This window comes from Canis lupus, chromosome 36 (assembly GCF_048164855.1).
Source record: "Canis lupus baileyi chromosome 36, mCanLup2.hap1, whole genome shotgun sequence".
In the NCBI taxonomy this organism is placed as follows: domain Eukaryota; kingdom Metazoa; phylum Chordata; class Mammalia; order Carnivora; family Canidae; genus Canis; species Canis lupus.
The window spans coordinates 14,923,017-15,067,195 of record NC_132873.1 but is presented as its reverse complement, the minus strand read 5'-3'; the positions used below and the strand labels follow the sequence as shown (position 1 = coordinate 15,067,195).

Genomic DNA, 144,179 nt, shown 5'->3' with positions numbered 1-144,179 from the left:
AGCAGAAAATGCAGGAAGTCAAATAGAAACAGCATTCTGAGTGTCTGCTGCCACCCTGAGAGCAGTTCCAACAAGTGCATTCACCTCTGGACATCTAACGGCAAAGGGTTAGGTAAATGAGCAGTGGTTTCCTTTGGTAACATAGCACAGTTCTAGAAGTCAGAGGAGAGGGTCACTAAATCCTTCCTCCACCCCCCACCTGGGGCTCCTGGGGAGGGCAAAGCTGCTGGGAGGAAATAACCTTGATACCTTATTTTATAAATCACACAATTTTTTTCAAGGTTAAAACCAAAACTAAGAAAACCCTAACAGGTAAGGGTGGGAGGGCTTTATTTTCCAAAATAAAGGGGCAACAGTGTACCTCTCCTGAGTGGGTCCCTAGTGACATTTGGTTCTACCATCAGACCCCAGGTGTCCTCCCCGAGCTTGACAATCCTGACCCCTCCCCAACCTGCCACCAGGGAAAGAAGGAAACCAAATTTCCCATACGAAATGCCCTTTCCTAGTCTCTCAAAAGCTTCAACCTCAAAATGAAATCTGACAAAAGAAACAAATTAGATCCATTGCAGCGCTGAGGGTTTGGGATTGTTTAGATTAAAGACTCTGCAGCATTCTTAGGCCCCCGGTGCAATGAGCTCCTGAAACCAGGGGCAAAAATAAAGTTTTCTTCCCTTCAGCTGCTCTCGCAGGCCGGGGTGAATTATCTGAAGACGATGAATGGACAGTGGGAAACTGAAGTATACAGGGGTGTGCAGGAACCCCGGTGTTCACGGGAGCCAGGCAAGTGAGTAATATGCATGAAGGAAACCGGATCAGCAAGAAATTGTATGCGATCTCTCCAGATTCTTTTTTTTTTTAAGATTTTATTTATTTCTTCATGAGAGACACAGGGAGGGAGAGAGAGAGGCAGAGACACAGGCAGAGGGAGAAGCAGGCTCCATGCAGGGAGCCCAACGTGGGACTCGATCCCAGGACTCCAGGACCAGGCCCTGGGCCGAAGGCAGGCGCTGAACCACTGAGCCACCCAGGGATCCCCAACAGATTCTTTTAATGTTAGCAACTCATTCAATTAAAAACACACACATCGCTATTCCTTTGATGTTCACTGAGCACTCCCCATGTTCCAGGCATTTATAAAATCCATTATAAAAGGACATCTTCACTACAGCCCTGTGACAGTAGACGCGGTTCACAGGTGGGTAAAAGTGGGTCTCTAAGAAGCAGGACCAACACCTGCCCACAGGTGATGCCAAGTTTTATCCACCAGCCCAGGCTGCCAGTGTCGGGGAAGGGGGGTTCACAGAGAAGCTGAGGTTCCCTGGGGTTAAAGAATACGGCCAGGATCATTAAAGAGCTGGGTGATTTAAAAAAAAAAAAAAGAAATCATCAGGGACGCCTGGGTGGCTCAGTGGTTGAGCGTCTGCCTTTGGCTCAGGGCCTGATCCCGGGGTCCTGGGGTCGAGTCCACATGGGGCTCCCTGCATGGAGCCTGCTTCTCCCTCTGCCTGTGTCCCTGCCTCTCTCTCTCTCTGTATCCCTCTTGAATAAATATATAAAACCTTTATTAAAAATAAACAAATTTTTTTAAAAACTAAAATAAAAATAAACAAAATAAATAAGAAATAAAACTACGGAACCAGAACAGAATGTGAAAGAGACGCACTGGAAAAGAAAAAAAGAAAGGAACACAAGAGGAAAGGTATGTGCTGTTGTAAGACATGAACAGCCTGTCCTAATGGCTGCCTACACCAGAAGATAAAGATGTTTTATTGAAAAAAATGGTGACTCTTTCAGCATAAATAATGCTGCTTCTCTTATTATTCCTTGTGTTTGAAACCAAATGGTGGAAGACCCTCCAAACAATTATCTGCGAGGTTCCAATTTAGACGCCGTAATGTGATTAGTGTGGGCAATGCTGCCCTCTCATGGCCAACTTCTCAACAACAAGATTCTCTGAATAAAATCGGGAGATCTTGTTCTTTATTTTCCCAAAGTACTTTGAAGAATTTTGCATCCACTTAGCATCACATATGTGCATATAATATACTATTTACATAGCACAATACCCTCTGCACATTTTTATATCCATATCTGGAATTGGATGTGTGCTGTCTTTGCGTGTGTTGTATAGGGCACTGGAGGAAATGAATGGAAAATAAATCATGGTGCTCCTGGGCTCCTGAGCTTTCAGAATTCAGTTCCTCAGGGAGAAATGTTTTTCTCATAACAGAAAACTTAGAAGAACTCCAGAACAGAAAATGTTTTGAATGTCTCTAATCTGAACACAATCTGACTGAAATAACCCCCCGCTGTCTATTCTAAGAGAAGCATTTGTTATATTTGAAGAACACAGCAAACCGGTGCATGGACATATTTTTAGGTAAAAACAACTGTGCATGGTTGTGCATAGAAAATCACTTTCTAGTTTCCTGCAGGGACAGATCACCTGTAATTACAGAGAAATTGCAGCCCAGGAGACCATCAGATTTACCATACCAAGGGTAGACACCGCAAGGTAATTTTCTTAGACCTGAGTGACAACCCCCAGAACAGCTGACCAGAAGCCTGCTGTCTCCAAGCCTGTGCCATGAACCACTGTCCCACGGAGAGCACACCTACGTGGGCACCATGGTGTGAACCCTGAGTAGAGCAGCCCTAGGAGACGAAAGGTCTGTAATGGAAATTAAGTTGGGGAGAATTTTGTAAAGGGGAAGAAATCGGGACACCATCAGGTTCCCTCCTGAGGAATATTTCCAAGTTGAAAGGAAAATTTTCACCCACCAGATCAATTGCCATTCCTGGTGGAATTATAAACCTAAAAATATTTGAGGCCAAATATCAGATATGCCAAGAATACACTGAGGCCTGCAAGGCACACTTTACTGGCTAATATATGCCAAGGTAGACTGCACTGCATTTGTTTGTTTGGTATTTTTACATGTGTGTGTGTTTTTTTTTTTAAGATTTTATTTATTTATTCACAGAGGCGCAGAGACATAGGCAGAAGGAGAAGCAGGCTTGCTGTGAGGAGCCTGGTGTGGGACTCAATTGGAGGACCCTGGGATCACGACCTGAGCTGAAGGCAGACACTCAATCACTGAGCCACCCAGGTGCCCCACGCATTTGTTTTTAATCAAGATATTTTCCATAAAAATTCCAGTTTGGGTTTTTTAGTAAAATCAGAAGGCCTGACACCACTGGGCCCACTTTCCCACTAAAGCTGAGGTGGGGCTGTTCTCTTTAGGGACATAATGCATAATGCATATCCAGCCCATTTTATTGACTTACAATACTTGTCTGTGCTTTGCAGTCCTTTTGGTTATATATACCTTTTTGCTGTAGTTCAGAGAACTGTGATGCACACATTTATTCTCTAGCAGCCACACAGTGCAGCAGATTTAAACGGCACCCAAACTTGCTAGGCATTTTTTGAATTAAAAGTTATCCCTAAAGCACCTAAAGTTTTGGTAAAGCAAGTTTTATATAAATCTATATTTAAAATAATTAAAACAGACTAATGGAAAGCATATTGGATTAGCAAGCAGAAAACCTGGGATCTTATTCAAACCTCTTCCCCTGATAAACTCGATGGCATTAAGTAATCCACTTAAGCCCTCTTTACCTTTTAATACTTCATAAATAAGAGATAATAATCCTTGTTCCCTCTACCTCGACGGGATTGTGCAACAATAACCATAAATCAGAAGACATCTGAGTCCAGAAGAAATGTATCCTATAAAGAGTAAGATGGCATTACCAGGACACAGCAGTAGATGGCAAGTAAATATTAAAGTGTTGTTTAGAGTGGACTTTATGAAAAAAGGAAGCTATATAATCATACCTTTGGAGAATATATATCAAAATGTTAATCCTAGTTCTATCTAAGTCTTGGGATTTGGGATGGTTTTCCCCTCTTTGGTTTCTATGGGCTTCTTACTGTCTTTATAATGAACATGTATTGGCTGTGCAATAAAAAATGTAACAAATAATAACAAAAAAGACAGAGGCTGGGAGAAAGAAAATAAAACTTCTTACATTTTTCATTGTAATGGACTTGAATTATCACTGATTTCTACTAAAACCATTTTTAAATTTCTTTTCTTTATAGTTCATGTATGTTTTAAGTTAAAAACCTAAACATTAAAAACTCCTGAGAAGTATTCTCTAACCTACCGCCAGCTAGGAAGCAGATTGGACTAGCCAAAGTGACATTTAATTAGCCATTTCGTGCCCTCCCCATCCTAGCATTCGTCTGATCAGAAGCAATTAGGCAGACTGATCCAAGCACTGCCCGAAATTTAATCTCGGATTCCCCCTTTTATTACAGTCAAGGAGCGTGTAAACATCTGTATCTGTGCTTCCACACCAACAGCGTGGGGTTTCTAATTCTCAACATCCTCTAATAACTTTGCCCTTTGTAGAGAAACTGTTACTACACTCCTGGATTGAAGAGCTCCGTAAACCAGTGGTTCTTAACTGAGGGTGATATGCCCACATCTGGACACATTTTTGATTATCACACTGGAAGAAGGATGCTACTGGCATCTAGTGGGTAGAGACCAGGGATGCTCCTAAATATTCTGTAGCACACACAGGACAGATTCCACAGCAAAGGATTAGTGCTGGGGTTGAGAAGTCTTGCTTAAGTGAAAAATGCTCTAAGTTTGCATGTGTCATTCTGGAGTTACAAGGATGACGGTTATCAATTTTGTGCCTACTATTTAAGGTGCGAGTGGCACATCTAGCAAATTTCAATTACCTGATAATTTGGTATTTCACAAAATATTTGTTAGTCCTTTTCACAATATCAATTGCTCATGATCCTCACTATCGAATGAGACTGTTTCTTCCTAAAATCCCGTGTATTTGAACTCTGTGGACGGTGACACCACAGAAGAAAAATCCGGGAAAGAGTCATGAAGAACTTGATTTGTCACTGTTTACATTTCTCTCTGCTCAGGAAGATGAGAGAGAGAATGAGCTAAATGCTCTGCTGGAATAAAATAAAACCCACACCCACAACATCAGATAATGCTGTGACAAGACATCACTCCCTTGAAATTCAGAAAGAAACACTCTCACCAAGAAATGTGGAAGCTCGGGGTTGCATAAATAAAAAGGAATTTTTTTAAAAAGAAACTGAATCCAAAAAACAGGGTTCTTAACAGAGGAATATCAGCTCCACACAAGAATTTTTAAAACACTCAGGTTGAAGTAGAACAAAAGCAAGAAGATATATTTAGACACAAATGTTGTTTCCTTTTGAAAATCACTCTCCAGAAATTTCTCTAATTAGGCAAATAAAGGGGTTTTAAATGCATTCTCAGATTCGTTTATTAGTGTAGATTATTGTCTCTTTTTTGTTTGCAAATAATACAAAACAAAGCAGCATTTCATCAGTCAAGGATTTCACTCAGGAAAAAAAAATTAGAAGCTATTTTGGGGGGGATGAAAATTTTTTACTCACTTTTAAAAACCTTATCACCACCCACAGATAAGTTATGAAATAAGAACTGGGAAAAGGAAGAGAGAAAACTCGGGGAGACTTTGCCTTTATTGTCTTTGAGCTGAATCCTTGATATTCATTATTAATGTGTTATGTTCATAATAGTCATTATCATCAAAATTTATTTGCCTGATTATTCCCTTTTTGACCCATGGGTCACAGAGCATCTTACTTACTATTCTGGTTCAAGAGGAAATTGAAGGGGAAGAGCACAAAATAACCTCATTGCTCCGTTGATTAACAATCTGAGTTGGGCCTCCAAACCCTTGACCTCACTCTTTGGATTCGGTGCAACAGAGAGAGAGAGCAGCACGTTCAGGAGAGGGCTGCGCAGAATGTTGGCCACCTATGTGGCACTGGCTCCGGGGGAAAAAATAGATATGAGGATTAATGAAAGCCTAATAAAATCTATTTCAAACCACTTAAGGGTAAGGGTGGAGAGACCTAGGAAGAATCCAAAAAGGGACACGAGTGACAGCTGAGGTCAACATCTCTCCTGGCAGGTCCCATTGCTTTACTTTGATTGGCACCCGGCTCAAGAGTCCATCACACTGGTTCAGGGCACTCCGCCAGCAGGGCCGCTTCTCCCAGCTTTCAAAGCCATCTCAGCTGTCCCTTTGTCCCCTCTGGCCCAGTCAAAGATGTCAAAAACAGACACAGGCAAAATATACAAGGAGGAAGTAGAGGAGGAGGAAGAGCGGATGACTAGGAAGCACTCGTGAAAACATGCTTGGGAGAAAAACAAGCCCATACTTCTAGACGGACTCTATTGAACTTCTAAATAAACAACTGGAAATATTATTTAATAGTGGCTCATTTTCACTGCTTACTGGGTGCCAAGTTCTTCCTAAACACTTAGCACACATTAACTCACTTAATCTCCACATCACCTCTCTCTAGTTCGTACCCCCATCACCCACTTTCCAGATAGGAAAACTGAGACATATATTCCTGGTTATAAGCTAATAAATGACAGACCTGGAAAAAGAACCTGGATAGTCTGATTTATGAGCCCATGCACACCCCTCACTGTTTTAGGTAGGCACTCACCTGCCCGATACCCACCCGGGATGGCTATTGCTACAATCTGGATTTTTAAAGAGAAACAGAAGCAGAGAGCCTGCATGACCATCCCACAAATCAAGACGCAGTGAGAATCCAACTGTCTCATGCCCCTGTTAATGTTTTTCTGCAGGACTGATCATATTTAACCAAACAATTTGATGAAAATAGGCCTGAAGCCAAGTCCAGTTCAACAAATACATTAACATTATGAATAAATGAAAAAACAAAACACCAATAAAGATAACATACCCTTTGTACCAGCTAGCTCGTTCTCTCATTATTTTATGTACACGAATGCCTGAAATTGCAATTACAAGCCCCTCAAGGGTAGGACCGTGTGTTTTGTTTATGAATATCCTAGCACACTGACATGAAGTGTGCTTGGTAATTACTAGTGTAATGAGTCCATCAGTCTCTCCATCAATCAGTCCACACTTATTTGTCGAATGTCTACTACGAGGCACATCAGGAAATGAAAGGTCAGGAGAGAAATAGGTTAATCCTAACTTCCATTTAATGGCAAATGGGATAAAGTAAATACTTTTAAAACCAGGAATAGAAGCATACTCTGCTCCTCCCTTATCAAAGGAAGTCAGTTCTATTTGGAGCTGCATAGTACCTGGTCAAAAGCCCTCCCCTCCCCAGATTCCCTTAGGATTGGGGTGACCACGGAAATCCGTGCTGGCTGATTGCTAAGGAGAGCAGAAATCACAGGGTGGAGCTTCCAGGGGACCATCTCCCCAGGCCTCTGCCCTTGACTCTGCACTTCCTCCTTCTTTACTTGCCTGGAGCGTAAACACAAGGCCTGGAGGTGGAGCCAAGGGACTGGAGCAGCAGGAAGGAGCCCAGGTCCTCTGCCAAGTCTTCAGGCACCTGCTCTGGACTCCCCGCCCTGCTTCTTTGTCATGTGAGGAAAGCACCAGCGCTTCTGTCCAAGCCAAAGACACCAGGTCTCTCTTCCAGGCAGGTGAACAGAATCCTAACGGGTGGGGACGGCTTCCTGGTCTGTCTCTCCCCTTACAGGTTTTGAGGGGTACATGTCTTCAGATTCCACCCATATATGGTCACAGGCGGACCTGTGAAAGAAAAAGGGAAAGAAAAGCCAAAGGGGATACAATGAAGCATTACTAATGGCATATTATGTAACTTTTACAGGTTTGATTATTTTTGGAAAGTATTGGGGAGGAGAAACAGTAGATTTGTTATAACTTTTTTTTTCCTGCAATATCCCCCCATCTGTTTATTTTTTACACCTCATTTTGATGAAATCACTGTTCGTGTGATTTTCCTCTTAAAGTCTTTTTATTTTTTATTTTCTTTTGAGAGAGAGCATGAGTGCAGGCGGGAAGGGGTACAGGGGGAGGAAAGAAACTCAAGCAGACTCTCTCTTCTGACCCAACATGGGGCTTCATCTCACCACCCTAAGATCACAGCCTGAGCCGAAATCAAGAGTCACACGCTTAACCCACAGAGCCACCTGGGTACCCTCCTCTTAAAGTCTTTTGAATATGAGGCTTTTGAATGATCTCCTACTTGACTTTTCCAATTGACTTTAATTTCCATTTCTTGTTCCAAAACGAAACCCTAACATGACATGTAGAATCTTCTAGACCATAATGGGCTTGAAATATTATGTAGTTTATTCTCTCAGTTGAAATATTTATCACTCCTGAATCATAGTTGTTCCACTAAAAGGCCTTCATATAACTTCTAAGGAGGTCATTAAAATGACTGCTCAAAAGCATTGCTAAAGGAATCAACATGCTCTTTCAGGTGTTCAAATAGTGCTCTGGTCATCACTTACCCTTAGACCCAAATCAAGGAAAAATATTTAAGTTAAGCTCAGTTCTGTTTAAAATATTATATATATTTTTAACGTCACAGCAGTTTAAAAGTTAGAAAATTAAAAATAGTTTTTTTTTCTTAAAGAATTTTTATTTATTTATTCATGAGAGGCACAGAGAGAGAAGCAGAGACATAGGCAGAGGGAAAAGCAGGCTCCCTGTGGGGAGCCCAGTGCGGAACTTGATCTCAGGACCAAACTCTACAGGGGCACCTGAGTGGCTCAGTCCTTGGGCATCTGACTCTTGATTTTGCCTCAGGTCCTGGGTTAGAGCCATTGGGCTCCACGCTTAGCTGAGGGTCTGCTTGAGATTGGCTCTCCCTCTCCCTCTGCCCCTTCCCCTACTTGCGAGCTCTCTCTCTCTTTCTCTCTCTCTAAAATAAATAGATAAAACATTTAATAAATAAATAAATAAATATTTTAAAAACTTTACAAAGTGAATATGTCAATATATCACCAGATAAAATCTAAAGTCACAGTTTTATATCTCAAGTGAAAGCACCGTCTCACTGCGTTTAATTGCCTCAGTGTTGAGAGAGAAATTGGTTTGGGGTTAGGAGTTTATCAGAATGACAGCTTTATTTACCTCAAACATCAGTTCTCTTCACCTTTTAGTTAGTATGTGAACCTAACTGTGAACTTAGTCATAGGAAAAAAAAAATAGTCCAAAATAAACTTACTGGATGAAGAACCAAAGTCAGAAAAACTTGCCTGGCCTTTATTCAAGTTATATAAACTCATAAATAACAAGGAGATGAAGTTTGGGCCTGATAAATTGCTCAGTGGCATGGGAAATTTATTTTCCACGACAGTCTCTGGCTTGCGGATGCCTACATTTCGTACAGCTCATAAGTACAAATGACTGCACCAGCCAGTTGTCTCCAAAACCCTCCATTCCTTTACCCTGTGTTCTTAGGGATTTCCTTCTCCTATCTCTCCTCTCCCTTCTCCTCCCCAACTACAACCTTTATGCTATTTCAGCACAAATCTGTGCGGGCAGGTGAGGAGAAAACAAGGAAAATGTGAGGGAGAACGAAAGAGTAAACCTTCATCACGCACATCCTCTGTTCCTTATAGCTTCTTACACGGCCTGCTGCGAGGAGGGGAGAGAGGCCTTCGACCACGACACACAAGATCCTTCGTGGTCTGGCTCCTGAATTTGCTAATGTAATGTAATGTAATTGCCTAAGTGGACTAATACCTAGAGGAGCCCTACCCAGGTCAGCTAGAGCATCACAGCCCAGTGTGGGATGGGCAATCCCTTGACCTCCTGGGCTGTGCATTCTTCTCGTGTGCTCTTCCCCCATTTAACATCTTTCTATGCAGTGAACAGCTTGAAAGCAGAAAATATCTTTCATCTGTATTTCTAGGACCTAGCAGCCTTGCTCAGTGACTGGCTCAAAAAACCCAGTGGTGCTCTAAAAATATTTGTTGTAGGGATGCCTGGGTGGCTCCGGTTAAATGTGTCTGCCTTTAGGTCAGGTCATGACCCCTGGGTCCCAGGATTGAGTCCTCCATTGGGCTCGCCACAAGGAGCCTGCTTCTCCCTCTGCCTGTGTGTCTCTCATGAGTAAGTAAATAAATTCTTTAATAAAACATATTTGTTGTAGCATGAATGTATGGCCCCAGGACTTTTCCAACTGTCTCATCCCAGGGCTCTGCTCTGGCCTTCACCCCACTCCACACTGAAGTAACTCTTGCTTAACTCTTGCATGGTGCAGAGGAAAGGTGAAGTGAATTGAGCTACTGTCTTGAAATGGAAATGAAGCTACTTAGGTCCTTTTGTTAGGCTGGGATCCAGAATTATCAACTGTGTGAACCTTGGTCTGTAAATGGGGGGGGGGGGGGAAAGAAGCAGCAGGAGGGTGTCTCTGGAGAGATGGACTTTCCTTAAATGGGTGGGGCTTTTTAAAAGAACAAAGGTAAAGATACGGTTATAGATTAAAAACAGCCAACATGCAATTAGCCTTTATTCTTTGGGGATGCTTTTGTAAATATGCTACCTCTATTGTAGCCTATTATACTTTGAGTAACTCTATGAGGTCTTGATGTTCTCCCTGAGTTAGAACTCAGGTACCTTATCTCTAATCCATTAATATCCACTCAACAAAGTATTATAAAGAAATAAGGGTGACAGGTTAGATGGAAACACCAAGAAATGTGTATTCATTAGTTAGACTATTAAGATAAACAGTCTATGCCCCCATAATCTACAATCATACAAACATGTAATAGGGAATGTCCGAAAATGAGAGCAGTTTGGTTGGAATGATGAGTAGTATCTTTTTTTTTATGCGTTATTACTATCAATAAAAGCTTGTAATGGAGTTTAAAATGTACTTTGAATGAAATGGACAAAAGTTTCAGTGCATATCAAGGCCAACACATATGGAACTCTCTTAGAGATTTTTTTTTTTTTTTTTTTTTTTTAAGTAGGCTTCACACCCAATGTGGGGCTCACAACTTTGGAGATCAAGAGTCATGCATTTCACCGACTGCGCCAGCAGAAATCAGAGATTTCTTGACTTGCCTTTTATTTTCAGTCTCTCCCTTTTCCCCAAGCAGAGTGCTCACTTCAGATATTGAGAAGAGTGGAGGAGGGGAAAAAGGAGAATTGACTTTCGTTGAGTTGGGTAGGAAGCCTGGGGGCTGGAGGGGGGGAGGGTATCTTGGCTTCAACCTCCATCTCTTCATCAGCCCTCACCCTATTGACTAGGGACAACTGATTCTAGCTCCATCTTGTAAAATAGTACATAAATACAACTTTCAAACCCTTCCTTCCAGCTAAATCAGCACCTCTAAGCCTGCCCATAAGAAAATTCTGGAGTCACCAGCAGCAGAGTGGCCACTGTATGGCAGGCCTTGGGAGGCTTTTTCCTCTATGAAACAGAGAAGAGAATTTCAGGCTAGAAGCAACCAGAGTGGCAATAAAAGAGGAAATTAAAAAAGATCTTGGCAAAAAATCAATGAGAGATGACTCTAAAGCTGACAAGGATAAAGAGTTGTCCCAATGCAGAGGTTTGGGCTGGCAGATTTGTCCCCCATATCTCCTGCCCCACCAAATCCAAACCACTGGCCTATAGAAATATATACCCCAGACAGTCCTGCCAGACAGGGATCCTGTCCCACCAACCTTGACTGGCTCAGAAAGGTGAGACTCCCCTACCCTAAAACCAAGCTGGACGGGAAGGAGAGGTAGGGTCAGGCCAAGCCTGCCAGGGAAGGATCTGTTCCTGGTTGTGCTGCCAGCCAGAGCAAACTTTCTAAGGGAATTGCTTCTCATTCCTCATCCCCTTCTGTTGGTCAGGTAGGATGTCAAGTTAACCAGTCTCTGTGGCTGGGCAGACTAGCCTCATCTAGGCATTTAGGCAATTTGCTTAACTGTTTTTATGGGAAAATCCATGGTAAGTAGCAAGGAATCGACTACTAATGAGCCTTTGGAACAAAGCTGCCCCCAACTGGACCCTGTTCACGCAGTCAACGTGAGTGAGTGAAGGAATTGGGTGTCATTGCCCACGGGCTTTTTCCAGAGAGTTTTAATTTTTATTGTTGGGCTTTTTCCAGAGAGTTTTAATTTTTATTGTCATGGCCTCGTTTTCTTGCCATATTCTCTTTCTCAGCAAATAATTGCTTAAACAGAACTTTTACTTTGTCATTCAGATTTTAGAAATAGATAAGTTAAAACATTACAGATATAGTTAAATCCTCCCAAAACTCCTCCTTGATTTCATTGCCTGTCCTTCATTCTTCAGGGGTGATCATTGTCCTGGATTTGTTTTGTTTTGTTTTAAGATTTTATTTATTTATTCATGAGAGAGAGAGAGAGAGGCAGAGACACAGGCAGAGGGAGAAGCAGGCTCCTTGCTGGGAGCCGGACGTGGGACTCCATCCAGGTCTCCAGGATCACACCCTGGGCTGAAGGAGGTGCTAAACCACTGAGCCACCCTGGGCTGCTGCCCCATTGTCCTGAATTTGGTGTTTCTCATTCAATGCGTGATTGTATACTTTCACTACATAAGTATGTATCCATTAGTAACATAGTTTGCACATTTTCAAACTGTACATAAATGGTACTCTGGACTTGCATCTCTTTTACTCAGTTTTTGTGCAACATCATTTTGGAGATTTATTCATATTAACATGGCTCTAGTGAATTTATTTTTTTTTAAATTTATTTTTAATGGTAGCATTCTAGCATGTGAATATATCACATTACTATTATTATGGTAGAGTTGACCCTTGAACAACACAGGGTGCCAACAACCCCGGCAGTTGAAAATCTGCATGTGCATCTGACTCCTCAAAAACTTAACTTCTAATAGCCTACTATTGACTAGAAGACTTATCTAATATAAACAGTAGATTAACACATTTATTTTGTATGTTATATGTATTATATGCTGTATTCTTTTTTTTTTTTTTTTTTTTTTTTTTTTGATAGTCACATAGAGAGAGAGAGAGAGAGAGAAAGAGAGGCAGAGGGAGAAGCAGGCTCCATGCACCGGGAGCCCGACGTGGGATTCGATCCCGGGTCTCCAGGATCGCGCCCTGGGCCAAAGGCAGGTGCCCAAACCGCTGCACCACCCAGGGATCCCTATATGCTGTATTCTTATAACAAAGTAAGCTAGAGGGAAAAATATTACTAAGAAAATCATAAGGAAGAGAAAATATAAGTATTACAGTACTATACTCCATTTATTGAAAAAATCTGCATGTAAGTGATCTACAGAGTCTAAGCCACGTTGTTCAAGGGTGAACTATATTCTATTCCTGTTACTATTCATTGTATCATTTAATTGTACTATTCTAGTATATAAAGATATAATTTGTTTTTCAGTTCTCCTAGAAGTGGAATAGCTAGATGGTAGAGTATGAATAGAGCAGAAAATGGTAACGTCGAATAAAGTGGTTGAACCAATGTATAGCCCTGCTAGCTGTGGTTGAGAGTTCCAGATCTTTCACATCCTCAGGACACACCTGATGTTGTCAGACTCTTTAGTTTTTCCCCCTGTGATGAAAATGATATGAAATCTCATTTTTGGCATGATCTTGATTCACATATTGAAAAAGGTTCTTTTTTTTTTTTCAAAAAGCTCATTTATTTTTTTTAAAGATTATTTATTTATGTATGTATGTATGTATGTATGTATTTATTTGACAGAGAGAGAGAGGGAGAGGGAGAGAGAGAGAGCACAAGCAGCGGGAGTGGTGGCCAGAGGGAGAGAGAAAAGCAGGCTCTCCCAGGACCCTGAGATCATGACCTGAACCAAAGACAGTTGCTTTACTGACTGAGCCACCCAGGAGCCCCCAAAATGCTCTTTTAGATCAGTGTTTTTCAAAGTATGTTCTGGGAACCTTGGAAAATGCCTGGAACTCCTTTAAGTAGTCATTGAGGTTACAATTATTTCCTAGGAACACCAAAATGTTATCTGCCTTGTTCTGGAATTCTCCAGAAGTTTCACAACATGCAAAGGTGGAAGAGATTGTGTGATCGCCCAGGTGTCCTCAGTTAAGAAAGACATTAAGGAGGTTGGCAAAAGTCTAAAGCGATGCTGCTCTTCTAAGTACTTTTGTCTTGGAAAAAATGATTATTTCTCATTTTTAAAAATATGGTAACATATAATGGGTTTGCTATTGTTCTCACATGAATTAATAAATATTTTAACTATTTCGGTTTTAATTTCCAATGTGGTAAATATTACTAGGTATACGTATAAACAAAAGCTCTCTGAAGTCCTTGGTGATGTTTAAGAGTGTAAAAAGAGCATAAAGAGGCCCTCCTGAGACCAAGAAGTTTGCAAGTCACTAGTATAGAGTATACACTTTTGTTGCCACTCCCTGCTTAAATTTATGCCAGCTGACTTTTAGATGGTGCTTCCTGCCCTGGGCCATCATGCCGAGTGGCCGAGAGCCAATTTTCCTTTCACCTCCTTGGTATTCCTATAAAGCAGATACCATGATTGACCCCAAAAAGAGAGAGTGAGCCAAGGCTGGGGGGGGTTGGGTGGCATGCCTGAGGTCAGGCACTGGGCCAAAGCTCAGCCCTGCTGCCCGCAAAGGCCCCTGCCCTTCACCAGCACAGCCGCTGTCCACCCTCTTCACCCTCCAGCTTTCTTCTCTTAGTCACTCTCTGAGTCAGCCATCTTGAACGTATCTACTCATCTTTGAATCATCCTCTCCTTTTGCCTTGAAATGATCTGAATTCCCTTTCCAAGGCAGCAGAGGGTGGGAGTGGGGGGAGCCCCTCAGGGGGCTCTGAGGCCGGCTTCCTACAGCTGGAGCTGCATGCAGCAGAGCCAGAAGCCAAGGGACATGCACAGGATGCAGGCCTGGAAACAGATACTCCAAAAAGGCGGTGCTAGCACACACAATATTTGCCAGACGGGGTCTGGAAGGCAAGATTGCCAAGGCCTAGGAATAGAAAGGTAAATCCTCTTCCTTTGGCTTTCTTTGCCTTGGGCCCATAGGTGGGGAGGAAGTGTTAAATCAGACATCTGCCTCTTACTCATATCCATCTCTTAATCTCTCCTCCTACTCGCTGACTTTCTTCATTCAGCAAATACAATGGTGTGATAAGTGGGTTGTGATGGGGAAATAACAACAGCTAACATCAATTGGTGCAAAAGGATGCCGGTGCCTGGAAATGAGGCTGAAGAAGAAAATGAGAGCCAGCTCATGGGTTGAGATCTTACATGCAAGGTTTAATCAAGGGAGCAACCTATTCAGCTTTGCTCTTTACAAAGATCTTCTGACTGCAGAGTGGAGAATGGATTGCAGAAGAGCAAAGAGGAGGCAGAAAGTAATGGTGTCTGGAATCAGCATAGGACTAGTAGGGATGGATGAAATCAAGTGACAGAGAGGCTGGGAGCAAAGATGTGAATGGTTTCTGATATGCCTAGAATTATGGCCTAGTCTCCTAGCCACGGTGCTCATCAACAAGCTTGTTTTTCCTTGCAATTAACCCTGAACATCACCACCAGATTAACCTTCCTTAAACACCCACTTATCACCTTGTGGAGTACTAGACAGCCTACAGATTTAATGCATTTGCTCTAGAATCAAACAGCCTGGGTTCAAATCCTACCTCGGCTACTTTCCTTAAAAAATGAGACACTGAAAAGAGTGCTTATATCACAAGGTTGCTGTGAGTCAGTGCACACAAGAGCACTTACACCACTATCTGTATACAGTAATCCTTCAAAAAAATCTGTTACTGGGACACCTGGGTGGCTCAGCAGTTGAGCGTCTGCCTTTGGCTCAGGGTATGATCCCGGGGTTCCAGGATTGAATCCCACATCGGGCTCCCTGCATGGAGCCTGCTTCTCCCTCTGCCTGTGTCTCTGCCTCTGTGTGTGTGTGTCTCTCTCATGAATAAAATGGATAAAATCTTTTTTAAAAAAAGAAATATAAAAAAATCTATTACTATTGTGGCATTTGTGTACTCAGGAGCCTTCAATAGAAAACCTTCTATTTCTAGGGCCCCTGGAAGGCTCAGTTGGTGAAGTATCCAACTCTTGATTTGACTCAGGTCATGATCTCTGGATTGTGAGATCGAGCCCCTCTTTGGCCTCTGCACTCAGCAGGCAGTCTGCTTGAGATTCTCTCCCTCTCCCTCTGCCCCTTCCTTTCCCACCTCCGTCCCCCTACTTGTAGGCACTTTCTCTCAAAAAAGAAAGGAAGGAAGGAAGGAAGGAAGGAAGGAAGGAAGGAAGGAAGGAAGGAAGGAAGGAAGGAAGGAAGCCTTCTATTTCCACTTGCTAAAATACCAAGGCCTGCCTCTCCAGAGCCGTCATAATCTAGGCTCATCACATTAGATTCTATTCCCCAAATATGCCCATAAATACACTGGATACAGCACCTTTATGCCTTGGTCACACTGTTTCCCTCATCTCAAATGCCTTTCTTTTCCCCATTTACCCTCCCCAATCCTTCTGTCCCTTAAATGCTCATCACCACTTCTGGAAAAAATGACTCCAAATGCAGTGACTGGTGACCATACCTGTACAATCATTTCCCCCCAAGCAGGACAGCATGTCATTCCTCCCAGGAGGCTATCACCCCAAATAACTCACAAAGCCACTCACGCTCATACCTGTCACTGCTTTCTAAATGCTAAGTATTCACAGAAGGCCCAGAGCAGAAACTTGTCTTTCCCATGCTTTGGGGAGCACCATGGATGCTCTCAGAAGCCCATAAATAAAAAATAACTTTGGTATGAGTTAAGTTTTCATTAGGACCATCAGCTATGAAATATTTAAAGGCTCTCTTGGGTTATTAAACCAAAGCAATGTTGTGTGTAAAAAGGAGATAGGACCAAAAATATATGAATTAATTGACCAAAACATATTTTAAGGGAAGCAATGTCTTACCCTAAGCAAAACTTCATAAAGCTCATGTGTCCTTCTACACTTCATGTCTTTTTGTTTTTACGCCTTTATTGAGACATGATTGATAAACAACAGATTGCACAATACTAAAGCACACAGTTTGATAAATCTCATGTTCTTTTAACCACAAAGCTTTGTAACAATCAGACTTTGTCTCAGACTACTTAAAATTCTCTTATATTTTCAAACATGATCGGGTAATGATAAAACCCAAGTTTGCCTACAGTGAGGCTTTCTGCATCTGTAAGTTACTAGAAATTTCACTTGGTTGGGAACATGTGTTCCAGAATTCGAAATTCAGAAACCAAAAGGATTTCTTTTTCATTGACAAATTAGAGCTTTGCATTTTCAAACCAGGACATTGGAGGCACTTGATTTGTTCTTGGCTGGAAATAAGAGATTTTCTCTAAATTGGGCCCCTCGTTAACTATAATCTCTCTATAGATTGCACTCTGTTCAATAGAGTTTGTTGAGAGACATAGGAGAATTTCTCTCAGTGTTCCCAGAGAGGTTCAGAAAGAATGCCAAGCAGCAGACCCTGGCAAATGTTGACTTTTTATTGATTTGCTTATTCAACCAGCATTTACCAAGCCCCTGTTTTTTGCTGGGCTGGATAGCCCTGCCCCATCAGTAGCTCACAAACTATTTTGAGACGTAAGATATAAATTGTCAGTCCCTGCAGTGACCCAGCAAGCAACTGCATCTATGAACTGTGGGAAGCCAGCATGGGAAGGAAGCTGGCAGGCCAGGATCCAGTGCACTCCATACACACTCCCTGCCCCCCGCTCCCTGCCCCCCCGCCATAACAACCTGGTTTATACAGTTCAGTTTCTGACTCAGTTTCCCAGATTCTTAACTTCTCAATATTTTTTCCCTGGGATATTTTTTCTGGAACTGAAATATTTCCCCGAACCCTAGCCTGCTTAGGTAAGCCCCAACTGTCAATGACTTTCTCCAAAAAAACAAAAAAAAAACAAAACAAAAAACTGGCTCTGATTTCCTGATCCCTTAGCTGCTGGCTAATGTCCAGTTGCAAATGGACTCATCATCCAAACTGGCCTGGCCACTGAGTCACCTTGGGCTCTTGTCAAAATCATAGATTCTTGGGCCCCAACCCAAGTCCATTTGAATCAGAAATTTGGGGGAAACAGAGGCTTTCCAGATGAGGAGGCTGAGGTTCAGAGAGACTAACTTATAGACTGAGATCCATAAGTGTGAGTTCAGAGCCAGGAAGAAACTCCAGATGTGTTCAGTCTCACCTTCTTGATTTCATACCTGGACATGCGAGAGGGTGTAGAGCCATGTTTGCTTCAGCCCCAGCCCCTGTCTTCAACCACAGCCTCCTAACTCCCTTTCCTGGAGTCATTCATTTCCTCAGGCTCTTCAGAACATAATCCTGGGTCACAGACTCAAAAGCCCATGATAAACAGGAGGGCACAGGAGGTGACTAACACAGATTGTGCTGGAAGGTGGAGCTCTGGGAAATGGAAGAGTTCTCTCATGTCCAGTGGGGCAGCGGCTACTCACTGACAGGCTGTCTCCCAGTGAGAATGTGGGCCCATCTTCACTGAAAGATCCAGATTTTCGGGTGAAATCTCAAAACGGCAGTCCCATGATGACATTACAGCGTCTAACACTCCCCTTCAGGGACCTGAGAGAGAAAATCTGTGGTTGGTCTTGAAGAAACAAGTTGCCGTGCAGTGCACTGCAGCCTAGCAGTGGGGGAGGCCACATGGCAGGGAACCACGGGCGGTCCCTAGGACCTGAGGGCCTCAGTCCTAAAGCCACAAGGAACTAAATTCTGCCAACAACCTTGTGAGCTTGGAAGAAGATCCCATGTTCCAGAAGAGAGCGCAGCCCAGCCAGCATTTTGCTTGTCCCTTTGTGAAACCCTAAGCAGAGGACCGAGCTAAGCCACACCCTGACTCCTAACCTCCAGAAACTGCGAGATAATAAATGTGTGTTATTTTAAGCTACTAAGGTTGTGGTAATTCTGTAATTCTTACACAGCAATGGGAAACCAACACCCGCTCCACGGTCTACTCTTCTCAGTGCTTCAAACTGCAAATGCTCCTTCTCCCCATCTGCCATCAACATTCCCATCCCTAACCACCCTGATCCCAGTTGGCTGCCAAGAGAGAAATGAATTTGGCAAACTTATTTACCATTTACAACTTACCTCCCCCTGCTAGGGAGTCTTTGCATTTTGAAAGAGAAGGCTCAGAGAGGTGCTGGCTTAATCAAATACACGACTGACTCAAAAAGTTAGAAATTCAGAAAAGCACCACAGAAAAGAGGAAGGACTTTGGTGCCCGGAGATTGGGCGTAAGCCCATATCATAGTCTTTACCTAGGAATAAGGTAAGCCCAGGCAAAAACACTCTACAGTTGGAACAGGAGCACATTGCCATTTATTAGTAAGATATATTAGGGAAAGTCTTCATTTTCTTCTGTCAAGTAGGGGCGCTTGTTGTGAGGATCATGCCTGTTGATGTATGCATGTAAGGTAATGGAAAATATATATTGGTCTCTGCCCCCAGTGACTGTCACAGAGCTCCTAAACCCTTGTAATTTCCTGGGTGTTAGGAATGTCTTTTGTTCTCATGAGGCGAAATCTGGATGGGCTCCTGGATGTCTCCTGGATGAAGAAGGCTGGCCACAGAAAAGACAAGCCATGATTAGAAGCTTAGAATTTTCAGCTCCACACCCCACCCTCCATTCTCTTGAGGAGGGAGAAGGGCCAGAAATAGAGTTAATCACTGATCCTGTCTCCCATAAAATCATCCTAAAACCTCAACAACGTGGGATTTGGGGAACTTCCAGGTTGGTGAACGCATCCGCATCCCAGAGGGTTACACACCCCAACTCCATGGGGACAGAAGCTCCTGCACTTGGGACCTTCCCAGACCTCACCCTGTGTATCTCCTCACCAGCTCTCCACCTGTTTCCTTCATCATATCCTTTAATAAACTGGTAAGCCTAAGTGTTTCCCTGAGTTCTGTGAACCACTTTAGCAAACAAATTGAACCTGAGGAGGGGGTCATGGGAATTTCCCCTTTCTAGCCAATCGGGTAAAGTTGTACGTAGCCTGGGGACCTATGATCTCATCTGATGGCGGAGCCTGTCTCCTGACTAAGCCCTTGACCAGTGGGATCTGACCCTAATTCAGAATTGAGTTAAATTGTAGAACACCATTGATATCAGAGAACCGCTTGCTGGGGTCACACATCTGGTGACCAGAAGTGTCAGAGGCATCGTAAATGTGATAGCCGTGTGAGAGTAAAGGAAAACACAGGGAGGAAAAGACTGCGTTTTTCTACTCTGTGTGAAAGCACTCTTTAAGTAGAGAAATGCATCCACAAAAACAAAACACAGTGATAAGGCAATCACAGGTCATTTAAGCCAAAAAAGTTCCCAGTGCACACATTCTGATTTCAGCCCTGCAGCTTCAGCACTGACCTTGCCCGGGTCTGTTGTCAGACCTCTGTCTCCTTGCCACCTCTCAGTTTCAGCCACAGGCTGACATTTACTTCTCGCTTCCATGTAGCTGACAAAAGCCAGGGAGAGACTGAGATGACACTCCTCTCACATCCCAGCACGTAAATAACCAGGGAGGAAGAGGCCTCCAGGAAGGTCACGCAGATGTCTGGGGAGTCCCCTGACACCAGACCAAAACAGCCCATCAAAGTCCCCAGGCTCCAAGAACGAAATCACCCCTAGTGAGACCCGGTGTCTGAGTCCTTCAAACCCAAGCAGTCAGGCTCCCGAGAGTTCTAGAACTGTTTCTCATCAGCAGTAGCCAAGTCCACGTTTCAAAGGGCAAGAGGAAGCAACCCCTTTTCTCTGATGTCTGTGTGGCTTACAGAGAAACCCTCGTTAGGCATGGTGTTTTATTGTATTCAAATAGATAAGAAAAAAAGAGTGGGAAGGAAGAAAAGAAGACGATTCATCCTCTTTATAGTCAAACAAACAAAGAAAACACAGGAGAAGAAAATAAGCTATTCCTGTTTTAAACACAAGGGTAGAAGTCAAGGATTACATGACTGTTTGGAGGAGGGGAAAAGACTCTCATTCCTCAACTAAATTATTAAATTGTGGGATTTAGTACAGATAATAACATAATAGTAATTCTAAAACAGCTGCTACAATATTAAATATTTACTGAGTTCCCCACGTGCCTGGCACTATGTGACAAGCTCTCCATGCGTGCACTCTCGGTCCTCACGACAGCCCCCAAGGAAAGGTGTCACTATTGCCCCAATTTCACTGATGAGGAAACCAAAGCTTAGCAAACGTAAGCAATTTATACAAGGTCATACAACAAGCAAATGACAGCTGGCCCTCGAAGCTGGCTAGGTCTGCCTCCAGTGCCTGTGCTCTTCCCCATGATGCCATCCTGCCCCCTCAAAGTGCAAAGACACAGCTGTGCTCCCACAGTTCAGAAGGGCCCAGAGGCTGACCACAGATCTGCCTCTGCTTCTCCCACCATTGTTCTTCCAAAAGCCTTGTCAGATGTGCCTGAAGAAAAGACTCACTCCCCGGTTCCGCAGACCTTACAGTGACCCTCCCCTCTTCAGAGAAAAGATTATGAGCCCCACACAATAGCTGTTAATATTAACATTAGCATTGGGATCCCTGGGAGGCTCAGTAAGTTAAGCATCTGCCTTTGGCTCAGGTCAAGATCTCAGGGTCCTGGGATCCAGCTCCATGTTGGGCTCCCCGCTCAGTGGGGAGTCTGCTTCTCCCTCTGACCCTCCTCCCCACTTTCATTCTCTCTCTCTCTCTCTCAAATAAATGAAATCTTTTTTAAAAATATTAACATTAGCATCAACACCATTGGTTACCTTTTTCTTCTCCAGAAATAAAACATACCATTTTCAAAAAGTGGGAATCTTCTTTATCAGAGACAATCTAGATAATGCCACCTCCCCTCAAGCTTGGTGCCAAAAAAACAAATGGATATAGATATAGTCTCCGAATATAGTCTCGGAAAAAGTCGTTGGCTTTGCCTAGAACATTTTCCCCTGCGTGGCCAGGACTTGACCCAAAAGCAATACCCTTTTATATTGTTGAGGTACTTCGCAAGACAAGATTGGATTTTGATTATCATCTTCTTTAACGACTTAAAATTAGTATGCAAGAGAGAGTTGGGAGCTAACATGTTTACAGTAGCATGGAAGAAAGAAAAATAGGCTAAAAATTATCAATTGTTTGTGACCTGAAATGAACAGTGCATTTGGAGAATGTAAGGTCTAAGCAGAAATGAGAGTGAAAGCCATGGTGGCCTCTGCATGGCAGGGTAGGTGACATGAGATGGACATACGGTACCCAAAAAGGTCAGTGTTAGCTTCGATATTGCTTTCTCATTGTCACTCTTCCACAGAACAGATCTAGTCCTTCCTGCTGCTGGGAGTTTTCAGGATTACAGTTTGGAGGTGTATCAAATTAAAAAGGAGGAAGGGAAGAAGCCAAGGAGGGAGGACCAGAAGGAAGACGGATGCAAAAAGGAAGAAAGGAGAAAAAAGTGGAAAAACAAAAACATGGACTCCAAGTTAAGCCCAGCAGGGACAAGTAAAATATGTAACAGCAACAAAAAGGTTTTCAAGTCTCCAGGTACGAAACTTCATGAAATCTAGATATTAAGAAACATAAAACCAAAAAGTATCAGAGAGCATACTGGAATTCTTGGTATCAGAATCTGACCTGTAGGGATGCCTGAGTGGCTCAGTGGTTGAACATCTGCCTTCCACTCAGGGCGTGATCCCAGGGTCCTGGGATCGAGTCCCATATCAGGTCCCTATGGGGAGCCTGTTTCTCCCTCTGCCTGTGTCTCTGCCTCTCTCTCTCTCTCTGTGTGTATGTGTGTGTGTGTGTGTGTGTCTCATGAATAAATAAATAAAATCTGTTTTAAAAAAAGGATCTGTAATTCAGATGATAATAGTGATATTTAAGGCCACAGGAAGGAGTGGAGAGCGTGGTGACACAGAATATTGTTTTGAATGATATTTGTGCTATATAGGTAAACTAAATAGCAGTTTTCCAATTTCTGGTTTTCATAATAATAGCTGTCATTTGTTGAGTGCCTTGTGTCCCCATCTCCATGCTAAACACTATTTGTAATTCTCTATTTGACTTAATCTTCCCAACTGGTGTACCAGACAGCTATAATTATCCTCGCTCATACATGAGAAAACTGAAAATGAGAGAGGGTAAGTTGCTCAAAGATACACAGGTAGTAAGAGGCAAAGCAGCTCGTGATGCCAGCCCATGTGGCCAGAGTACTCTCAAACCTGCTCAGTCACAAGCATCACCATTGCCACCACCAGCATCCAAACAACACCTGTTGAGCAGTTTACAGAAGGTATCACCTCTGGTCCCCACCACAACCCCTTGAGGTGGTAACTCTTATTACTCCCATTTTACAGAAAAGGAAATTGAGGCTCAAGTGATTAAATAGTGCCTGAGTTCACCTAGCCAGTAAGGCGGTGGAGTCAGGATATGAACTCAGACAAACTGACCTCATACGCCAAATCACTGCATGCTTCAATATTCCAACATTTCTTCATAGCTAAGAGAAGCCTAAGAAAATATGACAACTAAATGCAATGTAGTAACTAATAGATAGGATTTTTGGACAGCAAAAGGGCATTAGGTAAAAACTAAGGAAATCTGAATGGATTGCCATTAATGATAATGAAGCAATATTGATTCATTAATTATACCAAATATACCATAATAATGTAAGATGTTAATCATGGTGGAAACTGAGTGTGGGTAATATGGGAACTCTGTACTGTCTTCACAATTTTTCTGTAAATCTCAATCTACTGAAAAATAAAAGTTTTTTTTTAAAATAAAAAAAATATTCCAACATTTCTGAAATATGATACTTTAAAACACTCTTGTACAAATAACATCAAACCAGCGTTTCAATGAATGGGAATGAACAGCTTGCTCTCTTGCACTCTGAACACAAGAATAAGCATCGAAACCAACTCAAATTCAGTTACAGGCCATTTAATGCAGAGACCTGTGGGTTGGATTTTATTTCCACATTCTCATTCTGGTGAAAAAAAAAAAATGCTGCAATGACTTAATTGTGACAAATCACACTAATAGTCGATTGGAGTTAGAAACAACAGAAAAAGAACTGATGAGCTTACTTTTTTTTTTTTAAGATTTTATTTATTCATGAGAGACAGAGAGAGAGAGAGAGAGAGAGAGGCAGAGACACAGGCAGAGGGAGAAGCAGGCTCCATGCAGGGAGCCCGACGTGGGACTTGATCCTAGGTCTCTAGGATCAGGCCCTGGGCCAAAGGCAGCACTAAACCGCTGAGCCACCCAGGCTGCCCTGAATCTTATTATCTTTCTAAAGCAACAGTGAATCAACAAATTAAAAGAAAAATTCTAAACAGAAAACAGTTAAGGAAGTGCCTGGAAACCCTTCCCTTCTACAGGCTGTGAGGTGTGCATATATTTGTGGACACAAACAGCCTGGGCGAGCAGGTCTTGGTAACTGATTGGGACTTCAGATTTATTTGTCTGGAAAATGGAAAAGGAAAAATGATAAATGTTGAAGAGCTCAGCTTTTCTCTCCTTTTCCACTCTCTCCCTACACTTATCCGTCCACAATAAATTGGCTAGGTTACATGTATTTATCTAATAACCGAGAGGTCCTCTAGAAAGGCCACATTTTATGAAACATGAATTAGTCAGGATGAGCCACACTATGCTACATTAAAACATGAGTCAGTGACTTAACTGAGCAAAGTTTAATTTCTTGCCCCCACAGACTGCCATGTCAACTGAGCAACTCCCCAGAGTATCTGCCCTTCATCTGGGGATGTCGGTCATCATGGACAGTCATCCAGGCTTTTCCATGGAATGGCCTTCAGTATCTCCGCACCTGGCTTTCAAGCTCACAACAGCAGAGGTGGGGGGATGAGAGGGAGCTCGGGGATCACACAGAGGTTCCTAAATGCTTTGGCTAAGCAGTGCACATGCCACTCTGCTGCCGGTTCAGTGACCAGCATTTCGCTTATGGGAAAGAGGGCCCAGAAATGTAGGAAGCACATGCATGCCCCGTGAGGAATAACTGTCTGACACAGACCATCACATACACATTTCCTTATTGCTTCTGCCACCACCACTACTACTACTAACATCATTTATTTATCATAACCAAAGTTTGTTTATCCATTCTTTTTTTAGAGAACAAACTTTGGGTCTTATTAATCAATTCTACTAAGATGATTTTGCTTCATTAATTTTGCTTTTATATTTAATCTTCCATAAATTCATTCACTCTTTTTGAATTATTTTTGCTGTTCCTGTTGTATCTTCTTAACCTGGGTACTTTATGCTCAGTGTTTCTTTTTTTCTAATAAACTTTAGGCTATAAATTTTTCTCTGAATGCCACTCTGGCTGCTTTCTATGGTTTTGATACATACTACGTTCATTCATTCTGAGTATTTTGCAATTTTACCCTGGCTCCTTCTTCATCCAAAAACTGAATTAGGGCAGCCCGGGTAGCTCAGCGGTTTAGCGCCACCTTCAGCTTAGGGCCTCATCCTGGAGACCTCGGATCGAGTCCCATGTCGGGCTCCCTGCATGCAGGAGCCTGCTTCTCCCTCTGCCTGTCTCTGCCTCTCTCTCTCTCCGTGTCTTTTATGAATAAATAGAATCATTTTTAAAAAAACAAAAGCTGAATTATTTACAAATGTGTTTTGTTAATTCCCAAATGCATAGATTTTGAATGACTCTCTTTGTTGTTAAATGTATAACTGTATTACATTGTAACTAAATAATATAGTACCACCTATATGATAACAAAAAACACTTAAGAGGTCATTTCTTTTGTAGCCTGTTTATCTTACTCTCTAAAGCAAGATTAACAATTACTTTGGGGGCTCTCCCCACAAAAAACCTATATAGCCAAATGCTTCTGCTGCAGACTGAGTCAGAATCTCCAGGGGCAAGCCTAGGTACTGTATTTTCATCTGCCCCTTCACACCTGCCACAGCAACCGTATACATCACTGGTTGGAAACTTCCGCTCCAATTATTTTGTAGATTTGGCATTTGAGGAATTGGAAGATCAGAAAAAGACTGCAGGAGGAGCAGATTGGGTTGTAGCAGAGATGAAGAATTCTTTTTGGTCATATTAAGTAACTTCATCACTGTATCTCCCTTATCATTGCATACACAGCTCCTGGCATCAAAAGGCACTAATAATGTGGAGGATTAGATTAGTCAAGTTGCCTGTGCAGCTAGGAGCATTAAATAATGACAGCTAAGGGTCTATATAATAGAATAAAACCTGGGGTGCCTGAGATACTCAGTCGGTTAAGCATCTGCCTTTGGCTCAGGTTATGATCCCAGGGTCCTGGGATGGAGCCCCACATCGGGCTCCCTGCTCAGCGGGGAGTCTGCTTCTCCCTCTGCCTCTGCCTTTCCCCCTGCTCTCTCCCTCTTTCTCTCTCAAATGAATAAATAAAAACTTTTTTTTCCAAAAAGACCTTATTTGGGACACCTGGGTGGCTCAGTGGTTGAACATCTGTATTCAACTCAGGTTGTGATCCCAGGGTCCTGGGATGGAGCCCCACATCGGGCTCCCTGCTCAGCGGGGAGTCTGCTTCTCCCTCTGCCTCTGCCTTTCCCCCTGCTCTCTCCCTCTTTCTCTCTCAAATGAATAAATAAAAACTTTTTTTTTTCAAAAAGACCTTATTTGGGACACCTGGGTAGCTCAGTGGTTGAACATCTGTATTCAACTCAGGTTGTGATCCCAGGGTCCTGGGATCGAGTTCCACATCGGGCTCCCTGCAGGGAGCCTGCTTCTCTCTCTGCCTGTGTCTCTGCCTCTCTCTGTATCTCTCATAAATAAATAAATAAATAAATAAAATCTTAAAAAAAAGAAAAAAGACCTTATTTTATCTTCTGGGCGAACCATCCATCATTTGTGAGAAAGTGTGACAGCATTTACATTACCTTTGTATCTCCTCCCCATATACACCGTTGAGCATATAGTAAACACTTCCTAAATATGTTTTAAATGTGTATTCGTTTTTCTACTGCTGCTGGAACAAATTTGCTGCAAAAACTCAGTGGCTTAAAGCAACACAAATTTATTATCTGAGAGTTCTGGAAGTCAGAAGTTTAAAATGGGTCTCACTGGGCTAACCAAGGTGTCATCAGGGCTGCATTCCTTTCTGGAGACTATAGAAGAGATTCTGTTTTTCTTGCCTGTTCCAGCTTCTAAAGACTATACATTCCTTAAGTGGTGACTCCCTTCTATCCTCAAAGTCATCAAAGGCAGGTCTTTTTCACAGGGCCATTTCTCTTTTTTTTTTTTTTTGCCTCTGCCTTGCTGCATTAAGGAATCTTGTGCTTCCCTGTGTCCCACCAGATAATCCAGGATAATCTCATTCCTTTAAGGCCAGCTGATTAGCAACTTTAATTCCATCTGCAACCTTAATTCCTCTTGCCTTGTAATATAACATACACACTGTCTGGTGATTAGGGCATGCATACCTTTGAGTGGGGGCATTATTTTGTCTACCACAACATGTAAAAAAAAACCCCAGGAAGAACAGAGGAAGAAATAACAATGAGGGGACAAAATGGAGTGATAACATTAATACCAAGAGTAACAAGTAACAAGATTCTTGAACAAAGCAAAAAAAAAAAAAATTATTCAACGCTATAAGCCAATTTCAAGTGACCGGGTGCACGTGCACAATCATACTCACAAACATGCTAATATCCTGGTTCACTGGTACCACGGCTGGGGTATCACCATTTACGAATTAGACAAACTGAACAAAAAAGGAACGACATTTTGTTATATACAGAACATTTGTAGAAAAAGTTCCTGAATTCTTTTCCTCCTGAAAAAAGATTTTCTCGCCCCTTCCATTCCAGCTCACCTCTAACACTTCTGGCAAATTTCTAGGAGGATGGATGAATATCTCAACATTTGCCTACCTACCTTAACCCATCACTGCACAAGGATGCCTAGTGAGTGACTGTCCCTGGGCCCTCACTAAATGGAGCACCCCTGGCCTGATTTAGAGGTGAAGACAGGTTAATGTCACCCACCCCCTTATGCAGGGAGGTAGAGAAAGCATTCTGTATGGTTACCCAACCACTTTGCTGAAGGAAATTTTATGGCTAAAACTCCATGGAAACCAGTTTGGACAGTGATGTTCCCCAGAGGTTTGAGAATCAACTTTTTCATCACTTGAAACCTACATATTAGGAAATCTTTCCAAAATATTGTGCAAAAAGAATCATCGGACTGAATCAATACTGGGTGAAAAGATATAAGAGCATAAAATAAATTCTCCATTTCCATGACTCTGAATGGGATTTTAACAGTTCTCTCTGGCTGTGAACCCCCGTGGTTCTCCTGTTCCACGGAGTAGATTGGATGCCTGTATTCCTCTGCATGCTTGGGACATTTTTAAAAGGGTTTCGGCCTATTGTTTCTGCTGTTTTGTTTTTGTTGTCATGAGGGGCCCCTTTTTTTGATTTGAGTTGGCAGTGTGGCTTCCTTTTGCTTCCTTCCCCTTCTCATTTGTGGAAATAGTAACTAGGATACCAAGCTAGTCAGAATTGTGAGTAAAATGAGGTTAAACGGGCTCCTCAACAAAGCCCTCTCTTGCAAGTGCCTGAGATTTCAGCCCGAACCAGAGCAACGTCCCACACAGGGCTGCCCGGTCCAGCTGGAATTTGTAACTCTTTGACATCTATTTGGCTACTTAAAAGCTATTTTTACCTCTTTGCTATTTTCGCTCTGAATAGGTTAGTGTGAAATAGTTATGTTTTGGCAAGATGAAATATTGCTGTATTTTTCAATGTGCCAAAGTCTTGAAAGGGGATAAAAGTTCTTTAGTTCTGAGACCAAGGGGACGGGTGGGGGGGGCTGGAGGGTAGGGAAGCCATGCCCCCTTCAATGTTTATGACAACTCAATATAAAACCAGGACTGCAGTCTAAATACCCATTAACAGAACAGGCAGTGTGGCTCAGCTGCATGACGCTGCAGCTACGAACTGTGCACACCCCAGACACATACACCGACTGGAGAATATGCTGTCATATTGTTTGGTCAGGGGAGGAGGGAGCATGCTGATAGAAAGATGTCTCCCTCTCTGTCCCCCACCAGACAGTCCTGAGATGTGTTTCATAAGGCCCCTCAGGAGGTACCAGCAGGTCGCCCACAGCACCATCCCACTCAGTAATGCTTCCTTATGTTGGCTGTCCCTCTTTCCCAGATTCTTACTCCCACTCCCTGCGATCACCTCCCCAGGCCACCACACAACAGCCTTTGTCTCGGGTTTTGCTTTTGAGAGAAGCCAGGTAGAGAAAGACCCTGCCAAATGAGAACATGATGTTTTGAGCCGCCGGACCCATCTTGCAACCCTGAGGGGAAGACCAGGGGAATTGCTCAAAAAACTGACGCAAAAAGCATGGCATCACTGGGCTCCAGTCTAATACCTCCAGACATCTTGTTCCATGAAAAGAATAAATCTTTATTAAGACACTCACAGTTGGGGTTTCTGTTATTTGCAGCCAAAAGTACTTTAAATGATACTCATGGCCAGTCAACATCCTTCTTGGGAATGCTTTATTTAGAGCTTAAGAGAAGCGATAAGCCCTCTGTGAGGGGAAGCCTGGAGTTGGGAGCCAGGCAGCTTCTGGTGACCAGAGTTCCAGCCTGTGGAGTATGCTGGTCTGAGGGAAGCAGAGACAACCACAGAGAGATTGAGTCCTGTGGTTTAAATTCTTCTGCCAGTGAATTCCTCTTTTTGCCAAAAATGGCTGATGTCGAGTTTCTATCACTTGCAAACAGAAGTCCCACCTAACCTAACTGAACTGTGAGTCCATTCTTGTTTCACATAAAAATGGGAGCATATCTTATGAACCTATGTTCATATAAGCCTACCAAAAAAAGTGTATGGATGTACTAACAGTGACCAGGTATCATTTCTCTGGGAGAGTTAGAATAGAGGTGGATAAGGGCTTATCATTTTTACTTAATAAACTTCTCAATGTTTAAACTTGTTATTACCAGCTTGTATCATGTGCATAATTTTATTTTTTTAAGATTTTTATTTATTTATTCATGATAACATAGAGAGAGAGGCAGAGACTCAGGCAGAGGGAGAAGCAGGCTCCATGGAGGGAGCCCGACGTGAGACTCGATCCTGGGTCTCCAGGATCCCGCCCTGGGCCGAAGGTGGCGCTAAACCGCTGAGCCACCCGGGCTGTCCTCATGTGTATAATTTTAAAAGACTAAAAACTTCAGAAACTATGAGATAATAAGTGTGTGTGTTGGTTTGTGCTGTTAAATTTGAGTTACACGGTAATTAGAAACTAATAGACACCATTCATTACAAACCTGAGAACCATTGCTTACAAATGACCCAACAAACCTCAGACAGACAACCACAGATTCTAACACATTAAACTAGCAACAATGTGCCCAGTAAGGGACTGATGCTGGGAAGTTGTTCCTAATCCACCTACCAACCCCACACATATACATAATTTTCATTATTTCTCCCAAAATCAACCCCAAATAAATCCACAATGTAAGTTAAAAAAAATAAAATAAAACAGTGGATCCCTGGGTGGCTCAGCAGTTTAGCGGTCCTGGAGTCCCGGGATCGAGTCCCACATCAGGCTCCCAGCATGGAGCCTGCTTCTCCCTCTGCCTGTGTCTCTGCCCACCCCCTTTCTATGTCTATCATCAATAAATAAATAAAATCTCTAAAAAAATAATAAAACAGCATTTTGCTATACATACGAAAGCAAGCTCATCCACTCATCCCTTTCCAGCCTAATCCATTTCTAGACAGAAAATTCTAGAGCTGCCACAGCTCCATATGTCTGTGCAAGTAGCCTGGAGTGCTAACGGAGATGGGAAGTATGTCGGGCCGACCTCAGCACCCAGGCTGGTGGGATGCAGCCAGGACCAGAAAGGATGGGGTCATGGGAAACCGATACAGCTGGCTCAGCCACAAGCCACTTGGTAAACGGACCAAAGCACATAATTGTAGGGACACAACATTCTCAGGGTGGAGATGGTGTCAGAAAGTGGCACACAGACAGCTAAAAGGCAGGTGACAGTTCTGACCAATGCCGGCAGGATCCCTAACATGGGCTGGAGACAGGGAGAGGACCAGCAAGATCTTGTGTGAGGAGATAGCATCTGAGAATAAGGGAGGCCCAGGATTTCAGGCAGGGATACTGAGGCAGAGATTCAGGGGTATGAATAGCAAGAGCTACAAGTACATGCTTACTATATGCTGAGGGCTTTGAACTTCTATCTCACTTCATTGTCCCCAAAACCCTGTGGGGAGGGAACTTGATTATCTCCATTCTTCAGATGAAGAAATAAGATGTGTGATCTGCTCAAAGTGACACAGCGAGTCTTTAGCTCAGGCTGCTGTAGCAGAATACCACAGACTGGGTGATCTAAAAACAAAAATTTATTTTCTCAGCATCCTAGAGGCTCAAAGACCAAGATCACGGTGCTTGGCAGGGTTGGTGTCTAGTGGAGCCTCTCTTCCTGACTTGCAGGTGGCCGCCTTCTTGCTGCCCTCACGCAGCCTTTCTTTTGTGTAGAGAAAGAAAGATCTCTGGCTTCTCTTTCTCTTCTTACAAGGACACTAGTCCTGTGAGATTAGGATCCTTGTATAGGATCCTTATAGCCTCATTTAACTTTAGTGACCTTCTAAAAGGCCCTATCTCCCAATGCAGTCACCCTGGGAGTTGGGGCTTCAACACATGAATTTGGGGGGTGGGAGGAGGGAACACAATCCCGTCTGTAAGAGCAAGTTAGTAGCAAACAGACATGTCACTCCAGAGCCTAATATTCTTTGTGTGTGTGTATTTTAACATTTTATCGAGGTACAATTTAGATATTACAGTTCAGGGATCCCTGGGTGGCGCAGCGGTTTAGCGCCTGCCTTTCGCCCAGGGCGTGATCCTGGAGACCCAGGATCGAATCCCACGTCGGGCTCCCGGTGCATGGAGCCTGCTTCTCCCTCTGCCTATGACTCTGCCTCTCTCTCTCTCTCTCTCTCTCTCTCTCTCTGTGACTATCATAAATAAATAAAAATTTTAAAAAATAGATATTACAGTTCAGTGATTTTTGAATCCATGCATACGTCCACGTGACCCACATTCCTAGCGAGAACTGTATAGCGGTCTTGACCACTGCACTGTCTCATATGATCTGCGGCCACCAGTAGAAGTCACGGCAGCCAGGAGTCCCTGCAGACACAAGGTTTGCTCCCAGTAAGACTGGATTCTGATCTCCCTTGCCCCCCACCCCCAACACACACACACACACAGGCTCCTTGCCTGGGCCAGCTCTTATCTCTGCTGCTCTGCGCTGGGTCGCAGGAGACTGACCCTTGTGAGCTGTGTTTCCCAGGGGACTTTACACCCCCCCACCCCAGGCAGTGTCTCTGGCATCTCCTCTCCACTCCAGCTTTCACCAGGCCCACCCATGGTGGCTTCCACCCCAGGAAAAAACACCTCCCCCTACTTGACCTCCAGCTGAGAAATAGCAGTGGCTTCCAGCTGTTCCCATTCTTTGGGGTATCTCACCATCGGTTGTCTGGCTTCTCAGCTCTTCCATCTTCCTAATAAACACCCGCATTAAATTCCCTCAGTTTCAAATGCTCAGCGTGGTTTCCCTTTTCCTGGCTACAGTTTTACAGTACGCTGAGCTGACCCGCTCCCAACTTGTCAGGACCGGCCCAGAAACTGGAGAGGTTCTAGGTGTTAGTTGGAGCCCGTGCACAGAGGCTGGGGGCTGGAGGACCCACCAGCACAAATTTCCCCAGGAGGATACCAGGGGTTGTATTTACATTGGTTCTGCACCTGCTGACATCTTGTTGGGCCACCTTGTTAGTAAATTAGCACTTTCCTCCAATTCATTCATTGCCTGTGGCTCACCTGTTTTTCAGGTAGAGCCCTGCAAGCTTTCAAGACTTAAGTGTTGTTATCACCTAGCTGTTCTTCAGCTATTGTCATGACACTAAACAACTAATGGGATTTGCCCATCTGCCACTTATTTTCAAAAAAACATTCTTGTCTATATGAAGTGGTTGGGAAGAAAAGAGTGGCTAAGGAGAGCAAGACAGGAGTGTCCTGTCAACAGCCTGGGGGTATCCCCTGGGATCCTGCCAACCAGCTCGGGGGCTGGGGTAGGGGTGAGAGCCTACATGGAGACTTAAAAGAGACAGGATCCTGGTCACTCTAGTTGGGGTTACAGCAGCCTCTGGCTAACTGTAAAATCCGTATGGAGTCGATCCCCAGGACTACAGCAGAAGGACCTCCATCTTTAGTTTGGCTGCAAAACTAAGGCTCGTCTTCCAAGAGCCTTTGGCTTTAGAAGGGAGAACCAGGAGGCAGACTGCATCCCAACTGGCTCACCGCCCCATATCCCGGGACTTCTCCAGAATGGTAACAACTGTGAGTCAAGTTTCCTCTGCTCGGCCCACACCACCTAAGTAATGGGTGTTGGCCTGTCCTGATTACAGGAGCAGAAGCCCTGCCGTCAGGGGGTAAAGGGAAAGCAGACAATCCCCACTTCTCCTTCACTCTGCGTGATAAATCACTTCAGCCGGGAGAAATGTTGTGAAACAACCTGGCAGCTAATGGGAGAAATGTAACCCAAAAAAAGAAAGCACCGAAGAAAGAATCCTGTTAGTCACAGAGCTTTTCATCTGAACCAGCGAACAGGCTCTGGCTTTCTGTGGGAATAACAAAATCACAGCTCTGCACTGTATTAGCTCCTCGAACAAAGGCAGCTCCCAAGAATGTAACTCTGAGTTGGCTTCTGAGTTGGATTCGTTTACACTGGGTGAAGGCCTACATGAAAAGGAGCACCCCAGTGCCCTTAAGGAATCAAAGAGGGATATCAGCTTGCTATTCACGCGGGGAAAACACAGGCTGTGGGGCAGCTCCACCCTGCGGTCCATTCAACACCTGGTGAGCAAGCTGCACGGTCTCTGCCCCTGCTGGAGTTGTCCCACAGCGGACAGGCAAGTTCAGAGGCCCAGGAGAACACCAGCACTCTCTTCTGGACCTTGGAAAATGGGCTGAGAAGGAAGGGCAGGAGGAGATACTCCACTCCAAAGGAAAATCACAAAAGCTCAGCATTGTTATAAGAGGAAAATCTCAAAGCAGGCGGCTGGAGCTATTTTAGGGGTAAAAAATATTCTTTTTGGAGAAATGTTTAGAAAAAAAATACACACACACACACAAAGAATGTATGATATCATATTATAGGAGCAAAATGTTCTCTCCACAATAAAAAGCCAGTATGGAATTGGTTATTCTAACATCCCATAAGCCTAATGCATGCCACCTAAGCAGCAGTCTGTTCGAAATAAAGAAATTGGGGCTCAGTAACTCTGTCTTCACCCTCCCATCCCCATCTGGCCAAGCTCCTGCCGTCAGCACCCCCTTCCTGCAAAGGCATCCAGGACTCTCAGGATTCTGAGACAACTGCTCCTCTAAATTATTCATAGTACAGTGCTACTTACTTCCACCCTTCCCTTCCCAGAAGTATTTGCTATGTAAGAAGCCAGTGAAAATGAGCAATCCTTGAACAAATAATCACTCCTGGTAAAATTTCAAGCGCTTGCAGAGATTTCATTGAGGGAGGAGGGAGAGAGGAGTCTCTTACCCTCAGCCAACACAATACACCCTATCAAAATACACTATAAACTTGTCCTCTTTTAGAGCTTTAATTCACATTGGACGGGTGTGAGAACCTTATATGTTAAATGCTGACTTTCAAAATTTGAGATCACAACTTTCAATCAAAATACCCATGTCTCTGAAGAAGGCCAGCGAGAAAATATTTATGAACATATTTCCAAATTATGTTCTTGTGTTTGAACTTTTGAACCTATAAAGTTATGGGAAAGCTATTTATGATAACTAACAAGACTTTCTAAAATTCTGTTGGCTCTTGCCACACTTCTTTTCTAGCAGTGCATCAAAAAGAAAATTTGGAAGTGCTTTATCCAAATCATACTCTGGTCTTGGTAAGGATAAAATATAATGAATGGTCTATGTCGGTGGTTACAATTATAAGGGATTCCTACTATGAAACTGACATTCTCATTCCTGACTGTGGCCGACAGGTAATAACCAGACAGCTACAACAATCCCTCCCAATCTCTGCTCTTCCGTGATGGGACTTTGCCACTCTTCCTTCCCATCGCTGCTTGGCATCTACCTCCTTTCCCCTTGAATCTGGGCTCACTTTGTGACTCACTCTAACCAACAGATTTTGGCAGGAGAAACTCGGTATGACTTCTAGGCTTAGAACTTAAGAAGACTTAGAATTTCCATTTCACCCTCTTGGAGCCCCAACCCTCCAAGTAAGGAAGTTTAGGCTATGTTGCTAGAAAGAGTCTCCTAGAGAAGCACCAAGGTGCCCAGGCCCAGATATACGAGTGAAGCCATGTGGCATCTTCCAGCCCTAGTCATGACCAGCCAGTACATGGAGAAGAGAGAGAGAGGCAAGCCTTCCGCACTGAGTCCTGCACAAACTGCAGACCTACAAAAATCACAAGCTAACGAATGCTTTAAGCTTGTTTTGGGGTCGTTTGTTACACAACAGTAGATAACTCAAACACCAACCGCTTACAAAAATGACTAAATTGTGTAGAGCTATCCAGATCTGACATATCAAAGATGAGATACTAGACCTCAGAAAGCATAATCTGTCTCAGTATAAACATGTAAATGATCAACATCTAAATTATTCTCCAAATCAGAGACTGCTCCCAAATACCCATGCTCCCCTTCTTCTAGGGTAGTGGTTCTCAAAGTGTGGTCCTGGACCAGCAGTATCAGCAACACATGGGAGCTTGCTAGAAATGCAGATTCTTGCCTCTTACTGAATGAGAGACTTGGGTTTCAACAAGTCTTGCAGGTGATTCTGATGCATTTACAACTGTTGTTCTATAGCAGTAACACTTGTGACGTTTAGCTGGTGCGTCTGGCCACCTGGATAAAGCTAGGCAAAATGGCTGGGTAAGGCCACAGCGAAGTTCTGGTCAGCAAGAAATAAGCAAAAATGGGAAAGGGGGTATTCACCTTATCTATCTCTCACTTTCATGCTGGCTGGAATTCAAATGTGATGGCCAGAGTCCTACACCATGAGATGTTCCTAGGGAATGAAACCATGCACAGCAGAGCAACAGGATGGAAGGAGCCAGGGTTCTGACTCTATGGAGCTGCCACTTTAGCTCCAGACTGACTCCCTGATTTCCTAAACATGGCAAGAAGATTCCTATTTTGCTTAAACCTCTGTTTCTAAAGTTTTCTATCCCTCTCAGTTAAATCTGACCCTAACTAATATACCATCCTAATAAAGTAATCCTTCTTCCCCTCACCTACTGAGATAGTCTTTAATATAAAATATAAAAATACTTTCTTTTCCTTGTTTATCATAAGCTATCTTTTAGGCTATTTCTTTAGTTGCTTATTAACTGTCTCCATATTTGACCAGAAGCTTCATGAGGGCAGTTTTGTTTTCTCTATCATCGAATCCTCAACATCTAACACACTTCTACCCTCACAATAGAGATTTGGTGAATATTTACTAAATCGAATAGACAGATGGATGGACAGATGTAGGCAAACCAGATTTGTCCAGTTTTCAGCACTGATAAACTGACCAAGCCTCAAAATAAATCTTTCTTTTAAATACTGAACATCTAGGGGTGCCTGGGTGGCTTAGTTGATTAAGCACCTGACTTTGGATCATAGGTCTTTATCTTGGTCCTGGGACCAAGCCCCATGTTGGGCTCCACACTCAATGGGGAGTCTGCTTCTCCCTCTCCCTCACCCCTTGGCCCTTCCCTTGTTCATACTATCTCTCTCTCAAACAAATATAAAATCTTTAATAATAATAATAGTAAATACTGAACATCCAGCAAAACTATTTCCAACTTCCCATCTCTATTCCGTATTTTAACCTGAATATGAAGTAAGAATAACACCACCCAACACTTTTGTAACCAAAGACATATGCCAAAGACAAATTCCCGTAGAGAGGCATTTTACAGTATACTTGACCAGTATTCCTCAAAACTGTCAAGGTAATCAAAAACAAGAAAGCCAGAGAAATTATCACAGCAAAGAGAGCCTAATTACTGGATTATAATATAGTATTCTGGATGGATCCTAAAACGGAAAAGGACGTGAGGTAAATACTAAGGAAATTTGAATTAATTACAGACTTTAGTTAATAGCATTATATTGGTTCATGGATTGTAACAAATGTACCTACAATGTTAATGGGAAACTGAGCTTGAGATAGGATGAGAGGAGGATATATAGGTGTACATATATTCTCTGTCCTGTCTGCTTTCTTTTTCTGTAAATCTAAAACTGTTCTAAAAAAAAAAGTCTACTAATAAAAGAAATATGCCAAAGACCTACATATATTAACTCCTGTTACACATACTAATTCTCCTAAAGACTGAAATAGGTACTATGACGAGACCTATTTTACAGACACATGAGTACACTAAGTTTAGTTTCCCCAGCACCTTGAGGCTTAAACTACCTGTCTCTTCTGGATCAAAATGTATCTGATTTAGTCATTTTAATAATCCATATTGATTAATGTGTGTCATCCAGGGACTGAATTTAGGTGATTCTTTTTTTTTTACATTTTTTTAAAAATTGTATTTATTCATGAGAAACACAAAGAAAGAGAGAGAGAGTCAGAGACACAGGCAGAGGGAGAAGCAGGCTCCATGTGGGAAGCCCGATGTCAGACTCGATCCCGTGACTCCAGGATTATGCCCTGGGCTGAAGGCAGGCGCTAAACCGCTGAGCCACCCAGGGATCCCCTGAACTTAAGTGACTCTATGAAAAGAGTCAACATTGGGAAGGCAGAAGGGGACTTGTATCTGCCTACTGAAATTCAATGGGCGCAGGTAAATGTTGTAAAAAGTGTACAATTCTAAAATGTGTTATATATACATGTTGACAGCACATACACTCCTCCAACAGCTAGAAACAACTGAACTTGACATCTAATTTATCAAGAATAATTATTTAATATGAAGCCACCAGATGGCACAGATTGTTAAGGACACATAAATCATATACTATAAGTTACAAAGCTGATTTGAGAGTAGATTTGTGTTTCATCCCAAGCACCGATATAGCTAGAGCTCTATCTCTGAGGACAATCCCTGGTCTGCACTGAAAGAACACCTCAAATGAGAAAAATCTCTATGTCATAGGATTATTTTCTAAAGATAATCACTATCAACTTCCTTAACTACTATTTTGACTAGCAGAACCTTAGCATTTCATTACTGGCCACTCCACTGACCAAAACAAAGATTGAGGCTGGTCAGACTGGAATTCCTGGCCAAGGCAGTTTGACCATGAAATGGTATTAGTGCTCACTATAATAATGGGGTACACCCAGACAGAACTAAGCTTTGTTGAAACATTTGTTTACAAAGTTTATTGCCTATGGGATTTGACTTGCTTACTGTGAATTGTAATCATAGGTAGTGTCCAATCTGAATTTCCACCTGAAGCAATACTCAAGGGAGTACTTTGCATCTGTGATTTCATTGCTCTTCATGGTTCCTTCGGCCACCTCAGTCTGTTTACTGAGAAGCAAGTTCACCTGAGCCATCAGCTCCTTCACAAAGTCTTTCTTGACCTGCTCAGTGCGGGCCATTTCCATACACTCCCATCCCACCTTGCTCTGATCTCAGTTGTGGAATTTATCACAGTTCAGTACAATTCAACAAGTATTAACAGATGCCTCTCAGGTACTGTTCTGGCACTTGGGAATCATTGCTGAACAAATTAAAGCTGCCTCTCAATTTTTGTGAGAAATCTCAAAAGCAATCAACCATAATAAGTGAATTTTATAGTATGTTATATTGCTAAGTGCTACGGAAAAAGAAAATGTGGGGTGTGTTAAGGGAGGCGGGGTAGACGAGGGTACAGGGGGAGGTTCAGGTTGCTGTGTTAATTCAGGTGGCCAAGGAAGGCTTCAGTGAGAATGTGAGCAAAACCTGAAGGAGGTGAGGGAGTTAAGCACGCAGATCCTGGAGGCAGTTTCCAAGCAGAGGAAAGAGGGCAAAAAGAGCATGCCTGGTGAAACTGAGAACCAGCCAGGAGGCTAGTGAGTCTGGAGGAAGTGCCCAGAAGAGAGTAGGAGGGGAAGAGGGAAGTGAAGCAGGGAGCATCAATTATGTAGGGCCAAAGACTTTGGCTTTCACTCTGAGTGAAACCTGCAGCTAATGCTTGGTTTCAGGTAGAGGAGGAACAAGAGCTGACTTAGTTTTGCAAGATTCATTCAGGCCACTGTGTTGACGATAGAACTGTAACAGAGCCAAGGCAAAAGCAGAAAAACCTGTTGGAGGTGATTATAGGTGAAAGATGATGATGCCTTAGGCTAAAGAAGCAGCAGTGGAGGAAGGCAGATGAGAGCCAGGTTCTGGATTTAACATCTTGGTGGGATTGGATGTGGGGTTTAACAGAGAGCCAAAAGCGACTCCAGGAATTTTGTCCTAAGCAGCCCCTACAATGGACTTATCATGAACTAATGTGGGGAAGACTATGGAAGAAACAGGTTAGGATGTGACATACAGGAATTCAAGAAAGAGTGTGAATTTGGTTGTTGCCTGAGAATGCTCTGTGGACACTTCCTGGAAAGACAGAACAAGCACAAGGAGAGTGTGTGTCAATGGTTTGCAAGAAAACCTGGGATTCAGCAGAGGATTCATTTTAGGAGTGCTGCATTTCTAACTTCCGACACTTGATATCACAGAAAACATTGTGAGAAAAAAAAAAAAAACCACAGAAATCAACATCTCTGAGTCAGAAAGTGATTCTGACGAATTAGACTCTGAACATGCAACAGTTCTTTTTTATGTATGGCCTGAGGATGGAATATGACTTTTTAAAATCTAAATAAGTCTAAAATTTTTCAATAAATAGAAAATAATTTTGATGATAAATCATGTAATCATTTAATTGGCAGTTTTTTCTTAGTGACACAAAGCTATCTTTAGTTAGATGCAATAAATATGGTGATAAAAATATCTAATACAAAAAAAAATCTAATACTTACTAATCACGAGTTAGGGACAGCGCTAAGAGAAATACAGGGATTTTTTTCATTCCACCTCACAACAACCCAGCAAAGTACTTCCAACCCCCACCCAGCCTGCCCTTCATAGAGAAAGCTCCAAACTGTGAAGAAAACTAATGTGTTCCCTGTATGCCCTATATGATCTTTGTACTTTGCCATTGTTTTTTTCTTAGAAGAAATCTTCGGCCTCTAATTTAATAAATTCTTCACCTTTAAGAATTTTAAGAACGCGATCTTTCGCCCCGGTCTTCCATGCCTCCCCTTTCTTCCACTCAGCCCTCTGATTCCAGTCTTTTGTGTCCTGGGTTTTGGGTGTGGAGTTTGGTTCAACCTGTTTAAGTCAATAAACAGGCACAGAAGAAGGTGCCTGAAGCGATGAGTAAGACTCTGTCCTTGGCCCCGGGGAGCACTTAGAGCCCATCTGGTTAGGCAAATTAATACCTGAACAGATAATATAACTCCTTACACACAAGAGGTACTCTGCCCATGTGTGTGCAGCGAGCTCTGACAGTGAGCAACAACTTAGGACAAGTCCTGATGGAAAGAAAGAGAAGGTGTTTTTAAAACTCCTTTGGCTTCATGCTATGTTATGGGTAATTCCAGAAAACGTTCCTGGGCTGCACCAAGCCACTTAAGGAGTGTTTTGATTATAAGTCTTTTCATACCTTGCGTCATGTGAGCCCAAAGAGCAAAAACACTGTTTAATCTTGGACCAACAATGATAGATGACGTTATATAAAAGTGAAACTAGGATGTTGTATGTCGATTAGAGTTCAATTAAAAAAAAAAAAAAGGCCTAAAAATGATTCGGTGCTGCCTTCCTGGAAGAAGTAAGAGAAAGTCTGACACACAAATACAAAAGTATTCTATTGGTTCAATTCAAAACCACAGTTACAAAAACTATTTAGCACTGTGCCAGAGAATAGATATTAATAACCTTTACAGGGTGTCCGTAACATATTAGACAATAATGTTTACAGATTCATTAGATGAATCTACACAAGGTAAGTGTACAGGAAGCAGGGGGTGGGGGGAAAAAAAAAAGGATGTCATCCATCCTAGAAGAAATCAGTCTAGATAGGAAGACTCTGTGATCCTAGAATAAGAAGCTACCCTGTCAAGAGCCAGGGCTGTGAGCATACCAAAGTCTAGTATATTTAGTTCCATTTCATTTGTTGTTTGAGAATAGACTACTAAGGGACCTCTTATTTTAAGAAGATCTCAGAGCTGTGAAGATATTCATTCCAACCAATAGATTAGGATGAAACAGAGTTGTTTTTCTGATCTATAAATGCATGACCCTAATGATAGAAAATGCTCATGCTGAGGAGGCATGGGCATGCGTGTCTTCCTCAAAGTTCTGTTGGCAAGAAGTAACAGTTCGGTATTCCAATATTTCCTGGAAGAAGCAACACTGTGGTTAATGCAGTGTACAGAAACATACACTAAATTGTCATTGACAAGTCCTTTAAAAAAAAAAAAAAGTCTGTCAAATACTGAAATATAAGAATCTGGCTGATGGGACCAAATTCCTTGCTAAGAAAAGTCTATACAGAGAAGGGACACTGGCAATCATGACATTGACATTTTTAAGGGTTCTTATTCTTATTTGCTGCCTGGTGATGTGTACAGGTAAAAAGATTTATTCTCCATTTCCCTATCATCCTTACACACCCAAACAAGAAAACTATCTAAATCCCTGGTAGAAGGGGAAAGAGTTACAAGCAATGGTGGGAGGAGCTTTTGAAAATAGCACCTCTCCCCCACTCCACCTTTGGATGTGATTGGTAGAAATGTGTTGTGTGAGGAAAAGAAAACTTGAAAATCACCTATTAAGTGCCTAACTGCAGAAGTCAACTACCTTGACATGGTGAGTTCTAGAAGACGCAGTGACCCCTGTCTCAGAAGCTAACCAGTTTTGACAGCCTTTCACTGGGCAGAGAGGGGATGCTTCTCAGGGTGTGGTTTAAACCTCTATATCCTGCACCTGAGTTTAGGTAGTAAGAATTCCTGCTAGGACAGGAGTCGGAACGGAGTTGTTTTCCACTGTCACCAAGACAACGTTCATGACTAAACCACAACTAACAGAGACCAGAAGCATTTTATCAAGATATATGTGAATTTCAACATTAAAATTGACAGAGTTACTGACCACTTCATCATTTCTGCTCATATATTGAAAAGAAATGTCACTATTCTGGCGAAGAAATGTGCTCTGGTACTTCTGAAATGCATTTTATGATAAATTATTTTTTGGGATCCCTGGGTGGCGCAGCGGTTTGGCGCCTGCCTTTGGCCCAGGGCGCGATCCTGGAGACCCGGGATCGAATCCCACGTCGGGCTCCCGGTGCATGGAGCCTGCTTCTCCCTCTGCCTGTGTCTCTGCCTCTCTCTCTCTCTCTCTGTGACTATCATAAATAAAAATAAAATAAAATAAAATAATAAAAAAAATAAAAAAATTATTTTTTATTCTACCACAGTAAAGCATCAGTTTTTAGGCCCTCGAAGACATTTAGTATGGATGTTGTGTCTCCTTTTAGTAAGCATTGGGTAGGGGCACCTGGGTGGCTCAGTGGTTGAGCTGCCTTTGGCTTAGGGCATGATCCCAGGGTCCTGGAATCAAGTCCCACATTGGGTTCCCTGCAGGGAGCCTGCTTCTCCCTCTGCCTATGTCACTGCCTCACTCTGTATGTCTCTCATGAATAAATAAATAAAAATTTTTAAAAAATGAGCATTGAGTACCATGAGCATAAAGCCTGAAGGGAAAGAAGCAAGAACCTAATGAGCCAGTTAAATAGGCCTGAGAATCCCTATGTTTTTATATTATTATTACTAATGCCTTAAGTATTTGACTATTAACATGAGAGCGATGCAGTCAAAAACGCAGAATTTGGACAGGACTGCAAAAAAAGTAAGTTTGTTAGCCTTAGAAAGTCAAATGTCTTCACCTCAGGGTTTCTAATGCTGTTTTCCCATGGTTTCTTGGAAAACACGACTCTTTTCTTTGGACTCTTTCCAGATGCTTTATTGAGGGGGCAAGCTGGATGAAGCGAAGGATATCATAAATAACTTTGCCACAGAAGGACAGGGAGCGCTGACCTCAATATGCTTCTGTTCTTGCTGCATAAAATTCTCTGAGTATAATTGTGGGGAAGGCAGCAGAGTTAGAAGTGTGGTACTGGTTATTTGCTGATTGTCCTAGGACGATCATTCTCAAATACTTTCATCCTTGAACTTGACTTCTAAAATCAGAGCTTCTACAACTCTGGTGAAGGACCACATTTTTAAAATTTCCAATCTAATGCAGATGCTTGTAAAACACAGTAAAAACGAATTACTACGGGGCCTTGGTGACTCAGGTTAAGCGTCTGCCTTCAGCTTAGGTCATGATCCCGGGGTCCTGGGATCGGGCTCTTTGTTCAGTGGGGAGTCTGCTTCTCCCTTTCCCTCGGCTCCTCCCCCCACTCCTGCTCTCCCTCTCTCTTTCTTGCAAATAAGTAAATAAAATCTTTTTTAAAAAATAAATTACTAGAAAAAAATTTTAAACTAAGAATACAAAATAGAATCCTCACATTTTGTACGATTCATTTCAATAGACACAAAATACTCTGTTGAACTGCTATTAAAGTTTATAAATGCTTGCTCTCAATTTCCATACTGACCTTGTGGCAGACAGGGAGCAAAACTTCCCAACTACACTTTCAGAAGAATGGCCTAATCACACACATAGATGCAAACACCAGACATGCACATGTGACGGAGGCACATACACAAGCACACTAGACATCATATAGGTAAACTTCTAGCCATTTAAAAATTAATTTAAATTCATATTAAAATATTACAATACATAGTTTTTGAAAAATCATACAAAAAAAAGTTTACATAGGTAAACTTCTAGCCATTCATATTAAAATATTACAATACATAAGTTTTTGAAAAATCATACAAAAAACAGCTGATGAGGAAAGAGAAGTCTCTTACCCCCACCACTCTATTTCTTCTAGTGTCTACCCAGAGAGGTGGCCATCTAACAGTGAGACCTGTCACAAAGCTATCACTGTCAATTCTTCCCCTCTCTGCCAACCTGACCTTCCTTGCGAAGCTCTGTTCCTCCTTTTCCCAGGTGCTGTGGTTGGTATTCCTTTTGCCTCTTTTCTCTACAGGGGTTCCTTTGAGTGAGATTATATTATCATTCAAAACCTTTGCTGCTCTTACAATGGGTAGATTGTTCTTCCTTACCCCTTTTGACCGTCGAGGCCATGACCTGGGATGGTCCACCCTATGGAAGGATTTTACAACTCCACCATGTTAAACTCAGAAGTCACCATGTCACTTGCCAAACCATGTGTCACTCCAAGATAGAAGTGTAAGAAATGTATGAGATCTATTATCTCTCTCTCTTTCCCTCTGCCACAAGACTAGCCATATTGTCCCAGGCAGAGGCTGCTCCATCATCCTCCGTCCCACTATGAAGGTGACGACAGAACTACATGGTAAACATGTTGGGTGAGGGGCGCCTGGATGGGTCAGTGGTTGAGCATCTGACTTTGTCTCAGGTCACAATCCCGGAGTCATGGGATCGAGTCCCACATCGGGCTCCCTGTAAGGAGCCTACTTCTCCCTCTGCCTATGTCTCTGCCTCTGTGTGTGTGTGTCTCTCATGAATAAATAAAATCTTAAAAAAAAAAAAACACGTTGGGTGAGTAAAAGTTAAACCTTTGTCATAAACCATGGAGATTTTCATGTTGGTTGTGACTGCATCATAACCTAAGCTGACAGATACACTCTGGTTTCCTGGATCTTCTTTCCTGGTTTACTCCCTCATTTTGGTAATGCAGATCTTCTAATAGTTTCCTGAGAAAGGGTTCATGATAGGCAAAAATCTAGCATGTCTAAAAATAACAGGATACTGCCTTTGAAATAATTTCCCCTCAAGATCAGAACGCACTAATACATGGCCTTGGAGCTCCCAATGATGCTGTTGAGAAGTCCAGCGCCACTCTCATTTCGAGTCTTCTGTAGGTACCTTCAGCCCCTCCCAGAGGCTTTTATGTTCTCTATGTTTTTATAAATGGTATTCTAAAATTGTATGGTCATATCCTTAGACTTTTGGGGCTTTTTGGAAGAGATTTGAATATCTCTTTCAATCTCAATGCTCATGTTTTTCAAATCCAGGAAAGTATCTTCAATATTTTTTCCCCCTTAAGATAATCTTTTAGCCTCTCTCCTTTAAAAAAAAAATATTTCATTTTATCAAAGCTATATATGTTCATAGTTTGAAGGGTCCACAGCTCTCTCACTGAATATTTACCCTATCCTAGAGATGGTCACTGATTTTTTTGGCTGGTTCTTGGGAATTGACTGCCATTTCTTGATACATGTTTTAATTGTGGCAATTTGGCATTTCTGCTTTAGGCATTACTTATTGACTTTACATTATGGAAATGAGGGTTTATTTTCTTCTCTCTCTGCATGCCCACCACAAACATGCACTTTCATCATATATCATAATTTTATTTTTTTTAAGATTTTATGTAGTTATTAGAGGGGAGGAGGGACAGGGAGAGGGGACAAGCTCCCCCACACCCATCACAAAGCTCAACGCAGAGCTCGATCCTATGACTCTGAGAACATGACCTGAGCAGAAATCCAGAGTCTACCACCTAACCAACTGAGCCACCCAGGCACCCCATTGTAATTATAATTAAATTAATAATTGGTAGTTACATTTTTATTTTTATTTTTTATTTTTTTGGTAGTTACATTTTTAGATCCTTGTATTCTAGTTCTATTTGAGCCATATAATAGACTGCAATTAATTTTCCTCTCTTGCCCAACTTTTTGTTTCTTTCTGGAGTTACTAACTGTATTATTGTTCTCTTTGCATTTATGTGATTGTCTAAGAACCTACCACTAATTCAAAACTCTCCCCCATTTTAACTCTCATCTCAATATAGTCAGACATATCAGGCTTTCTGTTTGGTTGGTTACTTGGCTGAATAGTTTGTTGGTTTCTCTCTTTCATGCTGATCAATTTCTTTAAATTCATGGGCATACCCCCAAATGGAAGTCCCTTCTCTACATTTAAAAAAACATACTTTATTTATTTATTCATGAGAGATACACAGAGAGAGGCAGAGATGTAGGCAGAGGGAGAAGCAGGCTCCCTACAGGGAGTCCAATGTGAGACTCAATCCTGGGTCTCCAGAATCACACCCTGGGTGGAAGGCAGGTGCCAAACTGCTGAGCCACCCAGGTATCCCCTTTCTCTACATTTCTCAAGATAGGACATAATATACTTTGTTAGCTTGAATTAAATATTTAGGTATTTTAAATATTTAGCCAAACGTTCTGTAGGCCTCTCTTTGTACTCTTTCCCTGTAAATGGGATGTATCAGGTTGACCTCTAATTCCTAAACCCTTCCGGGTTTCTACAGGACAAATTACCTTGTTCTTATTGCTATCCCTCCTCCCTCCTGCAGCATCCAGGTATCAACCTCTATCTTCCATCTGTTACTTTTCTTCCATCTATCCCATCTTGTAAATATGTGCTGAATTCTCTCAACTGCTATGGTTTCCTTTACTGTTCTTTCTGTCCTTAGGGAGCTGAGTTAATATCTTATTGTCAATGTAACAAATTACCACAAATTTAATGGCTTAAAACACAAATGTATTATCTTATAGTTCTTAAGGTCTGAAGTCTAAAATCAGTCTTAGTGAGCTAAAATCATGGTGTTGGCAGAGCTGCACTCCTTTTGGACACTCCAGGGGAGGATCTCTTTCTTTGCTTTTTCTAGCTTCCAGAGACTTCTGTATTCTTTAGCTCACAACCTCATCATCTATCTTCAAAACAGAGCATCTTTCGATTTTTTTTTCCTCTCGGACTTAAATTTTCCTGCCATCCCTTTTTCCCTTATAAGGATCTTTGTGATTTCACCCAAATAATCTAAAACAATCTCCCCATCTCTAAATCCTTACCTTTATTACACATGCAAAGTTCCTTTTGCCAGGTAACCTAACATATATGTAGGTTCAGGAATTAGAAGTGAATGTCTGGGGGGTAGGGTGGCATTACTCTATCTATACCAAAAGGGTTCATACTTTTCTTACTCCTATACTATGGAAGGTCAGGAAAGAACAGAGGAAAAAGTGTGTATTTAATCATCTTGTTTGATCAGGAGCCCAGATAGTATGTGTCCTTACTCAAATCTCTGAAACTCTTCTCATATCTACTTCTGAAATAGATATTAGTAATAAGACCATATAACAGAAATAACCAATTATCACTAAAGCCCTCAATCTATATACACGATTAGGACAGTCCTGAGAATGTTTTCATAGACCCTGAATGCCACTCATTGGGGGAGAAGCCAGCAGAGTAGAAATGAAAAGAAAATGAATAAAAAGTGATAAGCAGAACAAAGCGGGGGGAGGTTTCTGGAGTAGGTACACATGGTCAGATTATGAAACATGGTTGTCACTCAGTAATATGGGTGTTACCCATGGCCTAGTAGACAGGAAGACAACATTATACGTGAAAAAAAAAAAAAGGAAGTTAAATTTAGAATCGGGAGCTCTAAATTCAAATCTGTCTTCAAATTTATAGTTTCATCTTGTGCAAGTCAATTAGGTGTCTTGGAAACATGGCTTTGGAAACTGAAACCCGGAAAAATTATCTCAGTTTTAAATTAGTATATATACGTCAAAAACCTTCATGAGACATCACATGGCAGTTGGATGATTGCTGAATCTGAGGTGGAAAGAAGCACCAAATGATAACTAGCATTATGGTATAGGCAATGGTAACATGGAAACCCAACAGCTGAAAGACAAACTAAAAGAAAATGATCTTTTCCATTTTAGGCTAGATGGACTAGCTTGGCCATAAGAAAATTCACCTTAATGCATGGATATAATATTCTATAGAAAAGCCACTTTTATTCATTCAAAACAATTTTACCAAACTCCTCCAACGTGAAAAAACATTATGCTAGCATATCGCAATGAATAAGGTAGATCCATTCTCTGCTGTCATAGAGATTATATGTCCCCTAGCAGGGAACTAGACAAATCATGACCAGTAAATGTGATAGGCACTTTGATGGAAACAAAAACAGAGGCCCCTAAGGCAGTCTAAGGTGTTGGTATGGTGGAGAAAACAGGTAAGGCTCAGAGCTAATGATATACCCTTCAAAGCTCAGTTAAAGAGTAGGAGCTACTGAAGCAAAGCCAGGGTTCATATTCTTACCTTGTCACTTAACTAGCTCTAAGATCTCGGAGACATTTCTTTGCCCTTCTGTGCTTCAGCTTACTCATCTATAATATAATCTAAATATTACTCATGGTAATATTTCCCCTCAATGGGTTATTGTGAGGATTAAGCTAATAAACACAGCAGAAGTGTTTTGAAGCACGCTCGGCACAAAGTAAGACTCAATAAATCTTCACCTGGTTATCACCACTGATGTCAATCACCGTCCGCTGGTCCTTTGGTAATTTCTAGGAGGATAAGAGGGGCACTGTGTTCAGTCACAGGAAGCTGAGATTGTAGCAGTACTGGTAGCTTACCATGTAGTCCTCAAAATAGAAATCAAAAGTAACCAGAATCTTAGTGGTCAGTTCCTCAGTTCTCCCTGGGACATGGAAAAATCAGAAAGCTTCAAAGAGGTCCTCATCTCTTTCAGGTTATGTAGAACCAAGACAGAGATGGCAGACAGCATGTCCATGCTGAAATCAAGCCCCACAGGAAGGCAGTACCTTGGTGGAACCATCATGATTCAGGCTGCAATACAGAAACTCAGTATCTTTGGATGCATGCAGGGGTAATCAGGCTGAGGGCATCTGTTCTGCTAACCAAATACTAGGAAATTAATATTAAATCCAGAATTTCAACTGCATTCAGTCAACAAATATTTGAATGCCAGCTATGTACAAGTCACATAGAGGTTAAGGACATAGCAGTGAAAAAAAAGACAAAAGTCCTTGCCCTAGAGGGACCCTTTGGGCAATAAACACAATAAGTGAACTAAGTATATAGCATGGTAGAGAGCGATGAGTGCTATGGAGAAAAAGTAGCAAAGGGATATGGAAGCAAAAGAGCAAAGAGAGGTGGAGTGTAAGGTGAACAATTTTCATCAGGGTAGTAAGAGAAGGCCTCACAGAAATGGGGACATTTGAGGAAAAATGTCTGAAGAGATGAGGAAGACATGAAAATGTCTGGAAGGCGCATTCCAACCACAAGGAACAGCAAGTGCACGGTCCCTAAGGAGAAAGTGTGTCTGAGACATTTGAGGAACAGCAAGGTGGCCAACACAACCAAACAAAAAAACAGTAAGGGGGAAAATAACAGGAAGTGAAAGCAGAGAGATAATGGGAATTGTAGGCTAACTACAAGAATCATGGCTTTCACTCTGAGTGAGATGGGGACCTGCTGGATAGTTCTGGACAGTGATAGCATGGTTACTTTATGTTTTAAAAGGATCACTCTGGCTGCTATGTTGAGAAGAGAATGAAGATTAAGGGTAGTTGAGACAGAATCCTAGTCAAAGGGGACAGTGGCAGCATCAGAGGAGACAGAGAGAGGGACTCAGATATTTTGAAAAGGGAGCAACAGGATTTCATGACAGAGTGGACATGGGGTATAAAAGTTGCTGAGTCAGCCCCTGCAACAGCAATGATGGAGTTGCCATTAACTGAGAGAAGATTGTAAGGAGAGAAGAGGTTTTGAGGGAAGAGGAGATCCAGAGTTCAGTTTTGCTATAATAAAATGGAGAGGTCCATTAAACATCCAAGGAGGGATGCTGCGGTACTTGGATATACAAGTTTGGGTCTGAATCTGGGGAGTGGTGACCTTACTTATATCTACTGCCATAAGACTGGAGGAGATCACTAAGGGAGAGAGTACAAGAACAAAAGAAGTCCTGGGGCACCTGGGTGGCTCAGTCCATTAAGTGTTTGCTTTCAGCTCGGGTTATGATCTCAGGGTCCTGGGATCAAGCCCTGAACTGGGTTCCCTGCTCAGTGGGGAGCCTGCTTCTCCCTCTCCCGCTGCTCCTCCCTGCGGCTTGTGCTCTCTCTCTTGCTCTTTATCTCAAATAAATAAAATCTTAAAAAAAAAAAAAAAAGAACAAAAGAAGTCCAAGGACAGAATCCTGAGACATTCCAATATTAAGAGGTCAGTGAGCAAAGGAAACTGAGAACAGTGACCAGTAGTGTAGGACAAAACCCAGGAGAACAGAGCGTCCTGGAAGCCAAGTGAAGAAAGTGTTACAGGGAGGAGGGCGGGCTCAACTGTGTCAGATGCTGCTGACAGGTCAAATGAGATGAAGACTAAAAACAGGTCATTGGATTAAGTAACATGGAGAACAGTCGTGTAGAATGCTGGGGGCAAGAGCTAGTCGCAGTAGATTTCACAGAAAATAAGAGAAAAGGAATTGGGACAGTGAATATAGAACTCTTTCAAGGGTATGTACTGTAGAGAGAGGAAAAAAAGAAAAAAAGAAAAATGAGACAGTAGCTGGAGGAGGAAGTGGAAGTCAAGAGTTCTTTTTTGTTGTTTTTAAGATTAATTTTAAGAAACAATGTGTTAATTTACATGGGGAACTATAACTGGTGAACAGACCAGGAATAGTTGCAATAGGTCAGTGCTTTTTCCTCTCTGTTGGAAAACAATCTGGAAAGTACAATCAAAATCGCAAGATGACTTCTTGAGCATTGATAACTTGTATTTTAGCAGAGAAGCTAGTCAACAACAAATATAAAAAGTAATAAAATAGTATATTTGAAGGAAATTAGTAGCACAGAAAAAAATATTAACAGGGTATGGAGATTCCAGAAAAATAGGGTGGGTATGGGGGGTGGTTGAGGTGGGTGTCAAGTTACAATTTTAAGTAATATGGTCCAAAAAAACCCCACAATGAGATGCCCTTTTTCACCCATACATGGGCAATCATAGTAAAGATGGACTGAGGCAGGCTCTTTGATACATTGCTTAAAGTAGTGTAAATTGCTAATATAACCCTTGGGAATAGCAATTTGACAATCAAAGACTTGAGAATGCTTCATTATCTTTGCCCCAGTAATTTTACAACCAGCATGAGAAAGTAACTCTAAATAAAACTTCATTAATAAAGCAAAAAATAGATCAATCATTCAATCTATGGTCAAGACCTCGTGATAAAGTGACATTTCAGCAGACTTGAAGGAAGTGAGGGAGTTAACTCTCTCCATATTTGGAAAAAGAACATTTTAGGGACTGAAACAGCCCCAAGGTGCTAAGGCAGAAGTGTGGCTGGTGTATGGCAAGGCAAGAAGAAGGGAAACTTCTTCAGAAGTGATTGCAATAATCCAGGCAAGGAATGAAGGTATTGTAGACTTGGCTTACTCGTAGTGGAGGTGGTAAGCAGTCAGAGTTAGATCCATTTTGCAGGTATAGCCAATGAAATTTCCTGAAGGAATAGATGTGAGATGTGAGAGAAAGGAAGGTACTGAGAATCATGCCAAGATGTTCAACCTCAACTATTAGGATGAGAAAGGCTGCAAGCACAGATGTGAAGGGCGAAAATCAGCTCAGATTTGGATATATTGAGTTTGAGGTGTCTATTAGATGTCTGTAGCATCTCAGGTCCTTCTGGTTTCCTTGACTATGGGGCTTTTGGCCTCTTATTCTGTCCCTAGTGCCAGAGCCAACATACTCAGGCCATAACCACCCGAAAGTGCTTTGCTTCATATTCTGGCCCATACAAAATGGAAGTATCTGAATTTGGGTGAGGAGAGTAACATCCCATTGACTAGGGACGTGTGGGTGGCTCAGTGGTTGAGCATCTGCCTTTGGCTCTTGATCCTAGCGTCCTGGGATTAAGTCCTTGCAGCAGGCTCCCCACAGAGAGCCTGCTTCTTTCTCCCTCTGCCTATGTCTCTGTCTCTCTCTATGTGTCTCTCATGAATAAATAAAATCTTAAAAAAAAAAATCCCATTGACTAAATCATGACCTCTTCTTCTCCTGACTCACTACTTTTCCCTACCCTCTTTTCCCAATGATTATATTCCCTAATAACAGCACAGAGCCTTATGCCTCAGGTCTGCTTTCTAGGGGCGAACACAGGCTAAGACAACAACCAAGTGGAGGTGTGTGTAGGTACTTGTTTAAATGAGCCTGGAGTTTGGGAGAGCGATTTGTGGGGAAGGGATAATTTTGAAATGTATAAGCATAGACCTAGTATTTACAACCACAAGATTGAATGAGAGCACAAAGCAGTGGACAAAAAGAAACGTCAGAAAGCGGAGAGGTTGAAGATTTTAGTACCTTTGAGAGAGAAGCAATGTTTTATTTACTACTATACCTCCAGTTTCTAGGAGTGCGTGGCACAAAGTAAGTATTTAACAGATTCTTTTAGAATAAATGAAAGAGGTCACCATAGCCTTGGGGTTAGGTAGGAAAGCAAATTAAGTCATGAGAGGTGATGAACTAGAATAGGCAGGGTTCATGGAGCTTGAGTGTGTAGTAAGAGTGATAATTAGGTTCAACAGCAGAAGCAAGAGAGAAAAATAACAGGAAAAGGAAGCCGTGGTTAGAGAGAAGCTCTCAGATATCACTTTCTCCTTGAAGCCTTTTATAATCAACTTATAGACCTTCCCCTTTCTCTGGATCTTTCCCAGGACACTTACCTATCATATACTAAATCAGGTTATATCCATGTGCTGTTCTCTACTTTTCCCAATATTGATCATATTTTCCAGGGGTACAATTGAGTCAAAAATAATGGTAGCTTCCAAGTCCCAGACACACACAAAAAATGGATGCTGGAAGTTTGACATTTCCATTTGTTTTCATGGTTCATGGAGATGCTAGAGAAAAATAGGTGAAATCAGGAGACTCCATTTCAAATCTGGAGTAAAGTAACTTGCACTTGCATGAATGGATGATTGAATGCATGAGTGAATGAACAAAATTAGGTGAGAACTGAGGCCAAGAGAGCAAATTCAAGGATACACCGTTTAATAACTGTTTGGAACCCATAGGTCTGGTGGTAGGGCACAAGAGAATAAGGAAGTGGGTCTGCAGTCAGAACATATCTAGGAAGTTAGCAAAGTAAGATATGAAGAGATAGGCCCTAATTGAAGGTCAGTGTGAACAGACAGGAAGAATATGAGGAAATTTTGAAATAAAAAAAATTACCATTTTGATGGTGATAAAAATAGGCTATGAGTAAATAATTCCAAGAATTTGGTATCATGTATAGGATAAGAAGAAGAGCAAGATGATAATCTCAATTTTGAAAATGTATTTGACACAAGGGTGAGATATACAAGTAAAAGTGAGTAACAGACAACATTTTAATCAACTTATTACACACCAAACATTGTTCCAAGAACACATTCCATTAATGGTCTTATGTACTCATCACAATAACACGATGATGTAGGTGCTATTCTCATCTTTATTTTACAGATGGGAAAACTGACAGACAAGAACGAACAATTTGCCCAGTGCCACAAAGCTAGTAAGTGGCTGAGCCAGGATTTGAACCCCAAGATATTAAGGAACTTTGCCCAGGACCACACATATTTATTATTTATTCATGTCAAGAGACATGTAGTGGTCTACATTCTACATTCTAGAAATTGGGCTGGTGCTAGGAATGGGAGGGGAAGGGAAAAGCTGGTGGTAAACAAGCAGACAAAATCCCTACCTGCACAAACCTTATGTATGTTGAGTCAGAAAAGAAAGTGAGAAGTTACAGTTTAGTAGGGGAGGTGGGTAGCAGAAAAGAATTCCAGAGGAGGGGAACAACATCTGTAAGTACCTTGAGATGAGAGCCTACAGGTAGGGGGAGAATAAAAGAGAGAGAAAAAGAGCCTAGAAAACTTAAAAAGACTAATATGGCTGGAGTGCTGAGAGGTAGGGAGACAGTTGGGGAAGCTGGGGAGAATGAGAAGCCCATATGTTAGAGGGTCTGGTGTCCATGATAAGGAGCTTAGACTATTTTCAGTAAGCAAAGGGAAGCCATTAAAAGAATTCAAGCAGAGTAGTCACTTGATCAGATTTTTTTTTTTTAATTACTCTGGCTACAACATGGCAAATGGATTGGAGCAAGCCAAAAGCATTTCTGTTGGACCTAGATAGTAATTACTGCAGGACTTCAAAAGATGAAGGTTATTTATACTAGAATATGAAAAGTAGCCATAGGAAAGACAACAAATCCAATTTTTTATTTTTTTTTAATATTTTATTTTAGAGAGAGAGAGCACAAGGCAGGGAGGGGCAGAAGGAGTGGGAGAGAATCTCAAGCAGACTCAGCACTGAGCAAGGAGCCCAATGTGGTATAATGTGGGGAAGGTATAATTTTCCCATGACCCTGAGATCATTACAATCTGAGCCGAAATCAAGAGTCAGACACTAAAACGACTGAGCCACCCAGGCACCCCACAAACCCAAGTCTAGGTGATTCGGATGTATCTCTTTTCAAAGATGTATCTTTGAAAAGAGAATACAAGTGGAGCAAACAAGAGATGAAGATCTTGAGACAGACTCATTGGACTGAATGAGTCCCCCCTTGATGGAAGAATGTTGCAGATTCTAAATTGAGGACTTCATTAATGGCATTATTACTGTGTTATGATTGTTAAAAAAAATTTCCTGTAAGGTACACACTACATACCAAGGTCGGCCATCATTCCTATTAAAAGTTTTTTTACCAGCTTAAAATGAAGCTTTGTGTTTGAAAGTTAGAAGACGGTGGTTGTACATTATTTCATTTAGAAAATATAAAAATTCATTTTGTTTTGAAGCTAGGTGTTAAACTGGAATAGCTCTTAGACCCCAGAGAATGGGGCAGTTGTGCCCTTCCCTTGACATTCCTTTGTTAATTCTTTAGAATTCTTAATAACTGTTTTTTTAATCCTGAGAGATTAAACAGTAGACTTGTTAAGAAAACAAAAATGAAACTGTAACCAAAATTTTAAAATAAAGTTAAAAAAAATAACAGATGTATCTTAAGTTTCTTGCTTGAACTGAGTAGATGGATAGGATGCCCATAACGGATCAAAAGGTTATGGGAAGAGGATTTTGGAGGGAATAAGTTATACAGGTTGTGTTTGACATGGCCCAGTCATCCAAATGAAAGTGTTGCAAAGCCAGTTAGAAATATGAATTCAGAGTTCAAGACCAAGATCTAGGCTTGAGTTATGGGTTGGACAGTCTTTGGCAGAGGGTACTGGAATCTGCTGGACGAGGATGAGACAGTGGAGAAAAGTGTACATGAGGGCTCAGCTCAGCTCAGCAGGATTCCAATATCTGGATAAACGAGAGGGGCACCTGGGTGGTTCAGTCAGATACGGGTCTGCCTTCTGCTCAAGGTCATGATCTCAGGGTCTCGGGATGGAGCCCCACACTGGGCTCCCTGCTCAGTGAGGGAGCCCCCTCCCCCTCATGCCCTGTCTCTCAAATAAATAAAATCTTTTTAAAAAAATAAAAAACAATCAGAAAAATAAGAGGAAAACTTTCAAATAAGAGCAGAGAGAAGAGAATATTCCAATGAGGATGTGGTCAATAGTTTCAAATGCTAGAATGAGGTTTTGTAAGGTGAGGACTGAAGCTTGTATGTGACAATTCAGAACAGCTTCAGGTGAGTGGTAAGAACAGAAGCTAGACAGGAGAGGGCTGGGGAATGGGACACGTGAGGACGTGCACTGGGTAAGAGGCCCCGCTGGAGAACGATTGAAGGAGAAAGGTATTTTCAAACAAACGAGAGACTTGAGCATGTTCAAGTAATAGACGGAAAAGCCAGCAGTGAAGGAAGGACTGAATACAACAGCAGGAGAGAGGGATCCTCTTCAGCCCAAAGTCCCCGAGGAAGCAGAAGGCGGATCTGGAGCACCAGAAAGAGCAACGCCGCTTTGTAACAGGAAGCCAATAAGGGGTGGGGCTCTGGCAGATTTGAACCCTCTGGGTCCTCTCCGTGTGCTTGCAGGTTTGCTTTAAAGCACAGGAGGAGAATTATAATAGACCTGAGAGCCCAGGGAGAGGACTACAGAGTTCAATAAGAAGAGTCAGGGAGTCCCTGAGTGGCTCAGGGGGGTTAGCGCCACCTTCGGCCCGGAGCATGATCCTGGGGTCCCGGGATCGAGTCCCACGTCGGGCTCCCTGCATGGAGCCTGCTTCTCCCTCTGTCTGTGTCTCTGCCTCCGCCGCTCTCTCTCTGTGTCTCTCATGAATAAATAAATAAAGTCTTTAAAAAGGAAAAAAAAAAAAGAGTCAGAATCGTGGCCTTGGGCAACCTCTGAGAAAGCAGTTTCAGTAGTCGAGGGAACGTTAGTCACACTGTTGGCTTTGGAGTGGGAGTGGGTGGTGAAGAAACGGGCGCCGTGGGTGCAAACCAGAGGGGGAAACGGCGCTGAAGAGCCAGCGACCCGGCGGTGCCAGGAAAAAAAGAAAAAAAGAAAAAAAAAAAAAAAAAAAAGGCGGGCCGGCGGGCAGGTGGGGAGTGAGGGCGGGGGGCGGGGGGGTCATACTTCGGAGGGTCCCAGAGCAACCTCGGTCAGGACCGGTCCTCGCTCGGAGGCCCCCGAGGGCGGACCGGGTCCTCCACCGCCCCGGCCGCTGGGCCGCCGGGCTGCACCCCGCAAGGCGCCCCGGGGCCCCCGCCCCCGCACGCCCCGAGGTGGAGGAGCCGGGCGGGCGGCCCCCAGGTCTCCCCGCGCTGACTCTCGGAGAGGAGGGGCCGCGGGGCCGCGCAAACCCTCCCCTCCCGGGCGCCCCTCGGCGCGGGCAGCGCGGGGCCCCGAGCCCCGGCCCGCAGGCCGCAGGCTCCGGGACGTTTGCAGAGCCCCCGCCGCCCCGAGCCCGCAGGCTCCGGGACGATTGCAGAGCCCCCGCCGCCCCTCCTCCCGGCTCGCTCGGCCGCGGCCCCGCAGCCTTCCAAAGTTCCCGGGGCTCAGGCCGGGCCCGCCGCAGGGGACGGGGGCGGGGGGGGGGCAGGCAGCCGCGGGGGGTTTCCACCCAGCCGCCGACACCCCCGGGGAATTCCCCCAGCGGGCCACACTCGCGAAGCCGCCTTCCTGCCGCCGATTTCCGCCGCGGGGCTGCAGCCGCGCGGCCCGCGAGGTGGGGCTCGGGCCACGCCTCCCGCGCCGCTCCGCTCGCGAACCCCGGCCGCCACCCCGCTCGGCCGGAGGCGCCCGAAGGCCTTCGGCAAGTTCCGCCTGCGGCGCGGGGGGGCGGGGCCGCTCGAGCTCCTCCGGGCCGGGCTCGGCTGTTTCCGTGCGCGGCCGCTGCGCACTCGGCACTGGGCGGCGCTGGCTGGCTCCCTGGCTGCGGCTCCTCAGTCGGCGGCGGCTGCTGCTGCCTGTGGCCCGGGCGGCTGGGAGAAGCGGAGTGTTGGTGAGTGACGCGGCGGAGGTGTAGTTTGACGCGGTGTGTTACGTGGGGGAGAGAATAAAACTCCAGCGAGATCCGGGCCGCGAACGAAAGCAGTGACGGAGGAGCTTGTACCACCGGTAAGAGGAGCAGGAGGAGGAGGCAGGAGCCGGAGAGAGCCGGGGGGACGGAGGGGGGACGGGGAGGCGCCGGACAGCCGCGCTCGGGGCCTTCCCCTCGCAGGAGGGGCCGCGGTAAAGATGGAGCCTCCGCCCGAGCCCCACAACATCGCCGCCGCTCGCAGCGAACAAAGAATAATGGCGGCGGACTGGAGCCAGCGGCGGCCGGGGCGGCAGCGACTCTGCCTGCAGCCAGCGGCGGCGCTCATGGCGGGGGGCGGCGGGCGGCGGGCGGCGGGCGGGCGGGCGGGGTGGGAGCCGGCGGCCGGGGGTGTGTGTGCGGGCGGGCGGGCGGGCGGCCGCGGAGAGCTGGCGCCCGCGTTCCCGCCGCCGAGCCGGGCCGGGAGCCTGGAGCCCGGAGCCCGGAGCCCGGAGCCGCCCCGGGGGAGGCCGCCCGCCGCCCGCCGCCCGCCGCCCGCCGCCCGCCGGGCCCGGCCCGGCCGCTCGCCCGCCCGCCGCCCGCCGCGCCCCCGGCCCGGCCCGGCCCGACCTGGCCCGACCTCGCCCGCCCTGGCCGACCTGGCCGGGCCGTCCGCCGGGGCGGCCGCGGGGGGCGGAGGAGGAAGAAGGCGACAGTTGAGGGCAGAGGAGGTGAAGGTGCCTGCCTCCCCGGGAGCCCCGGTGCCTGCCGTGCCCGCTCCGCCGCGGGAAGCGCCGCGACGTCTGACCTACTCTTCTCCTCTCCACTCTTTGTGCAATAAAGTTCGAAACCAAAGGTTTCCTCTCGTGCTGTATTTTATTCGTGCCCTTTCCCCCCCCTCCTCCTCCTCCCTCCGCTCCCACCGCGTTGGGGAGAGAAGACTGTTTTCTCTCCTTTTCTGCTTAAGTTGAGATGAGGAGAACCGTGCTTTTGAATATGATTTTTCACTCTCTCTCTCTCTCTCTCTTTTTTTTTTTTTTTTTAAACTCAGTAGTCATGGAAATGCATTCTTTTGAGGAGGAAGGCCGGGTGCGGGGAGGATGCAAAGAAAAACATTTGTCAAACTTTTGTAAAAAAAAAAAAACAAAAAACTGTTGGGATCCTGTAAAAGGGAAGCTGGTGTTTGAAAAACGGTTTCGGTTTTAACCCTTTTCAATAAGGTAATAACAACCCTTGAGGTCTATCATTCTGAAACACTTCGCTGAAACGAGTATTAGCCGATGCACTTTTGTTTTACATCACTTTTTTGGGGGGGGAGGTACGCGGGGGTCAACCGTGCCAACCGAGCTTGGGTCCTCTGGATCTCTCACCCCCCTACTAAGTTTCCCACATATTGCTGTCGAAACTTAAATAAGAGACTGATTAATACTGATTCTAAAAATAGGCATTTAAAACTGTCCAGTGTTTGCCTCGCCTCCCATGCAGTAAGTAATCTCGGCCTGGGGACCCACAGAAGTTGAAGCCACAAGCCTTTATTTTATTTTATTTTTATTTATTTATTTATTTTTTAAAATTTCTTCTTTGCCTTTTGGGGAAAAGGAACGACAGAAAAGTCACGGACACATTAAAGATTAAAAGACGGTCTTTAAAGGATCTGGAATATGACCTATTTAAATTTGTCGTAAGCGTCCCAAGAAGTTAGGATTTTTATCCTAGCCGTAGCTCGCATCAGTTCTGCCTTCGAAAGGTTTGGTGTAAAAGATAACTTTGGTTGCCAGCTATTGAAATCTTTTCACACTCACAGCTCATTTCCTGATTTAAGAGTTTATTTTAGGTGGTGCGAAAGATGAACAAGCTATTTGTTTTGAAATTACTCCCTGTCATAGTAGGATAGCATTGTGATTGACGGGTACGAGGATTCTTAAGAATAAATATGGTTGGTAATGTAAGCACTGTCTTTTGATTTTAATTTATCCGAGCCCCTTTTTTCAAAACCTACTTTACTCTGTTGTAAGTCCAGAAAAAAACACATTTAGCAGTGCCATTGCTGAGAAACTTAGAGATATAGTAAAGAGTGTTTACATAAGGATTGGGGAGGTGATTTTATTTACAAACACTGAAGAAATTATAGTATTGATGATGCCACAGATTACTGTTTTTCCTTCAGATTTTCTGCAAGCCAGCATCAACCCGAGCACAATAGTTTTTTCCCTTATGTGAGAATGTATGAGAGCGACTCTTTCTCTGTGAATTAAAAATATATAAATTTATTTTCTGGTGGATTTTTTTCTTGTCTTATCCAAAAGAACTTTTAGGTTTTGTTTTATTTATAGATTCATAATCTGCACTTCTTAGCAATTCCAAGTGGAACTTTTCAAACTTAATAATTTTTGAATGTTCACTTGGAGCCTGGTTATAATTATACTTATGTCACCTAGGGATCAGTAAATATTACAGCTAAATCTCCTTGTACCTTTTTTTAAATTGATACATGGATTCAGAGAGCAAATATTTGACTCAAACTGAAAAATGTTAAAAGGCCACTTCTTGTGGAATTTAAAACAATAGTGCTACCTCTTTTTGAATGATTTTTTTTTCACATAAAAACCTAAGGAAACTTAGAAACCTGATTCATAAAATCATACCTTCCTTTTCCTGCTTTCTGAAATTCATTTTCTTGATTATATCTGATTAATAGAAATTTTCATTTTTATAGAGAAGTAGCTTTATCTCATCCTGAGTCATTGGGCTTTATTTTTTGAATATATGGTTATAGTAAAACCAAGTATGTGTACCCTCCTTCATCTTATTTTAAAAGTTTCTTTCATTTTTTTCCACAGTAGAAAAAATTAAACAAATGCTTCCAATGTATCACTGAAATTTATAATTTTATTTATTCCATAAAACAGCTTCCCAGATATGGTTATATAGGCTTGTTTATCGCAGGCTGTGTCAGTCTTACACACGTGTTTCTTTTTTTTTTTTTTTTCCACGCATGTGTTTCTTGATGTACAATGTCACTTCCAGTGATAGCTTCTTTATTAAATAGTATACTAGGTAGTCCGGGAATGGGGAAAAAAAGCAAGGGTTTTTTTTTTTTTTTTTTCCTCACTCATGTGTGAACTCATCTCTACTGAGGAATCACTTGAGGCAACAGTTTGTGGTAATTCAAATATTTAGTTAGCATTTACTGTGACAATGTAGTTGTGGAAAGAGCATTGGGTTGGGTTCACAGGCCTGGGTTTCGTTCCTCTTGTTGCCACTTATGTTGCCACTTACTATCATTCATGCGCCTACCCTCAAGAAATTTTGTGACCTGAGGAAGTTTCTTAATCTTTCTCAACCTTGGTTTCCTTATCTGTTAAATTAGAATACCACCTACTTTATAGGGCTGTGAGATAATTATAAGGTACCTCCTTAGGGACTCAATTAACGATACCTATTCATTTTTAAGCTCTATTTTAACTTCCTGGCTGTGGGATCTTCAGCAGATTTTTCTTCTCCACTCCTCAATTTTCTTGGTCACAGATGTACTATATCTACCTTCATAGAAATGTGGGTGTGATGTAAGTTAATACATATTAAATGCCCAGCATTTTACAAGTGCTCAGCAAACATTTCCTATAATTTAAAAAATTATTCATTATTAATGCATTTAATACACTTGGCCAGAAGTGGCAATGAATCCAAAGATGACTTACATTGTTTTATCTCTACACTCAAGGAATTTTGGGGACATGATGACTAATCTAAGGCAGAATATATGTCATAAGAAAGCAACCAAAGGAGAGAACACCCTTGGTGAAGTAATGGAAGAAAGGAAGATTATGTATTTATATTTCCAGTTTTATTTTTTAATAAGTAATTCATGCAGATAATCCGGAATTCAAAACACATAAAATGTAATATAGCAGATGGCCATGTGATAACAGCCTCACGCTCATTCCCATGGCCCAAGTGTTGTCAGTTTCTTCTTTGTCCTTTCAGAGGTAATTCTGTTCCTATAAAGTATGTGCTCCCCACCCCATGCCCCACACTTTTTTTTTCTTTTTTTTTTTCTGTATCCTGCTTTTTTTCACCTAATATGGGTTAGCCGCTGGTTTATATTAGTACATAGAGCTTCATTTTTTTAATGAGGTATTTCGTTGTAGGATGTACCTGTATTTATTAACCAGTTAGTGAGCTGATTTTATTTTTCGGTCTTGTATGACCTTTTAAACTAAGGGAATCTGTCATTATGCCTTTATTTCTTTAAATGAAAGACCAGTTTCTGACAGGAAGTGGTTATTTGAACTGCCTTACTGCCTCTTTAGCTCTAGTTTTTAAAAGTTTTAGTGAAATGATCCAGATGTGCATGAAAAGGCAAGTTGTGTAAAAAGTTAATTCACAAAGTTAGTTCAGTCTGAATTTAACTCTCTTGTTGAGATTCCTATACCCGGAACAGACTTCTTTCTATTACTGCAGCCAAAAAAGTGTCTGTAATTTTTCCTTTAAATGAGAAAGAACATCCCCTGTAGTCCAGTCTTTTTTTTTAAGCAGACTATTTTCATGCGATAGTACTACCCAGTAATGCTGATTAGTGTACTAGCCTTTTCCCAGTTTTTTTCCCTTATATTCTCGTTAACTTTTTCTTTGATGGTTTTCTAGTATTTCTTAGTGTAATTATCAGTGAGTTTTATATTAGATACCTGAGTAGATAGCAATGGTAATAGCTAATAATACATAGATAACAAGGAAAAATTGAGTTTCACTGATATGCTTGTCTACTTAGACTTTTCTGCTTAGATGATTGTGTGATGCGTGTGTGGTGGGGCGGGAATCCCTGGTCAACCAATTGAACCAGTTAGTACTCATTTCAACTAGAACACAAAACAAGTTTCAGTACTTCTCTTTTTCTTTCGTGGCTCATCTACGTAGCCTTTAATTATAGTACATTTTACATGCAGTTAGTGTATTTATCTTTAAAATACACGTGCTGTGTTTTAAGTTGATTAAACTTAGAAAGAAAATGATATATAATAATCCAGCAGCAATGACACACATAAGTCTCTTATCTTTCAAAAAAACCAAGTCATTAAATGAAGCTGTTGTGGTGCATATCATTTTTTGTGTGCTCAAGTCGACAGTTATATGTGTGAAAGTTCTTAATGTAAGAATATTGCCTTACTAGTATTTTGAGGATTTACAGTAATTTATATAAAATATTGACATATTTGGTTTTTGTCTGCTCAGTGATTAAATGTTTACAAAGGACTAATCTTTACAGATTTAGGGGGATGGAGATAATTGAAATCTTAAGGCAGAACATTTTCCTTCTGGAACCTATCTATGGACTACCAGGGAGTTAAATGATTTCTCACCATATCTTGGAATCCAGGAAATTGTCTTTTGTGGTGGGGGTTAAGATCATGAACTAATGGGACAATATGGTAATGTGAAAATGACTGTTTTCCTCTGCCTATTTTATATGCTAACTTAGTCATGATAGAAGAGCTTAATCCTGGCTAACTTTCTGAAGCTGTAAGAAGAAAGGATGGTTTTAAACTTACTCTGTACTAATATCTGTAAGTGTCAGTTTTTGAGACTTGTTTGAAACTTGGATAAAGCGTAGCTATTGGATTTTGTTATTCAGAATACTTCTCTCTCCTCAAAATACATAAACACTCTGTTTTGTTTTGCATTCTTAGCTGTGCCAGACTTGGCCCTATAGAGAGATGTTTTGTTATATTTTACCTAGAGTTTTACTCACCTGTTTTCTAGGTTATCAAAAAGAAAAAGGGGGGGGGGGAAGATTAGTCATTCATATTCTGGTATTTATTCTGATAGATAAATAGAAGACACTCTTTTACATTTCCAATGATGAAAAATTACCTTTAATATATATTTAATCAGTTCTTGAGGCTAGTTACATGAATTTCAACTTTAAAAAAGTAGTACTCCTTGATAAACTTAAATGCCCAAGTTGCATCATCTTATGATTGAGGTGAAGTAATAAAGGAGTTTACCATGAATGAGATGGGCTATCTGAACAAACTTACACTTGTAAGTTTTCTTTCTGCTGTTGGATTAATTTAGGATCTCTGAATAATAAGGAGCAAGTTTTGGAGAGTAAGAGGTCTGAAGGATTGATAGTGAGTTTTTTGCAAAAGCAAGAAGCAAAGACTGACATTTTGTTGTAGAAGAGAGAACTAAGTAGGAATTTAAAATTGCTAAGAATGACCTTGGTTAAGAGTAGAGGGTAGATCTGAAGTTGACTTATACCAATGGTAATAGAAAATTTATTTCCCAAAGGTTAGTGAATCTTCTCTAAAACTTGAGTTCATTCTTAAAAAAAAATTTCATTCTTCAATTTTAAGAGTTATGTTTAATAAGCTGGTTATTTAGAATATATCTAATGAGTTGTTTCTAATGAGCTTCTGGTTATGATTATATGACAGTATAGATGTAACTAAAAATGTTTGTAATTTAGCCAAAGCTGAATAGCCATTATTTCTTAGGGCTGTTATCCCTGTTTGTGTGGACAATTGGCAGTAGGATTGAGAAATATGTTGTTTTTGCTCAAGTGAAAATTGTTATTTGTTCCAAACTATTTGTACTCCTAATGGAGTATCATTTCCTTAAAAGTATGGGTTAGCAGCTTTGTTTGCTATGACCAGTAATACTGATGCTTTGGTTTAATTTACTGTCACTTATCAGTCTAGTCATTTATTCCATGAACATTTATTGACCATTGACTTTTTTATAGTAAGTGAAATAATCATGAGAAAATTTATTCAGTCAGTATTTTTATAGATATGAAATGAAGCATTATGCTAGTTGCTATAAACAATAAAGCCTGATTATGTGGCTCCTGCTCCCAGAGAACCTACGTACAGTAGTGGAGAGACAAAAGTCGTGTAAGAAAAAGACGTATGCATGGCACAATATCAGTTCTTCACTACTGTCTTGAAGGGCCGTAGAGTTTAGAAGAGGAATTTAATGAGGAAAAGTTTTATGAGAAAATATAAGTTGAATACTGAAGAACTTGGATGGGTAGCGATTAAAGGGAGTCTAGGCCGTGGCAAGGACAAAGATGAAGACATGGAAGTAGAATGAGGTACAAAATCAAGAAATAACCACTTTCAGTGAAACATTTTAATTTGAAGTACCATATTTTGAGAATTAATTTGTTATGAAGAGCTTATTCTGTTTGTATGTGGATAGTGTATTACTCAAACTCTACAATGTTGGGGGAATTCACACTTAACAAACTTTTATCATTAAGGAAGTAGTAACTCCTTCATTTTTTACAGATGACTAAACTGAACCCTGGAGAGCTTAAATGATTTATTTGCTAGTAGAGCCTTTTCCCTGTGCAAGAAATAACAGTAAGCATAGTCATCACTGTTTTTGTAGCATTATCTTTTTGTAAAGGAAATTTTCCTGTTTCTAGCTTTATTAATGATTACTAGGATTTTTTTTCCTAAACAGTAATAGTTTAGGTTTATAAAAGTTCACTTGGAGGAAGTGTTCTAGCCAAGGTATTAAAAAATACATAGGTTTTATTATTATACTAAGTAGATCTACATCAATAGGAGGGGCACCAGGCTGGCTCAGTCGGTAGAGTCTGTGACTCTTGACCTCAGGGTCATGAGTTCAAACCACACTTTGGCCATGGAGCCTACTTTAAATAATTAAATTTTTCAAAACTCTACATCAGTAGAAAGATTACCGTAAATAGCCAGCTCGTACTTTATTTTTTTCTATAATTCATTGTATGTCTGTCATTTTGAACCGGAAGTTTCTGAGCTTAAATCATTGTTATTAAATACTTATTTGGAGGGAATTTATAGGCAACCTGGTCATAAAAATTAGTTTGTACTTGCCCAGCTCTGTATGTGTGTCTCTATCTGCATGTATATCTTTATATATAATACGTATTTTATCTCTTGTTAGCTTGTAAGCTTTTTGAGAGAAAATTTCTTGTCTGTTTTATACTCTAGTCCCCATAGTTTTCGGCAGAACGCTTATTATGTAATAGGCACAGAAAATTTGTTTAATTTAAAATTAAAATTAAAATTTGTTTATTTGTTTAATAAATGATTCCCTCTTGGGAGGGTCACAACTTTGAAAGGCAGGATCAAATACAGTCCCCCTGTAGAGAGGTAAAGATTAAAGGAAGCAGACCTATATGCTTCAGACAGTTAAAACTTAGTGAAATACAGATTCATTTTTTTTAAGAGCCAAGGAAATTAGGCTCATTTTTCCATAGCTGAAAAAGAAGTTTTTCTACTTGGAGTTTTCATTAAGTTCTGATGCTTTACTAACACTTTTTGCCTTTGAGACCTGAGAAATGGCATGAGATTGTATTATTAATCAAAATGACCTTATCAGAAATCACTAGCAGGTTGGTAAAAAAAAAAAAAAAAAAAAGTACATCACTGATTATACTTGATGTTGATTCTTTAAGGAATAAAGATAAAGATACCTAAACTTGAAGTGAATCTTTCATCAAAACCGTACACAAAGTCTTTGCTGTTGTCTGCTTATTATTTATTGGCTTTGTAGCTTTATCATGGCTAATTTGTAAATATAGTCTAATATATCCTTGGTGCCTTAGGTGTGCTTGGGCTTTTTCTAGCAAGCAAAGTATAATAATGTTTAGCCAAAAAAAATTTATATATATATATATATATATATATATACACACATATACATACACATATACATATACATATACATATATATACACTTAGCATGTGGCTTAATTGTCCATGTGGTTTCACTGCCAAATATACAAAGAATTCTTCACATTTTGTAATATTGGAGGCTATGTGGTATACCTCTGCAGTCTTGTAAATTCCTTGCAAATCTCTTCACATGTCTAGTTCTCCATCTGTGAAGTCAGAGCTAAAACCAAGATTCCTGTCTTATGACTTCTCCTGTAACACGTGCTGTCTCACTTCAGGAAAAGTGAATTGTCACTCTTCAGTGTCTAATTTGTAAATAATTCACGAAGAATAGCATTTCAAAATTTAGTTCAAAACAGATCTGTCAAAGTAATAAATGTTAACTCTCTAAACACACTTGGGTATTAATTTTCCACTTGAATGTAGTGATTTTCACGTAGTCCCTCGGGTTTAAATATTTAACTTGAGGGCATAACTTTTGTGGATCCTTACAGTTTTAGCATTGAGCTAGTTTATGAATTAGAACTTAAAATTTGAAGACAGTTTCACTCCTTAGTCAACACAGAAATTGCTTTTCTATAAGTAACTGCATGTAGGAGGTGTATAATCCTTTTTTCCTTAAAAAAAAAATTTAGCTTCAAAAAATCCATTTAATAGAACTTCACGCAGGAAGTTTATATAGGATCACATCTTTGAAATGCTTAAGGTGTAGAAAGCTGTAAACATAGTATTGGATGGGCGAGAAAGGAAAATAGGGAGGGATAGGATAAAATGTTATCATCTAAAATAATGCACAGTCATGGTTGCTGCCTTGCTAAGCAACACTGTTTGTCTCTTGGTGACCAGATACATGAAGCCTTACTTGAGAACCCAGATAAGTCAGTCTTACTTAAATACATTTTGCCAGTACTTAGAAAATAATGACTTTGATTTGAGAAAGCACTAAGCTTTTCTCTTGAAAGTTACTGTAGAATTAGTCACGTAGGATGGCTATCATCATGCAATATGTTTCTATAAATCATGTAACATTTTTCTAATTCAATTCTGCTAAATATTTCTTTGAGAACAATGTCTTGTGGCACATGCTACACATTTAAAAATAACATTAAAAATAGCATTCAGGGGATCCCTGGGTGGCTCAGCAGTTTAGTGCCTGCCTTTGACCCAGGGCATGATCCTGGAGTCCAGGGATCGAGTCCCCTGTCGTGCTCCCTGCATGGAGCCTGCTTTTCCCTCTGCCTGTGTCTCTGCCTCTCTCTCTCTCTCTCTCTCATGAATAAATAAATAAAATCTTTTAAAAAATAGCATTCAAATACTGTGGTAATCACAAAAGTGCAATAAATTGTAGAATATGAATATTGAACTTAAAGCAGTCTCTGATTTCAGTCCAATGAACAAATATATCAGGGAATTAATTTTATTAGATAACCTTGAAAACTTTCCCATTACAGTATGCTGCCTTTTTTGGTAGTGGTGGTTGGGTTATACTGATACTTACTATTAATACAAAGAATTTATTAAAATATATAAGCCAATTTTTAGGCTTTTATTTTTGTCTTAAAATGTTTAAATCTCATCAAGTTCAAATCACATAATCAACTTCATGTACAACTTTTCTTACCTTTCTATAAAACCTAGATGAGAGGCAGAAGTATGGATTTGTTCTCCTAATTAAGGGAGAAGGACCTTGGTAGGAGCACAGAGTAAACTTTCTGAAAATTCTGTCAGAATTTATTTAATAAAGACACAAATTTATTTTAGTTTATCACACATCCGTTCATATTCTTTCTCAGTCATATATAACTTCATTTTGGAACGGTGTGATTATTCTAACTTAATAAAATTTTAGAGTTGAAGTCAGTATCTGTGTTGTGTTGAGAGGTGTGTGTGTGCATATATACATACCTATATGTTATGTATACACATACAACAGTGAATCTGCTATTTTCCTTTCTGGTTTTAGTGAAGATATGCTAAATTTAATACCAAAAGACTTATTAGCATTAGAAACCTGGAGCATTGCTAAATTTCCAGTATTGATGGCATACATCTCAGTTGCACTAGATTGAGCATATGATAAATGACAAGTATTTCAAAGTTAACAACCCCCCAAAAATGTACAGGGGGAAAAATAGAGGAAAAAAGGCAGTGCAACATAGTTATTGCTGCTTGGAAAGCCAAAGTCTGTAGTGTAGCACCTGAACATTTTGTTACTTTCTTTAGTAAAGTAATCATAACACTTAAGAAAATTAAGACATATTGGCGTTGTTGAGAATATGTTAGCAATGCTTCAAACGTTTATCCTAAAAACTAAATAGGTATAAAATATGTACAGAATATTCTTTATCACCCAGGGATGTTTCTAGGTACACTTCTGCAAAATATTTTTAGCAATATATTTGACTGTGACAACAAAATAGTCCTGTAGTTTTTTTTTTTTAATTTTTATTTTTTTATTTATGATAGTCACAGAGAGAGAGAGAGGCAGAGACACAGGCAGAGGGAGAAACAGGCTCCATGCACCGGGAGCCCGATGTGGGATTCGATCCCGGGTCTCCATGATCGCACCCTGGGCCAAAGACAGGCTCCAAACCACTGCGCCACCCAGGGATCCCAGTCCTGTAGTTTTAAAATCATGTGCCCAAATGTGCATTTTGCTATGGTTGCCCTGGATGGAGACTATACTTCTTCTAGTGTGATTTCCTTATATCCTTGAGCTTTTGAGTTTAGAAAGAGTTGGCCACTTGCTAGAGTGCAGGGGGAGGTTTTTTCCTTATTTATAATTAAGGTCATTTACATTTTTAACAATCACAGCAAGTATTCATATGTTCCGTTAGTTATGGGTACATTTCCTTCAGTGAAAATTCATAGTTCATTTCTCTGAATATGGTAGGTATTCATCTCATCCTAAACTGGAATAAATTGGCCATAGATTTAGGAATTAAAAAGTAAACTAGGTTTTCGGGAAGATGGGTTTATTTTTATAAACCTGAACCTGAAAAGAATCCTAAGATTTAGGGTCCTAAGGACTGAGGTACTTATTTCCTAAAGGTAAAAATAGTTCAGGAAAAAGAACAGAGTGAAGATCTGTACCATTCGTTCCTTTTGCTTAATAATTTTTAGCAAAAGTGATGATACGGACTTGCATTCTTGTTTGATGAGCTTAGATCAACTTGGTAGAGCCAGATATGGAAATAGTACTTCCAGAGATTGTTCCTGATTTGGTTAGTTCTGTATAGGTATTGAGTAGTGAATTTAAATGCTCTTTTATCAATGAGAGTTTCACTTGTTAGCTTTAAAAATATTGAAAACCTTCCAGCATCCTTCTCAGCTTGCTTCATTTATTTATTTTAGAAAGTGAAGGGGGGCGGGGAGGAAGAATAGAATCTTAAGCAGGCTCCACATTTTGAGCAGTGCTAGATACAGGGCTCCATCTTCCCAACCCTGAGATCATGACCTGGGCCAAAATCCAGTCAGACACTGAACTGACTGTGCCACCTAGGCACCCCTGAGCTTTTTTTTTTTTTACAGGATACTTCTCACCATCTGATTTATTATACATTTTACATACTTTCTTTCCCCTGTTCCCACACACTAGAATGTAAGTTCCACAAAGGCAAAGTTTTTTTAAAAACAAATTATTTTGTCTATTTCTTTTTCCCCAGTAATTTGATGGTGCCTGAGATATGTCCTCAGATATGATACCCTATTACAAGTATAATGTATATAATGTGAGTTGTTAAAATTGAAGATATTGATGGTTTTATGTAGTTAAAAATGGTGAATTCTTTCAGGATATATGGCTTTATAGAGCAAAAGTAAAATTCACTGCAATATAAAAATTCTAAACTCAATAACTTTAAAGAGATCATCAGATATCTCATCATGAGATAATCATTCTCAATTTTCATTTTGTCCTAGGAAGTAGTTACTGATTAGAGTGACTATTCTGTTATCATTTGTCTTTTCTCCTTGCTTCTGTATAGAATCTGACACCAGCCAGAAATTCACCCATTTCTCTAGAGGCATACTAATGTAAGCCTTTGCTCATACCATTTTTCTTATCAGAAAAGTTATTCTTCTTCCCTAAATTTATGATGCTGTGTCCATCCTCAGTGCTTCTTTGGAATTCCCCCATTCTCTTGACTATTGCAGAACATTTTCTTTTCTTTTCTTTTAAATGTCATGGAACCACTCATTTGACACTTTACTGAGAGGTTTATCTAAACTACATTTTAAAGTTTTAAATGTCTACTGTCTTTTCTACGTAAAGGGTACAAAAGTGATACAGCCTTAGTTAAGTTCCTTGAAGCTTTCTAAGATGAAAAGGAAAAACTTCTTTGTCCTCTTTAAATTTAAGAAAAGAGGCTATAAAACTACTTAATAACAACAGTTGTGACCAGAGCAACATAATGAGTAAAAGAGATGCTGTCCACCGTGCAAGAGAATCTTTATTGACTGGTAGTCTGGTGTTGTAGCATTTTCTTAAAGTACTGTTAATTGTGTCAAATTGTATTGCATTCTCATGATTTTATAAATCAGTAAGTGGTACTGACTCTGTATTAATCCAAGATCAGAAGACTGGGTGACCTATTCTTAGTGAATCTTTCTGCTTTTACTGTATGTATATATATTACTGTAGAATAAAACGAAATACTTCATTTATTATATATACTGTTAAGTGCCTGCATAATTATGTGCATTATGTGTGTATACATACAGCTGGTGGTGTCATTTCCTAGATCAGAGCATTTAAAATTGGAAGAGCTCTTTCAATCTTAGTTTTTTACAGTTGAGGAAACTGAAACACAAAAAGTTTAATTTTTCAATTTTTTCCAATGACCACTTGGTGACAGATCCAGCTTTCCACCAGGTGTTAGGCTCACTTTCCCCCTTATTCACAGCAGCATTGTTTATTCTCTCAAGAATAATACTAAGAATCACTTCACTTTTTAATTTTCATATTAAAGGCACAACTCTCAAAAGCATTATAGCAAAATGATACATATCTTTGTGAATTGGTTTGAGCATTTTTTTTAAGATTTTATTTATTTATTCATGACCGAGAGAGAGAGAGAGAGAGAGAGAGAGGCAGAGGCAGATACACAGTCATAGGGAGAAACAGGGAACCTGATGCGGGACTCGGTCTCTAGGATCACACCCTGGGCTGAAGGCAGCGCGCCTCTGGGGCCGCCCATTTTTGTTTCTTTTAGGCATGATACTGTTTAGAAATTTGTTATGAACTTACTGTTTCCAAAGGATTATGTTTTTAGGGATAAATCATGAAAATCCCCAATCTTAAATATCAGTATCCCCCAAATTTTGTAGTTCTGAATTACCGGAATCAATATCACCAGTCGGATCAAGAATCACCAGTCAGCTAATACTACTAGATTTTCAGTGATTTCTTTTTTTTTTTTTTAAAGACTTTATTTATTTATTCATGAGAGACACAGAGAGCGAGGCACAGACAAGGCAGAGGCAGAGGGAGAAGCAGGCTCCACGCAGGGAGCCGACGTGGGACTCGATCCCGGGTCTCCAGGATCACACCCTAGGCCGAAGGCAGCGCTAAACCGCTGAGCCACCCGGGCTGCCCATTTTCAGTGATTTCTAAGTAAGATCCAATCCAATCCAGGTCCAGTATTTGTAGAACATTCCAAGTTTATATGTACCTGATCTTTTACTTATTTTATAGTAGTATTCGGTCTTTTTTTATTTTTTGTATCCCTGAAAAGCATTCATTTGTGTAGTGAATTAAGAATCTTCTTTCTTCAAACAACTTTGGAAACCCACATATTAGCTATAGTAATTGATCCTGTGTCTGGATATTGCAGTTCTGGCTAGACTGCCCCTGGGTTGATAGAAAAATTGAAGATTGTAGATATGATACTGTAGTATTTCTTCTCTCACCACCTGAAGATATAAACAGAAAAAGGGCAAAAGTTTTCAAAGTCCAAAAAGAATACACCCACTTTAAATGTTAGTTTAGTCTAGTTGAGAGACTATTTTAATACCTTTACGGTACCCAAAAACAAAAAAGAAAAAAAACCTTTACTGTAAGAGCCAAAAGAATAGTGGCTATTTTAGTTCAGAGAGTTCCTCATCTGAAGCAAATTGTTATTCCTTAAATAATTCTCATTTGCCCTTTGAGAACAAAGCACTTTGAGAATTTTCTGATAAAAGACTGTATTTGTGCTGTTGCTTTGGATGTTGATCACCTACTTGAGCTAAGAGTCATAAAAATTAAGAAGGCTGTTCCCTTATATGAAAAAGATTAATGAGAGAAATGATAATGCTTGAATGAGAAATGATCATAAAACCCTGACATAAAATTAATTAATTAATTAATTAATTAATTAATTTAAAAACCCTGACAGTTTACATGAGAGGATCACACTTTGTTGGTGATTTTTTAAAAGCATTTTATCTAGGTAATGCAAATCACAGTCCTGTTTTTAATGTGTCCTTGTAGCTACAATTATTTATGTTAACTAGTAGTTTTGTTTATTATAATAGTGTCTTTTTTTCTGCAACAAAAAATTATGATGCCCTATACCTTAAACATCAGAAAAAATAAGTAGTCCTGATACTGTATAATAAACAAAAACAGAAGAAATGCTATCTGTGCTGGAGATTGCCTTTAATCAAATGAGGAAGTGAAATATATAAATGACAGCACAAGTTCTAAAAACAAAAGGTGGCCAGGAGTAAAATCTTCTAAAAATGGTGGTGTATACTCTGTCTACAAAGGATGTATTATGATCACTTTGTATTTGTTTTTGTTCTCATTAAAATGATGGCTTAGGGAGAGGATGAAGAAAAGTTCATGGATTTCTGCCCTTATTTAGTTTGACTCTGTTCACTTTTGTCCTCTGATGGACTCACTTACTTATTACTGAGATGAAGTTTTCTATTTTCATATGCCATTTTCTTGCAGACAAAAAATATGGACATTAGGATACATAAACTATAAACTATTTTGTTGTTGATGTTGCTTTGTTATTTTTGATGTCTTAAATTTTTTAGTTTAAAAGAGCACTGATTGTTAGTATGTAACTCAGTTATCACAGGTAATAATACAGTGATTTGATAATTTTTAAGAATAGTATTTTTACTTTTTGGAAATGTGGAGTAAACGGTATAGGCAAAATTTAAACAAAACTAGTAATTTCATATAAAAATACCTAGGATTTAAAATTGTTTTTCAACAGGTATCTCAGAATCCTGATTGAAACATAGTTTTTGGTTCATAGTTTTCAAAATGTTATTCATGACTTCTGGTATTAAAATCTTTTAAATTGTGCAAGTAATCCGGAAATGGTCCTGATGGGAAGAAAATAAAATACTAAAATATGTGAAAAGTGAGAGTCCTTACCCTATCCAGTTCCATCCTGTTCCACCACATCTTCCTCTCCTCAGAGCCACCACTTACAATTCAGTATATAACTTCTCACACTTTTTTTTTGATGCATATACATGGGACACGTTTTTGCCTTTTTTTTTTTTAACATAAGCAGAAATCTCTTTTACGATATGTTCTGTGACTTGCCCTTCTACTCAGTTTGTCTTGGAAAACTTTATATGTCATTACATTACAGCTAGACTTCTCTCTTTTTCATTGCTGTAATTTCTCAAATGGTCTTCGAATGATAGTCTCCAGATTTTTGCTATAATAAAAAATTCTACAGTGAATATCCTTGAACATATATCTTTGTGAACTAGTCAATAATGGAGTTTCTTATTGACTAGTAGTTTCTCTGTATTCTAGATGTAATTCTGTCGATTATGTCTGGCAGATGTTTTCTCATTGTGTACTTGTCTTCGTGTCTTTTGTCATATGAATGTTTTAAATAATTACGTAGTCAAGTCTGTTGATCTTTTCGTCATCTCTTTTGTGGATTCTGTATTGCGAAATTATTTATACTCCTTTCCACAGAGATATTTTTACTTCCATTTTTACTTGTCACTTGTAAAACTTTATAGAACCCTGTGAATCATGGCAAAATGTATTAGTATGTGATACGTTCTGATGACATGTAGTAATCACATAAGGATCAGTCACAATTTTGGTTATCAACTTCAGAGTTATAAAATAAATCTAATAAATTCTGGAAAAGAACTGGGGCTATTGTGTTATTTATGGAATCACTATAGGCAATCATCACTCTTAATAAATTCATTTTTGACAGGTAATATACAAAGCACTAAATGATAACAGTAGTACACAAGTAAAAAGTAATCCCTTTTATTGTGAATCTTTTAGACATAATTATCACCAGAAGTTTATTTCTGTTATCAGAAAGAAATATCTCATCTGCATGTAGCTGCTGCTGCTAGGAATTGTTCTCCACTAACTTATGCTGCCATTTAGTGCTAGATTACCCAACAAACAGACTAGCAAAGTAGGGCCCCAAAGTGAAAAAGAACAGCCTTGATTAACTTACTCAAAATTTTATTTCATGTTTGTGTGCATGTGTAGTGTTGTACACTGTACATGGGGTGAGGAGTCAGAACACCCAAGATTTGCAGTGTTTGGGGCCTCTAATTGGGCCCTGTGGCTGTTTATCCCACCTTTCTATCTTGATACCCCACAACTTGGGCTGATTTTGTCCTACCCCCAGTAATTTCCTGTGGAAGTAGCTTATAATTTTCTACTTCTTCCCTGTAAAAGGAGGGAATACCCTAATAGGAAGTACCATGAAGCCAATATTTCATAGACCCTGGCATCAGCTCTCTTCTACTCTACCTTCTCTCCATACCTGAGGAGTACAGTTTGAAGAAATTAGAATTTTATTGGCACCCTCCTCCCCTTGTTTAATAGGGGAGATTTGTGGAAGAAATAGTTGGAATAACAAGGGAAAAGACAAGTTTTTTTCTTTTAACTAGATTTCGAAGTACATTTGCTAACCTAACGAGCACATATACCTATTTATAACCTGAAATTTGTGTTTAAAGTCACAAAAGCACAAAGCACTGTAGTGCTTGTAACACTCTTCCATATTATTGTAGGTAACTAAATGACCATGGAATCTGGAGCAGAGAACCAGCAGAGTGGAGATGCAGCTGTAACAGAAGCTGAAAACCAGCAAATGACAGTTCAAGCCCAGCCACAGATTGCCACATTAGCCCAGGTATAAAATACATGGAGAGATTCCAAGTTACGTCTCTTCCAAGAGGAATATGTTTTAGACAAAAAGATTTAGTTTTCATTGCAGAGAGATGCATAGAATGAGCACAGACATTCTTAGAATATCAACATTCCTGTTTACTTAGTATATTAGCATAATTTTAGAAATGATTCAGTAACAGAACAGAAAAATGTATTGTTAAAACACTAATTACCTATTTGTAGTGATCTGATTCAGAATAATGACATTTTGACTAATGGAAAGAGATTATCTCTCTTAAACAAGGGAAGAATACCTGATAAGGTAACAGCTTTTTTTTTTTTTTTTTTTTTTTTTTTTTTTTTTTTTTTTTTAATCACACAGATTTTTTGAGGCATGGGAATTTAGATAACCGACAGGCTAACTTTTCTATGTGCTTAAACCAAAAAGTAGGATAGGCAAATAGATTGACACACAAGTAAATTTCAAGAATGATAATGGGTTTTTGTTTCCTATATCTTTTAAAAATAATTCATGATTCCTTCTGTTTGTCTGTCTTAAACATTTCTATCTCTAGAGTTATATTCTCTCATTTTTATTTTTTGTTCTGATGTATTTTTCCTCAATTATTTTATTAACCACTAATTGTGTATATATGAGTGAGAAAGGTAGTTAATATAAAAACCAAGTAACAGACATAAACCTGCTAGATCAGAGTATCATATTGCCTTTTTCTGATAAAGGCTCCCGGGAGAAAATAATTCCAGCAGAGGTTCTGGAATGTTGAGCTTCGCCTTCCTGAAGAATTTAAACGCTCTCCTCAGAGAGTCCCTGAGCAAGAATGGGTCTTGGAGAATCTGTGGCTAAACACAGATGGTTACTACACTGAACTAAAGTATGGCCCAAATACTTGATCTCCAGCAGGGATATAGTCAGAAGGAGTGGGCTGCTCTATGTTTTCTACTAAGAGTACTAGGGCTGACCTCCAACCCTCAGGGGAGAGACAAAGCAGAATATATCTGGGAATGAAATAAATACTTGGATAAGGCAGGTGCAGGAAAAGGGGAAAGAGCCAGGACTTCATCAGTACATGGTCAAGGCAAACACGACAGATCAGAGTCTGGGCTCACACAAGCATTTGACCCTCTGGTAAAAAGAAGGTACAGTTCTAGAAGGAATCTTGGTGCTGACAGCCCTCATACCTATCTCTTGGGTGGCACTATCCTGTCTGCTCTGCTTGTCCTCTAAGTCTGCTGTATAATGCATTCCTGGAAATTCCTTTCCCTTTACTGTCTTTCTGTTATTGACTTTGTGTTCTTGATACAGTAAAACGTTTTCCAGTGGTTTCTTAAGCAAGTTTGGGTAAAAAAATTCTTGGTAAAAATATTTTTTCTTGGGCACTTGGGTGGCTTAGTTGGTTAAGCATCCCACTCTTGGTTTTAGCTCAGGTCATGATCTCCTGATCGTGGGATGAAGCCCCACATCGGGCTTCACACTTGTGGAGTCGGCTTCAGATTCTTCCTCCCTCTCCCTCTGCCCCTCCCAGCTTTATTTTATTTCTCTGGTATCTTATTTCTCTCTGTTCACAGTGCTTCACTATTTCATTATTAGGGTCTTGGTTCGGATAGTTTTTTTTTTTGTTTTTTTTTTTTTTTTTTTGTTTTTTTTTTTTTTTTTTTTTTTTTGGTTCGGATAGTTTTTATCCATTGTGCTATATATATAATTAGTGGGCCCTTTTATGGTACAAACTCATGTCTTTGATTCTGGGCAATTTCTTTAAATTATTTGGTTGAAGGTGTTTTTTCCTCTTTCTTTTTCTCTAGGATCCTTGTGATCTAAATGATATACCTATGGGATTATTTCTCTAATTTTCTCATCTTTACTGCTTTCCATCTTTTTGCTCTGCTTTCTGGGAGATTTCTTCAGCTTCCTGTTCCAAAAAGTTCCTTTTGTTCTCTGAATGGTCCTTTTGTGTTTTAATAGCATCCTGTTATGTTTTACAAAGGCAGTATTTTCTGTCATCTCTGAGAATATTAATTAGGTTTTAAGTTTTCTTCTCCCCACATAGATTTTCCTTTGTATAGCTTTTTGCCCTTCAATGTGTTTTGGTCTCCATCTTTTATATTAGAAACTTTCCTCGAATGTCTTAGAATTTGTTCTTGTCTGTTCAAGTTTAAAGCAGGAAACCAAAAAACTATTGGAAGCTCTGGATGTGTTTGGGGCCTAACAGCTATGAATTACGAGCTTCACTGTAGGGTGATTATGGCTTTCCCAATGTCAGTATCTTTTAAGTCTGTTTAATTTAGCCCCTTGTCATTGGTTAGGTTCCTGAGGGAAGGCCTTCCTAATCCCTTGCTTAGGGGAAAGGCCTGGGAGCTAAGAGAGAGAAGACTGGAGGTTAGTAACTCCACTGTCAGCAGTGTTTGGTATAGGCAGTCAGGAGACCACTGTCCAGAAATTAAATCTCCGTTTTTCTGTCAGCATGGGGTAGATTAATTACTCTTCTTCAAGGAGCGTGGGGAGGGGATCCAGTTGCTTCTCAAAGAACCTTTAACTAGCCTTATTTTCTCAGCCTCTCTCTTTACTCCACCTTCCAAGGTGTCTTAGATACTGAGCCTCTTAAGGATTTTATGGTGCAAATCAGGCTTTCCTTGCCTCTACATCATGAGTTGGCCTTTTGAGATCTTCAAAGTCCATTACCATTCATCCGTCTTCCCAGCATCCAAAACTATTACTCTCATCTCTTTTCCCACTCTTTGCTCATGTGATTGGACCTGTAAAAACAAAATCAATTTTATGAAATTTAATTGGAGATTCAGAAAGGAGCAAAATAATATACACATGTTTAATCTGTCATCTTTATTAGGCAGTCCAAGAACAATGACATGTTGAGTTATAGAAAAGCTAGTTTTCTATTCCCATTTATATAGTTTTTGTTCTTTTTATTCCTAATTACAGAATTTTTTCACTTGCTCATCCAAGTCCTTACCGTACACATTTTACATTTTTGTCATAATTTCCTATCATAATTTTGATAGCTGGTATTTTTTGGTTGTCAGTATTTAATACTAAAAAAAATAATAAAATTGTCAAATCTTAAGATTGTAGTGATTTGAACAATGAACAGAAAAAAATTCAGCCCAACTAGTAAAGGAAGATAACCAATCTAAAACAATAATGCAAAATGCCTCATTTTGCGTTTGGAATTTACAGAAGTTTGTTTTGTTTTGTTTTGTTTGTTTTAAGTGCGGGGCTTGAACTCACAACCTGGAGATCAAGACCTGAGCTGAGTTCAAGGGTCATATGCTTAACTGACTGAGCCACAAGATGCCCCTACGGAATTTTTTTTTTTTAAGTGGGAAGGAAAAAAAATAATGGTTTTGAATAAGAGACTGTAAATTTTTATGGATTTAACTATAGAGGTAAAAGGGTGATCATTCCAACTTTTTCTAATAGGCAAATATGAAAACCTAAATATCCAAAAAATGGAATTTATTAAACAAAAGTATGTAATTTTTATTATGCAGCCATTAAAACCACTAAAGAAAATTGTTAGTGGTATGGAGAGAGGTTTATAATGGATTCAAAAGATAAATTAGATTCCATGATAGTGTATAAAAATTGAGTGCATATATGCACCTTGCAAAACACCTACATCTACAGCAAAAATATTAACAGTGATTAGTGGTAGGAATATAAGGAATTTTTATCTTACCTTGTATATCTGTACCGTTTATAAAATTACAGTGTTAGGAGCTGTTATGTAGAATGATCAGGGTAGAAAAGGGATTAACTGAGTTAGCTTCTCACATTTGTTCTATAAAATAGAGAAGAGGATATAATAAATGCTTGAACTATCAGAAGAGCTTTTGTATGGAAGTAAGAGTAGATACTCTGAGTAACTTAATGTTGTGATTCTCAGACTTTAGTGTAGGGGAAGGTGTCCTTAGCTTTGCCAGGAGAGTCCGACTTTATAAACAGGTAATGGAGGTAGTCCATGAACTACATTTTGAGAACCAGATAAAACTAAGCAAGATTTATAGTGGCCAGAGAGAAAATGATTAATAAGGAGGGACTTCGTAACTACCCAAAGATGGATGCTTCTAGTTTTAACATCAGCTTTCAATAAGGATCTTCCCCCCAACCCTCCGCCCCCAAGCTTCACAGTCAGATGTTTAACTACCTGCTGAACAGATTCAGATATCAGATCAGTTCCACCATCCACCTTCACCCCAGCCACGCAAAAGCTTCTCCTTACTTCTTGTGTTCTTGGTTTTGGTTGATGGCATAGTTTACCAATTCTTACACAAACATGAAATATATGGGTCATCCTGGATTCCTCTCTGACCTCCTTCAAGCAGTCATTCATAATATCCTTTCTAGTCTGCCTCCTGAATTTTCATTAAATCACTTCTCTCATTTTCCCCCCATCACAACTAGTGCTTTATTTCTGGCTTCATCATTTCACCTTAACTACTATGTAAGTTTTCTCCTAAGTCTCCTCTTCTCCACATTTTTCTTTCTCTTAAATAAATGTTTTTCATACTGCCACTGAAGTGATCTATTTGAAATGCAAATCTCACCATGATATTCCAGAGTTCAAAAGCCCTTCACTGCCTTTCTCAGTCTCCTCAGGATAAAGTGCAACTTCTTTAATGTGACATAGATACGGTTTTTCATGACTAGCTCATTCAATCCTGCCCTACTTGTTACAGTATTATCTTGCCCCAGTGTATAATTCATATAGTAATACCCTTATGTGGTCCAGTAGTACTGACTGTTACTCATCCCTCCTTCCCTGAAATTTTGTGGCTCTTCTCTAGGAGTCAAAATACAGCCTAATCTGTATTCTTTGTTTCAAATTCTTATTTTGCCCTCCCTTCCTCTTAGGTGAGGTTGGGTAGCTTTCCTCAGTGTGTTCATTTTTCTCCTGGCAAGTCTCATTACTTCACTGGATTATATTTATTTGTGTTCTTTTTCTCCCTTCCTTCACACATGTACCCCAATAATTTCCTTCATGTTTATAGTTTCAGTTCTGACATTGCTCCTAGCATGTGGGTCCCCAATCACTGTTTACCGAATGAGCAAAAAATGTTGAACCCCTGAGTGTGTTCAAGCAGGAACAATAAATACCATCGGATAGACATATGACATAACAGCCATTTGGACCTGGATATAGACTCACTAAAATTGCCTTCTTTGTGCCTCAGGAGAAAGTAATATTTCTTATATTCCCTGAAGTCTGCTCTTTTATTCCTTCCAGGAGAAAACAAATCCTTAAAATACAACTGTTATATAAGTTTGATTGGGGGGGCGGGTAGAAATTGTCAGTTTATAATACATATTAACACTTTCTCACTAATAAAGGCATACTTGTAATTAGTTTAAAAGAGAAAACTATGCTGTATATTTCAAGACGTGTATTTGTTCTAAACAGTTAAGTTTTGGCTAAGTTGGAGAACATTTATATTTTAGAATATGAGTAACTTAACACATAATAATATCCTGAAGACATTTATATTTCTTCAAGCTAGCATATCTCTTGACCTTGGGTAAGTTATTTAATCTCTTGAGCACTTGATATTCTGTCTCTAAAATGGAGATAATCCTTATTATAATACAGTCTTGATTTCTTCGAAGAGCAAAATGAGAAACCGGATATGAAAGCAGGTAGGAAAATATAAAGCACCATACAATTAAAGTGTATTTAGTAATCAGAGGAAGTCTGTGTTATACATTTTGATATTACATTAAAATAGTTTTTGTCACATAAAAGGATTTGAAAGGGAGGGGCATTTATAGTCTTTTTTTTTTCTTCTTTTTTTGAGAATATTAAATTTAATCATTAGTTTCTTTCACACCAATGAAATACTTGTCTAGCAGAAAAGTCATCTTTTTCCTGCTAAAAACGTTGCTTCATATTGAACATGACTACTCTTAAGGAGGTATCTGTGATGGTAATTTTTTTCCATGTTCAACACCATAGGTATCTATGCCAGCAGCTCATGCAACATCATCTGCTCCCACCGTAACTTTAGTACAGCTGCCCAATGGGCAGACAGTTCAAGTCCATGGCGTTATTCAGGCGGCCCAGCCATCAGTTATTCAGTCTCCACAAGTCCAGACAGTTCAGGTATGTGTATAAAAAGTTCTGCATCTACTTTCATAACTGTCGTTTATAGCCATATCTCTCTCCTTTCATTAGTTATGGAAATAGGAACATACCTAGTTCAGAGTTTATTTTGCTTTACAGTAAAGGATTATGCTGCGTCTGTATAGTCACCTTATGTATAGGTACATATGTACACAAGAACAGATATAAGAAAAAGACTTTTTCTTAAGCTACAGAAGAAAAAGAGTTGATTGGGGAAAATCATTAAGTCCATGGGATAAAGTGGAAACGTTTGAGAAAGACTAAGGCTAATATACCTTAGTTCAGGAAAATTGAGATATAAAAATAATAACTTTGTAATTATTTTTCTAAACATGCAATTGGAAAAAATAAACCTTTGTCAAAATTAATAACCTTACCTAAGATATTACTTAAATTTGGAGATCATAGAAAGCATTGTGTAAAACCACCTATGTCTGGGGGTATAAGTTAGAGTACATAACTTTGAAATAATGATATATTCAGGGATTACATTGCACATGTTCTCTCATTCTTTGGAGAGATTGTTCCTTTGGTGTGAATCCAGAGGGAGTAAAAGCATGTAGAGCTCTGAAGGTGACTACTCTACTGAACTATAGGGAACCTAGAGCAGTACACATCTTTGCAGTGAGCTTATTGAAAGAAAAAAAAAAAAAGACTTGAACGTTCATTCAAGTAGGCCATAACCCCAGCCTCCCATTTCATATTTTTTGCTTCACAGTCTTCCTGTAAGGACTTAAAAAGACTTTTCTCCGGAACTCAGGTGAGTCCTAGGTCCTAGATTTGGAAGGAACTATTTTTAGAAAGGAAGGTGAGAAATTATTCTTTATGTCATTATCCTTCTATAAACATGCAATTTAAGGTTTGCTTAAAGATCTTAGAGATCTTCTAGGTCTAGGCCAAACTCATTACCTGCCTTGCTTACTTTCCCTGTGTGGCTTTTCTCCTCTCCCCCAAATGATAGTCCAGCATTACTTGAATGCTTTAGCGAAAGGAAGCCCTGTCTCCTGAGGTAACCGATTTATAAAGAGTATAATTGCTAAACTGTTCTTCCTTTGGTGAACCAGAATATACCTTTCTAAAACTTCGACCTAGTAGTCCCAGTTCCATCTTCAGAAACTAAGTAAGCATATTTAATTGCTTTTCTTTTGGACCACTTCTTCTCCCTTATCTCCTGCACCATTCCTACTTTAAAAAAAATGTTCAGGCTAAGCAAATGTCTATTTTTCTTTAGCCATTTATTATACAGGATAGCTTTGATTGCTCTTTACTATCCTTGCTGTCTTCCTGTGGATAAGAGCTGTTGTATTTTCCTTGGATATGGTAGCCAGACTGACTGATTTTTGTAGAGGGGAGAAGTGCTTCCTTTATCCTGGAAGCATTCTGTTAATGTCCTCAAAGGATATACTCGATTTAGTCAGCCATATTATACTATTGAGTCCTTGAGCCACAGTTACCCACCTCTACTTCATTTTGTCCTTATGCTTTTGGTTTGCTTGGACATTTATATGGAAGAAAAAGAAAAGAATATTTTCATGTAAAAACATCATCGTGTATGAATTTCCATACTGAAGGATACTTTGAATGGAATTTGTTACCAAGATGGAGACAGTGTTGTCCCTGTGAAAACTGAAGAATTTGACATTTCTGTGGAATCACACTGAATGAACAGTAGTCTCCTATCCTGTGCCTCAGTTTTTGTTTCACTGAGTGCTACCTTACTGTTTTCTATACTATGCCATTACTTACTTCCCACTCATATTGTCATCTTGGTAATAGTGGAAAGAATCTGATCTGCTAGTCGGGAGACTTAAGATTCCAGACCTTACATTAATCCTTATTTTCTCTTTTTCACTTAGAGTAAGAGGTCTTTCTATAAAGAACACACCAAAATTACCAAAACTTGTGAAGATTATAATTGGTCATAATATGTGATATTTAATTGTTGATTATATTTTAATTTTACTCTTTACTTTGTGACAATAATAATTTGGGCCTGAGGGTTTTATGGCTAATAACTTCATAGAAATATTTATTCATCTTTTCAAGAGCATTTTTCCATCAAGGTGAGCTATGTTTATAATTGAAAGCCTGAATTCTATAGAGACACAATTTTTTTTTTACTTTTTTTTTTTATTTATTTACTTTTTCTTTAAAGGGCCTAAACCATGAAGCATATATTAAACTTTGAAGGTCATTTCAGCTGGTTAACAGCGATTAGTATATTAGTAACTAGGAAGTAGTTTACGTCAGAAGAGATTGTTCAAACAAGGAGAGAAATGGTCCCTCAAACTTTGAGAAAATATGAGTATTCTAGAACATCATTTTCAAAAGATATAAGACACATTTCTCTTGGTGTGAGAATAAGATATTAGGACCCGTGTGTATATTTTTTTAATCTAAGAATATTAGAAATTATGCTGTATTAATATTTCATATATGGCTTGACATTAGTGCCCGAACTTTATCCTCTGTATATCAAGTCTCACAGATTATATGATAATCTTCACAAAAATAGTGGGAGTTACACAAATGTATAGCAGTTAACAGTGGCATCTTCACTTTTAATTTGTTAGCTTTGAATGCATTTTTAATATAGTGCAGTTTAAACGTATCAAGATTTATCGGTTATGTTACCTTAAATTATTACATTCTAATATTCAACGGATTTTTATTGATCACCTGCTATGTGCCAGTCACTGTTCTAGGTGCTATGAAAAACAGCAGTGAACAAATAATACTTCACTATTCTCATGAAGATCACATTTGAGCGAAGACAGACAATGAAAAAATAAAATATGTCAGGTGAGGATAAGTGCTGGGAAGATGATTAAAGCAGGGGAAAGGGATAGAGAATGTGGAGGGAAGGGTGTTCTTTTTTTTACATAGGTGGTCAGGGAGCACAGTGAGTAGAAACCAGAAGGCAGTGCAGGAGGCTAAGCTATGCAAATAGTAAAAGTAAGTTCCAAAGGAACCTTTTGTGCAAAATACGGATGCAGTGTTATGCAGCAGAGTATTTAAGAGTTGTATCATATAAGGATGAGTTACTTGTTTGTGGTTTACATGAGACAAGTGTTCCAAAGTTTCTCATCTTTTTAATGATGGTAAGCAAGGATTTGTAAGGGATATATTACCCTAAAGGATATATTTTTTAAATTATTTATTTATTTAAGAGAGAGAGAGAGAGAGGCAGAGGGAGAAGCAGGCTCCATGCAGGGAGCCCCATGTGGGACTCAATCTCGGGTCTCGAGGATCATGGCCTGGGCTGAAGGTGGCGCTAAACCACTGAGCCACCCAGGCTGCCCCCCTAAAGGATATTTTTGAAAAAAAAAAATCCCTTTCAACTCTCCTGGGAGAAAGTGACATTTTAACAATGCAAGAGAGTAACTGCTTTTTGAAAGGAAATTGTGCTGTGGAGAGAGCATTTTGAAAGAAGTTTGGAAATGTTTTCATACTTTTTTTTTTTAACTGCAAACAATATAAATTTGTCACCTAAAAACTCAAATCTGTATATTTTTAAAACCCTGGAAATAGAATTCTCTAAACTAATCATTCATAAGTCTTCTACAGTTTCAGTAGGTTTTGAGCTTGTTAAAATATAAAACTGTAACACCTGTTATTAGCATACTACAATAACTGAGAGCCAGAGATATGAAAATATACTAGGCAAATCTCATTAAAAGTTTATATAATTGGGGCAGCCCGAGTGGCTCAGCAGTTTAGTGCTGCCTTCAGGCCAGGGTGTGATCCTGGAGACCCGGGATCGGGTCCCACGTCGGGCTTCCTGCGTGGAGCCTGCTCCTCCTTCTGCCTGTGTCTCTGCCTCTCTCCCTCTCTCTATGTCTCTCATGAATAAATAAATAAAATCTTTTTTAAAAAGTTTATATAATTGGCAGTTGAAAATGAAAAACAATTTAGTATTTAGTAAGCCCAGTCAAAAATGCATTTACTTTTTTTTATTTTATTAAAGATTCATTTATTCATGAGACACAGAGACACACACACACACACACACACACACACACACACAGAGGCAGAGGCAGAGGGAGAAGCAGGTTCCCCACAGAGAGCCAGATGTGGGACTCAATCACAGATTGCCAGATCAAGCCCTGAACCAAAGGCAGACACTCAGCTGCTGAGCCACCCAGGCATCCCAGTGCATTTTCTGTCTACTTCTCATGAGTCCTCTTTTCAACAGTAGCAAATGCTAAATCAGATTAAAAAGTCCAAGCTTAGAATCTGATTTTTGAGTCATGTTATAAAATATTAAATGATTTTTGTAATGAAGCATGTTAAATCACATCATTCTCACTCTATAAAAAGTGAGATGATTTATATTTTAAAATTTTACAAATATGTTTTTTATTTTTATTTATTCATGAGAGACACAGAGAGAGAGGCAGAGACAGACAGAGGGAGAAGCAGCCTCCCTGCAGGGACCCTGATACAAGACTTGATTCCAGGACCCCGGGATCACAACCTAAGCTGAAGGCAGACTTGCAACCACTGAGCCACCCAGGTGCCCCTAAAAAGAATTTATGACATGATTTTTATTAGTCTCAAAAATGTGGATCCAGTGCGTGCTTTGGGTTTTGTTTTTGGTTTTTTTTGGTAGACAATCCATAGGAATTGGCTTCATAACTCTTGAGTTCTCCCTGGATAATATTCCCAAAAAGGAAAGGTTACATTCATTATGTGTTACTGAATAATTCTGAATTCCCTTTACATTGAAAAAGTTGTGATCACTACATAGTGACAAGTTAATTCCTTCTGTCTGAAATCACAAAATCTTTTAGATCAGAGGAAAGGAGGCTTTTTTCCTACTAAGAGTAATAGATCTACGTGAGTTTGGAAAAAAGGAAAATCAAAGGCCATATATTAAAAAGCAACTTTAATTTATTTCATTTCAAAATTGCCCTATAGGTAGTTTATACTGAATGTTTTAAAATTGTTTTTTTCATGACTTGTAACTTGGGAGAGTATATGTAAGTCACTGTCCTTATAAAAGGTTGTAAGGATGAGGGTCATGCAAAGAACAACAGAGATACAGAGGTTCTGAGAAATATTATGAAGGTCACCACTGTCATAGTCCTGTCCACTTTGAGTTCAGTCTTGTTATTCCCTGAAATTCTGACACACTGCTCAGGTCTTTTCACAGCTCCTCATCTGCCGTACATCTAAGTTTCTGTGCAGAGAAGGTGCTGAGCGGCCCGCTTACATCAGCTGCAGATAGGTGGGAATTGTTTTCTGTGCTCTTTTGGCAGTAATGATAGCATTGTTACTCTGTGCAGAAGCACAGACTAAATTCAGTCTTGCATATCTTTTTATCCGTCTATTCTGGACTCATTAAGTGTTGCCTGCTAATATCTAGGCCTTTAAGAGTATAGTTCTTACACTATAAAGTGTTTGGGTGGGGCATGTTGCTTTACTGTAGGTATGTACTGTGAAGCATGACTGGATTTACCCAATTTCATTGTAGAATGAGTGCCTGTTAACAAAATGCCCGGTCTCCAGAACCCATAGGCTCAGACCAGATACAGAGTCCCTGTGGGATTCCTTAAGTCCTTTGGAGACATGTTCTTTCTGGTTGCCATTGCCCTAAATTTTGACATGGAGCTGAACCACACAGCATCTTTTGCCTTCATTAAATCTTATTCTCACTATGACAACATCATGCACATCTAGTTCGGGGAAGAGCAAGGGGCTCCTGCTGATTAGATTAGAGAAGCTTGACAGTATAAATTTGACAGGTAGGCTTGCCCAGGTGAGTGAACTTCTAGTCTAAAAATGGTCTAAAAACACCTCTGGGTGGCTGCTTCTGACAAAACTGGTTTGAGATTGGAACCAACAGGATTTTGAAGCGGGTAAGGATGTCTAAAACTGAGATGCCAACTATTGACAGTGGCTCCACTACTTCCTAGCTTTGTGACTCGGGTGAGTTACTTAACCTCTTTGTGCCTTAGTTCTTCCATCTACAAAATGAATATAATAATTGTACTTACCTAATACCTGATATTACTGTATTAGTATTAAGTATTATAATACATGTATATACTTTAGCATAGAGCCTGGCACATAGTAAGTTCTCAATAAATGTTAGTTGCTATTATTATTATCCCATATAAAATCTTTGTTCAGCTTATCTTTATTACTTTTCAGTCCAGAGATACTTTTCCAGAAATGCACAGTTCTTGAGTTTTTATTTAATAGAAATTGTAGAATGCCAACTTTGAAAGTCTATATGTGGACTAACATGCTAGAAACAACCATCTGGAACATGGTGGGAGATCACTGATCTTATTTATACAGTTGTAAATATAGTCATAAGTGTTTTAACAGTAAAGGAAAATATATTTATAGTCACTATGTAGACTTATGACCAAATATTTGCTCATTTATTCTTCCTTCATGTCAGAAACCTTGTATTACTTGGTAGTTTTCTTCTAACAATTTTAAGAAAACAACTGACAGTAATATTGATGCATTCAAGATTGATTATGTGAGGTCCTAAAAGAAGTAAAGCTGAATTTCGGTATCACAAAAGTTTGGTTTTGACAAAAAAAAATTTAGGCCCCCTCTGACTTCTATAGGATAAGTAAAGAGAAGAGGAGTGTGATTGGTGTGGTTGTCTCCCATAAAAATTGACTTTTTTCTACTGAAGCATGTGTAAGGTTTATATATGTCCTTTGATCTTTCACTTTTTCTTAAAATTCATAAAAATTTTATGGGAACTAAATTCGATTATCAAGATAAAGTTCTTCTTTATTTTCAGATTTCAACTATTGCAGAAAGTGAAGATTCTCAGGAGTCAGTGGATAGTGTAACTGATTCCCAAAAACGAAGAGAAATTCTTTCAAGGAGGCCTTCCTACAGGTATGGAATTCAATAGTTAAAAGAATCACAGATGTCAGGAAGCCTTAGGATAGTTGGAGATGAAAAGATGTCAAAAGACCAATTAGCTGCTCAATTAGTGACCATAGAAATCACTTCATCTTGAGGTACTTCTCTCAAGTTGAAGTCTATTGTACAAAATAAGAGAAGTTTTTTTTTACTCTAAAAGTCCTGGATCAACAGTGATTTTTTTTTTTCTGCTTCTGTTTTTGTAGATTATGCCAATTGCTACTTTTCTCTTAAAAAGTTTGGAATATATTTGTAAAGTTAGAGCATTTCTAGTTGTCTGTCAGTTCTAACACTACAGCATTTATCTACTTAAATAGCACATTTGCAAACCATGTCTCATGCCATGGTACTTATTAGATAACTGCTCATTAATTTAAGTTTCAGGGTGATGCTTTGCTGATAACCCCTAATTTTAGGGGTACCTTATTGTAATTTTTTTTTTAAAGATTTATTTATTTATTAGTGAGAGATAGAGAGAGAGGGAGGCAGAGACACAGGCAGAGGGAGAAGCAGGCTCCATGCAGGGAACCCAACACGGGACACAATCCCGGGTCTCCAGGATGACGCCCTGGACTGAAGGCGGCGCTAAACCACTGAGCCATCCAGGTTGCCCCTTACTGTAATTTTTGTGTTCAACTAGAGGTTGCCTAGTCCATGCCTTGCCTCCAAGATGTACTAAAACCATTTTTTTATATGTAGATATTGACTCCATGCTAAATATCTCCAGAAAGAGCAATTCCATATATTCATAAGCTTACCTCAAAATCTAATAAATTTCAAATTCCTAATATTTTTTCTTATTATTATAGCCTAAGTTATTTCCATTTTTCAAAGGGATGATTAAAAATTTTTTTGCACTTGGCTTCTAAGCCCTTTTTTTCTTTTCTCACAAGTAAATGAAGGATCCTAAAAATGAATATCCATAAACTGATTTTGAGATCTTAAGAAACTTTGTTACCAAGTAGATGTTGTATGCATTTATGCTCATAAGTTTTTTTAATATAGCTAGTTTAGATTTGAACTTTGAAATACCAGTCTCATGTTAATTTTTAACACATTTGATCCTGAAGCAAATCAAACAAGGTGTTACTAAGCCACAAGACTCCTCTATATATAAATTCCAGGCAAAGAGTTGTAAATACGTTCTGTAAATTTTAATTGTAGACCTTATAAAATAAGAGCTTTAGGGCACCTGGGTGACTCATTTAAGTGTCCCAACTCTTGATTTCAGCTCAGGTCATGATCTCAGGGTTGTGAGATCAAGCCTTGCATCAGCCTCCACACTCAGCACGGAGTCTGCTTAAGATTCTCTCTCCCTTTCCCTCTGCCCCTCCCCCCACTCATGCTCTTTTTCTAAGTAAATAAAGTCTTAAAAAAATAAAGTAAAATAAGAGCTTTATATTGAGAAAAATCTTTTGTGATAACGTATATCGTAGCAAAGACCATTTAAATAGTAACACCTTAATTCATAATCATATAGAAGGTGCCTGAGGCCACACATAGGTAGAGAAATTACATTCGTGAAGGATAATATATCTTCCCTTACAATCATTATGTACCATTATTTTGTTTTAAGCTTATAAATTCTTGAAACCTAGCTTTTATGTCTTGACTATAATAACAAGATCTTTAACAGAATCCTTATGATATGCTTGTAAGGTTGGAGAAATGGAGGTTAATTGATACACCCAGCTTTGTAGTGATGAAATTATACCCAGAGAAGGTTCTTGAAGGGCTCTCACTTAGTCTCCCCTGGCTTGGTATTTTTACCAGCAGTACAGCTGAAAAACAGAGAAGCCGTGCTTACCAGATTTGCAGGTGACAGAACTTTAAGGGAGAAGTGCCCTAATGGATGGGAGAATAAGTACTTTGAAAGATCATAGCAGCCAAGGGAAACACTATCAACAACTAATTGTTGGTGACAATTATAAAATTTCTGAACTTGAGTTTAAAATAAAACCAGTTAAGGGTAGCTCTGGTGGCTCAGCAGTTTAGTGCCACCTTCAGCCCAGGGTGTGATCCTGGAAACCCAGGATCGAGTCCCACATCGGGCTCCCTGCATGGAGCCTGCTTCTCCCCCTGCCTGTGTCTCTGCCTCTGTGTGTGTGTGTGTCTCACGAATAAATAAATAAAATCTTTAAAAAATATTTTAAAAAATAAAATAAAACCAGTTAAGTACAAGATTCTGGATCAAGAATTTGTTTTTAAAAGATAATTGTGTTCTTTAATTATCATTAGGAGATATATATGGTTGCCAAAAAACCCAGTATACCATAAGGCTATAGTATACTGATAAAAGCCTAGTGTCTAGATTAAGGGAGGGAATTAGTCCTACTGCTCAGACCACATCTGGAGAATACTTTAAGAGAAAGTGAAATGTATCTCCCAAGATACAAGAATGACCAAGATGGTCTGGAGCAACAATATTAGAAACTGGAAAGACAAGATAAGAAATGATTACTGGCTTCAAGCAAAAGAGAAGTGGATTTATTTGCAGGTCTAGAGTAGTAGCTTTTAAACTTCTGTTCTTTATGACAATAAGAAATTTATCTTTACAGTTTTCTCTGTGTACACATACACTTATCCATATTCATATATACACAAACATATATAGTACACACATAACATCTGTCTATAAGTAGACATCTTTTTTTTTAAGATTTTATTTATTTATTCATGAGAGACACAGAGAGAGAGAGAGAGGCAGAGACACAGACACAGGTAGAGGGAGAAGCAGGCTCCATACCGGGAGCCCGATGTGGGACTAGATCCCGGTCTTTAGGATCTGGCCTTGGGCTAAAGGCAGCGTTAAACTGCTGAGCCACCCGGGCTGCCCCTATAAGTAGACATCTGAAGCTAAATATACAGCAGTACTCACCATTATCATGTGTGATATTCAGCTGTTTTTTATTTGTTTTGTTTTGGTTACAACATACATAACTCTTTTCATGGTTCACGTATGGTTTGTGGTCTAAGTCTGAAAAAACATTGCTCTGAGGACCAGTACTATTCAAAATGTGGTCTACAGACCATACTGGCAAATCAGAATCTGTTTAGAAGTGCAAATTCTCAGGCTCCTACCACATACCTAATGAATTAGAATCTGTGGAATGGAGACCCAGGAATCTGTGTTTTGTTTTTGTTTTTGTTTTTTTAAGATTTTATTCATGAGAGATACACACACACACACACACACAGAGGCAGACACACAGGCAGAGGGAGAAGCAGGCTCCATGCAGGGAGCCTGATGTGGGACTGGATCCCGGGTCTCCAGGATCACACCCTGGGCTGAAGGCGGCGCTAAACCGCTGAGCCACTGGGGCTGCCCATGGAATCTGTGTTTTAACATGCTTTTAACAAGTGCTTTTCAATGCTAAAGTTTGAAATGATGCTCGAGAGCAGTGATGCCCAGAGTAAGATCTTTTTTTTTTTTTTTTTAAGATTTATTTGGGAGAAAGAGACCACACACATGGGGGAAGGGGCAAAGGAAGAGAATCTTCTAGCAGACTCCCTACTGAGTACAGAGCCCCACGCAGGCTTCCGTCTCACAGCCCATAAAATCATGAACTGAGCCAAAACCAAGAGTTGGACACTCAATGGACTTTGCCAACCAGGCACCCTCTGGAGTATCATCTTTTGTCAGTCTATAAGCTGTCAGTCTATAAGCTGTTTAAAATAGTTGTGTTTCTCATTTGCAAAGAGATAAGGGAGAGAAAATCATCCTTACAATAAGAATGGGAGTTTACTAAATGGGAACAAGCAAATGTGGAAAAGAAATTAGTAATAAGTCTTAGAAATGAGAAATACAATTAGTGGAATAAAAAAAAATCCGTAAGTGGGATAAACTAGATATGGGTAGCTTAGAGAATTGGTAAACTGGAAAGAAACTAAGAAAGAAACTCTGAATATCTGAGAACAGAAATACAGAGAAAATGGGAAAGAGGTGAAAAGTCATGTGCAATAGAGGTGCTCCTGTGAAAGCATTGATAGAATTTCCAAAGGGGAAATTGGGCCAAAAGAAATACTGAAAGAGATAATAGTAGAATATTTTGTACAATTCCAGTAAAGATAATTACATGGGTAAATATAAAGGTAGTATTATAAATACATTGCTTTGAAAGTCTTTTTTTCCATGTGATTAGAAAGACAAATGCATAAAACAATAATTACAAATTTGTTGATGAGCAACACAGTGTATGAAAATGTAATTGTGACAATAGCGACATAAAGGAGCAGAGTTTGGGTAGACTGTTGAATCTCAGTTATTAATTCACACTGTTTGTTAGAAATTTAAGATGTCAAAAAAAAAAAAGAAATTTAAGATGTCAAAAATTACTTGGGTTGAGTTTTTCCCCCCCTCTTCTGTGATTATGTTTACTCATTTGAAATATAGTAAGGTTCATTTGATTTTATTTGTTTCCATTTTAGAATTTTTCCCCCATCTTTATTGATAGCATTTTTTAATATGTGAAACATTAACATGGTTCCAAAAGTCAGAATTGTACCAAAAAATAAACTCAGTAGTGCTCTCTCCCAATCTTTTCTTTTTTTACTTCTTTCTTACTGACCCACTAGATTAAGTAATCTCATTAAACTCCCATCTGAAAAAATAAATAAATAAATAAACTCCCATCTGGTTTATCCTTTCTGAGTTTTTTCTTCAATAGAAAAGCAAATACATATATATGTGTGTGTGTGTGTGTATTTTATACATATTTTATAATAATATATATATTATTTCACTTTCTTATACATAAGGTACCATGCTGTACCCATATCTGGATGAACTATAGTTTATTCAGCCATTCTCCTATGTAGAGGCGTATAGATTATTTTGAGTATTTTGCAGTTGCAGATGCTACCATGAATAACCTTATATATATGTATTTTTGTATGATAGCATACATCTACATATAGCATACATATACATCTTAAGGGTAAATTACTGGAAATAAGATTACCATGTAAACATAGGGTTTTGTTACATGTCACCAAATTCATTCTGTAAGGATTGTGCCCATTTTATACTTAAAACAGTGAGAGTGTTTTCTCACAACTTTGGTAACAGAATATATTGTTAAACTTGTTTTACTTTATGCCAATCTGAGAGTTGAGAAGTTTAAAATCGGGTTTTTGGCTTTTTTTTTTTTTTTTTTTTGCCTAAATTTTTAAGAGTTCTTTATGTATTGAGGATATTGGCCAATTATATATAATATATGTAAACAATATATATAATTTAAAATATTTTTTTTCTCCTAGTACTGTTGAACATCTCTTAACTTTTTTTGGTGTTCTTTGCCCTGCAAAAGGATTTTTTTCTGTAGTTCGTGTTATTAATCTCTACTTACACCTAGATTTCCAGTCATAGCCTTCTGTTACTTTCAGATTGAAGAGAAATTAATCTCTTATTTTTCTAGTCCTCATATGATTTCATTTTGACATACAGAGCCTTCATCCATGTATGGTTTATTCTTGTTCTTACATTTTAAACTGCTGTCATCAGGCACCTGGGGGGCTCAGTCAGTTAAGCCCATGATCTCAGGAGATGGAGCCCCACATGTGGCTCTGCACCAGGTCTGCTCCACCTTCTCCCTTTGCTCCTTCTCCAGCCCACTCTCTCTCTCTTAATAAGTACATATATAAACTGTGTCCTGCCTAAGTAAGCACTAGCTACTTTCTGCCCATTTTCTTTTCCTATTATATGTATTTAGCCAATAAGTATTATTTTTATTTTAGTCAATATAGTTTTCTGTTTTTCTAGAAAAATTTTGAATGACTTATCTTCAGATGCACCTGGAGTGCCAAGGATCGAAGAAGAGAAGTCTGAAGAGGAGACATCGGCACCTGCCATTACCACTGTCACGGTGCCAACCCCGATTTACCAAACTAGCAGCGGGCAGTACAGTGAGTAAAACATGCTTCTGCTTTGGAAAGGGAGACACAGACACTTACTCACTGTAAAGGAATCCTACACCTGCCAACCCTTTTCTCAGTCTTGGATGCTAGTATTCTATTTCCTTTACTGTTCATCATGCGAGTTGTATAACAGAAGTATTTCTTTTTCTTCAGGATTTTGTTAGGATTACTCAGGTGTGTTAGCCCTTCAGGTGGTCTTTTGTTTTGTGCACATGCCAGGAGAGTCTTAGAAGTTTCTTGGACCACTGCTTGAAACTCTAGATTTTAGTCCTTGTATAATATATGATGTTAATAGAGGACATACTTTTTCAGATAAGATACCATTCTTTGATGATATTTAAGGACAAAAAATCTCACTATTCATTTGTTTTATTAATTGAGCTTCCCTTCCAAAATAGCATTTTAAAATCATATTTAATGTTTTGTGATAGGAGTTGAAAGGTTTGGTTGCAGTCTACCAGCATGTTCAATTACTATTTTTAGTGTAAAGGGTAATGTAAATTCTAGTAACGTAAACATAAGGACTGCTGAAATTGGCTCACAGAAAGCAAAGATTTCTTATGCAAAGTTACCAGAGTTTCCATTTCTGTCATGTCTCTGAGTGACGCTTAATTCTCTCTTATCTTTCACCCAAATCTGTCATAAAGTCCTTCCAGTTCTGCTTTTGCTTAATCAGAAGCTTTATGTGAATGGTATGCTTTTTTATCTTTTCTCAATACCTTTTGCTGCCAAAGTGCCTCATACATAGATTTCTTCATTTTGATTTGTTCATTAAATCCAGTACTTCCCATTATGTAGTTTTTCCCCTCTTTCCTCCTTATTACAAATGAAATGTACACATTGACACTCTCTTGTTGGATTAATTTTCTAATACCCTGGAGTGGTCTGTGTCAGGAAGGTATGTAAGAGTTTGACTCCCAAGTTAATAGTTTTCACAGTACAGCTCTAACTTGCTTTTCATAATTTTTTTTTTTGCTTTTCATAATTAATTGGCATTCTAACTGTATTAAAAACAAATTCCCAAGTAGCAGACTTTTTAGCTCTCCCAAAGCTGAGACCTTTAAAAGTGAGCAGAAGGATGGCATTTTTGACTAAGCTTCTTGTCCGTTCTGTGCTTATTGGAGTTCAGTCCCCTTTTCCTTCTTGAGTTCTTCATTGACAGAGATAAACAGCTACTATCTATAGACTTAGATGTGCATATTTTTAGCCTTATACCTGAATAATTTGAGTTATTCCAGATGTGTGTGTGCTAAGACATTGATATATGAACTTTGTTTCCCTTGCCTCAACGGAAATCTAAGGGATACAGCATACTCCTGTTAGTGACAGTGATTCAGTTATTGCAGGGATTCTCACTTGCACGAGAAAGCATGCTCTCAAATACGGGAGTGAAATTAAGAAATGTAGAGGTTTAGTTTGGCACACCACTCTCTTCAAGCAACTGAAAATTGCTAGTTTTAAAGATTAATACTTGCAGATTTTTTAAGCTTTATTATATTATCTTCATCCCTTATATACTCATAGAGTCTTGAAGGAATTGATTTAGTATGTTCTTGATTGTTGTGAAGAATCCGTATAATGACTACTTAAACATACACAACATTATATATTGCGTAACTTACAATCCTTTTCATCTCTCCCCAGGAGTAAGAGTTTGGTATATATCTATCAGTTTTTCATTCTATTTATACATAAAAATGTTGCTATGTGTTTTGATACAAGTGAGTCTACACTATTTATATACCATAGAAAAATGTATATACATAGATATATATGTTATTTAACAGCTACATTGTGTTTCACTATAGAAATATAACTTTTATTTAAATATTCTCTCTCCCTTTCAGTATTCCCTCCCCCACACATACTGATGAACATTTAAGACATTTCTACTGTTCAAACATGTGACATGAACATTCTTTTTTTTTTTTTTGAACATTCTTATATATGTAGTGGGGTCTCAGTGGAATAACCTCCAAAGAGTGAAATTGTGAATCAAAGCACATCCTGCCCATTTTCCCTTCCCAGTGTGTGTACCAGTTTGTATTTCTTCCATAAATTGGTTTGTTTTTTTTTTTTTTAATTTTAAATGCTGTTAGTAATTTTATCCATATCTTAGTTCACTATTCCTGGTAAAGTCGTGTTTGAGAAATTCTGTTCTAAGGTAGAAGCACATATGTCTATCATTTTTAACTTGAATATTTTGTTTCACTAAATATAACTGTAACCCGTGGTGTTTTCCTCTTTTTTGGCTACTCAGGATCTCAGCTAAATTTCTGTTTAATTGTATTCTTTTCTTCCTCTAGATTTTTTGGTAGAATCTCTGTAGTAGAGACATAACAGATACTTGACTCCTAGCTGCTTCTTGTTTTAATGAATTTAGTTTTATTGAAAGCCATCTCAGATCCTTCTGGAATAATCAAGTATATAAATAAATAATGGGATCCCTGGGTGGCGCAGCGGTTTGGCACCTGCCTTTGGCCCAGGGCGCAATCCTGGAGACCCGGGATCGAATCCCACATCGGGCTCCCGGTGCATGGAGCCTGCTTCTCCCTCTGCCTATGTCTATGCCTCTCTCTCTCTCTCTCTCTCTCTGTGTGTGACTATCATAAATAAATTTTAAAAAATAAATAAATAAATATAAATAAATAAATAAATAAATAAATAAATAAATAAATAAATATTATAGAGAAAAACACATCTGATAGCATCAGACTTCTGTTTTCAGAGTACTTTCATATACATGATCTCATTTGATTTTTATAGTTGTACTTAGTGGTTAGAACCAGATATTTTTATTTTTATAGGAGAGATAACAGATTCAAATAACAGTTTAGTGATGGAATCTGGACTAGAACCCAGATCTCCTGATACCTAGTTTCCTACTTCTTTTCTCCCACCTTGAGTTCATTGGTATTTAGTCAAGAGGAAAGCTGTGTATATTAAATATAGTGGAATTTGCTTATTAGCTCTATATGAGAGCATGTGGTATGAATCTGTTAATCTTCTGATTCCTTCAAGTTATCTGCAATATTAAACTCAGAATAGTTCTTATATATTCCTTTTTTTAATTGTCTGAGATTTTATTATGCCAGTATTTTAATTCCCATAGGTACCATTTATCATTTGCTAAATCAAATGATAGCTATTTACTGTTATTTCTTGATTGAACAGTAGATAATCAGTTTTCCTTATGTAGATGACTTGGGATATTAGCTACCTCGATCTGGCTGACAGTTGATCCTCAATAACTCCCTTCTAATAGACAAAAAGATAAAAAGTAACGTGTAAATGAAACATGTTTGTTGACTTACTCAGTTCAAATTCATTATGCAATTTTAGATGTATTGTGATCTTTAGTCCTCTTTTTGGAAAACTTTACAAAGGAGAATGTGTAGAGAGGATCTAACCACCTATCTTGATGTTAGTATCTGAAGGATTACTTTGTTCAAATAAAATAATAACCTACTTCTTTCTATTAACTTTTTCTACGTACTATAGCATAGCGGTGAATTCATTTTTTTTAATACAGTGAAATATCTTAGTGTGAGCCAAAGTTGATTACTTTGTAACAGATGAATGACATTGTGTTTAATTAGTGAATATCAAGGGATTCTGTTTGAAAATGCATGGATATGTAACTTAAAATTTATGCATTGCTAGCTGAATTATAGAATAGAATGTACTACTAAACTTTTTATTAATTATTCATTAAAACAACCAATTATTGGGTACATGTTACTGCCTATTTCTGTGCTAAGTATATAAAAGTAGAGAAGAAAAAAAATCGCATTTCCTAACTTTAAGAAATTTATTTGTGGGCAGTCCTGGTGGCCCAGCGGTTTGGTGTCGACTTCACCCCGGGGTGTGATCCTGGAGACCTGGGATTGAGTCCCATGTTAGGCTTCCTGCATGGAACCTCCTCCTCTCCCTCTCCCTCTCCCTCTGCTTGTGTCTCTGCCTCTATCTCTGTCTGTCTGTCATGAATAAATAAGTAAAATCTTTTTAAAAAATTTGCTAGTTGAGCAGCAAATATTAAACACTTAAAATACTGCATAATTAAGGCTAGAATAAAGGAAGTACGGATTACAAAGTGATACCTCTTCTGAACCAAACAACTTTGAAAAGAATTTAACATCTTCTCATTTATTTTTTTAAAATTGTTAATGTAGTATTATAAATTAGAATATGGTTCAGAGTGCATTTGTATTATAGCAATTGGATGTGGGTTTCCGGGGCAGAAAGTTACTTAAGTATACCAAATCTTTCTTGGCAGTGTTATTTGCTATAATAATTTCCCTTAGATTATGTCTTAGACATTATTCTACTTTGAATTTAGTGTGTTGTAAAAGTCTTATGTGGTATAAATTAAACTGATAACAATAAAATCCATTGGGTTTTAGTTGCCATTACCCAGGGAGGAGCAATACAACTGGCTAACAATGGTACCGATGGGGTACAGGGCCTGCAAACATTAACCATGACCAATGCAGCTGCCACTCAGCCGGGTACTACCATTCTACAGTATGCACAGACCACTGATGGACAGCAGATCTTAGTGCCCAGCAACCAAGTCGTTGTTCAAGGTAAGAGAATTCAGAATTCACAGGTATGGTAAATTCTTTGAAAGGTTAAAATTTTATAAACTCAGAAAAAGTAAGTATGGTACTGCAAAACGCTATGAAAATATAGTTACTTTTTTCATTATAGATAATGTTCTCCATGAACTCTTCCATTATTCCAGTTGGACCCAAATGTCATGGCATAAAAACAACTGTTTTCAGTTTTAAAAATATAGCATCCTTAACACTCTTAGCATTTGGGAATAGAAACAGGGTAGGTTACAGGGCAAGATGGTGAAATCAGAACTTTAGGAAAGCTAGATTCTGGATCTAACTACATAGATTTGCTGTCTGATCTTGAGTAAGACACACCTCACTGGGCCTCGTTGTTTTTTTTTTTGTTTTTTGTTTTTTTTTTAATTTATTTCTTTTTATGTGTCAAAGAGTTATACTAAATCACTGATGAGAATCTTTGGAGGTTCTGGGTGCCTGGCTGGCAGAGCATGTAACTCTTAATCTCAGGGTTGTGAGTTCAAGCACCACATTGGTGGGTGTCAAGCTAACTTTAAAAAAAAAAAGAAAGAAAGAAAAAGAATCTTTGAAGGTTTAAAATTCTATTTCTCTGCTTTTTACTCAAGAGAAATTTACATCCTCATTCCTAAGATCATCATTTTTTATTTCAAGTGAAAACAATATGTTCTGAAGAATCTTGTACCAATATGCAAGTCTACTGGTCTGCAGAGAAAAAGTAGTTAAATTCTTGATGAACTATAGAAATAGCTTTTTTTCAGTTTTATTTTTTTATTTAATTTTCTTTAGGAATCTTTATGGATAGGAGTTGACCATTTTTCTTTGAATCTATTTGAATATTTTAAGAATATGTTTTATGCCAGATTGAAATTTGCATACTGAGGAAATAATTTTAAAATCTGCATCTAAAAATATTTTTATTAATATATTTTGCCTCTGTTAAATATGACCATTGTACCTCTTCACCATAAATGATAATTTTTGAATAATCCTAAGACACCAACTAGAGACTCATCATTTATATAAAAGTCCCTAATGTATTTACAGAACATATTCTGTTATAAACAAATAATATTTGAAGAAGATAATATTTTGCTTATTAATGGGAGTAAAACACCTTTTCACTTTACATGCAGGTACTCAAAAATTGTAAAGCAGGATGTCAGTGAATTTGAATTCTGAACGTCAGTTTGAAGATGGTAACATGTTTAGTATATAAATCTTTCCCATTCAAACTACACATTTTAATTGATATTAATAACAAATGTGGATAATTTTATAAAGAATAAAGACCTTCAAATTCTCTCAGATAATGTTAGGTTCTTTATTCTTAGGAGGGCATATTACTAAATTCTTTTTAGAAGCAATCTGACAAATAATGATTTTGTTTCTTTACAGCATTTAGTTAGAAAAATAAACTTCAGTTTATTTAGCCATTAGCATTTACATTAAAACAAGTAATATAATTGGCATCAAGTGATAACACTTTTTCATACTTTCAGTTTTGTTTCAATTAGAAATTTATAATAGTTGACCATAATGCTTTATTTTCTCTCCCATTTTGCTATTATGAAAAATCATGGTCGTTTTTATGTCGTGGCAAGAGTCTACTTGAAATTTTTTAATAAGAATTTACCAATATCAAAGGAAGACATTGAGGAGTATACTCTCTCTAGGAAGATCATCCAGGCTGTGCCCTACTTAACCTTTTAGACTTAAGGTTGGTAAGCATGTTAACAACAGAATAGAACTTCATTGAAATGAAAGATAAATACAAAACCCAGCAGACCTAGGTTAAGGCCTCTTTCACCTAAGTGTCTATACTAATAAATATATTAAACTGGAAATTATTTCACTAATGACCCAAAGAGTGCTGATTCTTTCAGTGTTTTAGTTAGAATCATATTCCTTTTTTCCCCTTTCAATCCAAAATGTATGTTTAGATTGATGATTGACACCTGTGTTTTTCCTAAGTCCTAGTGCTTCAGTGTCTTACACCATGCCATGTTCACTGTTGTTCTTTTCAGCTGCCTCCGGAGATGTACAGACGTACCAGATTCGCACAGCACCCACTAGCACCATTGCCCCTGGAGTTGTTATGGCATCCTCCCCAGCACTTCCTACACAGCCTGCTGAAGAAGCAGCACGAAAGAGAGAGGTTCGCCTAATGAAAAACCGGTACGTACATTACATTTCCTGAGATCGTGGTAGGTCAGGTCATCTTCAGATTCTGCCGGACATGTGTCTCTTATATCTGCTGGTAATAGGATCTGTGCATTGAATTCTCTTCAGGTAGAATTAATGAATCTTGCTGAAATGTCTTTATTTAGTAAGTGACACTTACAAAATGGCTATTAGGATTATGGGTCAGTCTTTAATCATAGTTTTCTTTTGTATAATTTCTCTGAAAGATTTAATTCACAACTCTTGCTGTATTTTCACTGTGCTCTAACCAACAAGCTAAGTTATTTAAATACTGTTTCTTTACATGAGTAGTATTGTTCAAGAAGATCAAGAGTTTCAAGTATGTAGTGTAAAATTAAATGTTTCATTTATATTAAATTTATTTATAATAAAGTAAATGTATGATGGCCAGTCCATGTTTTAATGAATTCCATATTTACTCAAAATTAACAATTTAACACCTAACTAAAGATTTTTCAAAAATATATTAAATGTAAGATAGCTTATTCTTAGGCAAAATCTTAAAATAGTCTTCAACAATGAAAATGCCCCTCATCAAAATCTATAAAATGTGGGCAGAGTGACTCTCAATAAAGTAAATTCATAGCTGTAAATGGTTTTGTCATCCAAAAAAACAGTAAGTAACCTGGGTGGCTGAGCTGATTATGTATCTGACTGTTGATCTTGGCTCAGGTTATGATCTAAGAGTTTTGTGGGGTTTTTTGTTTTTTTTTTTTAATCTTTTTCTTTTTTTTTTTTTTTTAATCTACGATAGTCACACAGAGAGAGAGAGAGAGAGAGAGGCAGAGACACAGGCAGAGGGAGAAGCAGGCTCCATGCACTGGGAGCCCGAGGTGGGATTCGATCCCGGGTCTCCAGGATCGCGCCCTGGGCCAAAGGCAGGCACCAAACCGCTGCGCCACCCAGGGATCCCTTTTTTTTCTTTTTTTTTTTTGATCTAAGGGTTTTGAGATCAAGCCCCATGTCGGGCTCCTCACTGGGTGTGGAGCTTGCTTAAGATTTTCTCTCTCTCTTACTTTGCCTCTGCCCTTCCTCCCCCCAAAATATAGTAAAATGTTTGATTTAGTTTAGGACTTAAAATATTTAGCTTAGGATTTCATATAGAAATGACTAAAGACAAATCATAGAAAATGAAAATAAAATTTGAAATTGTTGGAAATATTCCTCTGCTATTCATCCCAAGAATTTTCAAACACTATGATAAAGAAATATGGGGATAGAATTTAGACAGTCTGGATTCAAGGCCTGGATCTACCTTTTTTGCTATGACTTTATTTTATTTAATTTTTTTTAAGATTTTTTTTTTTCTATTACTGAGACACAGAGAGAGACACAGAGAGAGAGAGAGAGAGAGAGGCAGAGACACAGGCAGAGGGAGAAGCAGGCTCCATGCAGGGAGCCCAACACAGGACTTGTTCCTGGGACCCCAGGATCATGCCCCAGGCCAAAGGCAAGCGCTCAACCACTGAGCCACCCAGGCATCCCTTATTAAAGAAGTCTTAAGTGAAGGCTAGGTTTTAGAACTTAAGACAATAACACTTACTGAAGAAATCGGTTCTAAGCAAGACACAGCAGAGCAATCAGACAGAAAAAAACCTTCTTGATTATAAAAACAGCAGAAGGACTTTATGTTGGGTCTATGTAGTGGGCTCTGTGGGACAGAAACATCCCCCTACCCCCCCCTCCTTTTTTTTTTTAAAGATTTATCTATCCATTTCAGAGAGAGTACGAGTGAGTGTGGGGGGAGAAGCAGAGGGAGAGAATCTTTAAGCAGACTCCCAGCTGAGTATGGAGCCCAATTTGGGGCTCAGACCTGAGCCAAAACCAAGATGGTCGCTCAACCAACCAAGCTACCCACGCGCCCCAGGAATGTTTCCCCTAATACAGAAAAGACTAAGAGGTGGTGTCATTAATGGGTGGGTGAGGAGGCAGCACTATAGCCTCTTGTCTGCTCTGTTGTATGGATCAGAGAGCTGCCCATTTATGGACATTTATTCATTTGACTAGCAGACCAAATTTCCTTTTTTCTTTAGTTTACGTACTCCTCCTCTCTCCCTGCCCCCCTCCTCACCTTGCACATACACACCAAGTTAGGGACAGAGTGCACAGAGCTACAGTTCCTAACAGCCTTTCCTGGCCTGAGATCTTCAGGGGAGCTACCTGATTTATCATAGATTCTCTAATAAAATACTTTTGTTTGGATTTAGTTTCATTATAAGGAAACTTCTCACTGACTCTGCTATAGTTCCCATTATTCCCACATCACTGTTGCTTCTACTTTTCCAACTTCCATTCATTAAAATCTGGTTTCTGTGATCAACAATAGCATTCTTATGTCTTTAAAAGATACAGATTCCCTCCCACTTGGCAATCTGGTACACTCTTTTAATTTCATTTTACTTCTGTGGAATATTTGACACTTTACTCATTCTCCTGAACTCTTCTTTGATTTATTCATCTAATTTTCTGACTACATTTGTAGTGTTCCCTTGGAGCATTCATTCATAGCCGTGTATTTCAGGCATTGAGTATATATGCTAAGATCTTCTGGTTCTGTATTCTGGCTTTGACCATTTTCCCTGAGATACTATTTATTAAGGGGCAATCAGTAGAGCATGTGATTCTTGATCTTGGGGTTGAGTTCGAGTCCCACATTGTGGAGATTGCTTAAAAATAAATTTTTTTTAAAATTTTTTAAGTGGTAGACCTGGGATTTGAGCCTGTGTTTGGTGCCAGAGAGCCTTGTGGACATGCTAATTCTGAGGTTCTAGTATGCAGCTCTCTCCTGCTGTGCTTCTTAAACCAGAGCACATGAGAATGTGCTGGAGATAATGTAACCCCAAGAGGTAAACATGGAATGCTTTCCTTGAATGTTTGTCTTGCTCAAAAATTAGAAATAAATATATTTAAGGTAAGATATTTAAAAGAAATTCACACCAGCCGTGATTGCTTTGGGCTGTGTCTCCAGAATCCCCATTTTACTTTTCTCTGCTATTAGGGGTACTTCAGTGGAAAAGTTGGGGGAGTGCTGTCTTCCTAAACATACTCCCTAGGATGAATGTCCCTTATATGTACCTCAAACACAGCCTATCTTAAATTGAACTTTGATGAAAAGAGTTACCTCCAATTCTACACTGTCCAAATTACCATTTACTCAGAAATGAAAAGTGATAAGCAGTCTAGAAGAAAGTGTAGATGGTTATTAATTCTTGTTGCTGCAGTATCAACAAAAACTCCAAAATCTCAGTGTCTTAGAACAACAAAATTTCTTCTTCACATTACATTTAACAGCTGCAAGATAGCTGTTGTGCCTCTCTTCCACATGCTCCAAGCTAAAGAAGCAGCACCTTTTTTGAAGCATGTCATTGTAGCAAAGGGAAAAAGGCAGTGCTTTTTAAGTCCTCTCTGATTGATGGTGGTAAACATTGTGTCCATCCACTTCTATACCAGTGGCCAAAGTACAGGCAAGATCAAGCCCCAGTGTCAGTGGAGTGGGAAAGTGTGCTCTTCCCCTGAGGGAAAAGGAGGAATAAAAAATTAATGAAAGTAATCCGCTATCCTTGTCTTAAAATTTTAAAATACAGGAGGATTTTAATAGATTTCCTAAAGGCAAAAGTAATAAACATAAAGGTTAGGTGCATTTGCATGAAAATATAATAAAGCCTCTGTTTAACAGCCAAGAAAAAGATAAAGTAGCAAAATAAACTAAAATCATTTAACTAAAGTCAGAATACTAATGAGTTAAAGAGATATAAATAAGCAGATTTATTTTCAATTAATTAGAAATGAAGTAAAAAAAAATTTTTAATTCCAAACAAAAAGGGTCTGCTATGAAATTAAGGTATATTCAAGGGATCTCTGGGTGGCTCAGAGGTTTGGCTCCTGCCTTCGATTCAGCCCAGTGCGTGATCCTGGATTCCTGGAATCGAGTCCCATATCGGGCTTCTGCATGGAGCCTGCTTCTCCCTCTGCCTGTGTCTCTGCCTCCCTCTCTCTCTCTCTCTCTCTCTCTCTCTCTCGTCTCTCATGAATAAATAATAAAATCTTTTTTAAAAATAATGTGTATATTCAGTTGTATACATTGTATCCATTCAACTGCATATAAACAACAATTAAGAATGAAGATAGATGGTATTTTTTTTTTGAGATAGGAATATATACTCATAAAAAAAAAAAGAATCTATACTCATGGTTGGAAAAAGGTTACCAAAGACTATGTATAATATATAAGCACATTAGAAAACATAAGCTAAAAATTAAATCACCACTAATTGTGCCACCCAAAATGTTAAATTCTGGAGTATATTTTTTTTCCCTAATATAGATGTGTAAAAATAAAGCATACATTTTAATGTATAGTGATTTATTTTTTTGTTTCTACATTTATTTTTTTACATGAATTCAATTAATTAACTTATAATGTAGTATTGGTTTCAGAGGTATAGAGTTTAGTGATTCATCAATTGCATATAACCCCCAGTGCTCATCACATGCCCTCCTTAATGCCACATGCCCTCCTTAATGCCTATCCTCTCCAATTACTCCACCCCCCCACCTTCCTTCCAACAACCCTTAGTTCTTAATTTTTTATTTTAAGTAATTTTATGTTACAGAAGAGTTGTTTTTTTTGTTTTGTTTTGTTTTTTTTAAGATTTATTTATTTATTTATGATAGACATAGAGAGAGAGAGAGGCAGAGACACAGGAGGAGGGAGAAGCAGGCCTCATGCCGGGAGCCCGACGTGGGACTCGATCCCGGGACTCCAGGATCGCGCCCTGGGCCAAAGGCAGGCGCTAAACCTCTGAGCCACCCAGGGATCCCCACAGAAGAGTTGTAAAAGTAGTACAGAGTTCCACATCCTCTTTATCCAGCTTCCTGTGATTTAGCATATTACATAACCAGGCTACATTTATCAAAACTAAGAAATTAACATACTGTCACATACTGTGTATGATAATTAACATAGTGTTGTATACTATGATAACGATACTATTAGACTATACATTTTATCCGGATTTCCTCAGTTATTCTACTTATATTCCTTTTCTCTTTCAGAATCCAGTCCAGGATACCACATTGCATTTAGTCACAATGTCTCCCTGTCTACAATCTGTGACACTTTCTCTCTCTCTCTCTCTCTTTTTTTTTTTTTAAACTTTCATAGCTTTGTCACTTTTGAAGAGTAGTGTTCAGGTTTCTTTTAGAATATCTCTCAATTTGGGCTTATGTAATGCTTTCTTATAGTTAGGCTGAAGTAATAGGTTTTGGGGAAGAATACCACAGAATAGTATGTCTGTCTTGTCATATTGTAATAATATATATGGGTAAATATTTAATATTGTTTATTTTACTATGTTCTTCAGATTATTCCAGCTTTGGCTATTGGGAGCTCTTACAAGTTGGTTTCCTTTTATCCTTTTGACATGTCCCCCTTTTTTAAGCACATCCTTAACTTTCTGACACTACAAGATTGTCCAGGTTCAGTTTCTCATTTGTGTGTTCCCTGCCTTAGTCTTGGACTCAACCATTTCTTCTTAAATCCTAGTTCCTTTTACTAGAAAATGATATTGAGAAATCAAGAACTGGGCATCAGGTTTGCTCTTTGCTACCAGGTTTCACACTTCTGGGCCCTCTCAAAACATGGTGTACTAACTAACCTATGTATGCACACATCTAAATTACTGTATCTGTATACTGCTAAAATAAATATGAATTCATAGTAGCCTCTCTGACCAGAAACTTGGCTTACCATTAAGTATAGTTTGTTTATTTTTTTAAGTTTTTAAAGATTTTCTGTATTTATTCATGAGAGACAGAGAGGCAGAGACCTAGGCAGAGGGAGAAACAGGCTTTTGCTGGGAACCTGATGCGTGATCCAATTCCGGGACCCTGGGATCACGACTTGAGCCAAAGGCAGACGCTCAACCACTGAGCCACCCAAGTGTCCCCAATATAGTTTTTTTTTTTTTTTACATATTTGTTTAATTTTGGTATACTTTTAAAATAGAGAATTGATAACTCGTATACCTATGAGAAACAAATTTACCAAATACAGTATTTATGTATAGTTATTTTTGTTTTTAACCTTTGAAGTACCAGTGAAAGCACTGTTTTCAAAGCTGTTTAGTTAGGTCTGTTCCTTTTTTTCCCCACTCTATTCAGTAAGGTTATATCAGATTGTAGTATGGTTAGATTCGTCACCCCCTTCATTCAGTTCTGGGATTGCATGCAGTTTACTTTTTATGCTGTTTAGTTCTGTTGGTTTTAACAGATGTATGGTGCCATGCTTCTACCTGCACAGTGCCTTATAGAAGTTACACCACCCTAGAATGAATCCCTATGATACCCCGTGGGTAGTCTACCGTTGCCCCCTTTTCCAGAATCTCATATAACTGGAATCCTACAATATATGTAGCCTTTAGGATCTGGCTTCTTTCCCTGAGCAAAATGCATTCAAGATTTATTGATAGTGTTACGTGGATCAGTAGTTGTTTTTATCCCTGATATTCCATTGTACACATATCCTGTGGTTGGTGTGTCCGTTTACCTTGATGTTCATCACAGTTCCAGTTTTAGAGGACTATGAATGAAATTACTATAAACATTCACAGGTGTTAATATGAACTTTCAGTTCACTTGAGTAAGTATCTAGGAGTGAGCTGGCCAGATAAAATGGTAAGTGATTTACATTACAATTTATTTAACTTTGTAAGAAACTGCCAAATTGTTTCCCAAAGTGGCTGTATTATTTGGCATTCCTACCAGCAATGTATGAGTTCCAGTTGATCTTATGTTCTGCATTTAGGTTTATGACCCCTTTTGAATTAACTTTCATATAAAGTGTGAGGTGTGTCATGGTTCATTTTTTGTGTATGGACATTCATTTGTTCCAGCACATTTGTTAAAAAGATTATCCTTTATTGAATTGCCATTGCACTTTTGGCAAAAACCATTTGACCATATTTGTGTGGGTCTGTTTCTGGCTAGCTTGTTTCATTGGTCTTTGTGTTTCTCCTTTAGCCAACACCTTGATGTCTTTTTTTTTTTTTTTTTTTTTAAGATTTTATTTATTTATTCATGAGAGACACAGAGAGAGAGGCAGAGACACAGGTAGAGGGAGAATCAGGCTCCATGCAGGGAACCCAATGTGGGACTCAGTCGCAGGACTGGGATAACAACTGGAGCTGAAGGCAAGAGCTCACCTGCTGAGCCACTCAGGCGTCCCGTTGTTTTAATTACTATAGCTTTATAATAAGTTTTGAATTTGTCAGTGTGAGTCCTCTGACTTTGCTCTTTTATAGAATTGTTTTGGCTGTTCTGGTTCCTTTGCATTTTCATATCAATTTTAGAATTGGCTTGTTGATGTCTATAAGAAAGTTTTCTGGGATTGTGATTAGGATTATGTTGAGTTTATAAGTCAACCTTTGGAGAATTAATATCTTAACAATACTGAGCCTTCCATTCTATGAATACAACGCATTTTCCATTTTTTAGCATATAGATCCTGCACATATTTTGTTAGATTTATACCTAAACACTTCTGGGGCTGTGGGTTTTTTGGGGGGGTGTAAAGGACTTTTGAATGGGGATTTCATTCTTGATATTGAAAATTTTTGTCTTTTCTCTCATTTTTTTGGTTAGTCTGGCTAGAAGTTTAAAAATTATTAAAAACAGGCTATGTGGATTTGACTCATGGGTCATAGTTTGCTAACCTTAGTCTAACTCACATAAAAGACAAAACAGAATAAAAAACCAAGACCTAATTATATGCTACTTATAAAAATCTCACTTCTAATGTAAAGCATAGGTAAGTTAGAAGGAAAGGGGAGTAGAAAAGAATAGACCATGCAAATACCAATCAAAAGGAAGCTGGAACATTGTCAGGGATAAAAAAAAAAAAGGACATAATATAATGATGAAAGGATTAGAGCTTTAACTTTAAAGAGAGAATTGAATAGTTGAAATTTCAGCATTCTTTTCTCAGTGATAACAGAAAATAAAGCTATAGGCAACCTGAGTGACATAATCAACCAACTATACCTGTTTGGCTTGTTAATTTAAGAGGATAGAAATAATACAAAATATGTCCTTGGCCCATAAAGCATCCTGGGAAATCCCCAGTTGTGTGGAAATTAAATAGGTATCAAACATTTCTAAGTCTGTAGGTCAAAAAGGAAGTCTCAAACATCTTGAACTAAGTGCAAATTAAAATACAAAAAAAAATTTGTGGGATGAAGTTCATTTGGTGCTTAGAGGAAAATATATACTATTAAATACTTAGGTTAGAAAAGAAAGTCTTAAATCAATCATTTGTGTCAGGGCTTAACAAACTGTACCTCAGTGCCTATTTTTGTAAATAAAGTTTTATTGAGATACAGCCATGTTCATTCAATTATGTGTGTTACCCATGGCTAGTTTCATGCTACAACAGCAGTAATTGTGACAGAACCCATTTGGTCTGAAAAGCCAAAAATATTTACCAAAAATGTTTGCCAACCTAACTTCCATCTTAAACTAGAAAAGGAAGAGCAAATTAAAACCAATAAAATTGAAAAGGAAAACCAATAGAGGAAAATCAATGAAACAAAAAATTTGGTTGTTTTGTTTTGTTTTTATAGATTTTATTTATTTATTCATGAGAGACACAGAGAGAGAGGCAGAGACACAAGGAAAGGGAGAAGCAGGCTCCATGTAGGGAGCCCGATGTGGGACTCAATCCCAGGACTCCAGGATCATGACCTGAGCCAAAGGCAGATGCTTAACCGCTGAGCCACCCATTCGTCCCAAAGAAAAAAGTATCATATAGAAGCAAAGAATTAGTTCAGTGAATGGAGGAGGATGTTGAGACACATTATGTGAAAGAACTTTTTTCTAAAAATATGCCTATCACATCAATTTCAGAATTTATAAGCCATCTGTTTGCATGAATGCTTAAAATCATAAAATCCTATTTCTGTACTGAAGAAACATCAGTGGTCAATTTAATCTTCACACCATGTTGTCAGACCAATCCACTGGGAGAGTCCTTTCATTTGCCTCGTGTTTTGTTGTTGTTGTTGTTGTTTTAATATTTAGCTAGAAATTTTTTAGAAGCTTTAAGTATCATTTTCCAGGCTAAGGATTTCTTTAAATTTTTTAATTAAAGTTCATTTGTATTCTATATTCCACTCCAAAATATAATAATGCTTTTTTTAATATGAAAATGCCTGCCACCCCTCTTACCCATTAATCAAAATTAGTGCTTTAGAATGATATGGCAGGTTTATCCCCTGATTTTGCATACTCCTTTTACAAACCGATCAGTTCTAGGTGGAGACATCTTGATTAGACCTTTATTTAAAAAACAGATGAAGAAATAGTTCTTGCATGGGACCTGTTAGAAGCTATACAACTGGTTAGTTGCAAAGCCAGGATCTGAACCCAAGACTGATCCTCAGTTTAAAATTCTTGCTATTATATATTGTCATAAGTTTATATCCAAATTTATTTAAACTGTGCCGAACTTGAGCATCATTTTGCAAGACAGTGTGTTATTTGAAATTTATTTGGTGTTTCCCCCAAAAAGTATTCTATAGTCACATTCAGCTTGGGACTTGCTAGTTAGAATTCTTCTTTGGAGAGAGTTGTAATTCATATTTAGTATATTGAAAGGATCCAAGGTCTACGTTGAAGAAACAAATTAATTTTCTTAGCCTAGTGTGCCCTTTTTTCCCCCCACCTTTTGAGAAACCTAATCTTTAACAATACTGTAGTATACTGATTTTGCTAGAGCAAAATTAGGAGATACTAACCTATGGGATCGTACTAGTTTTAACTTTTGGAAACTAGCATGTAGATACAGCATTTGTATGAGCACTTGTGGACTGTAAATTCTCAAATGCTGGAGGGGAAAGCAAGGAAAACAAGATGACTCAGCCCTGGGTAAAAGTAGATTTGTTAGTGTGTACATATATCCTACATGCTCTATATATTGTTAGACTTCACCACATACAGAATATCCAGATTGACCTCAGAATCATTCTCACTGTGATCCTTTAGATCACTCTTGGCCTCATGGCACTTCTTGGTTTGTTGTCTTGACTGTGCTTTAGAATGTTGGGCCATTTTTAACTTCTTCCAAACTAATTTTCACCAATAGTATAGTGATGCAGTGGATCATATATTGTCCCTATCTGTCATGGATAATACAACATCAGGTGCAACTTTTTTTATTCCAAAAGTCAGCTTGCTCCTTTTTTCTAAATCAATAGGCTATATGGGGATAAGACATCAATGGAGGCATTCAAGTTATCTAGAAATGATTATAACAAACACATACATAGCATTTACACAGTGCCAGCCAGTATTTCACGCAATTTTTATATATTAATTCCTTTAATCCTCATAAAACTTTTGAGGTAGGTAATATTATCTCCGTTTTAGAGCCAGGAAAGTAAGGTTAAGTAATTTGCCTATGGTCATATAATTGGTAAGAGGTAACCATTTAACCTAAGAACCTGACACTGAATGAAGTTCTTGCTCCTAAGTACTGTACTGTACTGCCACCATTGTAGATGAATGATTGTAAATTGGTGCTTTTTTCCATCTTTTAAAGACTTGGAACCTTTTTACTTTCAACTCAGGAATAAGGACCTACCTTGTGCCAGTCTCTCAGCTAGTGACTAAGAATATATGGTCCTTTTTCACATGGAGCTAAAAAAGAGTTTACTAGTTTAAACTTTGTAGCTTAGTAAAGAATGTTTTTTATTCTTACTCTGCTTTTAAGTTAGTTTTTAATTGTGGTAAGAAAATTTACTATCTTAACCATTTTTTAAGTATATAGTCCAGTAGTGTTAAGTATATTCATATTGTTGTGCAAAAGATCTCCAGAACTTTTTTACCTTGCAAAACTGGAACTCTATTAAAAACAAATTCCTTCATTTTCTCCTTCTGCAAATCCTAGACAATCACCATTCTACTTTCTGTTTTTACGAGTTTGACTACTTTAGATACTTCATAAAGTGGAATCATATAGTTGTCTTTCTGTGACTAGTTTTTGCTTAGCATTATGTCATCAAGATTCATCCATGTTGTAGTGATGGGATTTCCTTCTTTTTTAAGGCTGGATAATATTCCATGTATGTATAGACCACATTTTTAAAATGTATCCCTGTATTGATGAATACTTGGGTTGCTGTTGTGAATAATGCTGTTATGAACATAGACATGCACATCTCTCTTCAGTATCCTGTTTTGTGTTCTTTGGATATATACCCAAAAGGAGGATTGCTCGATCATCGAGTAATTCTATTTTTTATTTTTTAAGGAATTACTCTAGTGTTTAGTATTGTGGCTGGGCCATTTTATGTCATGAGGGTAGTGCACAGAGTTTTCTGTTTGGGCTTTATGGTTTTTTGTTTTGTTTTGTTTTTGTAAATATAGTAGCCATCCTAAAGGGTGTGGGGTGGTATCTCATCGTGGTTTTGATTTGCATTTCGCTAATAATTAGATTGGTGTTGAGCATCTTTTTGCATGCTTGTTGGTCATTTTACGTATCTTCTTTGGGGAAATGTCTATTCAAGTCCTTTGCCCATTCTTTAATCAAGTTACTTTGTTAAGTTGTAAAAGTTCTTTATATGTCCTGGATATTAACTCCCTATTAGATATAGGACTTGCAAATATTTTCTCCCATTTCTTAGGTTGCCTTTTCACCCTATTGATTATGTCCCTTTTCATGCATAGAAGTTTTAAGTTTGGTATGGCCCTGTTTATTTTTGCTTTTGTTGTCTGCTTTTGGTGGCATAGCAAGAAACCACTGCCAATCCAGCATCTTGAGGCTTTTCCCCTGTTTTCTTCTAGAAGTCTGAACAGTTTTAGGTCTTCAATCCATTTTCATTTAGTTTTTGTATATGGTATAAGATAGGGGTCCTAGGGGTCCAACTTCATTCTTCTGCATGTAGATATATAGTTTTCTTAACATCATTTGAGGAAAAGACTCGTTAGGTTTTTTTAAATGCCTGAAATGATGAATTTATGAGGTATTTCTATTTAGGGTGTTTTTTACACTGACACTTAGCCTTAATATCTTAGTTATCAATATCGACAGAATTTCAAGTTTTATAGGTGTGATACAGAATATATCGATAAACAGTGATATAATTCTAAATTTTAAGTGATCATTCAGCCCTTTGGGTTATTTGTGGGGTTTCCACATTTGGGGTTGTTTTTTAATCAAACTTATGATATATTAAATTAAAATTTTATAACAGATCATCTGTAAGTCATCGTGTATAGTTTTTTCAAATGCCTAATCTATAACATATTAAAATATTTGGGTTTTTTAACTAAATATTTAAAAGTACTCTAGCCCCAAATAAATGATATAGAAATAAATGTTGCATAATTTTTCCTGTCCTTTTTTACTTATAGGGAAGCAGCACGAGAGTGTCGTAGAAAGAAGAAAGAATATGTGAAATGTTTAGAAAACAGAGTGGCAGTGCTTGAAAACCAAAATAAGACACTCATTGAGGAGCTAAAAGCACTTAAGGACCTTTACTGCCACAAATCAGATTAATTTGGGATTTAAATTTCACCTGTTACGGTGGAAAAGGACTGGCTTGGCCACAACCAGAAAGATAAAATAAACATTTTATTTTCTAAACATTTCTTTTTTTCTATGCGCAAAACTGCCTGAAAGCAACTACAGAATTTCATTCATTTGTGCTTTTGCATTAAACTGTGAATGTTCCAACACCTGCCTCCACTTCTCCCCTCAAGAAATTTTCAGCACCAGGAATCATGAAGAGACTTCTGCTTTTCATCCCCCTCCCTCTTCAAGAAGTAATAATTTGTTTACTTGTAAATTGATGGGGGAAATGAGGAAAAGAAAATCTTTTTAAAAATGATTTCAAGGTTTGTGCTGAGCTCCTTGATTGCCTTAGGGACAGAATTACCCCAGCCTCTTGAGCTGAAGTAATGTGTGGGCCGCATGCATAAAGTAAGTAAGGTGCAATGAAGAAGTGTTGATTGCCAAATTGACATGTTTTCACATTTTCATTGTGAATTATGTAAAATTGTTAAGAGATATACCCTCTAAAAGAATTTTAGTATGGTGTTGAAGAAATTAAGAATGAATTCGGAGTGCTTTCTATGTACATTCTCTTCTTCAATACTGAAAACTTGTCCTTGGTTCTTAAAAACATTCTGTATTAACTATAGCTCTTCCATAGGGCAGTTGTTGCTTCTTAATTCAGTTCTGTATGTGTTCAACATTTTTGAATACATTAAAAGAAGTAACCAACTGAATGAAAAGCATGGTATTTGAATTTTAAATTAAATTGAAGTAAGTAAAAGTACAAAACTTGTTTTAGTTAGTACTAAATTCTTAGTAAAAAGATGCTCATTAGTAAACCAGCCCCTCGAATATAACAAGGTTTTTAAATAAATGTTTTTGTCCTCGCCTTCAAAAATATTTATTTCACTCATTTACTTAAAAAGGTATTTCTAAGTAAACTGTTCCCATTTGCACTTACATTATACCACCAACAGGAAAGCCTTCAAGATGTTAAATAAAGTCATATATTTGTTTATAAAATGTTATGTGTTGTAGAAAAATACTGATTTGAAATCTTTTCCATATTAACATACTTTTACAGAGTATCTCTAGTGAATTTTTAAATGAAAGTTGTAAGGATATAGTCATAAAAAGTACAGTATTAGATGTACAAGGAAAGTTATTTTCTTCAGATATATTTGAATGACTGCTGTACTACAATATTTGGATTGTCATTCTTGCAAAACATTTATTTTGGTTTCTCCTAAAAAGGACAGTTGTGCTTTAGCTTTTCCTATATGCTGTATAGCCTTTGTTGTCCTACAAAGGAGGTACCTGTTTGAACCCCTGACTATAACCTGTATTTATATGTATCATACATGGTTTCCAGTAATACTTCTAATTATTAATTACTCATTTTATTCACTAAGCTTGATAAATCTAAAAGTTACCCTTTAAAAGAAAAATAGGACTAAGGTGGATTTTAAAAATTGGAGACTGACATAACTTTAGATATAATTTCTCGAGAAGGTTATTCCTTTAAAAGAGTGTAGAAAATATTTTATATTTAGTCATGGGTTGTTTTTAAATGTTAAGTTTGTTAATGTGTTAACAAAATATGCAGATATAGGTGTTAATTATTGGGTCCAGTTTGAAAAGTAATTAATTAATATTTGTAAATGGTATATTTTTGTTTGTAACAAACCATTGTCTTTTTTCAAGGATGAACAGAGTTTATGAAGGAGCATCATTCTAAGAATTGAGTGATGTAGTCTTATATTTGGACAGTTCACCAGATTCTCAAGAAGGCTTTCAAACGACTGTAAACTTTGATGTTTATCCTGCTGAGCTAATGGGGAAACTTGTAGCGTAAAAATTATTTGTATACCAGCATAGAATGTCATTTTCCAAAACTTCAACAGAAACTAAGCAAAATCACAAATCTATTCACAAACTAGAATTCTAAATCGGTCAGAATGTTTTAAATGTCATAAACTCTATAAATGAAAATTGCCTAGTAATTAGCAAGTTGTATTCTCTAAAGTAAACCCATTTTCCAAAAGTTGAGGCATTCAGTTTAATTAGAAAAGTTGGTGGTCCTCTTAGTCCCTCATAAATCAAGGCAATCACATCCGTATGAGCTGGTTGAATTTATAAGTTTTTATAAACACCAGGTCCTTTGTACCTTGAGGATGATTGCACTGGTTTGAAGTCAGTTACTTCATGGTGAGGTAAGAAATGTATTCTGTTGCTAAATCTGTTTTAGACCCTTAAAGAGACTTGAAGATTTCAGTTTATACAGATAGAAATTAAGCATCTTTTGTGCAGACTTTTTTTTTTTTTTACAAGAATTGGAAAAAAAGGTGTTTGTTTTTAAGCATGCAACTTTGAGAATCTTTATTAAGAAAATGACATAATAAAAAAAAAAAATCTTGTAGCCAAGAACATATATGGCCACGTTACCAGTAATAAATGTTTTTTCTCTTCATATTGGCCAAAAGGGAATGAAAACGTCATCATAGGAATCTGTACATATGCTACTGATTTGCCTAGAAAATAGCAAGTTTGGTATCGCTTACTTTGCAAATATAGGGCCATGTGGCACTTTTATCTATAGGACAGATTAACTCTAATGAAAATGAAGTGGGAGGGGTTTATTTTTGATATATTACTCTTATGAGTTTTCAAGCTTTGATAGTGTTTAACTGAAAAGTGGTTTAGAAAGGGCTAGATCCAATGTGTTCACATTATTAAAAAAATGATATCAGATATAATTTTAATTTCATTCTTTTCAAACTCAAGTACCATATTGGCAACCATCATATTGTCATAGGTGCTCTGTTCATTTAGATATTATCTGGGGGGGGAATGGCATTTGTATAATATATGTGTACATATATATAAATACATACAGTATATAATCTGAAGCTCTGAGAGCTCTTAAGTCAGGAATGCTGAGTATTATAGTATATTGAAGTCAGATGAAATTTTACATTTTTGCGTGTTCTATTGCATCCCTTTTGGTAGTTTCTTGGACTGCATTACTCCAGCACTCATGATTGATTTTTGTCTTCTAATTTTCTTCCAAGTATTGTTTTTTTTTTTTATTGTTCGTTTTCTTTGGCTTGATACTTTTATATGTGTTACTAGTCACTTGAAAACTCCCCCGCCCCCAAAGTATTCGGTTTTTTGCTTTGTCTCTGGCAGCTATAACAGTGGTAAGAACATTTTGAAGATAGCTTCTAAAAGGTACCACTGATTTCTCAAAACTCATCCTGGGGGAGGAATTTTGGTGTTTTCATTTGAGCAGGGATTTTGTCAGAAAATGTGTTTGGATGGTAGGTCAGCAGCAGCGCTAGTGTCTGAAAGCACACACCAGTCAGGCAGGCTGTGTGATTAGAGGTCATCTGGCTGAAGTTTCTCTCGGTCTCTCAGGCCTCATCCCTACTATTCATTTTGACCATGTGGGGTGATGTGTGGAATCATACAAAGGCTTAGGAAGAAACAAGTTTGTTTAAACCAGGATGCTTTTACTTACTTGAAGTGACTTCAATCTAGATTTCTTCTTTACATTTTTAAAATGTTCTTAATTTTATGACCAGCTACAGTCAGCTACTAGCTTAAATTGGTCTCTTTATTTTGAAGATCAAAATCCTGCTTCATTTTGCAGGATTAAATAAAGATAATATCATAAAGTTAAGATTTTTAATTTAAAGTGGGTTTTAAGAACAATATAAGTTACACACCGTTTCAGTTATTTTCAAGAGGCTTTATTTTGTTGCCTTTATGGCTCTGAAAACTTTTGGTATATTGTTTCCCATTGACCTAATACAAAAGTTGTATATTTATTTGGATTATATTTACATTGTATTCTTTGTAAATGTTTGGTGTAACTTGCACTTTTAAAAAATGACCCAGTTGGGTATTAACAACTTGAGAAGTTCCCTCATCAGTTAATTGTCAACTGACTTTTGATGTCTTTCTCCTCTCTTGAAATCATGTGACTTCTTAAAATGGAAACTCTTCATTAAAATATATTAGTACCTAAAGGCTAGTCTTACAAATAGCTGTAAAAGAAAAATAACAGGAAATTATATAGATTTGACTAGCCTAGTTAATTAAAAGATGGTTTGAACCTAGTGTTACTCTTTTTCATCATGGATAAAGACAAAAGCATCTTGAGTGAATTGATATTTCCAATTTTAAATGAGACTATTCTCATTTCCAACATTGATGTTGTCTGTAGGATGCCGAGATATCCATGAATTTGTCCAGAGCAGTAAAATACTTTTCAAGGTAATTATGGTCATGATGAAAGCCACATGTAATCATTTTGACTAAGGTTTTTATCACTTTAAATTGACTTTCTTTATATCAAAGAAATGCCGCCTAAATTTGACTGTCAGGTGAGAAGGGAGAAAGTGTGGTGTGCTTTAGCAAGCCTGTAGGTGAAGGGTTGGGGGATTCGTTTGCTCACTCAATTGTACAAAGCACAACTAGAACTTTTGTTGGATGGTTTGCATACATCTTGAATACTTTTAATGTTGATATGTTGACTTTTTTAAGTTGACTGCACAGTCACTGTATGTACTGGGAACTGGTTTCCTTGACTTTTCTCGAATCGATGGCTAGGAGAGGCACTAATCCCTGAGGGGTTGAACCATTATCATGAAGCTGAGTCAGTATGGAAGAATTTCAAATAAATCAAACAGGGTGCTGAAGTTCCATCTGACTCCTGCTTCTGATAAGTTCTTACTGATTAGTGAATGTAGCTTAAGCCTTTGTATGTGTCCTCAGGGGGCAGACAAACTTTAAGAGGGACCAGATAACGTTTGAATGGAGGGATTATATTTCAGGTGTTTTAGCTTGAAATTTATTTTTTAAAAAAATAAAAATAGAAAAAAAAAATAGAACAAAGCCTGTGAAGCAAGATGATATTATAAACAGGCAGAGTTGTTTTAGCACAGAGAGAAGATATTGACCTGTCTGCATTCTGGTACTGTGGGTGCAGGTCCTAGCTGGGCATAACATGATGTGTTTTTAATTATTCTCACCAGCAAGTAAAAGAAGAATGAACAGTCTGTGGGAAATGTCTTTGAAAAGGGTCAAAGGGTAGGAAATTCAGATTTTACCTACTTTATTACAGGCATTATATGATACTTGCCTATAGAAGTATGGCATTTCCAAGCTTCTGTCTGAAACATCTCAGAAATGTGAGAGTAAACCTGAGATTGTTTAAAAATTGGTAGGGAAGGAAGAAAATCCCTGCAGATAATAATCTTAACGTTAGTTGGCCAAGTGAAATGATCTATCATTGTGTTTGGGAGGTTTTATTTTCCTATGTTTTTAAAATTGAATTGGTAAATGCTTTATAGACGTATTTTTATCCAGGTGCCACTCCAATTTGTGTATGTAATAAAATTATTTATATTAAAAGTGGGAAATAATTTGTCAACATTGTTCTGTGAGTATGGATTTATTAGGGGTGGCAAAAAGAGTGCTAGTTAGCAGTTTTTCATGTAGATTGTCCTCAACTGATTTGTCCACATGTCAGTTGTCATCCCCACCCAGAAAAGGAATTCTTTCTAACCTAGATGTATCACTTGAAACTTTTTAGAAACAAAATAATCAGGGAAGTTTCTAGAGAGAACGATGCTTTTTGGTTTTGTTTTTGTTTTAATTTTTCCTTGAGGATTGGGGTAAAGAATACCTCCCCCCAAAACTGTCAGCACAAAACAGGGTATTAATTTTTTTAACTCTGATGTTGCTATTGGAGTTGAATACTAAATAAATAACTATAATGAGGGAAATACATTTCTAATAAAATTCCCTACATTCTAGAAACATCCCTGTTTTAATTTTTTTACCTAAATCTTTTTGTGCTCTGTGTAAAGAGAGAAAATGTACTGAGTTATAATGCATTTTATTAACACTATGTACATATTAGCTGCTTTGTGTTCAGAATGGTAGCAATTGCTTTGTATATTAAAGTGATCCTTGTGAATTTGTGAAATATTGTCATAAAGTGCTTTTTTCTTACTGTAATCTTTGTGGTATCAACTGTCATAATGCCCTTTTTACACACATTTATGTGCAGTCACATAAACATGCTTTTAAAAACTCTGTAAGTCTCTTTTTTGGGGATGGGACCTCTCTCTTTTTTGCCAGTAGTGTTAAGCTATATTTTCTTGACCTTAGGTTTATTACTTTTGTTAAATGAGCAAAATTCATGTTAGAATATTTCACAAGCTTGTTGTTGCACAGCAACAGAAAACTAATTTGAGCAACAAGAACATATCTTCAGTTATTTAACTTTACTGTATTCCTCATTTTTAGCACAAGATTTCTTTGTTCAGTAAGATTGAACAGTGCCTATTTGAAGATTCGGAGATGTTACCACCCTATTGAGAAAACCAATGGGAGACATACGACCAGCTGTCTCTAGTGTCTTAAAATCCATGTTTGCATTGGAAGAACAATAAAAATAGATAACTTCTCAGGTCCCCTTGTAATTCTAAAGTTCTGTGATCATATAAAATGGAAGGAAATGGGAGGGGGTGTGGTTAATCTGCTCTTTGCTTAAAACATAATAAAAGATTCTCTCCTATTCAATTTCTCAAAATAAGCAGTTGCATTTATTCCAAAGTACCTTTTAAAAAATCACCATGATGTGTTAAGCTTGATACACCTGGCAATGTATTGAAGGAATTACGTGAATTTTATTTTTTCTACAAAGCATGACCATATGTAAGTTCTTGTGCAGATGTTTTTGAGAGTGAAAGGGTGATACTAATTAATAGGGACAACAGGCATAAGCCAGGATTGTGCTGAGCAAAGCAGGACCTATGGCCACCCTACTTGTAACCCATGTTCAGGTGCTTGAACCTCCAATAAAAGCCTAGAGTACCTATCTTTATCCATACCTTTGCTGACAGTTGCTTATTTCACAAATACTTCAAGACACGCTTCTGTGCATTAAGAAGTCCCTGTCGGGCAGCGGTTTAGTGCCGCCTGCAGCCTGGGGTGTGATTCTGGAGACCCAGGATCAAGTCCCACGTGGGGCTCCCTGCATGGAGCCTGCTTCTCCCTCTGCCTGTCTGTCTCTCTCTCTCTCCTCTGAATAAATAATCTTCAAAAAAAAATTATTCAGATTAAAAAAAAAAAGTCTGTCCTCAGGAAGATCCGTCTAAGACAAGCCAAAGAAACCACTCTAAAATGATCATACAATTTTAGCTCTGTGCTATACGCTCCTGTCATCTACACTCAGGCTGCAAAAGTGGTCCAGAACAGAGCTCTAATTTCTCCTCTAAATCTGTTCATCCTTCAGCTGGTTTTTTCCATCTTATAAATGATACCACCATTCCACTAAATTGCTTAAGGCAAAAACCCAGAAAAGCATTGCCTTAATCAGCATTATCCTGCCATTATGTGTTTTAATTTCTCCACATCTTTCTTGTGCACATCAACCAAACTGGGACTTAGAATTCTAGTGAGGGCCTAACAACCGTAGAGGAAAGGTATTTCCAGCCACTTGAATGCTATTTTTGTTTTTGAGGTGCAATTCACATAAAATGGACGTTTTAAATGAACAATTCAGTGGCATTTAGTGCCTTCGTAATATGCTACCTACCACTACCTGTATATCTAGTTTTGGAACATCATCACTCCAAAATGAAAGTCTGTGCCTATTAAAAAGTTACTCTCCGGGATCCCTGGGTGGCGCAGCGGTTTGGCGCCTGCCTTTGGCCCAGGGCGCGATCCTGGAGATCCGGGATCGAATCCCACGTCGGGCTCCCGGTGCATGGAGCCTGCTTCTCCCTCTGCCTGTGTCTCTGCCTCTCTCTCTTTCACTGTGTGCCTATCATGAATAAATAAAAATTTAAAAAATAAAAATAAAAAATAAAAAGTTACTCTCCATTTTCCCTTCCAGTCCCTGGCAGCCACCAATCTGCTTTCTGTTTCTATAGTTAACCTACTCTGAATATTTCATATAAATAGAGCCATAATATGTGACCTTTTGTGTCTGGCTTCTTTCACTTGGCATGTTTTAGAGGCTGCTCCACACTAGCGTTTACCAGTACCTTTTTATGACTGAATAATAATCCATTATATATGCCAATTTATCCAATCTTCCACTGATGGACATTGGATATTTCTGGGGGTTTTGGCTATTGTACATAGGGCTATGAACATTCATGTGCAAGTATTTGAGTCCCTGTTCTCAGTTTTGTTGGATATATACCTAGGAGTGGAATTGCTGGGCCATATGGTAATTCTATGTTTACTTTCTGAGGAACTGCCAAATTTTTCCCAAGCTCCTGCGCCACTTTACACTCCTACCAGTGCTGTACAAGGGTTCCAATTTCGCCATGCCCTGGCCAACATTTGTTGTTTTTAATTATGCCCATCCTTATGGGTGTGAAGAGGTATCTCATTGTGGTTTTGAGTTGCAACTCATTAATGATGTTGAGTATCATTTCACGCGTCTGTTGGTTATTTGTGTATCTTGGAGAAATGTCGAAGTCCTTTGTTCATTTTTTAAATGGTGTTTTTTGTTGTTGCTGAGTTTTAAGGGTTTTGTTTTGGGGTTTTTTTACATATTTTTGGCTAGACCCTTATCCGGTAATATGATTTGCAGTCATTTCTCAAGTTTTTTCACTTTCTTGATGATGCCCTCATTATTTTTTAACTTTGTTTCCTTAAGTAGTATGTACATTTGGAAAAAACTACAAATGGGAAGCAGTACAAAGCAGTTTCTTGTGCGTCCTTTTAGTGACAATCTGTGCATGTACATGCAAATGTAATGTCTATTCTCTCCTCCTCTCCCCTTTTTACATAAATGGTACTTTTTCACTGAATGTGTCTTGACAGTTCTATTTCAATATATGTACATCTGCGTCAGTGTTGCTAAGTGGTGTGCAGTATCCCATTGTCTATCCTAGTTTATTTAGTAAGCACTCTCTTCTGTGGACATTTTGGTTGTGACTTTTGTCTGTTACAGATATGCACACGTTAGTATAAATACAAGCTAGTTTATCTTTAGGGTAGACACTGAGAAGAGGAAATTGTTATTAAGTATGGTTTTCTTCATATGTGGAGGTTGGTTCATAAGCATTAAGAATCTGCTAAATAATAAAAACATGCCTCTTTAAAAAAAGGGGGGGGGTGGGAATCCCTGGTTGGCTCAGCGGTTTGGCGCCTGCCTTTGGCCCAGGGCACGATTCTGGAGTCCTGGGATCGAGTCCCGCGTCGGGCTCCCTGCATGGAGCCTGCTTCTCACTCTGCCTTGTGTCTCTCTCTGTCTCTCATGAATAAATAAATAAAATCTTTAAAAAAAGAAATGCCAGTTAGTATTTTTTATGTCAAACTTCATAGTTGTATGTTTTGTTTTGCTTTTTTTTTAGGAGTTAGAAGTAGCAGAACCAGCCTTAACACAAGGCTTTTTGGTAGGTAGGCCTTCCTTTTCACACCTCTGTTACTGGGTTTTCCCTTCTGATCTTCCTCAGAAACAGTTAGTCTCAGCGAGGGAACAGTTTTTCAGCATGCCAGCTTTTCTTGTGTTAAAATTTAACACTTTGCTGGTTGTACAAAGAAAGGCATAACATGATTTAAGAGTGGAAAGAAACTTCTAAGCTAACAAATCCTCCGTTTTTAAAGTGACAAAAAAGAACTGAGGTCCGCCCTGATTCCATACAGTTCCTGCCAGTGTTAAGAGAAACCAAGTCTCTTGTTTCCCAGAATAAGGCTCTCCGTACTCACTGCAATGTCTTGCCTCACTCTTGTTAAAGACTTTGAAGATGCTCTGTTTAGGTAGAGGTTCTGGGGTAGCAGCGGAATTATGACCACGTCTCTGACACTAAAATAAGTCACATGACTATCTCACCAACTGTGATGTCAGGCCCTATGTCTAGGACCTCTTTTACCAAACTGGTACGTTAAAATGATTTTTTAAATTACTTTAAAATTTTATTTTTGTTTTGATTTAAAAATTGATAAATGCTTCTTTTAACCACCATAAACTAAAAGCATAGAGAGTAAATGGATTTGATATTAGAGGTGAATCTTTTATGAAGTTCATGATAATCTTGTTGAAAGTATGCTTTATTTTTTTACCTCCCTGATTATCTATTCCTACCCTGGGCAAGGGAAAATAAAGTACAGAAATTAGGCAGTAAGGAATCGGTAAAGGAATATGTTGTTGCTTTTTTTTTAATCTGTATTTTTCATGAGTAAACATTTACTTTTTTTCTTTTAAAGATTTTATTTATTTATTCATGAGAGACAGAGACAGAGAGGCAGAGACATAGGCAGAGGGAGAAGCAGGCTCCTTGCAGGGAGCCTGATGTGGGACTTGATCCTGGGTCTCCAGGATCACGCCCTGGGCTGAAGGTGGTGCTAAACCGCTGAGCCACCCAAGCTGCCCTATTTACTCTTTTGAAAACACTTGCCCTTTATGAAGAGGGCACCACGCTAACACTTGAAAGAGGTATAGATCTTGTCTTCTAGGAGCATAAATTGGGAAGATAAAACATCCCAGGCAATGTTGTTATTCTGCCCTGGGTTTTTCATTTAGTGTTCAGTTAATTTAGGTAAAGTACTTTGATTAGAATTCTGATCCTTTTGTATGAAAGAATAAATGTTCCACTAGAAACTAACCAACGATAGTACCAGGGCTTCAGATGGCTCTATCATGAGCTAAAATTAAAAAAGCAAGATACCCTTAAGAAGTAATCCACTTAGAAGACGACAGCATACCTTACAGTGGTGAGACAGTGGTAGTTCTGAGAACCCAGTATCATACATACATATATTTTAACACATCTGGGCGCCAGTATTTGTAGTCGTGGAAAAAGTCATTGATACCCCGGGGTAACTAAATTCTAAGAAACTGAGCAATGTGAGAATCAAGGCTAAGTGTACAGTAGGTTTAGACTAGGTTTCTATCCTTGAGGATAAAACAAGCACACATAGAATGCATATTCATGGGACCAATTAATCCCTTAATATAAGAGAAAGATGTCACAACTTTATTGACATTTACAGTGTACATGGTGGCATCCTATCCAGACATATCCTCTCCCCATCCCTCACTCCCACATACTCATGAAGCAGTCACTTCCCAGCTTCTGGGAATGCTGGCTGATGGCTCTCAGCCGAGATCCTCTCCAGGTATTTTCATCCTATGGTCCTGCTCCTCAGATCACAGGACTAATCTCCTCCACAGGGATATAAAGTCCTGCCCCTTTGCCTGACTATGGCCCAACTGCAGGGCCATCACAGCTCTCACTTCTCTGAGGGCTTTTCTGACTGCACCCCAGCCCAATTTCTCCTCCTTCCCCAGTCTTGCTACTTTCATTCCCTCAGAGATGTCCATCTTGAAAGCATTCCCATTTAAACTTTCTGCACCCTAAACTCCATCTCTGAGGATTCTTCCCCAGGGAACTAAGCCCATGACAACATCTGAAACCCAAAGGAAAAAAAAAAAAAAATCATTTGATTTTTCACTTAAACAACCAAACTCTTCCTGTTGAATATTTCTTGCCCTTTATTTTGTTCCATTAAGACAAAAGAAAATTACCTTCAACCTTTTCTCTAATGTTTATGAACATTTAAAACCACCAATTGCAAAAAATAAAATAAAATAAAATAAAATAAAATAAAATAAAATAAAATAAAATAAAACCACCAATTGCTTACTTCACTTGGTAAACCATCCAGACATCTTGAAGCTTTCCACACCTACTCCATCCCATGTAGTTTCCATCCACATCCACAATCATCTCAGTATCTGTTCTCCTAAGTCAGGGATACTAAAGGAGCTGAACTCCAATGAAAATACTCACTTCTAACAACATACCTGAATGGGACTGGCCTTTCGTTAGGGATCCGCCTTGTTGGTTTTTGTTTCGGTTTTATATTATTTAAATTCAATTCCTCTTTCACTTGCCTTCCATGTTTATCTGTGGCACACTACTGGCATTTTATGGATTTGCTAATATGCTATGCATATTTCTATTTCATGTGCATTTATCAGAATTATGTTGAACCAGTACATCATAGAATGCTCAGAACTTTTAATGCATAATTCATCTTTATTAAAGTAAAATCTCTAAAATATATGTAGAAAATAATGTATTGGGTATTTTCACATCCAAGAGAGTCACTGAAAGGTTAAGAGGAAGGAGGAAGTCTTGTTCCTAATGTTTCGCAAGGGAAATCTATCTCTAGTACCAAATACCATACTGAGATTATAATAGTCTTGTCATCTAATTGTATGTAAGCTGTTAAGCTTGTACATTGTTAAAAAATGAAATGTGTATGTGATGTATGACTTCATTCATAAAGTCTAAGACAATCATAAAATAACGTAGCAATTATTTAACTCAAGACCAGTACCCTCTAAATGGAATGTATCTTTTTCATTCAACCAGTATTTGGCTATGAGACACTGGCTACTGAGAGGCAGCTGGGGAAGAGGCATGAGCAGTCCTGGCCTTCAAGAAGCTCCCCATCCTCTGGGGAATCCAGACGTGGAATAAGCACTTACAAGTACAGTATAGGAGGAGCTTCTCCTCAGGGAGCTAACCTCCCTTGAAGGGGTGTGATTTAAAACCGCCTTCATTGTTACCCTAAGCATTACAGGAGGAGGGGAAAACCTAGGCAAGAAATATAAAAACAACATTTGAGAAGGGGGAGTGGTAAGGAAAAACCTGCAGCTTTTGGAGAAGACAGCCTGTGCATAGCACATGGAGGGCCAAGATTTCAGGGGTTTTCAGAAAGTAAAAAAATATTTTTTACTTAATCCTTTGTTTATATACCTAAGTTGGAAATTAAGCCGAAAAGCAGGAGATGAAACCTCCAAGAACATATGTAAAATATCAGCGTGGGTTGGCCTCACCAAAACAAGCTCACTGCTTTGAAGACACCCTTATACCAGCCCTTTATTATGTCATCAGGGAAAACTGTATCAAGGGGGAGCAGTATGGGACAGATATACATTCTTTTAATGTTAGTTGAATTTTTCAGAGTAAAATACAACTAAAAAGTCACAGCAATGGAGAAAGTGCTGCCTCGTTTTAAAACTGCACGTGTGCTTTGCCCCTTGAGAACACCTTTGGTTAGACTTTTTGTTCAATACACCATTTCATTAAATATGATTCAATTCCCCGTCTCAATTCCCAGTCTGAGGCCTTAACTGACATACTCAATAACTTATAATTCTTATAAGTTAGAGTCAACTATAAGTCCTCCCTCTGGTTTCTCTTCTGTGCTTTGTAAATATGTACATCCTTTTCAGGATCATAGTGAACCTTACTCACAGTAAATTGCCTCTCCAGCATCGCTAAGAAGCTGTTGTCCCGTTCATAGCGAATTCGGCAAGCTAAAAGAATCACGGAGCGGTTGCTACTGAGATGTTCCAAAGTTTGAAGAAGATCTGCGAATGTTTCTTCTAAATATATGATATCAGCTCCAAGTATCAAGTCAAATTCTCCAGGTGAATAACTCCCCAAATTTTGTCCCCAAGTCAGCTCCTTAACAACAGCTTTGGGTTGGATATGGGGAGGTAAATTGGCTTGAACGTTTGATTTAAGAAATTCTAATGCTACTTTTCGATCCGTGATAGTCACATGAGCACCTAGAATGTGGGACAGAGAAAGAGTCATGTGCACAACAATACAACTAACAGGTAAGGGGGGTCAAGTTTAACAGCAGGGTGAGGGTCTCTAATATCCCACCAATATCCAGAAGGTCATGCCCTTCACAGATGGCTGCAAAACTGCAGAGCAATGACCCGTGCTCCTTCTGCACAGCCTACTGGCAAAAGTGAACCTTTGATTTGCCTCTCTGCCACACCTGTTTGCTAAGTTGTGCCTGGAAAACAGTCTCCAAATGACAAGCCGAAGCTTCTGAATTTTGCAGACAGAGTTGGCCCACTCTGGCGTCTACCACTATACTTCATTCATGAGGTTGTGATCTTCAAGTCAGCAGACCTCAGGGTAAAATAGAATCCACAGAAGAAAAGTCTAGGAGCAAGTGATTATGAAGATGACAAGATACCAAAAACAGGGAAAGGCTACTTTCTGGAGTCTAAGTCTTAAAATGAATCAAAGAAGAGATTAATTGGCTACGACAAAACCCCAGCCCACATCTCCTTCTGGTGTTAGGAAGCAGCATTATGTGTTCTTTGTATTTATGTTTCTATATATACATACATATATACATGTACATACATATACATGCAAAATTATATATATATGAAAATATGTATGTAACATAAATAGTACATATACACTTAAAAGATGTGTATATACACATATACATGTATATATAATTTTTGAAAAGTGGTAAACTTAGAAATTCCTAGATTGTATCAAAGTACTGGAGGTTAAAATATAAGATCACGTTTTCTAAATGCTAGGTGTCTGCATGCAGTGCATACAGTTAATGCAATATTCTGTTAATGTTTCCTGTGAGTTGTTTACCATGGACCAATATGGCGAGAGAAGACTGAACCGAGTTATCCTTAAGGTGAAGCAACCACGCAAGGTCAGCCCGGAAATACCTCATCTGCATTGCAGTACCAGTATGTGTAATCCTATTTAGTTTGCGCCTCATAAATTCTGAAGTTTAACACCGTGATTCATTCTTTCATAACATGATCTCTCTTCTGTACCCTTCTTTAGTTTGTAATCGCCATGGGTAATCCCCCACGGGATTCCAGACCAGATACAGCAAGCACTGTTTCAGTGGCAGCTCCCACTGATGTTGCGTATCTTAACCTGTAAGGTTAGGACAACATGTAATTCAATCTGGCATTTACAGTCCTAAGTGTGATACTGAAGAAAACGTTCAAGCTGTAGACTTTAGATGTACTCCTACCACTTTGACCTTTCAGTGCTAGACAGCATGCTACATGATGAGAATTCAGAGATACTTCTCATCTCCCCTGATAATAAAAAATCACAGACTGCCTTTTCCTGGTTTGACTCAGAACTTTATTTCTGACTTTTTTTTTAAGATTTTATTTACTTATTCATGAGAGACACAGAGGCAGAGACATAGGCAGAGGGTGAAGCAGGCTCCCTCTGCAGGGAACTCAATGCGGGACTTGATCCCAGGACCCAGGGATCACCACCTGAGCCAAAGGCAGACACTCAACCACTGAGCTCCCCGGGGGCCCCTATCTCTGGCTTTCTTAACAGTCTATACATTTGCAGGCAATACTGGAGTGATCTAGTCTTTTGCACATCCCCTCAGTGTTCGTTTTAATACTTCTTATGTGTAGACCTTTTCAATGTTTGTCTCGGGGGTTTCTGAGGCTACCTCTATGGTGTTAGGGGTTCCAGGACTTTTGGCAGGATCCTCACGTGAGCTAGCCACTATCCTGTAACATCTGTCAATTGTACAAATATCCTAGTAGCTACCATCAGCCATGGGACAAAAACCCCTACCTTCATAGAGCTTACATTCAAGTGAGGAGAGACAGGCAATAAGATGTGTTTTTAATATTAGAATATCCAGCATGGGGGTGCCTGGTGGCTCAGTCCATTAAGCATCTGCCTCCAGCTCAGGTCATGACCTCAGGGTCCTGGGATTGAGCCCTTTATCTGGCTCCCTGCTCTGCGGGGAGCCTGCTTCTCTCTCTCTCTACCCCTTTGCCCCTGCTTATGCGTGCCCTCTCTATCTCAAATAAATAAGATCTTAACAAAAAAAAAAAAAAGAATATTCTAGTATGTTATTTGAAGATAGGCACTAGGGAAGAAATAAAGCAGGAAAGAGAGATGTGAAATGTCCAGAAATAAGGGAGATGGCAGTGACACATAGGTCACGTTTCAGAAAGGCTTTGGCTTTTTCTGAGATGGGAAGCCAGTGGAGAGTGCTGAGCAGAAGTACGGATGAGTTGAGGCTTTAACAGAATTTCTAAGGGTAGGTCAAGGCCAGAAGCAAAGAGTGGTGTGAAGAGGCCACTCAGTGACGCTGCTAAAGGAGGCAGGTGGTCTGCCCCTTGCTGTAAGCACCCCAGGCCGCCATCCCAAACCAGCTCCCAAACACACCAGCCCAGATGCAGCCTCTCCCGACTCTCCTGAGCAGAACTCCCTCACCAAACACTCAAGAGGTCATCCCTCAACTGGGCAGCTCCCCCAGTGGTTTCCCTTTAGGTGTTTGTTTAGGGGAAGGGGCACGGAGGAGGGCTTAAATCTCTTTGAATCTATCAGTTTCCTTTGAATCTTTCTTCCTCTTGCAGTTTAGTTGGGAGAAGAAATAGATCATTTGTCCGTAGCTTCCTACCATCTGGATCTTGTGGATCATACCATTTGTGTGGTCTAGCATGTTCTTCTCTGTGTCTCCTGTAAATCTGAGTTTAATTTTTTGAGCAAGACTATTTCAGAGGTGGTGGTGTGTTCTTCATCAAGAGGCATGTGGTGCCCGGTAGGCTCTGTTGTTGTGATGTAAGCAGGCACAAATACCCAAAGCCCAGATCTTTAATTCACTAGATTCCTCCTGTGGTTGTTTGTTGAGAAATTTCTACAAAAGGAAGTTTCTTTCAATTACTATTTGGTTACTCATTTTGAATAGAAACTGAATAGGAAAGGCAGGGTCAACTCTGCTCTTCCCTCCCCTTTCATATACCAGATTCCAAAGATCTGGTTTCTAAGCATCCTCAAAAGATGACTAATTGAGTTCATTCTGCTGTTGTATCATGAACTCATGGATTAAACATATTTGATATATTTAAGTCCAGTGCCATGGTCAGTATTGATGTTCAGGTTGTCCTATCTTTTGCCAGTGGACACAACACCATGTCGTCCTTGTTAGCTTCTTCCTTGCTATCTGGTATGACAAGATATTGCGGGGTCATCTCAAACATTTCCTGCTACAGAAAATACATTTCCATTACACATTTTCAGCCACTTAAAACTTTTTTGATTTTTTTTTTCTTTAGATGGGAAAGAACAAGTCTGTATGCTGTTGGGAATGGTCAGGTAGGAAGAGGGAAGAAGAGAGACAACACAGGAGAGGGAAGGTGGACCGCAGTGTCACTGAGGAGGTGACAGGGGGTTGGCCTGTGCAGGGCAGACGCCAACGTGCGTGACAGAGCCCGCAGACCCAGCCCCAGGGAGATGGGAGGTTACAGAAGTCCTCTTCCGGCTGCGTCAATCTCCTCAGAGAAACAAGAAGTGTCACCAGCTGGGAGCAGGTTAGCAGAGAGGAGAGGAAGCAGAGTGGCCGCTCAATGGCATCGACTGCCCCTCACGTGACGATGGACGACGTGAGGCAAGACGGAGCAGCAGCCGCACTGGGGGCACCGGGCAGCTCGGGCCTGGAGCCCCAGCCTCCGCCGGGCGCACAGCCTCATGGGGAGAAGCGAGGGCGGCAGAAAGCCCAGGGCCCAGGAAACGACCCCCCGGGAGGCCCGCGCTGCAACACGTAGTTGGTGACAGACTCATGGGAGCTGACCCCACACGACATGTCCCGCCGCCACTCAATGGGTCACAGGAAAAGACACGTAACACCTACCATCACTTTCGTTTGTACTTCTGTGAGCAACACCTGACATCATTCGAACGTGTGAGCGCAGGCTACATACCGGAGACGCAGAGATGAGCAAACCATCCCTGGCTGCCAGGAGCTCGGTCTCATGAGGTCTCACGAGGGACAGAGACACAGAAACACAAACACAACTGTGATGCAACGAGAACGTGCGGAGTAAGCTATGGAGACCTGGGTTGCCAGGAAATGACGTGGACCCAAAGGACACTCTTTGAGAGGGGCAGAAGTCAGAGAAAGAATTCAGAAGGAAGGGAAATCTGAGCTTACACTGGGAAGATGTGGCATCAAGCAGGGGAAGGGGGTGAGGAAGGGCCATCGGGGCAGAAGGGACAGGCCAGAAGTCGCGGGTGAGTCCCTGGAACCGCAAACTGCGGCCGCTCTGACACAGGAGCCTGAAGAGCCAGGCAAGAGGGGGTCAGAGCCTCAGAGTCTTAAGAGTCTTAGGCCGTGGCGAGGCACAGGGTTTTTTCTTTTTTTTAAAGTAGACTCCATACCCACTGTAGGGCTTGAACAAATGACCCTGAGATCAAGAGTCACATGCTCCACCCGCTGAGCCAGCCAGGCCACCCCCCCCCCCAGGCACGGGGTGTTTAAGTCCAGGCCACCCCAGCACTTCTGCACGGAGGACGGCCCGCTCTGGCCAACGGGGTCTACCCAGACTAGGTCTGAGAACACAAAGCAGAGGCAGAGAGGTCAGGCGGTGGGATGCACGTACTTGCATCCATGATGAGGGAAGAGACAGATGCTGAGAGCTGGTGGGGAGGGGTATGCAAAGGGAGAACTGCAATAAGAAATCCTTAGGAAAAAAAATAATAAAAAAAAAAAAAAAAAAAAGAAATCCTTAGGAGAAGGTCAACAGGGCTCAGGGAGGGAGCTGGGGCTGGGGGGCAGGTCAAGCAGCTGGCTTGAGTGAGGACTCGGATGGCCACACTCACTCACAAAAAAGAAGGATGAGTTTGCAGAGGTAAGAAGAGTTCAAGTGTAAACACATGTACTGTTTGAGGTGCTGAGAAATCGGCAGGTAGAGACACTCAGCCTTCAGTTAAACATACAAGTGAAAAGCTTGGTACAGACAAAGTACAGAAAACTAAGACGGCTCTTTCCTGATCCGAGCGTTATAGTTTAAGGCTGTTCCCCAGACTTGGTTGGCATCAAATGACCTCGGAAGCTTTTAAAATCCAGATTCCCTGACCCCACCCCAACTTCTAGAACCCTATCTTTAAAATGAGATACTTTTTTCTAAGAATAATTTCCACACAGTATGAAGAGATTTTCAAACTAAGAACCAGAGCTTGAGAGTCAGACTGGATTCCAACTCTAACTCCACATCCATGAGCTTTGTGACCTCAGGCAAGTTACCTAACCTCTATTAAGCCTTCATTTCACCATTGAAGACAGCTCCAAGTGGACCTACCAACCACACAGAGGAACAGTGAGGACAGACTAAAGACCCAGGAAGTGGGAACTGCCCAGTAATAAACAGGTGTTATTTTCTTTTAACAGGAAAATCTCATCACCCATTATTAAAGTTCTATAGAGAACTCCCTGGTTTTTTTTTTTTTCCCATCTTTTCCTCCCTCCCCCCTCAGAATTAAAATGGAAGCTTCCTGAGGAGGCAGGTATGCACAGCACCTAAAACCAGACCAGATATATGGTGGGTGTTCCCTGAATTCGGGAATAAATGACTCAGGTTACAAAAAGTGAAAATGCTGTAAAAAGAGAACGATCAACCTCTGACATTTCAAGATCACTACCTATTCTAGTTCTCACTGCCTTCTTCCTAAAGAGACTAACTTTTCCTTTACCCTCAGATTTCAACCTCAAAACTAATGCCTAATACTTTGCAAACACAACAAATAACAGGGATGCAAATCACATAGCAGCACAGAGGTACACACGTAACTTGCATGTATGTACATACATATACATATGAGTACACGTACATATACACACGCCTCTATAACCATGATCACAACTATGATTAAAAATACAGGTGGAGGTGGGGTTCCTGGGTAGCTCAGTCGGTTAAGCATCTGCCTTCAGCTCAGGTCATGATCCTGGGATCCTGGGACTGAGCCCCACATGGGCCTCTCTGCTCGGTGGGGAGCCTACTTCTCCCTCTCCCTCTGTCCCTCCCCCCTTGCTGTGTGTACTCTATCTCAAATAAATACAATCTTTAAAAAAAATACAGGTGGAGGAAAAAGAATGGAAGGAAACACACCAAAATAGCAATAGTACTTATGTTGCAGAATCATGAATAATTAGAATGTTTGATGGGCCTGTCATCTCCCTCTTTATTATGCTTCTAAGGCTATTTTTTTTTTTTTTTAAGATTTAACTTATTTATTTGAGAGAGAGAGCACGCACAAGCAGAGGCTGGATCCTGGGACCCTGAGGTCACGACCCAAGCCAAAGGCGGATGCTTAACCGACTGAGCCACCCAGGCACCCCTAGGGCTATTTCTGAAATGGAGTTACATCACTTTTGTAAAAGAAACATTACTTTTCATGATCTTCTAGCTTGTCCAGCTCTTATTCCAGAACTATTTGAGTATCTATTGCGTGGCAGTAGGGACCGAGGACACGTAGAGTGAGACCCGGCCCATAACTCATGATTCAGCCTGCCAGGGGAGACAGACACAAGAAACAACTGCCTATTACAAAATGTGTCTCAACAGAATTGGGAGCAGACCTGGCACTGTGGGCAGGAAAAATAACGCTGAGTTCTGCTTTGGGGCAGGAAAGGATTCAAGGAGGTGGCAGTGAAGCCGGGCCAGGAAACACGCGTCCCCAGGTCACGAGAACGTCGTCTGCTGTTCTGTTCCACCCCACTCCCGGAGCCATCCATCTTGTGTGGCAACAACTAACTAGTCCCCCACTCTGCGCTAGTCTTTGAAAAAGCTCATCCCATTGTCCCAACCTCACAGACCCAGATTCCTAGATCACAAACAGAAATACTCAGAGGGGCAATCACTTTTATTTAAGCATTTGCTTTGTGCCAGTCAATGGGCTAACCACTTTCTATGCCTAATCTCATTGGATCCTCACTGTGGCATGAATTGATAATTATCCCCAATTTTTTTTTTAATTTTTTTAATTTTTATTTATTTATGATAGTCAGAGAGAGAGAGAGAGAGAGAGAGAGAGAGAGAGGCAGAGACACAGGCAGAGGGAGAAGCAGGCTCCATGCACCGGGAGCCTGACGTGGGATTCGATCCCGGGTCTCCAGGATCGTGCCCTGGGCCAAAGGCAGGCGCTAAACCACTGCGCCACCCAGGGATCCCTATCCCCAATTTTTTTTAAGATTTTTATTTATTTATTCGTGAGACACACACACACACACACACACACAGAGACAGAGACACAGGCAGAGGGAGAAGCAGGCTCCATGCAGGGAGCCCGACGTGGGACTCGATCCTGGGGCCTCCAGGATCACACCCCAGGCTGCAGGCTGCGCTAAACCTCTGTGCCACAGGGGCTGCCCAATTATCCCCATTTTATAGGGAAACAAGTTGAGAGATTAAGCAACTTGCCCCAGGTCACACAGCTAGTAAGAGATAAAAGAGGGGTCAAAACCAAGTCTAACTCCTATGCACTTTGCCAACTAACATGTCTCTATACCAGCCGATGGTGCTGTGAAGCCTCGGTTCTCCCAGGGAAGCAGAAGAAACTTCATTTCCCCTCCAGTTAACTCCTCTCACATCAGCAAAGGTAGCGTCAAGGAAAGATAATAAAGGGTCAAAGCGTCTTACAAACCTGATTTGACTCTCAGGTCTCCACTGACCAGGACTTCACAAAAGGGGCTTAACCTCCCAGAACCCCAGTTTCATTGGTAAAATGAAAAGTTAAAAATAGGGGGATCCCTCGGTGGCTTAGCAGTTTAGCACCTGCCTTCGGCTCAGGGTGTGATCCTGGGGTCTCGGGATTGATTCCCTCAACGGGCTCCCTGCGTGGAGCCTGCTTCTCCCTCTGCCTGTGTCTCTGCCTCTCTCTCTTTCTCTGTCTCTTATGAATAAATAAATAAAATCTTTAAAAAAAAAAAAAAAAAGAAAAGTTAAAAATAATAGCTGACACTCATGGGGATATTATAACAAAGGTAGTGTATGAGAAAGGGCCTCATTGCTGCCTGCAAGTGCTGCGATGTTAGGCAGAAACCCAGGCCCATTTACATATACTGCTAACCACCACCCTGCCCATGCTCCCCATCACATTTGGGAAAGCAAGGATCTAAACAGAGGAAGGAATTCTGAAAAAAGAAAGAAGTTACCAGAAAGAGGACACAATGGGGAGGGAGGGGCTTCCGTGGGTCCTCGAGTACCTGTAATATAATGGAATTCTATCTCCTCACCACCAAAGTGGGGTCTGAGTACCAACAGAGTCGGCATCATCATCTCCTGGGAGCTTGTTAGAAATGGGGCCCGACCCCAGACCTACAGAAGCTGAAACCACATTTTAACAAGAGCCCTGGGTGACAATACTGAAGTGATGAATGTTATATATTGCATCTTACAAGCTGGTTTGAACTGCAGGAGTCAAAAGCTGTAGAAAGGAGTCAACAATGAATAATAAAATAAAAAAACTTAAGGGCGCCTGAGTGGCACAGTCGGTTGAGCGTCTGCCTTCGGCTCAGGTTGCGATCTCAGGGTCATTGGGCTCCCTGCTCACATTGTATGCTTCTCCGTCTCCCTTTCCCTCCGCCTCTTTCCCCTGCTCACACTCTCTCTCAAATAAGTAAATGAAATCTTAAAAACAAAACAAAGCTTAAAAGTGCTCTAGGCCTAAGTTAATGTCTGTATAGCAAACAAAAAATGACAAACCTTGATATCATCAGAACTGCATACTGTGAATACAATTTTTAAATATATCAGTACAAACTATAGTAGGGCTGACCCTTCTTAGAAGAGAAAAACCAGCAAAGTTTCCTCAGCAAGGACACTATAGGAATGGGAAAATCTGCTCTACTCGCCTAACAGGTTAACAGAGTATGGAAAGGCCCCTAAACTACAAAAAACTATGTGTATGAATGTGACAATTGTCTTTGAGCTGAAAGTTGCCTTCAGGGATCCCTGGGTGGCGCAGTGGTTTAGCGCCTGCCTTTGGCCCAGGGCGTGATTCTGGAAATCCGGGATCGAATCCCACGTTGGGCTCCCGGTGCATGGAGCCTGCTTCTCCCTCTGCCTGTGTCTCTGCCTCTCTTTCTGTGTGTGTGACTATCATAAATAAATAAAAATTAAAAAAAAAAAAAAAAGAAAGTTGCCTTCAAATCATACTATTGGCATAACACTGAAGGGGGCAGGAACCCAATTCAGACAACCTGTCTCCTGAACTGCAATCCTACTTGCCCAAATAAGGGGCACTTGGGTGGCTCCGTGGATTAAGCCATCTGCCTTGGGCTCAGGTCACGATCCTGGAGTCCTGGGAATGGAGCCCAGTGTGGGGCTCCCTGTTCAGTGTGGAGTCAGCTTCTCCCTCTGCCCCTTACCCCACTCGTGTTTTCTCTCTAATAAAGAAATAAAATCTTTTGGGATCCCTGGGTGGCGCAGCGGTTTGGCGCCTGCCTTTGGCCCAGGGCGCGATCCTGGAGACCCGGGATCGAATCCCACATCGGGCTCCCGGTGCATGGAGCCTGCTTCTCCCTCTGCCTGTGTCTCTGCCTCTCTCTCTCTCTCTGACTATCATGAATAAATAAATAAAATCTTTAAAAAAAAAAAAAAAAAAAAGAAATAAAATCTTTTTTATAAAATAATAATTGCCCAAATAAATAAATGTGTTTGCTTAAAGAACAAAACAACACTTAAAAAAAAAAAAAGAAAAGCTGAAGAGAGCAAAGCGATCCCTCATGAGAAGTATAAAAGGATGAGAGCAAGAGCACAGAAATCAGACTTACCGGAGTTAGGGGCAATAGCGGTTGACTCAGAAGCACATGACACAGAAAATCCAGTAAGGGGAAAACGGACAGGGGTCTGTGTCAAGGAAATAAGCAAACACACCTCGCAATGAGTTCTGCTCACAAAGGAGTGAGCCAGGGTACAGCACTCACCCAGCAGGGCAGCCACTATGCCCACCAGCCCGGTGCCGGCACCCAGCTCCACCGCAGAGCAGCCCCTGAGCTCCACAGCTCCCATCTCCAGGTACGTGGAAAGAACCACAGCCTGAGTCAAAACACAGCGGGACGATCCAAGTCAACAAGTGCTTTAGGAGCCCAAGGGTTTCGGGCAGCTTCCCACTAGCGGGGGACATCACACGCCCCCCTCACCCTGCATGGTTCCAGGCCCAGTTTAGTGATGTGCAGAAACTCAGCAGCTGCTGGTGGGTGACCCCCTAGAGGGGGCACAGACACCGCAGCCTCGCCCCACCAGGTCCCTCCTGGGGACCGCAGGAGTCACGGACACTGCCCACACAGCATAGCGTCCTGCTCCATCTGGCACCTTTAATTTCTTGCTGTTTGGTATATGAATTATATCTCAATAAACCTGTTATTAAAAATAATAATAATTGGGCAGCCCGGGTGGCTCAGCGGTTTAGTACCGCCTTCAGGCCAGGGCCTGATCCTGGAGTCCTGGAATCGAGTCCCACGTTGGGCTCCCTGCATGGAGCCCGCTTCTCCCTCTGCCTGTGTCTCTGCCCCTCTCATGAATAAATAAAAAAAATTAAACCATAAAATAAAATAAAATAAAATAAAATAAAATAAAATAAAATAAAATAATAAAATAAAATAAAATAATAAAATAATAAAATAAAATAATAAAATATAAAATAAAATAAAATATAAAATAAAAATAAATAAAATAAAATAAATAAATAAAATAAAATAAAATAAAAATAATAAAATAAATAAAATAAAAGGCAGCCCGGATGGTTCAGTGGTTTAGCGCTGCCTCCAGCCCAGGGTGTGATCCTGGAGTCCCGGGATCGAGTCCCTGTGTGGAGCCTACTTCTCCCTCTGCCTGTGTCTCTGCCACTCTCTCTCTGTCTCTCATGAATAAATAAATAAAATCATAAAAAAATAAAAATAAATAAAAATAATAAAATTATAATAAAGACCATTCTTACAATGAATTGTGGTTGTCTTCAGAGGCCCAGTGGCTGTACTTACCGCGTCCCAAACCACTGCTGCGACTCCCAGCTGCCTCCAGTCCTGCCGGATCTGGATCGTGTGGTTCGCAAAGGAGAAGGTGGCAAGAGGCTTGTGGAATTTCTGCAACCCCACTCCCGCGGTGTCCTCATAGGGCACCAGGGCCATTTCGCAGGCACTCAGCTCTCTGCACCCTCAAAGCTCTTGAGGCTCTGGCCAGGGGGAGAAAATAAAAAAAGCATTCTCTCTTAAGTAGCTCCAAATGCTTTTTAAGGCCATTTTTCACAAGTTCAAAAGAAGACAACAGAGGTGGGGGGGGGCTTGCTAAGTCCCTCGCGAGGCCCTTCCCCTTCTGGGAGGGGCGCCCGGTTCCGCAGCCCGGCCACGGAGTCGGCTCTGGGCCCACGACCCCGCGGGCGCACCGCGGCTGCAGGGGGCCCGGAGCGGCGGCCCAGGGCGGGGACGCGGGCACGCGCGGGAGCTCTAGCCGCGGGCCGCAGCTTGGGTCGCCCCCCGCCGGCTCTTAAGTCCCCCACAGCGACGGCCACGAGCCCGAACCTGCACTTGGACCGGGTGTTAACGGTTTGCGCGCAGCCCCGGGTCGCCCCGGCTGGAAGTGCGAGCCCCGAGCCCCGAGCCCCGAGCCCGCCCGTCCGCGACCCCCTCGCGCGGGCCCCAGAGCTCCGGGAACGGGGGGGGTCCCCGGCCGCGCCCAGGCCGCCCCCCAGGCCCTGCGGGCACAGCGGCCGAGCCCGAGCTGGGCCCCCGGCCTCCACTCACCGCTCCGGAGCCGCCCCGCGCCGCGCGCCTCGCTCCGCCCGCCCCGAGCGCCTCCGGGCCGCAGACACGCTTCCGGCCCCGCCTGCAGGTGAGCTGGGCGCGCGCCCGAGGGGTCCGGCCCGCCTCCCTCCCTCCCTCCGCCGCCCGAGGTGTGCGAGCCCCGAGGCCGGGCCGGTCTCCGAGGGCGGGGAGGGCGGGAGGGCGGGGGGCGGGGAGGGCGGGAGGGCGGGAGGCAGGGAGGCCTCGGCCGGCTGGGGGCGCGCGCGGCTCGGGCTCTCCCCGGCCGGGGCCCCGCGGCTCCGCGCGCTTCTCTCGGGCTTTGCCGACGGGGAGCGTCCGCCCGGCCCGAGCGCGGAGGGTCGCCCGTCGCCCGCGGACCGAGTGGGCTCCGAGGAGTGCGCGGCCGCCCCTCCGTCCTCGCCTTGCCCCGTGCTGGGTCCTCGGCCCTCCGCGTCCGAGGCGCTGGCGTCGCCGCTTGGTGGCAACAGAGGAGAAGTGACAAAGCCCCTGTCGTCCAGAGCGCGAACTCGGAGTCCGCGCGCGACTGGCCCCGCGCCCCTCCTCCCCGGACCCGCGCCTCCTCATCCTCCCCGGACCCGCGTCCCCTCCTCCCGGGACCCCGGTCCCCCTCCTCCCCGGGCCCCGCTCTCCCCCTCCTCCCCGGGCCCCGCTCCCCCTCCTCCTCCCCGGGCCCCCTCCTCCCCGGGCCCCGCTCTCCCCCTCCTCCCCGGGTCCCGCTCCCCCTCCTCCTCCCCGGGCCCCCTCCTCCCAGTGTCCCGCGTCCCCTCCTCCCCGGGCCCCGCTCCCCCTCCTCCTCCCCGGTCCCCCTCCTCCCCGGGCCCCCGCTCTCCCCCTCCTCCCCGGGTCCCGGTCCCCCTCCTCCTCCCCGGTCCCCCTCCTCCCCGGGCCCCCTCCTCCCAGTGTCCCGCGTCCCCTCCTCCCCGGGCCCCGCTCCCCCTCCTCCTCCCCGGTCCCCCTCCTCCCCGGGCCCCCGCTCTCCCCCTCCTCCCCGGGTCCCGGTCCCCCTCCTCCTCCCCGGTCCCCCTCCTCCCCGGGCCCCGCTCTCCCCCTCCTCCCCGGGTCCCGCTCCCCCTCCTCCTCCCCGGTCCCCCTCCTCCCAGGGTCCCGCGTCCCCTCCTCCCCGGGTCCCGCTCCCCCTCCTCCTCCCCGGTCCCCCTCCTCCCCGGGTCCCGGTCCCCCTCCTCCCCGGGCTCCGCTCTCCCTCCTCCCTGGTCCCCCTCCTCCCAGGGCCGGCGGTGGGCGCACCTGCCCCAGGGACCTCGGTGCCGGACGCGACAGTCACCGACCCAAGCTGCCTCCGTCCTCCCTTTCTTCCCGCTGTGCGCCACCCCCCCCCCCCCCGCCCCACCTGCCGCCGCTCGTCCCGGGGGTTTTCCGCGTCCCCGCGCCTGAGCAGGACCGCGGCGCCCGCCACCTGCCCCGCCTGGGCTCTGCCGCGGGGACGTCTCTACTGCTGCCGGGCGACCGAGCGTGGGCCCTTCCCGGTGCCTCCCGTGCGACCTGCTGCAGGAGCCTCAGGCCAAACCTAAACCGCCGCTCTCTGGCCTCCCCCCTCCTGCAGGGGGCCTGCGAGCCTCTCCCCACTTTTCTTTAACCTTCCAGCGGAAGAGGAGACTTGGAAGGGATCAGCAGTGAAGAAGGCCTTTGGCTAACTTTTTGTCTTTGCTCAGCTTGTTTATTTTAATTTTTAAGATTGTATGTAATAGGATTTATTTTTTAGTGCAGTTTTAAGTTCAGAGCAAAATTGTTGAGAAGAGACAGAGATTTCCCATACACTCCCTGCACCAGCACAGGCTTAGCCTCCCCCCCCCATTATCAGCACCCCCCCCACCAGAGTGGCACATTTGTTACAATTGATGAACCTACTTTGAACACAGCATTATCACCCAGAGACCATAGGTTATTTGGGGGGCTCATCCTTGGTCTTGAGCATTTTATTTATGAGTTTGGACAAATCTGTAATGGCAAATATCCACCATCATAGCGTCATATAGAGAAGTGTCATTTCCCTAAACATCCCCTGCGCTCCACCTGTGGATCTCCCTCCCTCTACCATAACCCCTGGCAACCGCTAATCTTTTTACGCAGTTCCTCTGGTCCATACCAAAGAGTGTGATTACTGAATTTTATGGTGAAAGTATGTTGAGTTTTATAAGAAACTACTAGACTCTCTTCCAAAGTGGCTGTACCATTTTGTGTTCCCACTAGTAATGAATGAGAGTTTCCGTTGCTCCATGTCCTTGTCAGTATTCGATGTTGTGTTTTGAATTTTAGCCACTCTGGTAGGTGTGTACTAGTTGTTTTAATTTGCAATTCCCTAGTGACATGTGATGTGGAACATCTTCATATGCTTGTTTGCCATCTGTGGATCTTCTTTAATGAAGTGCCTGTGGAGTCTTTGGCCTACTTTTTGGTCCTATTTTATTTTCCAGCTTTATTGAGATATAATTGACATATTTAAGTTTAAGGTATAAAGTGTGATGATCTGATACGTGTATATACTGCAAAACCATTATTATAATAAGGTTAGTTAACACATCCATCATCTCACATAATTATTACTTTGTGCACGTGTGTAGTGAGAACATTTAAAATCCACTCTCTTAACAACTATTAAGTATAGGCTACAGTATTATTAACTATAATCACCATGCTGAATATTAGATTCCTAGAACTTACTCATCTTATAACTGTAAGTTGGTACCCTCTAACCAGCATCTCCTCATTCCCCTACCCCCTGCCCCTGGCAACCACCATTCTAACCTGTTTCTATGAATTTGTCTATTTTAAAAAATAGATCCCACATAGGGGCATCTCGGTGGCTCAGCCAGTTAAGCATCCAGCTCTTGGTTTCAGCTCAAGTCCTGATCTCAGGGACGTGGGACCCGGCCCCGTGTCATGCTCCATGGTGGGTGTGGAGCCTGTTTAAGATTCTCTCTCCCTCTCCACCTTTCCCCCCTCTCTTGTTTATGTGTTCATGCTCTCTCTCTAAAAAAAATAGAGAAAGGTTCCACGTAGGAGTAAGACCATACAGTATTTGTCTAGCTTCTTTCACTTAGTATAGGGCCCTCAGCGTCCAACCATGTTGTTGCCAATAGCAAGATTGCCTTTTCTTTATGGCTAATATTCCAAAATATATTTGTATACATATAATGTATCTTATATGATATATATTATGTGAGGTATATCACACCACATTTTCTTTATCATTCATCTGTCAATAGAACATAAGTAGTTTCCATGTGTTAGACGTTGTAAATAATGCTGCAGTCAATGAACATGAGGATATAAGTATCTTTTCTAGATGGTTTCACTTCCTTCAGATATAAACCCAGAAGTGAGATTACTGGATCATACAGTAGCTCTATGTTTGATATTTTGAGGAACCTCCATACTGTTCATACTGATTTCCATAGTGGCTATACTGAATTTTATTTCCACCAACAGTGCAATAGTGTCCCCTTTTCTCCACATCCTCTCCAACACTGGTTATCTCTTGTCTTTTTGATAGTTGCTGCTCTAACAAATGCGAGGTGATATCTCATTATGGTTTTGATTTGCATTTCCCTTATGAATAGTGACCCTGGGCATCTTTACATGTGCTTGTGGTTTGCCTCATTTTTAATCTGATTATTTTCTTATTGCTGAGTTTTGCCTTTTTTTTTTTTTTTTTTTTAAAGATTCAGGATCCTGAGATCGTGACCTGAGCTGAAATCAAGAGCCAGATGCTTAACTGCCTGAGACACCCAGGCACCCCTTATTGTTGAGTGTTCTTTGTATATTTTGGGTAACAGTCCTCTATCAGATAGCTCTTTTGCAGATATTTTCTCCAAGTCTGTGTCTGGTCTTTTCCTTCTCTTGACAGTGTTTTTTTGCAGAGCAGAAAATTTTTATTGTAATGAAGTCCACATTATCAATTCTTTCTTTCATGGATATTGCCTTTGGCATCACATCAAAGAAGTCATTGCCAAACACGAGGTCATCTGCATTTTCCACTATATTACTGTATAGGAGTTTTATTGCTTTGCATTGTAATTTGGGTCTGTAGTCATTTCCAGTTCATTTTGTGAAGGGTGTAAGGTCTGTGTCTAGATTCATGTTTTTGCATGTGGACGTCCGGTTGTTCCAGCACCATTTTTTAAAAAGACTATCTTTTCTCCATTGTGTTGCCTTTGCCACTTTGTCCAAGATCAGTTGACTATATTTATGTGGATGTATCTGTGGGCTACCCACTGATCCGTTTGTCTGTCCTCTCACCAGTACTACACTGCCTGGATTATTACAGTTTATAGTAAGTCTGAAGTTGGGTAGGGGCAGTCCCCCAACTTCATTCTTTTCCTTCAATATTATTTTTCCTAGTCTGGCCTTCCTTCTCTCCTCCTTTTCTCTCTTCCAGGGTCTCCTTTCTCTCTTACCTCCTCTGCATCTTTGCTGCTACTGCCTCTCATCCTTCCTCTCTTCCCATTTTCTATTTTTTTTTTTTTTTTTATGATAGTCACAGAGAGAGAGAGAGAGGAGAGAGAGGCAGAGACACAGGCAGAGGGAGAAGCAGGCTCCATGCACCGGGAGCCCGATGTGGGATTCGATCCCGGGTCTCCAGGATCGCGCCCTGGGCCAAAGGCAGGCGCCAAACCGCTGCGCCACCCAGGGATCCCGCTTCCCATTTTCTTCTTATCTTTCTTCCTCCCTTTCCTCTGGGGAGCCAAGACTGGGCACAAGAAAAAGGACAGACTTTGGGGCCAGAGGAACCATGAAAATATAAATTCTGCCTCTGACACTTTAATTGGGATGACCTTGAGTAATGCCTAAAGCTCCCCAGATCCCGGGCTCCTCAGCCTCAAGCCTGGCACAAAGGTCCCGGCCCCTCCCCCTCCTCCTCTCTATTCTCCATTGTTTTTGCTGAAATCTGGCATCGACTTTACAAAACAAAACCTTCCCAATCTCTCCAGCACTCCGCTAACACAGGACGTTTGCCTCGTATATTTACTTACATTTCATCTAGAAAGTTTTTGTTCTCTTTTTTTCGGTATGTCCAGTAGCCCTACCAATGGTCTCATTGGTGCCAGCTGGCTCAGAAAGCAGCAGAAAGAACACTTAGGGCGTATTCAGCCTGTATAGCAGTATAGACATGACGTGAGCACTGTTTTCTTTTTCTTTTTTTAAGATTTCATTTATTTATTCATGAGAGACACAGAGAGAGAGAGGCAGAGGGAGAAGCAGGCTTCCCATGGGGAACCTGATGTGGGACTCAATCCCAGAATCCCAGGATCACGACCTGAGCCAAAGGTAGACACGCAACCACTGAGC

The 144,179-nt window shown here is 40.2% G+C and overlaps 2 protein-coding genes across 24 annotated transcripts; one reads left to right on the top strand and one right to left on the bottom strand.

Moving 5' to 3' along the window:
- The first annotated feature begins 57,228 nt into the window (after window positions 1-57,228).
- CREB1 (cAMP responsive element binding protein 1) lies at window positions 57,229-119,567 on the top strand. 11 transcript variants are annotated; one of them, XR_012025121.1, is made up of 10 exons: window positions 57,229-57,473; window positions 75,051-75,172; window positions 81,135-81,281; window positions 82,021-82,062; window positions 88,072-88,172; window positions 93,961-94,103; window positions 98,519-98,701; window positions 100,735-100,885; window positions 113,321-113,888; window positions 115,167-119,567. XR_012025121.1 is itself a non-coding variant. In XM_072813447.1 (9 exons), exons 2-9 carry the CDS (start codon window positions 75,059-75,061, stop codon window positions 113,463-113,465), a joined length of 1,026 nt encoding a protein of 341 aa, XP_072669548.1. In that variant the 5' UTR covers window positions 57,229-57,357; window positions 75,051-75,058; the 3' UTR covers window positions 113,466-119,567. The 11 variants fall into 11 exon arrangements, 9 of the variants coding, with proteins under 9 accessions (XP_072669548.1, XP_072669547.1, XP_072669550.1 ...); XM_072813447.1 differs by having other exon boundaries at window positions 57,229-57,357; window positions 113,321-119,567; XM_072813446.1 differs by having other exon boundaries at window positions 113,321-119,567.
- On the bottom strand, window positions 71,436-140,407 carry METTL21A (methyltransferase 21A, HSPA lysine). Of its 13 annotated transcripts, XR_012025126.1 has the most exons (6): window positions 138,852-139,003; window positions 138,093-138,283; window positions 137,037-137,148; window positions 78,864-78,965; window positions 77,849-77,922; window positions 71,436-71,954 (listed from the first exon to the last, which is right to left on the bottom strand). XR_012025126.1 is itself a non-coding variant. In XM_072813459.1 (5 exons), the coding sequence occupies exons 2-5, from the start codon at window positions 138,237-138,239 to the stop codon at window positions 71,948-71,950; spliced, it is 390 nt and encodes a 129-aa protein (XP_072669560.1). In that variant the 5' UTR covers window positions 138,240-138,283; window positions 138,852-139,004; the 3' UTR covers window positions 71,436-71,947. The 13 variants fall into 13 exon arrangements, 9 of the variants coding, with proteins under 9 accessions (XP_072669560.1, XP_072669563.1, XP_072669562.1 ...); XR_012025125.1 differs by lacking the exons at window positions 78,864-78,965; window positions 138,852-139,003 and adding an exon at window positions 140,221-140,407; XR_012025124.1 differs by lacking the exon at window positions 78,864-78,965.
- Window positions 140,408-144,179: the final 3,772 nt, after the last annotated feature.

Coding starts and splice junctions, on each gene's coding strand:
- CREB1 (XM_072813447.1), top strand. CDS start 75,059: ATGACCATGGAATCTGGAGCAGAGAACCAGCAGAGTGGAGATGCAGCT. Junction 82,063..88,071: donor GACTTTTCTCCGGAACTCAG/GTGAGTCCTAGG, acceptor CTTTATTTTCAG/ATTTCAACTATTGCAGAAAG. Junction 100,886..113,320: donor GTTCGCCTAATGAAAAACCG/GTACGTACATTA, acceptor TTTTACTTATAG/GGAAGCAGCACGAGAGTGTC.
- METTL21A (XM_072813457.1), bottom strand. CDS start 138,239: ATGGCCCTGGTGCCCTATGAGGACACCGCGGGAGTGGGGTTGCAGAAA. Junction 137,149..138,092: donor CAGCAGTGGTTTGGGACGCG/GTAAGTACAGCC, acceptor GTTTTGACTCAG/GCTGTGGTTCTTTCCACGTA. Junction 127,081..137,036: donor CATAGTGGCTGCCCTGCTGG/GTGAGTGCTGTA, acceptor CCCACATTCTAG/GTGCTCATGTGACTATCACG.